The following is a 121,021-nucleotide window of genomic DNA, read 5'->3' on the forward strand; positions in this document are numbered from 1 at the left end:
TTTTGTGTGTTTGTGTCTGCTTATATTAATTATTGCATTTGTGTGTTTAAACACTTAATCTATATGTGTAGTCATTAGTTATTGAACTATAAAGGTGACTAAAAGGGGGCACAACTAGTTTCTAATTGTGGGAGGAGCAATTACATTTTCACACAGTGCCAGTTAATTAGATAAATCACTCAAGTGCCCTTTACCTAATATTAGATGTTGGTTGAAGGCCTGAAAATATTACCTCTAGGTAATTTGCCTATAAAGGGTCTATAAAAATCAATTATTCTTATTGTGTTACAATTCAAGTACATTTTAAGAGAAATGGCCAATGATAACAAAAAGGTCTGAAGGAGTGCAGACGTCATATTCTGAGAGAAGGCACAGAGCAACTGCTCTTGTCATCTCGTTTCTCTCTCTTATCACAAAACTCTCAAGGCTGACACACAGAGAAAAGAAGTACTTTGATCAGGAATCAGAGATGTCAAAAGCCATTTGAGGGAAGGGCAGCACCCAAAAGGACTGAACAACCACAACAATGATGGGTTAATCTTTTAGCCCAGCCAGACTTTTACAAGGTGCTTTACAAAGCAAACAAGAATACAGAAAAACCCAAACACTTAGAGTCGCTGTGGTAGTTCAGTATTCCAACATGTTCCTTGTCACTTAGTTTCTTAAGTGTTCTGTAACACTCTTATATCAGTATATGTACAGTAGTCTATGTATTTTTTTCATATCAGGCAATCGATTGCATTTTCTGAACATTGTGCGAGGAGTGTAGGCACAGGTAACAGCACCTATAGATATGCTGCTTCTTTCTGTAGAAAGGTCCACTAACACTATTGTAGACTTGGACTGGCTGATTACTTCACTCCCTGAAGTGAGGTTTAGTCTCAGATCTGCAAATTCCACCCAGCAAGTTACTCACAGTTGGTGAAGAAGGAAAAATAGTATCCCTTCCTTAGGTCACCCATATTTGTAGACAGATTATTCACTTATTAGGAGAATGTCCATCAGTGGAATGGGCACAAAAGCACCTCACATTCAGGACTTGATTTTCTTGACAGATGTATCACGTGTGGTCCAGTTATGGCAGCTCCATGCGCTGTCGCACTGCGCTTCAGATGATCGCTCAGAACGGCTTAACTAAACAGAAGCCATAGTCTCCTGTCATGGTTCACAACTTCACATTACATTCCAGTCTCCATGCTACACACATTACCAAGTTTTGCAAAGCTCAATCACCTTTCCAGTCATTGGATAAGACATTGCTGCCTTCTGAATAGCAATAATACCATTATTTTGTTCTTCAGTTCCTAAGAGTGAAGGTCAATTCTGGGTCCAAACAACATCATACCAGAAGAACTCAGAATCCCATTGCTTCTAATCTATGGAGTGGCCACATCTCCAATACTGTATGTCTGAACCCTGGATTGATTGATGAATGGATGGACATACAAGCAAACGGATGGATGGATGGTTTACTTATTTGATTATTTTTTAATTTTAATTAAGAATGAATGGACAGAATTGGACTAGATTAAATAATTGATATACTGAAAGATGGGCAGACAAATAGATGGATCGTCAGCTAGTTGGTTGAAAGGATAGATAGTAGAATCAATAAATGACTTGAATGATTGATCAATAAGTGTATAAATGGACAAGTTTGTTAAATGCTGCAGCTGGGTGTCTGAATGGATGAAAGAATGAATTTTTGCTTGTTTAATTAATTAGTTGATTAATCGACTAACAAATGAACACGCGGGATGACAAACAAAAACAGCTGATAGTATATTAGGTTGGATGGATAAATGGTATGTTTAATTTATTTATTAGTTGATGACAGGTTGATTGCAGTAACACACAACAAAACAGGTAGGTGGATGGATGGATGATTTGCTTAATGGATTAATCTATTTATTAACTAAAGATGAGTCAGATTGAGAGAGGGAAGTAAATGTAAGGATTCTATCTAGTATTTTGGAAGGATGGATGATTTGATTGATTAATAAATAGATAGAAGGACAAGTTGATTAAATGTTGGGTGGATTGGATACACAAAAGAATAGATGATTTTGTTATCTAATTAGGTACTGTAATTTGCTGATAAATTGATGAATGAGTGGACAGATGTAAGTCCAAATGCACAGATGAATGATTTTTTTTTTTGGATGGACGGCTTACTGTTATTTTGATTGATTAATGTATTTGTGAACGACTGTGGACAGTGACAGACAGGTAGGTGGATGGATAGATAAGTTGGTTTCCTGGTTGGTTTATGGATGCAAGGCTGAATGATTTACTGGATTAATTATTTAATTTATTAACTGATTGATAAATGGACAATAAGAATGTCAGACAAGTAAATGCTTTGAATGATGGTTCCTCCTAATTGGTTCATTTCATTGATTAATTGATTGCTGAGTGGATAACCAAAATGGCCAATAGAAAGGTAAATGGATCGATAGACAAAATATATTAATTGATTAATTGATTTGTGTAATAATTGATTAATTGATCGGTCAGAACAACAGTTTACACATGCATTGCACATGAGCTAATCTGGTTTGGATGAATATTTCAAAAACTCATTGATGTCTGTATTAGTGATTACCTAGCTTACCTATAGACAGATCAGTTCATAACTGTGCGTTTAATTGATGATTGAGATTATAAATCAGCATAGCTATCTTACAGCTTAGAGGGACAAATGTTTAATACCCAGCCTTTTATGTATATATGTACAGTCTGTCCAATAAGAAAAGCTCTTTATACAAATAATTTGAATTGAATTATTTATCTCATGGTGTCTCTTCTTTATTGTTATTGTCTGATATTGTAAAGCAGTCTACCAAATACAGGTCTAAAGTATAAATATGTTGTAAATGGCTTGGTCTTGCAGTGGTTACCACTGATTCCTCAGATCCCCAATGACTTTTAATTCATTCCCAGTCCGGTTGCAGTCTGTGTGGAGTTTGCATGCTCCCTGGATGACTGATGCAGTATGTTTGGAAATTAAATGATCAGTCTTGGATTTACCAAGTGATTGCTTGGTTAATTACTTAATATGTTGGTTACCATAATTTAAAGATTTGCTTGAATAGCTGAGTACTTCCTTGATTATACTGGAACTATGTACATAAATATATACAGTGGTTAGATCCTCTTTCTGTACATCCACACCACACCTTCTCTGCATGTACTTTGAGTTTTCCCTAACTCAGGAATACAGCACTTTAACAGTTCCTTCGCTTCCTGTTTATAAGTAGTTTCCAACTTTTTACCACTCATTTATAATGCTTTAGACTGAGGTCTGCAGTAAGAATTCCACCGTGAAATATTTGCAAACGTACAGTAGGTCCATACAGGTGTCCAGTCCTGTTAAACCATGTCGTCAAGATCCTTACTGTTCCCTGCAGCTGCAGATTCACATTACCCTGTGCATATTTCTTTCATCTTTGCCTTGTTCTCTTTGTGTTTCTGTAGTTTTGTAGTTATGCACACAGTTAAAATGCTGCACTGCTCCGTAGACATAGTATTACACAGTATATGCAGCCATTTAGGTAGTTGTACTTCAGGACTGCATTCCATGTTGTCCCCTTTAGGCCCAGTTTCACACAGCCATGTAGCCTCACATCACCATCTGTATGTGCAGCTTTTTCCTGCACTATGCTTTTAGTGTTTCTGTAGCTCGCTACACATTCTGCATTTCTTGAGGCTCCACACTGCCTCTCTGTAGTTGTCGTTTCACTCTGGACTCTGTATCAATAACGCTGCCCTGTGCATTTTAGGCATTTATACTTCTGTGGTGCTGCTTTTCTTATTATATCTTTATGCTGCTCCCTACAGGTGTTGTTTCAAGCTTTCCTCTGTTATCTCTGTCTCAACACTGTGCTCTTGTACAGCTGTAGTTTTGCACAGAGGTTCCAATTCATGTAGTGCCACTCCACACTCCACAGCTATATTTTCAAACTGACCTTTGTATCTGTAGCTGTACCTTTTATGTACAGCCTCTGTATTTCAGCTCTGCTCTTCTTATTCCTAAGGTTCCACAGTGACCCCTACAGATGCAATTTTACACCACCCTCTCTGTGATGTACTTGTGGCTCTGGAATTTGCTTTCTGGGTATCTGTTATTCTCCTACATTGCTGCCTTAGTTCTTCCAGCTCCATACTGTCCCCTGCTGGTGTTTTCACTGTTATGTGTACCTCTGCCCTGTGCTCTTTGTGTAGTATATGTGGTTCTAAATAAACAATCATGCCAAAAAAAGCTGCATAAAGTGCAAGCCCACCCCCTTCCCCCAGTCATCCCTCCTGGCTAGCATTCGCTGCTCAGGCCCCATAGTCTGGAGTCTTTCTTGGGTGGTTTCAAGTTTCACGGCGCAGAGGTATTTGAAATGACTGATTTGCTACGGGATGGCAGGAAAGCCACTTTCTCTGTGGCTCCCACTGGAACAAAGGCAAGAAGTCTGGCAAGGGCGCAAGGAGGGGAAGCCCAGCCGGTTTGTTTCAATAACAGCAACCCTTTCCATTATATAGTGCCTTCATTTAGCAAGTACTACACCATGGATAATTTTTTTTTATTTAGTGGGGCTCCCTTACCCAATATAGGCAACAGAGTGGGTGGCAAGAAAGTCAAAGTCACAAGACAAATGAAACAAAACTAGGAGTAGAGCACCAGGTGCTTACATCTGAAATTTTTATTTTTTATTCTGTGAACAAAGGCATATAAAGTAGTGTCTAAGGTAAGTAAATACATGAGTGTGGGAGTGTGAAACTGACAGATCAGTGTCTAAGCCACTAGCCCACATTATTATTTCCATACCTATAGACAGTACATTTCACTTAGAAGTATTATGTAGCACTAATAAAAATTATTGAATGAACAAATACATAATATTTTGATAATCATTTATAATAAAGCACAAATCAGTGTACAGAATTCAATGGCAAACTGGAGGTCTATTGAGACTGGGTTAGGGTAGGTAGGAGCCCACTAAATCAGGGTAACTGAAATTTGAGACTTAGTCACATGAAGGAAGATTCTTAATGTATTGCAGTAATACTGAGAAGAGTTTAAGATATCCTGGTGAAAGGCTAAGATTGGGAGTAAATTCAGTTTGGGGTTATGGAAAGGAAGAGTGAAGCAAGACTGGAAGTGTGAGAATACATAGATACATGGAAATTAAGGGTTGTGGTAGAGCAGTTAGATTAAGAAGTAAAGTTGACTGAAAATTAAAGCATTTAGACATGAAGTGAGGCTGAGATGCAAACAGGGAGTGTTGAAAGATGAGCCAACTCGCAAGCAATTGAATGACAGCATGCTGGAGTCACTCATGATGAGTTGTGAATGGTTACCAATGAGACAAGTAGCATGGTTAAATAAGGATTTAATGAGACTTGGACAATGGGGGCTCAGTGAAGTGAACATTAGTACAGGTTGATGCTCTGTGTCATAAGGTAAGATGCCTAGGATAGCGCAATGAGAATGAGAAGAGTTTAAAATGACCTCCTCTAAAGTTAAACGTTGTTAGTGCCATTACTTCAGGATGAAGATGAGTAAGCACTAAGACTAGCAGCAATGGCATTTAGGTTGCTATGAGATTGAAACTTATGGCATGTAGGAGTGATAACTAATGTTAATGCAATTAGGCAATAATTTATAGGAATATAGTTGCATGGGAGGACAGGTGTGATGGCTGATATAGAGGTAAGTATTGCAGTGGTACTGGTTGTAGTCTATATATATTAAATGCTATGAGTTGTCTTTCTGTCACGCAAAAACTCACAGGCCACTGGGCTTTGTACCACAATCATAGTCTTAATCAATGGTTATGACTTAATATGTGTGACACAACCTAAGAAATGGACGTGCGGATTATCTTTCTAACGTAAATAGGCTTTGAGCCCTTCTCACAGCATGTGGCAGTGCAACCACACACAGTGGCTGAAAGAAAAAGAAGAGCAGCATGGGCACATGACATAGTGGAAAGGAACCGCAGTGACCTCTGGTAACAGTGAAGCTTGTGGCACTGGCCAACTGATAATTTTTCCTCTCAAACACAAGTCGTACACTCTGAGCACAACAGAAAGTCATACATGCCCAAAGATTTGGAGATGAAGGCTTCCTCTGCCACATTATTGGGCTTAGGGTCCTTCTCAGAGTTCAAGCAGCAGCACTGCCAACAGGAAAATGACAGTGGCAACATCTGATGATAATGAGGCACATTGCACAGACTGACTGATTGTTTTCTTCACAAACACAAGTCATACACTTTTATTTGTGCTTTATGTTTTTTGAGAAGCCTTCTTTGAGGACCAGAGGTCTGAGTGTTTCCTAGTAGAAGATATTGATGATGAAATCTTGGGGCTCAGTGAGACTGAAGGTGCTGAAGTATGAGTGGGGAAAGAGTTGGATGTGACAGTGAGACTTAAATTGATAGAAAACACTGGTTGTTAAAAAAAACTAGACAGGATGGCATAGAAGACTGTTAGCGTGATGAGGATGATTATGTTTGGTTTAATTTTGCAGATATATACAGCAGAGGAAGAAGGAAACTGTGGGTTCCACCAGTTACTGAACCCAGTTATTGCAGCTGAGAAAAGCAAAACATTAAGATATAATTAGAGTAAAAGTAACCAGACAGGTAAGCCTGGCTGTGCACTGAGTGCCAATGGCTGATCATGGGCGACTGAAGGCGGGGTAATATGATAAGGATAGTCTTCCCTTTCCTGTCAGCGTGGGCCGAATGATGAATTAGAACTGTCACACTGGAATACTCTTGCAGAATCAATCTCTTGTTGCCACAGCCAAAGCAAACGAAATATTTCATGTAAAATGTAAAACATGCTTTCTGTAATAAACACACAGCCAGTCATCACTGAAAAATGATTTCAAGCATAACCGTATGCCTTCGGCCACAGACCCGTTTATTTATGTAGATTGGCAAGAGGGCCACAGAATGATTGCAGTCCTGACGCTTTCTCCTGTGTTTACTCTTGGCTTGCCTCAAATTTTTCTAGAGCGGAAATGCTGCCACCGGTCACCATGGGGCACCCACATCTATTACTGCAAGCAGAATTCAAATAATTGCTTTTTTGCCAATTTTGAGGTTTCTGAGGCAGTTTAAGGTTTTGATCATGGGAACACCCATGGGGGGAAGAGTTCAGGGAATTAGGGATTAGTTTAGTGAAAAGAAGAGTTATGGGTATCTGGTGGAAAGTTTCTCATAGAAGTAAATTGACCTTTTGACTATTCTAGTTTCTAATCACCTATCATCGTTACTAGTCCCTCCTCTCCCAGTGCTTTCAGATTACTTCTGAAAGGCCTTAGTCTAGTGTCTCTGCAAATCTGAACAAGAGATGACACTCATATAATTCCAACTTGCCCAAGCCCCCTCACACCCTTGACCTCAAAATGTGTCAATAGTTATGCACCCCTCTTCCCAAATCAAATTAATGTGGAAAACAAGGATCTTAACAGATTGTGAAAGCTAAATCCTTCTGTAGTTTGGTATTACATTGACAGTACCTTAGGTTTGTGAATAACCACACAAAAGCAAAATATACAAAGATAAATGTTGAGAGATGTGCCACAGAGACTTCTTCATCCAACTTCATTCCTTTGACAAGCTAATTTTTTGGGAGCAATTGGATTAACATTGGACACCATTAGAAAGCACCACCAGTATTATTAGAATTGTAATATAATTGTAATAATAAAATGAATTATAACCATAATTAATAATATTTATTCTTATATAGGATTGTAACTTTGTGTTCAAGCATTTTTAATATGAGAAATAAAACTTATGGGGCAGCGGAAAGGGCATAATTGCCACATCACTACAGCTTATTCCTTGTTTTGTTGCTGGCTGCAATGTTACCTATACAAAATGAGCAAATTATCTGTTGGTGTAAATTCCCATCCACAGCCCAATAATAACCTTGAACTGGAGAACTGAGTCATTATCCACATGTCCTGGATAAACTGACTGTGTTTTGAAAAAGTAAGGGGGTGGGGTAGGAGTATTTTATCTATCTATCTTGTAGTGCCTTTCATATGTGTTTATAATGAACATAGAATGAAAGAATAAGAAGAAGAAAGTGTGGAAATGTCATAAAAATAAAAGGACTTTTAACCTAATTTGGCTCAAAGAGACATCAATAAACATGATATTTTCCTGATTTATTTATTTATTGCTCTTGTTGAGAACTAACATGGAGAAACTAGAGTGCATTGTTCCTCCAAAAGCTACCATGTGAGCATCTTGCATGTTTTCTCTTTGCTTTCTCAGAGCATGTCACCCAGTTGCACCCTTGGCTTACTGTGGCCGTTCGGCAGTGCCTTTGATGCTGCCCAGACGATGAAAGCTCTGCTTGCCTGTGTTTGCAGCAAGATTCTTTGTATGGAAATTGTGAATACCTGAGATGCTCTAGGAACACACAGGTGTAGGAGTTGAAAGGCAAGGCGGTCACCCTGGGCAGAGTTGTGGCCGGCATCGTGATGAAAAGCTGGCTGGGCTAGCGGTGCGAGTGCTGCATTAGAGAGGGCGATGACAGTCCCAACTAATAGGACTCTGCACAGATGACTAAATTTCACCTCAGAAAATGGAGAGGCTTTAATGTTCTCCACACAATAAAAGGAAAAACACCTTCCCATTATTAACCTTTGACCCCAGGCTGTTCCCACACACAGAGTAACATTCGAGCCAGCAAGCAGAGTTCCTGGGGCTTCACTTATGTGGCGATAGTTAGACCAACAGTGTCCAGGCATCTAGTGAAAACTAACATAAATCAGGGTGTTTCTGCCTGTTCTGGAAGAAAAAAGAGCCACACAGGTAGAAAGGTGCGCATCCAGTCAATTACAAGATCATTCAAATATAAGACAAATGAACAGGAGATTGTGAGAACAGAAGTTTACATTGAGATGGAATAGAAAAAAATGTATATACAACATAGTGTAAATATCATTTTAAAGACCACATAGTGATTTAGAAATATGATCTAGATAATCTAGAAATCTTCAGCCTGGCTGCTGCATATGTGGAGTTTCCATGTTTTCCCTGTGTCCACATAGTTTTTCTCTAGAAACTCTATGTTTCAATTACATCCCAAAAACAAGCTGAGTAAGCTGACAGGTTTGAGTGAGGGTGTACCTTGTGATGGACTAGTATCTCCTACAGTGCCCTGCTTCCAAATATCTATCCACCTCAGCCTAAGGGAACAGGTTTGGTCTGGAAATGATGGATGTGCGTACAGGCTCTTGGACCACAGTTAATTTTTCAGCTGAGGTAGTTTCAATGTAGAGTTTTCTCCTTGTTCGTGATAGTATCTTACCTGGTGTCTCATAGTCCACAGACATTCCATTAGGTGAGATGGCCACTCCAAACTGTCCTGTCTCCAAGAGTGTTGGCTGTCATGTTTCATCCAGAGTTGTAGCATGAAACTGTAATGTAAAAAGAAGGTACTTGGTACTTGCCTTGCACTCAATACTCATTCTCCACATGATACAGTACTTGAAAAACCATAATGATCTGAAACGCAGAAGGTCAACGAAATTTGTGTAAGTCAAAAAAAAATGACAGAATAAAAAATGCTGACAGCAGCTGAGACCTCCCAGTTTTTTGCCCATGGCAGGTGTTGTACAGTTGCATTTACTAATTTTGAGTGTGATTGACTCTTTTGTAATGGGTAATGGCTTCACCTTTGGGGGCCTGTTCAGAACTTTGAGCCATTTGTCAGTGAAGAATGCTATTTAAAAATTCAGTATCGGTTATGTGTAATGTACTTGTTTATCTGCATGTCAAGTGATTTAAATGAATATAAATTAATTACTCAAATGTTTATTTTCTTTCATCTTTATTCCTATTAGGTGGTGAGATTTAAGTAAGAAGCAGACAACATTTCAAACAAGAAAAGCACTGACATCCCGTTCAACATTGACTCCTGACTTATGCCATATGGTTTCTGGATTAACATCAACAACCCTATAACCTAGAAAAAGAGAAATCAATTAATATAGTAAAGTAAGTTATATAATTTTATTTAAATTGCTTTGATAATGTTTAATAAGACTACTTCTTCTACAGGAATGTTATTTGGTACAATATACTGAAAACTCTGGTGCATGTTTGGAAATGTATTTCTCCTCAGGGTACATACTATAGATAAACACAGTTGCACAGTGCTTAGTTCTGCTTTTAGAACACTGGGTCTGTATCATGGTCCAGTTGCTTTTCTTATGGAGTCTGCTCATTGTCTCTGTGGGTTTTCTCCATGTAACAGATGTGTTAGGCTAAGGATGTGTTTTTATCCTGTGTGTACATGAATGGGCTTTGTAATGAACTGGCACCCAATCCAGAGTTTGCTACTACTTTACACCCAGTGCTGTTAGAATAGGCCCTGGACCCCGTGACAATGAATTGCAATAAGCTGGTTTGAAAATGTTCTATTATAGTATCCATTCATATACTGTTTATCATAAATTGGGTTCCAATCCTGTACTTTGTCTTCATCTGGTGTTTGCACTCTCTCCTCTAATTGTCACTTCCAAACGAAGTTCTCTGTGTGTTATCGAGCCTAATGATGCACTGAGTCCTTGCCAAGGGTTAGCTCATGCCTTGTTCCCAGTGTTGCTGGGATAGGCCTTAGCCAATTCTGCATTTGGCTAAGCAAGTTTGACAAACTAATATTACATTATCACATTAACATATGTACTGTACTGTACATGAAATCTATTCATCCATGCACTTTTTTTCTAACAGATGTCACATTTCAAAGCAATCATGGATGGGATCCCAGGACACCATAAGTCCCACTGAGTTAATTAAAATTTACCAGTTAACGTAACCTGTATGTTTTATGTGGATATAGGAGAAAGACAGAGTGCCTAGAAGAAATCCCCAAAGGAAACAGAAAGAACATGCAAACTCTATCTAGATCGAGAGGGCCTGGGATTGAACCCAGGTCACAGGGACTCAGACACAGAAGTGACCTTGAATATTTTTACTTTTTGCCCAGAATTTAGCAAAGTACTTTTCAGTATTCAACCACAAGAACATAAATATGGAAACACAGGTAATCGCATATATAGTTCATTTCCTGTAGGGTGTTGTACACATTGCGCAAAAAATGTATTTATACTTTTAAATGTATATATATGAATGACTACTGTATCTAAGAATTAAACATTCATAGAACTTCTAGAAATTACAGGTCAGAATGATTGACATGTGAGACAAAGTGGAATTCATTGACAAGAGAAAAGAGTCAAACAAAGTCTGCTTTGTGCCATTTCCACACACAAACACTCACACCCACACTCCCGCACACGTGCAGGTATCCCCCTTCTACTCAGGACTGCCTGGAGCCGTAAAATAGTGCAGTACGTGAAGGCCACTAACTGGGCTATGAATTGTGCAGACATAATGCATCAGTGGCTAGGCAGAAAAGAAAGGCAGGGTCTCATTACAGCAGGCACTCACGCAAGTAGTGACCTGAATGGAGGACAGAGGTCAAATTAAGGTCAGGATGATATGTTACTAAAAGCACTATATTGATGCAGCATTCTTTATTTGCTTTCAGTATGAAACTCAGTGCAGAGTGTAGTGTGTGAGTTAGTTTTGTGGCCTAGCATTGAGTATAGCAGAAACAAGCATTAGTCTCAAAGCCTCACTCTAAATGACAGTAGGAGGCCAGGGTGTCCTGCTGAAGAATATTTACAGCGAGCCAGGGATTCCTTGTTTATCTAAGTAGCAGACCTTGTTAACCTGAGACCTATAAATTCTTAGCTAATGTTTCTGTGTCTTGTTTGGGGTCAGTTTCACTAAGAGAATAACAAGTTTGTTGGCTCACTACCTCTTTTCTCGCAATGCTCCTATAAATATTTTTTTAGGAGGAAATCATGGAAAAATTGCTGAGGAATTTAGCATGGATTCTAAAAGTAAGAAAACCATTTAGTGAGGTTGTTTAGGACCGGGATCTTGTGTGACATTATGTTAGGAAGCCATAGTCACAAAGATAGGTTGTGTGGGGTCTGTGGTGTACACAATAAAGATTTTGCACCATTCACATTGCACTGCTTGTTATCACAAAGTAGCTCTGAAATCTGTCAATGCCCCCTGTGCATATAAACACTAAATGTACACTTCATGATTTATACAGTATTGCAGTTTGTGCAAATGCTCAGTGGCAAGAGCTAAAAGAGCAAATAGTGACATGTGCCTAAATCTAGCACATTCAAACTGTAGTGTGCTTGCACGTATGGACACTGAACTGGCAGTATTTGTGTAATTCTGTACTTATTCAAACTGTTTTCCACCTGAAAACATGCACTAAAAAAAGTGCCTACAATTACATGATGCCCATTTGTTAACTATATTTACATCAAGTTGTTTTAGTTACAAAGTTATTTGGTTATTATTTATTATATATCACACATTTATACTTCTTTAATGATTTCTGATATTTATAAAGTCATGTATTATTAATATTGCCTTTTGTGTTCTTCTTAAAGTCGCAGTCATTGGAGTTGAGAAACTAAGCAGTTCACTACATATTGTAATTTTTATATAATCTGTATGTGACAAATTAAATTACATTATTAAGATGATTCCTTCTGTGTGTATGCTTCTAAATACAGAGTATTGCATTCTACTTGTACACAAGATATTAACTGTGCACAATCTACAAATGCTTGTAAATTTAGATGTCCCAGAAGTTAGAGTTCAGCTGACTGCACCACTCTGTGCAGAGCATGGTGGCCTTTCTGCTTGCTGTTTCCAAACCAGACAGCAGTACTGTACTTCCTTGTCAGGTAGATATGTTGAAGTTCTTTAGTATCTGGGGGCAGCAGCCTAAAATGCCTGAGGTGTCTAAGATGTTAAAGAAGTTGTAGTGCCTTCTTTACCTAGGTGCTGATGTGCTTGGACCAGGACAGGTTCTCTGTGAGGTGGACACCGAGGTATGTGAAACCATCCACCCTCTCTACCTGAGTGCTATATATACTGAAAAGTGAAAGGCAACATTTAAAAAGGAGGATTAGTATAGACCTTACACAAGACTACTGTAAAAGAAGCCTGACAGACATTATTTTTTATACGTTATTACTACAAATAATAACATAATAAAAGGATTGAGAATACGGCTTGCAAATGAATCTGTGGAGCCTACTAAAAATAAATCAATAAAATTAACACAACAGAAATAGTATTCAAAAAGAGGATTTAGAATAGTGGCTGCATTTTATTCGGAGGGCATTGCTTAAAAAATGCACCTGTACACAAATTTGTAAGTCTTTCAGAAAATTTACAATGTCTTTATATATCCTCTCTTTAGAATCTCCACCTGTGCAAATGCACTTACTGTAAATCTAGAATACACGACTTGGTACCACTGTCTGTATTCTCCTGTCTCCACAGTAGATGTAGAGTACTGTATACTGAGTTTGAGTATAAGCCATATAAGTCTAATCTATTCTTGGTGTGCAACAGGAGCCTCTCATATTGTATTCAGGAAACATATATTTGACCTATCTACTTTCTCCAAAATAACATTAATTTTAACTATATTTTTGTGTTTTTTTCTTTAAGAATTATCGTGTTGTGGTAAATGTAACAAGATTTAAACTTTGTTTGTAAAAAGAGAAAAAGGGCACACTTAATGGATAGTAATTTTAATATAATGCCAAATTAGATCTCACAAACATTATGTTGTGAGCACATGGTCAATAATTTATTTAAACTTATAAAATCAAGCACCTGCTCCTTGATTTAAGTGAACTTAGCTGACTGGGTTAACATATTTATAGATGGGGTTTCGCAAGAACAAATATAAAAGGAGAATAAAGGCTTTTAGATACAAGAGGTCCCAGGAAGAGGAATCCATCCGTTTGTTATCACCTGCCAATGGCGGCAGGGCGCCTGTTATTCATGCAGTCAATTACAGGTGAATACAAGCACCTCAACCTTGATGGATCACTCACTTACAAGACAGAAGCTGATAATGGTTCAATAGAACAGTGAAGGAATGCATTAAAAAGATGGAGAGCTGATCTCTGATATCTAATGGGATGAACAGATAAAAGTCTGATGAAGAGATACATTTAATTGGGAAGAGGTGTTTGGCTCTCCAGATCCTCAGTTAGAAGCCCAGATCCAGAGAAGAGTTAGGTTTCAAGTAGCTGACTCTACAGTGTGTACTTCTGACTGAGTGGCTGTCCGTTGGCAGATAACATCAGGAGGCCAAAGTGGACAATGCTGTGGCTTGGGTCATGAAGTCATTTATCACAGAGTGACAAAGCAGCTGTCATGCAGAGTGGCCACCTCCTTCAGGGTTTGTTGATGACAGCTTCTCCTGGATTGTGTTTTTTTTTTTGTCTAATGTCAGCTTTAAGCTGTTGAGATGAACTGATTAAGAGTCAAAAGTTGATGGAAAATGGGAAACTGGTCCAAAGGTTTTGTGGAGCACACCTACTAAGTGTTTCAGTTTGCAAAAAGGTGAAATGGCCTTGTAAAAATATAAATAAATAATCAACAAATTAAATTAAAAAAAGAAGATTCACAACTGGCTCTGTGTGTAAAAGATCTGCCACAAATATATCAATAAGTCAGCACAGAAAGAAATCATATTTAAAATAAAGGGTTTGCATGAAAGAGGATTGCTAGAACTGAAATAATGAGAAAATTACAAGGAAATGTAAAATTTAAAAGTGAGGATTTGATATAGACCTAGGTGCGAGTAGGTGAAGCCTGCTAGAAGTTATACAGTAGATCAGCACAGCAAGAAGTAACATTTTTAAAAGGTTGATTTTCAATAGGCCCTGCATACATATTGAAGGAAGCTGCTACAAATTCAACAAATAGTCAGCACAGAAGAAGGTAACATTTTAAAAACAAGCATTTAATACAGGCCTTACACATGTACACATGACTACAAAAGCGGATAAAATTATTCGATAACCCGGGACAGGAAAAAGTGTCATTTAAAAAAAAAAGAATTTAGATTATAGCTGCATATAATAACAACAAACTACAAGAAGTTATTCCAGAAGTCAGCAAAGGATTATCTGCCTGTAAAAAAAGATAATTTAACAAAGGCCCTTTGTGTGAATCCAAAGGAAGCTTAGGAAGTAATCAATAAATCACCATACCAAGATGAAATACATAAAAAATAGTAGAAAGGAAATGTTCTTTGTACAAATCTAAAGGCCTTCAGCCCTTCTGGTTCATGGTGGTTCCTGGTGTTGCTGGAAGAAGAGGAAAAACAGGCACATTAAAGATGGCCACAGGACCTCAGCCTGATGGAGACAGGACATCCAACACTCATAGACATCCATCAACCAGAGAAGAGAATTTTCATGTCCCTAATGTGTGGTTCAGAAGGGAATGCCAACATTTCTGAAAAATTACCCTGCTTTACAGCACAGTGCCCAATCAATGCTTAAAAGTTGGAGACCAGGAGTTTAGGTAGAATAAATGCTTGTGGAGCTTACCTGTTTTTCTTTAATTGTGCCTGACACTGGACGGAGGGGTGGTCCTTTATCCTCTCTTTTGTCAGGCAAACATCCTAATGATAAACTACTTCAGTTTACCCATACTAAAAATAATTTTAGTGATGATCCCCACTGTTGTCACTAAGAACTGCCACAGAAAAATGGATATACGACATTACTTTAAAAGATTTCAGCTGTGGTGGATCTAAAACATGATATCTGGAATATAGCTTTGTCCTTACATTTTTCATACATTGCAAAGTCAATGGAATTTATTTTTAAAAGTCTTGACTTGCCTTGCACTGCGAACCTGACAATGACTGTGCAGAGTTTGCATGCTCTCCATACGTTTGTGTGGATTGTGCACAGTAATGCATAAGCACTTCTTTCAGAATTGATTCCATGCTTCTGAAATAGGCTTTAGCACCCATCCTCCTGGAGTAATCATATTAGAAAATGGATGGTTGAACCTCAGTTTAATTTTTGTCCATAAATAAAGAGTTTGCATGTTCTTCCTGTACTTCTTCACTTGGGACTATTATTTCTTGGTGATAGGCTGATTTACAACTCTAATTTGTGTTAGCACAGGGCTTTCACAAACCTGTGCTGGAAACTACACATTTAAGTAATGGATGAGCTGATTGTTTTGTAACAGATTACACTTTGTGAAAATCCTGCATATGTATATCTCAATGATCCATGTAACTAGAGTTATCCACTGCATAATCTGTCAGCTACCATAGTTTTTTTCGACAGCTTATTAAAGTATATATTCTATATGACAGAAATCTTTTTGTCTTATAACTTATTAATGTATGGTGTAAACTGTAAGGAGAAATGCCAGAAATAACAGACAAAATGTACAGACTTCAGAGAGAAAAGGGACATTTGGTTAGGTTTTTCTTTCACTTTCAGACCCTAAGCTAGGTTTCAGAGTACTCCTGATCATTTCCATTGTCAGTTACACCCAACCTTGTCACAGAAGATAATACAATTTCAGTCATACTCTCAGTATCAGACAATCTCTGATTCAAGTTTGCCCACTATGGTGGATTACTCTATATTTCTTAGATCAGAAGTGGAGACAAATTTTGGACTAGATGATGTTATAGTTGTTAAGGAATCAGGATGAAATAAGTTGTCCTATTTATTGTGATCACTATGTCATCTGTACCAGGCATGAATTAAAGAGGATCACAGGACAGTCAAAGCCTCAGATTGGTCTGTCTGTTCTCTCTATAGCTTGAACTCTTCAAACCTGGCAGGCCCAGATAAAAGTACACCAACCTTCAAATAGAGCCACAGTACTGAAAAGCTAACAAATTTCCTTTTACACTGAAAATGAGACTCTTTAAGTTGTATGGCAGCATGCTGTTAATAAACAACAATATATAATGTAATTCTGAAGCATGGCAATATGTATCCTACTCACAACAGGGTTTGGGGGAAGGAACAATTAACATAAAAGTTGGTGTAGACTAGAAATTTTTCATGCTACATAAATCCACTTGGAATGATTGCAGGTTTTAAGTATGAATCCATTTCTGCATTTATTTTTACTTTTGCTTGGTTTTGTGTCTCTGATTTATTTTTATCATCATTTTGTTATTGTTTTCTTGCTGTGCTATTTTGTTTTACAGTCATCACCATTTTGCCACTGTTCTTGTTAGCAATAGGTGGCCGGAAGTTGTGTTACATTTCAGAAATGCACCAAAATTCTCGATGTTGTCCAGGTTTATGAATATACCGATATTCTTGTTGTTGTCCAAGTTTCTGGAGATATCTCATACTTTGTATATAATAACCATTTACTGAAAGGAGTTTTAGGAAGAGGTGATTTTTGGCTGTGGATTGTTGACTATATGCTTTGATTAACATCTTGCCACTATGACAATCAGGTCTTTTGATTTTCCGGTGTATAGAATCTTTGCTAGTTATTCAAGTACAACTTTGTATTGACCTTCCAAATGTATCTATTGTTCCATTCCATTAAATCTTGCAATTTTTGAGTTGTGATTCTCAAAATTCACAACACACTCAACAAAAGTACCCCTGAGAGTTTTCCAGTACACAGTCATAAAATAATAGCTTAATATGACTAAAATATAAAAAACTACATTTAGCCCTTGTGAAGCTATAGGAATTAAAATATATGTTGTGACTGATTCAATCAACTCATAAAGCAGCATGAACAAGGATATGGTCCTATTTGGGGAGAATTCAGAAAGACTTGTCTGGACAGAGCAGAGTGAGTTCAAGAAAACAACAACTGAAACAGAAGGACTAAACAAGCTTGGCATGAAAAAGAACTGGGTCAAAACTGTAAGCAAACGAGTTTTAAAATATACTGCCAGGTGAGAATAACCAAATGCCTTTGCCTTTGTAAGTAAAGTTAGGGCATTGGGAAAGCATGCTGTTCGGTTTTAATAAGATAGCCACTAAAATCAAAACAGGTCTTGCAGTGACATAAATCCAAAATAAGATCATCATCATGTGACATCCAAATGGCAAAAAATGACAAATTCTTCCTTGTTTCTTGCTACCAAATTACAAAAGCAAATGGGACCTACAGTCTCCTCCCTAACTGCTAGATTCCCCCAAATACACTACAGAGATCTTGGTCAGTTCTCGTCTCACTTTCATATCTTTCAAGCTTTAAGGAAAATTCCCAATTTCGTTTAAACATTGATGTACTGAAAGGTTTTGTGGTGGGTCTTCCTTTGCTTTCCTTATACACCACCTCCTTCTGTTCCATCATCATTTAATTATTTCCTGTAGCTGGTATAAAGTGTGGAACTGTGAAGCAGTGGTTAGCAGTGCTGCACAAAGTGCTCCAGAATTCAAAACTCTGTTTAGCTGGAGCTTGCACATTCCAATACCACCCTCACCCCCACCCACCCCCATTTCAGTATGGTGTTTTCTTTTCAGGGTTCTCCCGTGTTGCACAGAAATGTAGGTTAGGCTATTTATTTTACTCTAAATTATACTTGGTGTGACTGAGTGTACCATGTAATGGATTGATGCCATATCCAGCATTGGCTCCTGCCTTGCACCTATTACTGCATAGATAAACACCTATAGCCTTGAAATGAAAACTCAGATTCAAACCCTTTGTGGATGATGTTTTGGGTCATAATACTACACAGTAGTACAGCTCAACAGTTTTATCATGGCTCTGCTCAATCAATCGGCCACTCAATTGTTCTTTTACTTCTTACATTTGATGAACATGGAGACCCTGAGCTGGTTTAATGCAGCTAAACTTAATAGCCCTAAAGCTGTCACCAGCATTAAACTGTTGCAAGTCATTTTCAGTATCCCTCTGAGGTTCCAAAGAATTTAGTCTACAATCCAGGCTCTTACGATTACCCCTGAGCAACATTAACATAATAGCTAAAGGGTCATAAAATAGACACTTTAAAGGTAAAAGATGTGAAATACAGATCTTGTCAGTACTGCCAACTCTACAGGATGAGCATTCTAAGGGCATCAGCCATACTTTATGCATGTCAAACAAGTCATTTATTAATAAAAATACTTGATACTACCATAGTCAGGACAGTGTAGATGAATAAACCCCATCAGTTGTAATGAGTACTTTAATTACATCCTGTTGAATCAAACTGATTTAATTCTGCTGAGATATGTTTTCATTTTTCTCTGTTTATTATTTCCCTGAATTACTTTGCAGCAACTTCAATGGTAAATGTGCTGTAAAATCAGACGAAAAAGAAAGCATGTGGTCTCATCAACATGACTTCTTTCTAGTTATCTTAACGCTACATTTTTAAATGCCTCATGGTTTACATGACCTCATAAAAGTATTGTGCACGCATTTTACAGTGTGATAAAAATTTGTCTGGCTATTGTAGCATTGCACTGCGGGATCGAAACGTGTCTATCATTTTCCCTTTTCCTTTTGATCTTATCGACAGCACAGTAGTTAGTTCAACGGCCTCACAGCTCCAGACCTCACAAGTTCTCCCAAAGCTGTGTCACTTTTTTTATCTGGAATGTTATTTTTTTCTTCCTGCATCCCAGAGCCGAGCACGTTAGATTGGTAGGCGATCTTAAATGAATGAGCATGTGCAGTGATGCACTGGCAAATGGGTCCGTTGAATGTTCCTGGTTTGCTTCTTGGTAATTGGATTTTTAGCTCCCGAGACCTATTCTCAAACTAACTTAACCCAATTCAGGTCTAAGAAGCACTGAGCGCAATACAATAGCCATACTTTGGACGGCTGCTACCGGTCATATTCCTACTATTAAAGGCTCCCGGAATTGTAAGAATGGAGCGCAAGCACCATGCGCACCATCCCGCCCAGTTATTAAAATAAATACTTTATGTGGCCTTTCTTTCATTCTTTCTTTCTTAACTTCGTTCAATTGTTCGTTCATGTTGGGAAGTATAGCCATTTCATCTTTTCAGACTGCAGCCACAGACTGTGACTTGTGAATTTGGGCTTTTCTTCTTTATGTCATGTTCCTTGACTTTTTGCTTATTTTATGAAGTCAGGAGAGAGATATTGTGAAGTAAGTTTGACTCAATTAATCAAGACCCAGACTTGGCTCTCTGAGACAAAACCTCTGTGTTGAAGGGCTCACGGACTTTCAAGAGCGCTCCGATCGAAGGTCTATTAATCAAAGTCAGGTACCAGCAAAAAATGGCACCAGTGTGGAGGCGCTGGCAGCAGCCCGACCATTTTGGCTAGGCCTTTTGTGTCACTGGCCAGACGTCGCACCCAGGCAGGCCACCTACTTCATTGCGGAGCTTTTAAGTGTATGTAAATATATTGCAGAGGTCTGTGTTTCTTCATTGGTTTTGAAAGCTATTCAAAACAGGACGTGCCCGTCTTGTGCCAGAAAGAATGCGAAAGGGAGCACCGACTCAGTCTTAAGTGGTTAATGTGTCAGGGTGCTATGGAGTGTGATCGCTAATAGAGAGTGCCATCCAGGGATTTGAATACCTTTGGGTATTAGCAACAGATATGTGTGACTAGTGTATGTAATGAATATTTAGCGAGTAGAGAACTCACTCGAAATGCAGCAGCAACCTAAAATGAAAAAAGCAGATTGCAGAGTTGGGGCGGTCTGAATCCAGCTAAATCAGGCAAATATTTAGGTCGCCTGCTTCTGTGCGCCAAATAAAGGCACAAAGGGTTGAATAATGTGTGCTTTAACAGAAGCTGCTACATCGTTTCAAGAAAATATTCTCCCAATGCAGTGGATGTACAACAGCCTCTACTGAATGATCAGTCCAACCCTAAATCGGCCAGCACAAAAAGGATGTTTTCTCTGTTTGTGTTGTACCGAATATTGTCTTTTTAAATTAAGACCGCCATCTACTGGGTCTTTGTGGAAATGCTATTTTATGAACGGAGAGATTAATCGATAGGTATCTGTTTTGTTATTTATGAAGGCTTAACTTTTATTGTCATATATATACTAATAATGCATTAACAAAACTCGGTCGGTGTAATTCCAGGGATTTTGCTTTTGAATCTGACGTTTTTCTTCAAATCTTTAAGGTGCCAGGACTGAGGACGTGGACATTGTGGTTGGTTGTTGACTTAGGGCTAATCCTCTTTATTCTCTAGAGAGTGGAAGTCGAATTTGTTTTCCTAGCCTCTGTTTATTAGTGTAGGTGTGCCACCCCCGATTTCTTCTTGACCCTTTAATGATTTCCTTAGATGATTGATATGCACTTGCTAGTTCTATTCTTGAAAGGAAGTGTATTCAGCGAGAAGATAAATGCTTCATTTGATGGAAGCTCCATTCACTGGTGGTGTTGGTGGGGGTGGAATTCATCATTTCGAAGAACAAGAGGTTGCCTCCATGAGTCTAATGATCAGGACCCATGTCCTGATATATTTGCTTAACTTCTAACAATAGTGAACTCAGAAAGTATTTAGACCCCTTATCTTTCTGCACACTTTATTGTGTTGTTGATTTAATTTTCAATAGATAATTTGCCATTTTGCCTAAACTTAATAACTCACAATGTCAGAATGAAAACATGTTATCAGAATAGTTTGCAAATTTACTAAAAATAAAAAACTGAAATGTCTCATTTGTCTAAGTATTCAGACTGTTTGCTATGGCACTACAAATTGTGGTCAGGTGCTTCCTGTTTGTTGTAATTATTATTGAAATGTTTCTGAAAGATCATTGGAGTCCACTTGTGTTAAACTGAATTGATCAGCCATTGTTTAGAAAGGCACATGTGAACCTTTATATAATAATAATAATAATATTATTATAAGGTCCTACAATTCACACTGCATGTCAAAACATCCTGACATAAACTCAGCCATGAAGTGCAAAAAAATCTGTTTAGACCCCTGTGGTCAAATTTTGGAGAGGCAAAGATCAGGGCAAGAGTATAGAACCATTTCTAAAGCTTTGTGTGTCCCAGGACCCCAGTGGCCTCAATAACTGAGAAATGGAAGAAGTTTGGAACCACCAGGACTGTTCCTATTATTGGTCATCTGGCTAGACTGAATAACCAGGTAAGAAAGACCTTGGTCAGGGAGATGACCAAGAACCGGATGGTTGCTGTAACAAAGCTTTAGAAGTCCTGTGGTGAGATGGGAGAACCTGTTGGAAGTACAGCCATCTCAACAACACATCAATCAGATGTTTATTGTAAAGTGACTAGATGGAAGCCATTCTTTAGTAAAAGACCTTAGAACATTATAACAATCTTGACGAGAACAGTCCATTCAGCTCAACAAAGCTCACCATTCCTATCCACTTAATTCTTCTAAAATAACATCAAGTCTAGTTTTGAAAGTCTCTAAAGTCCTACTGTCTACCACACTACTTTTTAACTTATTCCACGTATCTATGGTTCTCAATTTAAAGATAAACTTTCTAATGTTTGTGTGAAATTCACCCTTAACAAGTTTCTAGCTCTCTCCCCTTGTTCTTGTTGAACTCATTTTAAAGTAACAGTATTCAACCAACTGTATTCCCTTCATAATTTTAAACACTTCAAGCATGTCTCCTCTTAATCTATTTTTGCTTAACCTGAAATGGTTAACTTCTTTAATCTTTCCTCAAAACTCATTCATTCCCTGTAGTCCTTGATTCAGCGTAGTTGCTCTTCTCTGGACTTTTCCTAGCACTGCTATGTCTTTGTTTGGTGCCTGAAGACCAAAGCTGTACACAGTCCTCCAGATGAGACCTCACCAGAGCATAATAAAGCTTGATCATAACCTCCTTGGACGTGTACTCTATACATCGTGCTATATAGTGTAACCTAATGTTCTGTTAGTCTTCTTAATGGCTTCTAAACACTGTCTGACAGTTGATAGAGTCCACTACAGCTCCAAAATCCTTCTCATAAGGTGTACTTTCAAATTTCAGACCTTCCATTGTATATTCAAACCTAATATTTTTACTTCCTCTGTGTAATACTTTAAATTTACTTATAATGAATTTCATCTACCACACATTTGCCCAAGCCTGTATGCTGTCCAAGTCCCTTTGTAATGACTCAACAGATTCTAGATTATCTGCCACCTAGCTTGGTATCATCTGTAAACTTAACCAGCTTGTTACTTGTATTCTTATGCAAATCAATTAAATATGTTAAAAATAGCAGTGTCCCTAGCACCTGTGGAACACCATTCTTAACATCAACCAATTCTGATTAGGTTCCTCGTACCATAACCCTCTACTTCCTGTGTCTGAGACAATTTTGCATCCATCTACAAACAACACCATGAACTCCCACTTCTTTTAGCTGATGCCCAACCTCTCACGTGGCACCTTATCAAATGCTTTTGGAAGATCAAGATAAATAATATCATAAGCTCCACTTTGATCATATAATTTTGTTGCTTCCACATAGAATTCCAGCATGTTGGTAAAACATGACCTCACTCTTCTGAATCCATGCTGACTGTTCAGTAAAATTCCTGTTCCTGTCCTTTGTTGCTCAATCGTATCCTTAATAATTCCTTCCATTAATTTACCTGTGATGCACGTTAAGTTTACTGACCCATAGTTGCTTGGTTCTGTCCGATCACCCTATTTATATAATTGGATAATATTTGTCATTTTCCAGTTCTTTGGAATTTCCCCAGTGAGACTACAAATATGCATCAAGGGTTTGTATATGTATTCGCTAACATCCTTAAGAATTCAATGATCTCCTTAAGAACTCAATGATAAATATTATCAGGTCCGGTGTGATTTGTTTGATTTCAGCCTATTTAACCTGAGTTCTCCCTCTACAATTTACAAATCACTCAGTACCTTTAGTACTCCTTTTTACTGCTGGGTGGTTATCTTCTTCCTCACATGTGAAAACCTCAGAATGTGAGTTTAGAGCATCTTCTATTTCACTGTCTGTATTTCTTAATTCCCCTTTACTATTCTTGATGCACGTCACCCCCTCCTTGACTGTTCTTTTACTACTAAAATACAGAAAGAATGTCTTTGGGTCATCTTTTGCCATATCTGCTATATTCCCCTCTAACTTCCTTTTAACCTTCATAATATTCTTCTTAACGGTTGCCCTCATGTTCTCACATGCCCTATGATTCACATTGGAGTTATTACTCTTATACGCCTTATACAGCTGTTTTTTCCTTTGTAGCTTCTTTTTCAACTCTTTATTAACCCACTGCAGAGTTTTTTTTTTCAATTTTCTACTAATTTCAAATTTAGGTATGTACTGTACCTGCCCTGCATTGTATGTAAAATGTTTTTAAACATATTCCACTGCTCCTTGCTGTCTACACACCTAAAAGCTTATCCCAGTCTATCCTCTTTAGACTTTGCCTCATCTGCTCAAAATTTTCCCCACCAAAGTTAAACTTAACAGTTTTAGTCTTAGCATTCACACTCCAAAACACTGAGAACTGTATTATATTATGGTCACTTGAACCTAGTGGTTCAGTCACCTGTACACCTTCAGTTCTATCTTGTTTATTACAAATACTAAATCCAGACAGGCTTCACCCAGCATTGGTGCTTTAAAATACTGTGTTAAAAAACAGTCTGTGATTAATTCTAAAAACTGCTCTTCAGCTCTTCTATTTGCAAGGTTATCCCATTAATATCCCCCTCCAAACTTGCCTTTTTAGTATTAACAATAAGACTAACTTATTGTCTGCATTAGGCAATCTATAACACACTCCTAAAATAAGGCCTCTTTCCCTAATGTATTCCAGACTAGCCACGTGTCCTCCACTAAGATGGGGCTCATCGTCCAACTGAAGAGGACTTGTGTTTCAATTCTGTTTGACATACATAGCAACCCCACCTCCTTTTCTGTTATGTCTAATCTTTCTCAAAATGTGTATCCCTTATGTTATTCTCTTCCCTAGCTTTGTTATTTAGCCATGTTATAATTTTGCTCTGCTATATACAAGTCCAACTCACTTGTTTTATTTTTTAAACTTCTAGTATTAAGGCAAGGTATTTTACCTTTGCATTTAAATGTTGGGTTAGAATTTACATTACTATGTATTTTTATTTTTACACTATTGTTTGTTCTTTCATGTACAGTTCTAAACCTGGCATGTCCTAAACTCCTTGCACACCCATATCCTAGTTTAAACAATCCTTGTCTAACCTACTCACATTCGCCCCAGCACATTGGTGCTCCTCCAGTTCAGATATAACCTGTTGCGTCAGAACATGTCCCATCACTCCCAAAAGGAACTCCAATGCCCCATAAACCTATAACCATTTAACATACACTAAGATTTGAGCCATGCATTAAGCCTTCTAATCTCCTGAATCTTATGTGGACTGGCGTGACACAGGCAGAATTTCAGAGAAGACTGCCTTGTCAGTTCTGCTCCTCAACCTGGTACCTAACTCTTTAAATTTGGATTGGAGATCTGACAGACTACCCTTACATATGTAATTTTTTCCAACATGGACAATTACCACTGTACCCCCCTAGCTCTGGCCAACAGCCTATCAACCCTTCCATGGAGGTCTCCTACCTGTGCACCCAGAAGGCTACACACCATGTGAGACTCTCTGTCTCTGGAGCATACCTATGCTTCAATTCCCTGATGATTGAGTTCCCAGCTATCACTACCTTTCTCTTTCTGGGAACTGTTTTTGAGGTGGCATGCATTGGCTCCTCATCCCTGCTTACCACCTCAGAATCTTCAGAGACACAGTCCATGTCCAAAACAGTATTACACTTCCAGTTCTGAGGATGATGGAAAATGTTCACCCTTCTTTACCTTGAGACCGTGACCCACCTATCTTTACAGACCTATGACAGCATGCATGGAGTTTGCCAAAAGGTATTTAAAGGAATCTGGTCTGATGGGACAAAAATTGAAGTTTTTGTACAGAATTCCAAGCACTATGTCTTAGGAAGACCAGGCACTGCTTGTCACCTGCCTGATAGTTGGCCTATGGTGACGCAAGATTATGGCAGCATCATACCATAGAGGTGCATCTCAGCAACAGGTACAAGGAGAATGGTCATTGAAGTAAACCTGCTCCAGAATGCAATTGACCTCAGATGGAACAACGGTTAATCTTGCTGGAGTAGCCAGGGGGCAATTCTCTGACTGTCATTGAGTAGATCAGCAAAAGCCAAGACTTAAATCTCATAGAATATCTGTGGTGAGACCTGAAGATGGCAATTTACAGACACTTCCCTTCCAATACAATGGAACTAGAAAGGACCTGCCAGAAAAAATGGGATACACTTCCTAAATATGGAATGTGCAAAGCTTATAGGGACTTACCCAAGAAACTCGAAGCTATAATTGTTGCCAAAGGGCTTCTACAAAGTACTGAATTAAGGGCCTAAATACTTACAGGAATGAGTGATTTCAGTTTTTGATTTTTAATAAATTTGCAAACCTTTCTACTCCGTTGGGTCCTTGAACAAAGCCCTTAACCTGCAATTGTCCTGGGTATGAGATTAATCTGCATCCAGCCCTGCAAGCAGGTCCTCCAACTTACAGGGAAAACTTGGGGGATGGTGGCAGGACTGAAACTCTGTCCATCATAAAAAACTTCACACTGTTCAATCAACCTCTCTGAAGAGGTGTTTTCTGCCTTTTATTATGGGTTATTAACTGTAGACTAAAAGGTAAAAATTACACATTTATCCTTTTAAAATTGAATATACAACACAATAACGTGTTCTGAAAGTGAAGGGGTATGAATACTTTCTGAATCCACAGTATATATGAAACACACATACAGAATTCTGCATTTCCTTAAGTTTATTGCCTTATTACATTCTATATCCACTGCTAGCTCACTGCAACTTTTCCCACACTCATCTCTTAGATACATTTGAATAACACAAACACTGTCCAACTGTCTTTGCCAAGTCTGATTACACCTTTTATTGGCTAAATGAAAAGATTACAATATGCAAGCTTTCGAGACAGCACAGGCCCCTTCTTCAGGAAACTCGTACTCATTGATTACATGATTACAAGTTGCAAGAAGAAGGGTCCTAAGCTGTCTTGAAAGCTTGCATATTGTAATCTGTTCAGTTAGCTAATAAAATGTGTAATTTTTCTTAACTTCTCATTGCATCAATTATGGCTAACATGATACAACACCCTATTGCTCAAATCTGATTTTAAGTTAACTAAGTCTTTTTTCTTCATTAATTACCATTTTGTATTTTTGGTCCAAACTTTTCTAGTGCTTCATCATCCTCTGTGAGTGCCTGTAAGTATACCTTTGAAGTGATGCCATACAGGGTGGTTTCCAGTGCTCATCTCCATTTGATGTTTACAAATTTGCATTTTTGGAAATGTGAGTCCTTTCTAGACACTGGATGGTTTTTCCTTCTACAGCCTGGTGAGTAGATAGAGTTACGTGCTACCAACAGCTTGGCCAGCAGGTGGCCAAAGAAAACAGTACCCGGGCTCCAGCCTTGTGTAGTCTGTCAACACCAGAAGTCCTAATTAGCCTGTTCCCAGGGCAAAACAGAGATTTCCTTCTGCTTATCCTGTACCTTGCAGACAGACCTTAATTATAAAACTAATTTAAGAGAAAAATCAGATGTCGAGACTCGAAAGCTGATGCTGCCTTATCTGTCTTCCTTACTATGGACACTTTTTTCATGAAAAAACTTCCAAATAAATGTGCAAGTCAGTGAAAAAAGTCGTGATTGTTGTCTAGGGTCAGGATGTGATTGTTGAGAGGCATGAGAGTGATGCAGAGCTTCCTAACAGTCAGTACCATACATGCTGCTTTACAATTGCTGTCTTGTTGCTCTTTCCAGTGATTTTGCAGCCTGCCATTCCTTGTCAACATACAGGTCTAGTTTCAAAGAAACAGGCTGCATGATTCCAGATCTTTCCTGCAGAGGCAGCCAGTGAGTATGATAACAAGACATATGATAGATACTCTTAAAGGGGCTTTTCATTCATTCATTGTTTGATTCAGTCATTTATTCAGTTTCTGAACCATATACAGATTTGCAGGGAGCTGTAGCCTCAGTCTCAGTCAGCCTAAATGGCACATGTTTGGAGTGTGAGATCACCCAGAGAAAAAAATAATAATTTCAAATTCTGTATAGGCTATGATTTATCCCCAGGATCCTGGAGCAGAGAGGCAGGAGCACTAATCATTGTGCAACCACTATCTATCTATCTATTATAAAATTAATTTTCTATGTACCTATCTATTACATAGTTCATTTCATATTTAATAAATAGTATCTTTTTATATCTATGCTCTTTTTACACATACACTTTCATATGTCTGTCTAAGCACTTGTTTAATCTGGAAGGTGATGGTCTTACCCACCACAACTTTTTGCTAAACAGGAAACCCTGCATTCAGAAACGTTAATGTATTTTTTTTTTAACTTTGACGCAGCTTTTCTGAAGGAGGGATATGATCTTAAGACTCTGCTGCCCCCTTCTGTCACTTTGGGGTATTTTTATACCAACTTCTAAATGGTGTACTGTACAGTATACTGTATTATTAAGGTATTTGTTTCCCCAGGTCATTCATTCACAGAACATAATGGCTAAGTAAGCCAAAAATAACACTTTTTTAAAAAATAAAAAGGAATGATAAACACTGAGACTGAACAACATACCATACAAGCAGATCCTATATAAGCTAAACTAATCATATGTTTTTTCAATTGTTAGGCACAGGCTATGTAAGTATTTACACCCTTTGACATGCCCTTCTTCATATATTTGTCACAGTGAAAGTAAAGTTGAACAGTTGAATACTTGTTTTGCTATTCTTCTAAGTAAATAAAGATAGAACATAACTGCCCACTTTATTTGCTATGAAATTCCTGATGCAAACCCCTGCAAATTTTGAGATAAAAAAATGACCATTGTCATTTTCATGTCAAATTCTCTGTATAAGTATAATATTAAGTATAATCCTGAAAAGAATGCCCTCACTGTGAAGCACTGTTGTCGCAGCTTTAAGCTAGAGATCCTGCTCAGTATCATAGTGTCTAAGAATTGAAGAAAGAAGACACAAAATTCTGGAGGAAAACCAGCAGCAGCCTACAGGAGACTTCTCACTTTTGAGAAGATTCAGTTTGTCTATGAAGATGCACATTTTCTGTTAGCTATAAGGAACAATATTTTTGGCATGTTTTTTTCATATAAAGACATAAATGGATCAGCTCCTGTTTATACTGCAGAATTTACTCTATGATTTATGTTATAACATGTAATAATACCCATTATTTAATTCTGCGCACAGTTTGATTAAAAGGTTAAAGTCTTCTGAAAATGTAAATAAAAAATGAAATTACCTCAGGAGTTTGAGCTCAGAATTTAAATTAAGGCTGAAGCTTCATCACTTTGGACAGTCCACCATTTTTCCACATGATGTCAAATCTGCTTAAGCCTATTGTGGACAGCCAGCCACCTTAAAAAAGGATAAGTGTCTGTCTTCTTGTATGTAATAGATGGCACATCAATAATATTAACAGTATTTTTACAAATCCCAAACCAAAAGGAATATAACAGAGACATATGGATTGTTGAGGTCTACAGTGATTACTGTATATATTTGTGTATAAGTCAGGTCTTGAAACCCGAAAAATTGATCATAAAATCAGACCCTGACTTATACACCGTTCAAAAATATGACAATTAATTTACTTTTTTTTTTACATCATCTTGCCCCCTCCAATCTCGCACCAGTTTCTCAGACACATCGGATTTTGTTGCAGCAGTGCAGTTACCAATTTTTTTCGCCACTTCAATGACTTTTAATTTAAAACCAGCTTTATATCTTCTTCTGATCGATATAAAATACAAAAAACACAAAACAGTGCAAATGTCACTTCAGAAATAGTTCAGGTATTACTGTGTGGTCACATAGGCACAATACATAGAAAAAAAAGCAGTGTGCACTGTGGTTATTCTCTCAGGTGGGCGTTAGCATATCATAATCTCTTGGACCAATAGTGTGAGTATTCCTCATTCGACTTACACGATCAACATTATAAAATACCAGAAATTATACGGTAAAATCAGGCCCCAAGTTATTTGCAGGGGAACTTAATGCGAGTAAATATGGTAATTAGATTTCAACCTCTCTTAGACATATAGAACAACTAGTTCTGTAATACCGTAATAATACAATAATAACTTAGAATAACTTATAAGTATTACAATATAACACACTTATAATAACTTATATTATATAAGTATATTATAAGTATTTAACTTTATCTTATTTTTATTAGTAGGAGCTAATATGTAATGCAATATATTTTACTTACTGTCAAAACAGTTCTATTGCATTATCAAAATGTCATAAATAAAACCAAAGGGATTAACAAAATTATTCTTAAATTTCAGGCAGTATTTCAGTAAGTAATAGTAATTCAATAATTTAATAAGCTAATATACTTGAAGAAGCCAACATGGCCACTAGATTGTTACCTTTCAGGTAGTATGTATAACACAGCTGGCCTATATCACATATATAAATTGTGCCATCAAAGTGTGACAATATAACATAAAATATAAATGAAAAGAAAATCATATAATTAGAAGCATAAAATAGTTCAACCCAAAGCTGATCTCTTTTTGTTACGCCTTCTCTCATTTGGTAGAAAATAAATGGTTGAACAATACAATTTCTTATCAGATTTTGGCTTCCCATTATGTTGAATACATTTAAGCAAGTTTGTATTAAATATATGGGGAATTAATGGCCCAGAGTATTAAAATGGTGTCTATTTTGCAGATTTTTCTGTAGTATATTTCATGCAGGGTGGCACAGTGGTAGTGCTGCTGCTGCCTTGCAGTTAGGAGACCTGGGTTCGCTTCCTGGGTCCTCCCTGCGTGGAGTTTGCATGTTCTCCCCGTGTATGCGTGGGTTTCCTTTGGGCACTCCGGTTTCCTCCCACAGTCCAAAGACATGCTGGTTAGGTGGATTGGTGATTCTAAATTGGCCCTAGTGTGTCTGTGTGTGTCCTGTGGTGGGTTGGCACCCTGCCCAGGATATGTTCCTGCCTTGTGCCCTGGGATTGGCTCCAGCAGACCCCCGTGACCCTGTGTTTGGATTCAGCGGGTTGGAAAATGGATGGATGGATATTTCATGCAATGTTAATATAAACCTTTAAATCACCTGCTGTATGCCTGTGGTAAGCAGTGAAAATGGCATTTCCTACCAAGGAGTTAAGAATTTACTGTGAAAGTGATTCCTAGAAATTCAAAGTTAATATTCAGGGAAATAATTTAAATCTAGCTGCTCTACTTTATTGTTTTATTTTAAGAGAACTGTTCCATCCATCATCCAACCCACTATACCCTAACTACAGGGTCACAGGGGTCTGCTGGAGCCAATCCCAGCCAACACAAGGTGCAAGGCAGGAAACAAACCTCGGGCAGGGAACCAGCCTACCACAGGGCGCACGCACACACACAAACCAGGGACAATTTAAAATTTAAAAATAAAAATTTAACTTGCATGTCATTGGACTGTGGGAGGAAACCGGAGTTCCCGGAGGGAACATGCAAACTCCACACAGGTAGGACCCAGGAAGCGAACCCAGGTCTTCTAACTGTGAGGCAGCAGCGCTACTCACTGCGCCACCGTGCTGCTCAGAACTGTTCCTATTTCTTTAAATAAAACTTTTAATAGTGTCTATATTTGTCATTTATAAAAGACTCAGGCTAACAAGGTTATTTTAGTAACACTCCATTTGATATTGATATCACAACTATAATCCTAAATGCATCCAGTCTTTTTCTGACTCTGCTTTTTACTTGATGTGACCACAATAAGCCAGAACACATCTCAAAGATGCCAAGCACAAAGCAAAAACCAAACATGGACGGGGTACTAACTTCTCCAAAGTCACACACATCATGGGCCAGTTTTGAATCACCACACAGAAAGTAATCAGGCTTGGAATTGAGTACCTAAATAGTGCCTTACATCCAACTCATCCTTTTGTTGATTTGCTTAATCTGTTTTTTATCAGAAGGAAGTTGCATGGTGCCTGAGCCTCTCACAGCAGCATTAGGTCCAGGGCAGGCACCAACCATAAATGGGTTGCCATTTGTTCACACTCACACATACACACTGGGCTAATTTTGGAGAAACCGGATACAATAATACAATAGTCATTTGCAGGACCAGATTAAGACCTTTGGAGGCAATCAGATATACTTGGTGCTTCCATATATATACAATCCAAAATATAAACAATTATAAACTGTAAAATAAAATTGTATTTTTCTAAATAAGACAAAACTTATAGTAAGATGGAAAATAATGTTTGTTTTGTATTTTTGCACCATATGGTCCATGGTAAATCTGACAATGGAACATTTTTGTGGTGCCCCTCATCTCTTGATGCCCTATGCACGTGCTTATTTTGCTTAATGGTTAATCCAGCCCTGGTCATTAGGTTGTTTTTATTTTGTATCCTAATTTTTGAGTGATATCTGATAATTTTTTTAAGGATCTGGGAATCAACCAACTAAAAAATGCATTAGGGCACTAATAATTTCATCCTGAAACTGTTTATGACATTTGGTGATGGAGAAATATAAGAGTGAGCCATTAAGGTATCACTATTGTTTTTAATTTGATTTAGAATTAGGTGAAATGGTGGCTATCTCTTGGTGATCACCCTGAGCACCATCTTTGTGGAGACTGGACATTCTACCCATGTTCATATGGATTTTCTCAAGGTGCTCTAGTTTCCAACCACTTCCCAAACATATGCATCTTTTGGCAACAAAATGCTTAAATTTGAACATTAAGTTATCTCCCTAAACTTGCATTGCGATGATCTGGTGTCTATGGAAGAACTGAGATAATTGCAGATAGCATAGCACAATGTAGAAAGCACTCTAAGTAAGAGAGTTAGGGCGGTGGCATTTTTGCAGTATAAAACAGAAGATTCTAATCTTATTCTTTTAGTTAATGTATCAAACAATCAAAGCATAGCTTACATTGTTAAGAGAACTTATCTCACCTAGGAAAAACATAAAAATGATCTAAGGTTCAAATATTCATGCAAAGATGGATCAGAAATATAGCACGGTATTGGTGATAACCTCTAATATGCACACAAGATGATAAATTTAACCCTTCATAGACAAGAAGAATACATTTATAGCTACTTACCTCACAGTACATTAATACAGCTTCTAGTTAACTTTTTTTGTATAGCATATAAATGACATGGAAGTGATTTTACTTTCCACACATCCCTGTCAGGGATTATTCCAGCCATTGTACAAAAATGGTTGATAATTAATAGATTGATGGAACAGAAATGTTTAAGATGGTAATTTTTCCTTTGCACTCTCCCCTACCATAAACCTTTCATTTATGGGGAGAGAAAGCTTTAGATTTGTCAGAAATTTTGATCTCCGGTTTTCAACGGATCTCGAGGTTTTAGTGTCCCCTGATACTGAAAACACTGATATCTTGATGATGGGTTTGTGTCTGTCTGTGTGCAGTCTAGAGCTAAATCGGCTGGACAGAAAAATACTAAACTCGAAACTTAAGCCTGTTATAAGATGACGATGTGCTGATTAAGTTTTGAGACAAATCATGCAAGAGAAAGAGGTACTTTCAGGAACCGTCAAATACCAAAATTCTGTAATTAATTATGAATTCTTCTTGTTAATTTCTATCGTAATGATGTAGTTTATGTTCAGAAAGACCAGCATCAGAGCAGTAAATAATTACTGCAATGTTAAAGAACAGTTTGGATAACTTGGTTCCTAGAGTGCAAAGCCTACAGATTTTCATGTCCAATTTTTTTTTCCAGTAGCATACTTTTCAGAGTTGGTTCTAACCTGCTAGAATAGGCAGATTTATTTGATATCCTGGGATATTTTTGCTGTACAAATGGCATTTTCTATAGTGTTACTTGACCACTAGTACTTATTTTTGTAATAATCTTGATCAACTAGAACAAATTGAGTTTAGCAGTCATAATCATTGGCCGGAAACCTTTTTTAGTATTTATGAAATCTATCATGCTTTATCACTGAACGAATCTCCTTAATTTAATTGTTACTTAACCAATTGTTCACTTCTTCTTAGAACTCAGTGATTAAAAAATAGTCCATTCTGGCTCTATGAGGAAGGGCTTTGTAACTAGGGAAGAAGCTTGGAATGTGAACTGGGGACTGACTGGCAATAACCATCCATCTTTTAGATTTATCACAGCCTTTTATGTCAAAGTGAATCCATATTCTACATTATCTTCGCTCCATTGAGTATTCATAAACAAAATTGCTCCTAAGGGAATGTAGTGATGCAAATTTTTCTTATATAAGAACTTTAAAAAAATTAGAGACGTCCATCAAGCTCATCTGGTTAGCTCATAGTTAAAATGTCTCAATCTCTCCTCCAAAAATTGTTTAAAAGCTGTCAAGGTTTCCACTTCAAGCCAATCTGAAGATGGACTGGTTTGAGTATGACCGAAAGGAATACTGGCTTACTGTTAAGGACTTATGTGATGGACAGAACAATGAAGCTTTTATAAGTTATGAACAGTAATATAAGGGTAGGGTTTACTGCTGTCCTTGTGTTGTATGTTTGAAATGATATTGTATTTGTAGAAGCATCACTCGTTCTAATTCCATACTGTACAATTGGAAATATAATGCCAGTAGAATTAAGTAATCATTGATTTGCAAAACCCAATTTTTCAGCTTCATTTCCCTTGCTGCTTTCAGTTCTCAATCACCTTCATAGTGGTCTTCACTGTGCTAGAGGGAATGGTACAAACAGTGATGTATTTATTCATACAGTATGAAATATTTGCAGTATATATATATATATATATATATATATATATATATATATATATATATATATATATATATATATATATATATATATATATATATATATATATATATATATACAGTATGTACTGTAGGGCAATAGTAGGAGTGATTCTATCAGTGTGTTTCAAATGTTGTAGCTCCACAGCTCTGGAATGCCCTACCAGAGAGCCTGAGAACGCAGCAGATTTTTCTATTTAGGAATGCATATTAACAAGAATGCTACTAATCATTGTTGTTTTATCTCTGTTTTTAACTTGTTTTGCCTTTGTTTAAACTTTTTATGTAGCACTTTGAGATATACTACAAATGTAAAGTGCCCAACAAATAAAATGCATCATTATTATTATTATTATAGATATTGTAGGCTGACAAGGCCACTGGGGAGAAGAGATTGGTTAGTTTGGTCCTTAAGAGGGCTTATCTAGGGCTGAGGAAAGTGCAAGAACATCTGGTGCTGTTAGAGAAACCTTTACTGATAGATGGGGTACACAGGAGTAGTTATAGGCCCTAACTTAAAAGGCCTTCATTCCTCTCTTTCAGGGAGTTTGGAGTCAACAGCTGGCAAGGTCTCAGCTGACTCTGAGGAATACAGGTCAGTTTGATGAGGAGTTGTGGTTTGTGGAGATGTAAGGTTGACAAGGTGTGGTATAGTATATTCCCTAGTGAATATTTAAGTTTGACTTTGTTGTAAATGTATTCCTATGTTATTGTCTCTTAGTGTAAATATTCATTATTTTATTATTAAAGCTGCCTTTTTATTTTTTTATTTTAAGTCTTGTCTCTTTCTTTTGGGTTTTGGGTCTGTTTTGGAGTTAAGTGGTTTTGATAATGAAATGAGATGAGATTTTTCCACTAAACAGCCTGGAGTGACCCTTAGGTGAAACTTGAATGTTCTGTATCTTCTTTAACTCTTAAGAAAGAGAATGTAATAAGGGGCTAGTACAAACATACGCTTCCTTTTAAACAGAATGCGGCTGAGTGACCTTTGAAATTGCCAGGTTTTGTTTTGCTTAGTTATTTTAATAGAAGAGAGTCATGTTTCTCACATCTGCACATATATTGGGTGAATTTTTCATACTGGTTTGAATGTCTGGAATGAAAACAATGTACTGCACTAACAGTGAAAATACTAAAAGCTGCCAAATAAAGCAGCTTGCAAGGTTCTGCCCCAGCTCTTGTGTACACACACATAGGAGGGCAGAATTCTGTTAGATGAAGTGAATTGTTTTTATCCCCCCCTGTTGAAATGTAAACAAGTCTAAAGAATCAAAAAGAAAGGAAAATATAAAATAAGTTTTGACTTCATGTGAGAGGCATTTATATTTGCTTTTATTCAATGACCCTAAGCCACAGATGGGTTATTTAAATGACAATAAGATACCGTTAAAAGAGTGAAAAAATTGTCCTCCTCATAAATGGATTGCAATCTGAGCTGTTAATGTGGTATTGTGCAACATAGTTATGGTTGCTGCCTCATGGCTAAGTGGACCTGTGTTAAATTTATAACCTAATTGTTGTAGATGTTAAGTATACACATTCTCCTTCATCTTTCCATGAGTCTCTCTGCACTCTGCTTTCCTCCCACTGTGACTGTCAGGTCGTAAAATTGAGGTTGTTCTATAGTAGATGTGTTCCTGTCCGGGGATGGCTCTTGACTTGTGCTTGGATAGGCTCTGTTAACCAAGTGATAGGAAAAAAGCATTGCAGAAAATAGAAGGATGGATAATTTGGTAACTGAAAATGGGTTCATTATAAGACGTATTCATCACTGATGTGATCAAAATGCTATTGTGATTGAAAGTGACTGAGAATTCTATAGAAGCTGTGTGTCAGCTTGTTGCTTTATGATGAAACTGCTTGAATCTTGAATCTGATAAGAATTTTGATTCTGAGCAATTCCATGGAACACCATTAAAATAATCTGTCTGGCCACCCATTTATTATTGAACTCTTTTGTCCAGTTAAGTATTCTAGGGACAAAGTTACAAAGTAAGCATATTCTATTAATTCATTATCAAACCCATTTAATTCAGTTCTGCGTCACAGGTGCAGGACATCAGGCTACTTGTGTTCAAGTCCTTTGTGCTGCAAGATTCAGACCATTGTAATGAGACATGTCCAAAGGCTATTAAATTTGAACTACCCTCAATATTTGCAATCAACTGTCACCAAAGCCAAGAGTCCTTGTACGTAAGACCTTCATCAGATCACCAACTGTAGGGAGAAACAGTAATCCAAAGGCATCTTGGCTGGCAACTGTGAACTCATATTACTCAATCCACAATCACTTCTGAAATGTTTGCCTTGAAAGCAGAAAAATTCTATCTGAGTGTATAAACAATCTGCTTATAGTTTTTCATGATCAAGTAATCCCCATACTCTGTTGTGCAGGAGGGACATAATAAGCACACTTACACCAATCAGCCACAACATTAAAACCATTAACATGTGAAATGAATTAAATACATTATCTTGTTACAATGGCACCTGCCAAAGGATGGGATATATTACACAGTAAGTAAACAGTCAGTTCTTGAAGGTGATGTGTTGGAAGCAGGAAAGATAGGCAAGCGTAAGGATTTAGGTAACTTTGACAAAAATCAAATTGTAATGGCTAGACAACTGGGACAGGGCATCTCCAAAATGGTAGGGCATTGGTGGTGTTCCCAGCATGCAGTAGTTAGTACCTATTAAAAGTGGTCCACAGAAGGACAAATGGTGAACCAACAAAAGTGTCATGAGTGCCAAATGCTCATTGAGGTGAATGATGAGCAAAGGTTTGCCTGTCTGACCCAGTCCCACAGAAAAGCTACTGTAGCAGAAAATGCTGAACAAGTCAATGATGGCCATGAGAGAAATGTGTGAGAGCAAACAGGGCATGGCAGCTTGCTGCATAAGAGGCTGAGTGGCCACAGACTGGTCAGAGTACTCATGCCGACGGCTGTCTACCATGGAAAGAACCTACAATGGACACATGAACGTCTGAACTTAAGCATGGAGCAATCGAAGAGGGTGGCCTAGTGTGATGAATCACATTTTCTTCTATATAATGTGGATGGCTGGGTGGTTGTGCATCGTTTACCTGGTGAAAAGATGGCAACAGGATGACTATGGGAAGAAGATTAGCAAATGGAAGCAGTTTGATGCTCTGGGCAATGTTCTACTGAAAGACTTGGGTCATGGCATTAATGTGGATGTTGCTTTGACACGTACCACCTACCTAAAGATTGCTGCAGACGACGTACACCCTTTTATGGCAACAGCATTCCCTGATTGCAGTAGCCTCTTTCAGCAGGATAATTCACCCCACTCTGCCAAAATGCAAAAATTGTTCAGGAATGGTTTGAGGAACAAGACAAAGTGTTCTGGCTGTTTACTTGGCCTTCAAATTCTCCAAATCTCAGTCTGATCAAGCATCTCTGGGATGTTCTGGAAAAAAAGTCTGATCCATGAAGGCCTCACCTCTCATCTTACAGGGTGTGCCAGATACTGCAGGACACCTTCAGAGTCCTTGTGGACCTTGTGGAGTCCATGACTCGACAGGTCACAGCTGTTTTTAGTGGCACAAGGGGTACCTACGCAAATTAGGCAGGTGGTTTTAATGTTATGGCTGATCTAGTGCTTGTTCCTTTCAAACAAGACTTTTGTTTTACAGGAACTTGCTTTGTCCATATTTGTTATGGTTTTGTCTCATTCAATTTCAGTGAATGAGTTAATGGTGACTGTAGATAAGGATCTATAAGGAATTTGCAGTGATTTACTGCTCCATCAGCTGTCAGAAATGTAGCAATGATGACATTACATTGCTAAATATGTACTGTATATCAATTTTAATCAGTGTACTTCTGTGTTTTATACTTTCTTCTCAATTTTTTAGATGTTTGTAATTGTCCAATAGTATGGCTTCCTATTATTGGTCTGTTTACTGCTCTGTGTATGCTGATATCCATTCTTCATGTAAAGTCCTCCAATATGCACAGTTAAATTGCACCATGGAATAGTTTTGTCGACGTATTCCCTCAAATTGGCCCTGCATCTTTGTGGCCTTTGTGAAGGATGGCCGGTCGTTCAACCCGGACAATACCCCCACGCCGCCAGATGGAGCCCTCCCTGCAGCATGGAGGTGCCCCGAACGGCAGCAGGGAAATATGGACGTTGGAGTTTTCCTTTACAGCCGTGCTGGATACCAGGGGGGCCAATAGAAGGTGCTGCAGCGAGGAACAGTGACTATTTTCCCTACGCCTCGGAAGCACACATGAACTAGGGGAATGATGTGTTTCCGGGGTAAAGAAGAAGGTTTTTATCTGACCCGGAAGTGTTCCTAGTGACGTGGACAGAGAGGGCAAAACACTTCCGGGTCATGGACTATAAAAGACTCAAAGAGACACCAGAGCGTTGAGCTGAGCTGGGTGGTAGGAGGGCAACGCGTCAGTGAGTGGAGGATTGTTTATTGTGATTGTTTTGAGTGAATTAATGAGTATTGTGGAGGAGAGAGTGCTTTGTGCACTGTGCTGTATTAATAAAGTCAACATTTGGACTTTTATCTGGGGTCTGGCGATTTGGACAAGGGTTCAAGGGAGCACCTTAAATTATTTGGGTGCCCATGTATTTAAAATACTGACTTTTAATATGAAGTTCTCTCCTTTGTGTTATGTGATAGAGCTAAGAACCTAATGACTTATACCCTCAGCAGTGCCACCTACTGTTCACTGATATGTAGTGGAGTTCCTCTCTGCTTTTTAAACCAAGTCAAAGTTTGGCATCATCCTGGAAGGCAGTCAACCAATCAATTTGCACAGGGAATTTTGACTTGTCTGAAGAATGTATGATTGTGCTGAGGACTTCAAGAGAGATGAACAGATAGACAAAATATTAACTACTTAAAGTTACAAATATACATGCGATATGATCAATCCTTTACATTTAAAAAGAGTTAAGAAAATGATTTATTTCAAAGGATAGTTACCATTTCTGGCATATGGGATCATTATAAAACTTACCAGAGCCATTGCCCAAACAAACATGAACTGTTTTTATAACTATAGCTGTCCATCTATTCAATATCAAACCACTTTAATCCAGTTCATTGTTTTCAGCCAGTACCTACTCAGCACAAAGCAAATGACTAGGCAAGGCTGATTCCTGCCTTGCATCCCTTGATGCAGGGATAGGCTTCAGCTCATAGACCCCTGAACTTGATTACATGGCTTTGATAAATGATAGTTAGCTGGAATTTTGGTTTAAAAAAAAACACTAAATGGACAATTGAATAAAAGAAGGAGAGTATAAGAACCTATCTTCGAAGAACACATTAAGCGGATGATATGGGTTGTTGCCTAAACTCTTATTTTATCTGGAAGGGAAAAAATGACAAGAATGGAAGAAAATAGCCTTTTTGAAATCTTTACCTGGTTGCAGACTAAGAACGGTTGATAATAACACAATGAGTAATGCCCTTTGGGAACTCACTGTCTCCAAAGCCGATGAGGTGCAATTAATGCCACTAAATACTTAACAGATTTTTTTAACCCAGTGGTCTAAATATGTGGACAGAGAAAAAAGGATGGAGCTGAGATGACCCGCTTCTGCTGCTTCTGAAGATGACAAAAGTGTTGATGATAATCTATGCACGACGTGTGAGTTTAATGAAAGACCGAGAAGAGCTGTTGTGGCCGCCACCACTATTGATACAAGCATAACGAAACACTAGCATTATTCTTATTTATGTTAAAGAACAAACATATTCGGGGACCTCCTTAGTACCATCCATAAATACATTTGTGTACAACAAATGTAAAAACCCATATGTCAATATGAAAGTAATTTCCGCGGTCGAGGTCCCAAATATCGTGATTTTAACATAATCCCTAGTACATTGTAGTGAATCCGCACTGCTTTCGGAGAAGGGGCGCTGTCACGTGCCCTAGGGTAGCAAGAGACTAGCGGAGGGATACTGGACATATTTTTTAATGAAAAAAATTTAATCACATACTGGGACCGTAATTGTACATTATATTTTGTTTGGTTCCACTTGCTACCTACCCTCTCATTTATACATATTGGGCTTCTTTTCGTACTGCGTCACTTGCCGGGTTTTCCCGTCGCGCACTAGTTCGCAATGCGGATGTTGACATGGAGTGATTCAGAGCAGGAGTAGACTGGCAGGCACTGTGTTTGGGAAACTGGCGCTCCGCTATCTGTTTTGCAGCGCAGAGATGCCTTTCACGGTTTAAAACTTATACGCCCCAAACAGCAAAAGTGTTATTTTATTTTCGGGTTCTCTCTTCTGTTTAACAGAGCATCATCCCAAAATGGCACAGATACTTCCAATACGGTTTCAGGAACATCTGCAGGTAAGGCGATTTCTGGGACAGGAATGAAAATGAAATGAAACGTTCAGCTTGTGCATGCGGGTCGACAGACGTGGAAAATCGAGTCTGGGCTATTTTTGGCAGTTTTAGTTAAAATTTAAAGAGCTGATTCATTAAGGCCTAACGTCGGTGATTGGGGGTGGTAAGTAAGCATGACTCGTAAAAAGATGAAAGACACTCGCAATTCGGCAGGGATTCGGTGAGATGGGAGGCCGGATGCCGTGGAAGTGGAAGTTACGTCTATTTAAAAAGTCTAGACGCGGAGGGTCCTCCGGCAACATCCACTGTGCACCACACTCGAGTACCGGAGTAACCCCCTTTCAGTTGATTCCATGATAGCGTCAGTAGAGGGTGGACCAGGGACGATCCGAAGCGGAAATCTACCGTCTTGTTACGGTCGCCAGCCGTGCAAGCATACATGACCTGAGAGACAAGTGCATCTGAGGAAATACGGCGTGCAATGTAGATGCTTCTTGGGCTTGCGGGCTGTGAAGGAGGAGATAATTTCTGTCCATCGCCGGGCCCTTGCGTCTACCCGGTTTGTTTTAAAAGCACAAAACTGAGCAGTAATAGTGATGTGTATGCACTTTCATTAGGTAAGCTTTATGACCTTTCGACCTAAGCCTCCGTAAAAAAGTAGACATATTTACAGTACATCGAAAAGGCAAAATCAATGTAAATGTTCACCGATTTGATTAGAATATATTCATATTGATTTGTGGCTTTAATAAAGTAAATATCAAAACAATTTATTGATTTTATTGATTACATAATTGATTTTACGATTTTTAGCTTTGCGGTGAGTGAATGCAGTTGGTACGTTTTTGCTGTCACTCCATTTCAGCCTATACACAAAGCTATGTTGGCCTCTTTTTCAATTTTTGAATGGTACTGTAATGCACGTGATTACCATTCCTGCCAAGTATGCTGTTTTGTACTCAATTGTAGATAAGATTTTTCAGTTTGCATTGCATGCTGTCGGTCACTATATCATAAAGCTCTTCAGATGAGCGCAGCAAAGTGGATGAAAGGAATGTCATACTTTGACATCAGATAATTAAATCCCTTTATTCTTTTAGGGGGCCACCTTGGGACATAATCAGGTCTTCTGAATTCTCAGAGGCATCAATAAAGTTGATCTAGTTGAATTTCTTTGCCTAAATAGGTAATTACATACTCGGCTGGTGGAAATTAAGGGAACGTACAAAGATTCAAGAAAGTGCATCCTCATGCATAGAGCTGTAGGAATCTGGGATGGACTACTAAGTCACGCAGTTGAAGAGGAAACTTGGACAACCTTTTAAAAAAGAATTTTGTTGGAGATAATGGGACAGCTTGGGTATTAGTTATCCAAACCAGCCTGACGTACTGAATTATCTTCTATTATTTTTAAAACATTTATGATCTTATGACTGTGGTGTAGTTCACTTGTTTTATTTTGCAGAAAAGTAAGTATTGCACACAACAGAAGCAGCCCAGTTACAGTGGTCATATAAAAATATCATGCTGAGAATAAAGCTTTATGTGCAGCCGAATTTTCAGTGAGGTGGTATAGACTGAAACTATTTGACATCATCATGGCCTCATCGATGCATTCTTAGGTTGAGATGGCTTTCACAATAAAAGCAGGAACCAGCCATACTGAGAAATTTCATCAGGAACCTTAGGCATAAAGAAAACAAATCACCTGCTTGCTTTTGGAAGAGCAACATTTGTGTCTCATGTAGTATAAAGTGCTCCAATATAATTTCCTGCATTGCTCTAAATCTTGCCTATCGGATGCCTCTGAGGAACAAAGGAATATACCTTAATTTGTTTTTAAATTTAGTACCTTTTTTAATAGTAAAGTGTGTTATACATATGTTTTTATAAGGTGTTTTCAATAAAGGTGCCAGCTTAATACGTAATAATGGTATACAACTTACTTGCCATTATAGAAGTGAATTTACCACATTAATCAAACCTATATTTTGGCAAATGTTCTGCAAGTCATACACAAAGGAGAGTGGTATGGACATTGTGTTCTAGTTTCTGACAGCCCCAGAGAAGCATAACCATGAGCAATAAAGATGGATCCACAATCGGTATAAATTGGTCTTTAGTGTAAATGTTAAAGAGCTATGCACCATCTGGCACTTTATTTTGAAAGATGTTTGGAGCCATGCTGCAGTAGAGGTTCATAGAGCTGCTTGCATTTGGCAAAAGAAAGGGCTACTGTTTCTCATTTGTTGAAAGGTTCCCTGCTTCATTAACGAAAACTGAAGCAATGCAACCAAAAGTAGTTAATAGGCTGTTCCAGCAAATGCTGTGTGAGTGTGTTGAATAGTGATCTGAAAAATGCTTTAGACAGATACCTAGCAGTGTATTGAGCCTTTCAAAAAGTCAGTTAATTATTGAATATTAAATCTGTGACATACATTCAAGTTTATACCAAATGATATGGCAGTCACAGGGCCTTTTCTTACTGTTGCCAATGACATACTAACTTCGAGTTGCAGAGTGTGTCAGGCTTTGCAGTTGCAGTGGCTGGATATCATTACCTTGAGGGCATTGGATTATACCACAATCACAGGATTTTTTTTGCCAACCAGTGGATGCACAAGTCTTTCTCAGATATGGAGAGATTCAGTCTGTGCTTTTTCTTTGTCCAGTTCTTTTGTGGTATGACAAACCCAAGACATAGGAGTTACAGGCCTTTATTCTGGCTTTTCTTCTTTCTTTTCCTTGAAGCTGCATTACATTCAGCGGATTTCTGTATGAGCTATCAGTTGTTGTCAACAGTCATGCACACACAGGAGCCCACCCCAAAGACTTAATGGCAAAATGAAAAATGTTGGCTGCTTTTGTGGTGGTTTGTGGTGCCATGGGTAAATTGCTGGGAGTGTCAGGGAGATGCTGCACTTGTCCATGACCAGCTGAGATTATGTCAGTGAAGGCTATTACTGAAAATGGCTGGAAAAGTTGTGTAGTGTGACACCAGCCTTAGTGTGTGTTCGAGTGACCTCTTTTCAGGTTTGGAACCTTTGCCAGGATATATTTCTGTCAATTGTTCTGTATCACTCCATTTGTTTTTATTGAACATGAAGGTGATTGTCTCTCCTTCTGGAACTCTGTGCCTTCTGGTGTTTGGTGCAGAGTCTTGGGTTAGTCTGGGCTGTAATACAGTAGTTAGTTTAGATGCTGATCTTCTGCTTCCTTAAACTCTGGGAAACTTATGTAAAAGAAGATCAAGTCTGCTGTACTTTTCGGCAGAAGTTAGTGTCGGAGTGAATAGGTAAAAATACTAAAGGAGCATATAAATACTCAATAATGGGTATTGTCTTATGTTCTGTAATTATAAGGCATTGACACAGAATATTGAACTAAGTTTCAAGGAGTGTCTGTTCCAAATCTGTTAAACTACTTGTAGAGCTATAAAGTAATATCTTAAGAGAAAACTGCCTCTGTAAGATTTTGCAAAACTGTTTTTAAAGATAAGAATGTTGTAAAATTATATTTATGCTCTGCGGCTGAAGTAACATTCATTAGATACTTTAGACGTCGTGAAGTTGCAGCAAGTCTGTCAAAGGCCAGTCCTTGAGAGCGGCAGTATCTGTGTCTTTTAAGGACAAAATCTTCTTTTATCCAGACTACCAAAATCCTTGTGTAAGTAGACATTTCCTTTTCCAGTAATTTCTTTATGGATATATAAAAGACCTTGTGATTTATCTCTGTTTTTCTTTTGTTAGAAATAAGCAAGACAAAGAAGATTTTCTTTTTAGCTCCTAACACTATGTTTGGTCTTTTTGGTTCATTGTAAAGAGGAAAATGTCAACAAGCAACTTACTGTAGATTGGATTTATTTCTGTGTGGTTTTAAGTTTAAGTTTGATTTCTAAACAGTGAAGGATAAGTTAGATTCTTTCAGAAGCATATTAAAATTGTAACTAATTAGTGAATTGCATTTAAATCATGCAAAGTTTCTAGTTTGTATTTTGAAAATGCATGATGGACTTTTTTCATCATTTAGATACATGATACTGATGACGATACTGTCAAACCTCCTTAATCCAATTCAGGGTCATAACAAGGTAGGAACCAGACCATCACAGGACTCGTACATGAATGTTATTGGTTCTGTTATCAAGGATGGTGTATATATTGCACAGTATATTTGTTTTTTGTGTGTCTACATGTATGTGTGTAAATGTATGTGAAAGCACTGTGTAAACTTGATCAATTTGATTAATTAGTCACAGAAACAGAAATAACTCTTACAGAAGAATTTCACACAAAGCAAGAAAATAATAAATATGTGTATATAACAGGAGTGACAGGTTTCTGTATCATGTCTGGATCCAATGCTGATCACACATATGAAAAGTCCGGTCCTGGAGGGTACAAATAAGACTAGATTTAATATAAAACAACTAACTGTCCCTCACGGCTCTGCCTGCGTAGTTGTGAAACAGGACAAACTTTAAAAATCAATAAACAAATAGGTATCACTAGCTAAGCAAAGGCAAGGTACACTCTAAAACGTGGCCTGAGGTAGACTGTTTCAAACGGAGGCTGGGTGCAGAGCGAGGATAGCTCTGCCTGGCTCCCCACTCCTGATGTCACGCTTCCCCCTTCCCTTGGCCTGCAGCCTCTGTCTTGGATTGGCATGAATAAATCGCTCCTTCATGTGGACTATAATACTTGGCGTGATGACATAAGTCACAAAATCAACTGGAATGTTCAAGCAAATTATAGAAAAAAGACCTGATTTGAACCCATTAAGTAGTTTTCTTGTGCAGACAGACAGTCATTGGATTATATATATATATATTATAGAGATGCTGCATACTTCAGACTTGAATTCAGAATGGATGAAAAGTTACTTTGGAAGGAGACGAGATGTGACCTTCTGTGAGAAGCTTTAATGCCCCGTGAGACAAAGGGAAAGCTGCTGTACAGGCTTTTAAATGTTCGAAGCGCAGCACAACATGCAGATCACGCAGCATGGCAGCCATTAGCTGCTTGAGCAAAGAAGAGGTAAAAAAAAATGTATTTGTTTCCCAATGTATCACCGTTTAAGAGGGGGTTTCGGAGGAACAACTGCATCTCCGTGGCGTGCGTTCGGCCCACCTCTTCACAGCGCGAGTGGCAGAGATGTGAAGTGGCTTTCGGGGGGAGGGGGAATAAATCATTCAGTACAGCTTTACTACTAGCAATTATCAAGAAATAAAAGAATGAAATGAAAATAACAATCTCTTTAAATTGTATATTCGGTTAACCAAACCCGGGGGTGGGCGAGCGAAGCAGGCAGGGGGGCAGAGCCCCCTAGGACTTTAAAACTTTAAATTCAAAAGCTAGTAATATGAAATGATCACTGCTTTATATTGAAGACTGGAGCCAAAGATTTTTGGTATTTTCATATAAACCTATTGTGTGCATATGAATGTTGAGTAAATGTGCTTTCATTACTGCAAATACTATAAACATAGCTTAAATTTAGTAGTTTTTCAAATTTCTGTTAATATAATAAATCTACACTAATATTATAAGCTGAAGAGGATTTATTGATGGTCATAATGTATAAATGTATACAATAATACCTTTCCACTATCCAAGATCTATTGGATAAGTGACAGTGGACAAATAATGAAGGCTGAAAATTCAAATAAAGAAACAAAAAACAGAGAATTAAGCCTTACATAGTGGACTATAAAATTGTAGGCTTTGCAAACAAAGGTATTAATAGGCAGTAAAAGACTTGCTCATTGATTGTGATTCCTCTTCAATGGAATCATGCCTCACTTTAACACATGCTGTACTCCTTTAATAGCTTCATTGTAAGCATTTCTATTAGAAGCTTAATAAAAATTAAATGAGAGTACCCTGTGTCTGGAGTCAAGATTTGTTTTAATTCTTGGAATGGGCAAGTTCAATAATTTAAGTGATGACACATCAGTTACTGTTGTCTAAGAAGAAATGTCGGCTTGGCTCAGTATATGGCACATTCCTGTTTGATTGACTAATTTTCAGAATCTGTGCTTTTCAGCAGGAAAAGGGCTGGTCCACTAATGAAAAATTCCATCCCAGCACCCTCTTTAAGATGCACAGCCCGAGATGTTGATTAACTGTTTTAGGAATGTAGTGGTTATTTGTTAATTCACAATTGTAAGAATGATATTTCTTCAGCTGATAACATTCATTAATGACTGTCTGTGGGAAACAGAGTTTAAGGAAAGGGGATTCTAGAAGTTGTACAAGAGTAGGGAAAAAATTTAGGCTAAAAGGATTTTCAGTGCTGCATGTCTTTCTTTCTATATGTTATACAAAGTGTACAGCACCATATTATTGAACAGAGTGCATGTCCAACCCTGTTAAATATACAAATGGGTGAACTGTAATTTTCTAGCAGTCATATTTAAAATAGTAATACTTCAGGGTGGTCTGGTTAGTTAAGCCTGATCAATTTTGGCTTAATTTCAGTTAAGCTTCACAAGTCCCTTCACTGCCTGTTGTGCATTGGAAAAGGAGCTTATGGGAATAGTTCTTAAATTTGAATTGGATAATAATTTTTGAAAACTTTAATTTGGAGTTAATATTTCCTGGTAAGGTTTGAGAAGACCCTGAAAGAGAAATTAAAGGTTTACAATAGCTGACTTGCTATGTTCGACATCGTTGGACTTGGTACTCCAATACTGGCGGTGTGGTGAAGGAGATCGATCACATCTTCGTTGGCAGACGCTGGAGGCTCTTGCAAAACTGCAGGGTGTACAAAAGTGCCCAGTTTGTGAATTCTGACCACAGACTTTTTGTTGCTACTCTTAGGATCCACCTTAGGTCCAGTAGGTTACCACCTACTAGGAAAATGAGCCTGGACTTGGCCAAACTTCAAGACCAGGCTGTTTCTATTGAGTTTGTACGTAGTTTTTGTGAGGAACTTTCAGATTTGGGTACAACTGCCGATCCTAATGTGGTGTGGGAGACCTTCTGTGACAAGACACTGAAGGTTGCTGAGGGTTGTGTTGGTGTTACCGGTGTTCCCAGAAGGAGGTGTTTCATCTCGCAGGGCACCCTGGATATCATTGAGAGGAGTCGTAGTGCATGGCTCAATGGCAACTCTGGTCTGTACTGGGAACTGAGAAGGACGGCTGTGTTGAGTGTTTAGTTTTGGATTTGGAATAGTTCAAATGAACATGATTGCAGGGAGCCAGAGTCTTTACAAGTATACACTTAAACAGTGAACAACTAAATCTAGAAATGATGATGTTTGGTGTTGAAGGCACGGTAGGATAAAGATCAGTGATTTGCCACAAAGGCCACGACTGCTATTGGAATTTCATAATATAATATCATAGTGCTGTGGTGGGCTAGCACCCTGCCCAGGGTTTGTTTCCTGCCTTGTGTCCTGTGTTGGCTGGAATTGGCTCCAGCAGACCCCCGTGATCCTGTAGTTAGGATATAGCGGGTCGGATAGTGGACCAATGGATGAATATCATAGTGTCCATGACTCTACCATGTTATAGACTGGCATTATGTGCAGGGTTGATTCCTGGCCTTTGTCCAGTGCTCCTGAGACTGACTATAACCTCAACTGATCCTGAATTAAACAAGTGAGATTAAAAAATTGTTAAATGGATGCAGCAACATATTCAGGATGACTATTATATGTGTATTCAAACATTCAAAGTAAAACTGAGCTAAATATACTTCAGCAGGCTCTACATACTACTACATTAGTTATGTTCCAGTCAGTTATGATTGTCAGAGCTTAACACCATCCAGAATTCTTCTTTCACTTTGCATTTGTACCTATTATTTCTGAATGCATAAATGGCACCATCCACTATGTTTTTGCAAGTGCTCTTTGGACTTGAATATGATGCTGCTGGCCCAATGGCGCCATCCACTATGTTTTTGCAAGTGCTGTCTCTTTGGACTTGAATATGATGCTGCTGGCAGTCTAGCCATCCCATATTTCATTGGATTATATTGCTTCACAATGAAAGTTGACAAATTTTATTTATTTAGATTTTTAAGCAAAGTGCAGACTCTAATGGCTGGTAGAATATTTAGAATTGGCAAGTGGATTGGTCAAGGCTAAGCTAGAATAACTCAGAAACTTAACCTGTTGGGGAGATCATACTGTGTGTTGTTATACTGTTCCTGCATGAAACTTGATCTGAATGCCAAGTGAAAATGGTCCGCCTTCCAAGAAAGGTTTTGACCAAACCATTTTTGTGAGAGTTTTTGCTTTGGTATTTATACTTTTAACTGTGTTTAGTTGCAGAATCTAGGAATAAACCCAGCCAACATTGGATTCAGCTACCTGACAATGGAATCTGATAAATTCATCTGCATACGTGAGAAAGTGGGAGATCAAGCTCAGGTTGTTATTATTGACATGAATGATCCAACAAATCCAATTAGACGACCAATCTCTGCTGATAGTGCTATCATGAACCCTGCCAGTAAAGTCATTGCTTTGAAAGGTAAACTTAAACTTTGCATTCTTATATGGTGCTCAAAAGTGATACAGTATCATTTATAAGAGGCATGTTTTTTTCTGAACTTTGATTTAGTAATTTCTTTATTGTATCAGTCAAGCTTTTGCATTTTATTCAACAATTTTTATTAAATAATGTTAATTAATATAGTATAGGTAGCAGTTTAATTTTATACTGATCTAAAGGGCCAGCTTTACAATATTGGTCTAAATGATAAAGATCAAAATTAAACAAATAAGAATTCTGGGATTCAATAACTTGCTTGGTTTTCAATGCTGTTGTGATGGATTTTTATTAAGCTCCCTTGTTCTTCAGAGTAATTAGTTTTTATTTATTTGTTTTATTTATTTATTTATTTATTTATTTTACATGCCCAGGCAGTATTTCAGATAGCACTTTTTACAAGTTAAAACTGCTTTTACTTTCCTTGTTTTTGTTACTGACTCTTTACTTTTCTTCATGCATTCTTGTCTTTAACAGATGGTGAGTCTAACTCCTTACTGTGAGCTTTTGCTTTTCAATCCCTTCCCTCATTGTGGTGTAGACATATTAGTGCCCTCACATAAAAGCTAATGCCAGCTGAGATAAATCTGCTGGCTTAAAATATTCATCTCTCAGTTCACCTGTTTTACAGATTTGTTTTCAGTGATAGGCAAACTTGATCATGGAAGGCCCAGTTTGCTAATTTTGCCATCAGTCTCTTTATTTTTAGTTATGTATGCAGATATAGTTAGTTAAGATAAACTTTTTTTTCTTTAAAAGTCCCTTGTCTTCTTTGTGTCTCTTGTTCAACAAGTTTATTATTGTTACATACTACTGTTTTTTTTTTTAACTTCAGAATACATCCAGGCTGTTCATTCTGAGGCTGATAACAATTTTTCTGCCAAGAAAGTACTTAATTTCTGTTTATTGCAGGAACTAATGTGAATATTAAGGGGTTTTAAGTGTTTAGATAAATTTAATATTGGCATTTTGGCTCCCTTAACTTTATTATTTAGGTAGTACAGAGTTATAGTTCTTCTTTGTAGGTTCACAGAAGTAGTCTGCCTCAGTCTAATCATACAGCCCTACATCTGAAATGATATAGAATAAGCAACTGTTTTATTTGCTACTTTTGTGTCTATGAAGTCTTTTCAGTTTGAAGTTTTTCAGCAAAAATCTAAAAGCTGTGGCCCTGGGACCAATTTTGCCCACCACTGATTTTGAATGACAATTGAATTGATTTAATTGTTATGTTTTTTTATTGTTTAGTTTTAAATTGCAGTATTTAAACAGATTTTTCTTTGTGCTTTCATAATAAATTTGCATCTCAAGATCATTTCTGATAAAATAATAAGAAAAGTAAATGGTGAAATTAACTATACACCTGCAAAATAAAACTGGGTTGCGCATCATTGAAAGATTGAAATTTGCCTGTTGTGATTTTGCTGAATTATCCTCTTTGTAACATCATTGCCAAGACTAATTAATACATTTCTGTGCAGTGGAATCCTTGTAAAATAAGGCATTGCAAGAGAAGCATCGTGGCTAATGAAGATGTTATTACCATTTGTACAAATCCACATTTTTATGGCAGGTTACTCAAGGTAAAAAGCATCTGACAAATTAGATACTTTTAGAAAATTGAGGCAAGCAAGCCAGATTTATAACTTCAAAGTAAGGAACTGGCTTAAAATATTACCAACATGATTTGACTCACCTGTATTAGTTCATTATTTTATAATTAATGATTTAATGATTAACAAACTGTATTTTGTATAGCATCTGTCAGTTACAAATACATCTCAATATTTCTAAATTATTGAACAGCTGTTTGAATAAGTCTAGATTTCAAATGCTAGCAGGTTAAGTGACTCACTCACTCAGGGTCCCAGAGCAAATTAAAGGTGTTGTGCTTTAAAGCCTAACATAGCAGACACTAGGCTATATTTGTAGAAAATTGACTGTTAGAGGAAGTATAGCACTTACCCCATGAACTGTTGCCATTTTTCTGTGTTCCTTACATCATGGTTGTAATATGTGGTAACTATACATTTAATAAGCATAACTGCTTTTTCATTGGGCTGGATCAGTGTTTATATTTTTCCACTGTCCCAAGCTTGCACTCTCCACAAATTGTTGCTTTTGTTCAGAAGATTGTTTTCATTAGTGTATTGCTTTCTAGCTATTGTGCTGTTGCATGTTTCGAGATACAGTACCAATGATGATGAATTTAAAACCAGCAGTGTAGGATTAGTGTTGGGTCTAGGTAAAATGTTGTCTTTGGTATCAACATCAGCTTTTGGACCTCGTACCAGTACCGAAAATGTCCTGAAGCGATTATTAAATAAGTACAAAACCCCTTCATCTTACTCTAGCCTTCCTGGTGTGGCGTACAAGTGCATGCCTCCCTGGTGCACTACACATTGCTTCTCTCCTGAGCGCATAAAGTTTGTGTGGAAGCAGTAGAGCAGTGGCCAGGAGTGCCTTGTGAAGTCTCAATCATTTTGATGCATGTGGTTTCATGAAATCTCCAACACGTCTAAGCACATTATTCCCTGGCTGCTCCACCGAATGTCAGGTTGAGGGTTGTGACTGGCAAGTTTACGTTTACTTCCGGTACCAAAAATTCCTAATTGCAGATACTGTACCATTTTAAATTTGGGGTTTTTCAGTACTTTTTCAGTACCGAAATACCACATAACCCTATACTATATATTATCATTCAGTTTTTATTTTTAAACCAGTGATTTTCAAATACAATATTATGTCTCTGGCTAAGTTCAGGTTCTTTCTTTTTTTTTTTCCTCCTCTAATAAATGATCCACGAAAGGTTCAGTTTTGAGAGTTAAAATGGCAATAGTTTTGGAGAGGTTGAATTGAGAGGTCATCCTTCTGGTATTTTTTGCAGGTCATTGACGGTAGTTGTTTTTTGGCTAAAACATTTTAAAATAAAAATGAGATGCAAATTTAAATTCAATATTGTGTTGTCATTGTTTCTATATTTTAACCACTCTTGGTGTTTCAATAGGAAGGTGTTCTATTTTGCCTATACTCTCTTTCTTATTTGTAGTGAACATGATTGCACTGAAGCTATTTTACATTTTTTGTTTATCTAATGTTCTTTAAATGTTATGCACATGACATTTGGTTCAGAGCTTGAAAAATCTGGTACCAAACCATCACTATGGGATTATGTTTATAGCTAACAAGGATCAAAGTGCAAAAAACATCTTTAAAGTGAAGGGTAGGTTTTATTCGATGCTATCAAAGTCGTACAGATCTTTAACTTTTCTTGTTACCTGTGTCCCAGCAGCATATCTTGGCATGTATTTTTCTGACAGTTGTGGCACAATGCATGCCAGTTTGGCTGCTCAATAGAGGTAAGGGTTTTTTTTTTATAAAAAAAGAAGAGATGGTCTAAATGGGCTGGAACAGGCTCTATGGATGGTTACTATATGGCAGGTTGAGGTGTCTCATATGCTGCCTATTCAAAGATGACATTAGTCAATTAGTAGAAAGTTGTAATTTTATAACTAAAAACAAATTGATTTTAGCTTAAGACTATGGAGCAGATACATGTGAGGTACCTAGGTGATTTGTGCAATAATGGTTAAATTACTGACATGCTTCTTACAATCTGAGGTTAAAATTGGATGTTTTTGATGTTTTGAACGCCAAAAGGCTGTTTAAATTCGTACTGTATTTGCTGAAGTTCACTTTTCATTTGTTGCTAATTCATAAATGCACAGCATAATTTTCTATAGTCAACTCCAACAAGTGATATTAAGTTGCTATACTTCCATCATTAAATTTTACATCGCTTTAATTGGAGCAGAAATGTCTTATGAAGCACAGCTATGATGTAAGAGTGAAAATAAATAAAATTGACACCTGAAATATGTTAGGAATAAACCAAAAACAAAGACTTGCAAATAAATAGCTTTACATTTATCTTCCACTTTAAAAAAAAAATATATATTTTCCACTGTAATTCAGGTTAGGTAATATGCACTGTTGACGTGGTCCAGTCTCACCCTACATAAAAGACCATCTATCTGCTGTAGCCAGGTGTTACATGGGTATCTCCTTAGCCTGGTCCAGCCACTTGGGTCCTCAACATGAGGATTTTGTGAGCCGGGTCACCCTCGGGGAATCGGGCCACATGGCCATAGTGTTGTAACTGACGTTTTCTCACAATGCAGGTAATGTACCTCATTCTGGACTCCATGAGCAACAGCTTGTTCAACACAAAGTCAAACCAGCAGTACCCAAAGGTTCTCCAAAGAGAGGCAGTACTGAAGGAGTTCAATCTTCATTTCATGTCTCTGGATAGCGTGCATGTCTCGCAACAATATAATTCTGTCCTGGGTGTGAAGTTATACTGCATCCAGCCCTGCAAACGATCCTCTTACTTGCAGGGAAAACTTGGGAGGTTGGTGGCAGGATTGGTACTCCAGCCACCGTAAAAACTTTACGCAGCTCCAAAATTGCACACAGGACACCTTTCTGCTCTTCACGGGAATAGCTCTGCTGCAGCCACCCACAGGAAGGCTGCTTGAATTATGAAGGGGATGGGGGAATGCCCCTCAGGAGCCTCATTCCCAGAAGAGTTGAAACCACTGGAGAGCCAATGGGTCAGGTCTGTTGGGGATTGGAACCACTGTGGTTCTGAGGCATTTGGGTCCTGATTTCAGGCGGCCCATCCGGGTAAGTGTGTAGAATGTCTTGTTGTTACTTTAATTTCAGTAAATTTAAACAGTTCTCATTTTTAGATACCTGTTTACAGTATGAAAGCCAGACAAATAACTGATTCATTTGTCTTTGTCATTGGGCCATTCTGGTTGTTATTACATGCTTTTGTACAGAACTGTTCCCCAAACCTGCAGAATTTATGTTTGTTCAGCAAAAATTAAAAATAACAATAGCGATGAGTGACATTATCAATAAAATTTGATCATGCTTCATTATGTACAACATTCAAAACCTTTGATCAACTATTAACTCTTAATTATTTAAAAAAAAGACAGCCACTAAAAATAATGCAGGATACATTTTGTGGAGAAGGTTTTTATTTTATGCATTGTGTGTGTTAGAATTAGTTTGAACTCTCAATACATTTTTGTTTACTAATAGAAATAGTATATTGATGAGCTTGGGATTCAGTAGTTTGTACAGCTTGTGAGCTGTCTGGTGTCCCACATACTCTAATGAACGTGAAGTTAGCATGCTGTCAGGACTTATCAACAAAGCAAAAAAAATAGTTTGCTGGAATTGAAAGTCCAGAACACACCCCTTCAGCACTGTTCACTAACCTGCAAAATAACGTTGCAGGCCTTAGATTAAGCCGGCTTTTGCTTTAAACTACTGGCTTTACAAAAGCCAGAAATGAGTTTCCACCAGAATATCAGTACCAAAACAAAACCCACAAATATTAATAACAAGTAAATCAAGTTCCTAGCATCCGAGTATCCTCGGAGACCTTTCCTTATGATCTACTGTATGTATAAACATATACTTGTAAACCTCAGTTTAATCTCTTCAGAAACTATTCACTTGGTTTAAGAAGCATGTGTTACACTTTTCCACAAATTAATGTGGTATGTGTGGAATACATTTTCAAGAATGCAGATATCCAGCTGCAAGAAATCAAAGCTGCAAGAAATCAAACAGTAATGACTCAACTATAGTGACACATGATAGGTAAGGGAACTGTCAAGATTTGCACAAAATGTAATTTCTTGAAATACGTTTGTGATGGTGACACTATTCTTGTTTCCATGAACAATGTGTGCACATGGCATTCTCCTCAGTATTTGGAGATACTAACAATGTGCATTAAATGATGTCGTGCATTTACAGTACTTGTTACAGAAATACAAAATGCCAGTTGTGAAACAAGTGTAGTGTACTTTGTGCATATGGGAGTTTGTGTGTATCGATACCTACATACAGTAATTGGATGATGTGTGTTCTCTTGGATGCACATTAATAGATTGGTATCTGTTTTATTGTGTGCTAGGTACAGTGCATTATTTTGATGTCTTGTGTGCTGTTCACACTGATACTGAAGTTTCTTTTTGTGCGCCACATTCATAGCTGACATAAAACGCATCTGTATATATGTGTATGAATTATACTAGATATATGTATGTACTTGTATATATAAATACACAAGGGGCGAATGAGAAGTTTTGACCTTGACATATTAAGTGAAATACCAATAAAACCAAGTTAGTTTTGTTTTTCATCATATTCTCCTAAGAATATACACTTGTTATAATGTATACAAAGCTATTCCATAACACTCAAAACGTCTTCCATTCTTGTGCATACACTGTTCTGTAACTGACTTGAAGTTTTCATTATCGGTATAACATTTCCCATGGAGGTAACGTTTTGGTTTCAGGAGGAGTTTTAGATCACACAGGGCAGGGGCCAGATTTATAAAACTTGAATTCTCAAAAAAAGAAGCTCAAAATGTGCACACGCAACTTTCCTTGCAAAAAATCAAGATTATTGAAATAAAACTTGAAGAGAGAACTAGTGTATATCTACAGCAACTCTGAGCCATTTATAATGCAATATTATGGAGAAATTGGGAAATGAGTACACCCTTGATAAAGCAGGGAAATGCATCAGCTAAGTGTCGACCTATATGCATAATAATGTCACTGAACTGTTATAATTTGAGTTGATGTGACAAACATACTAAACCTTAAAAGTAATGAATTTGATGTACAGGCTCTCTTTTTTGTTTTCTTTTAAGATGGTCAATGCTATGTATTTGTGCAGAAAAAAAAAATCCCACCTGTTGTCACTTATGAGGATTAGACGTCAATGCAATCACTTGTGAATAATTACATAAAGAAAAACACTGGTGTGATTCACTCTCTAAGAAAGCTATAAATATATTGCCCTATAGTCTATTCATAACCTAACGGTTTGAAACAACATGGCTTGTTTGGTGCTACTTGAAAATTATGCAGATGGTCAGATAAAACAAGAAAGAGTTTTCAGGGAGTGGCCGGATTTTTTTTTTCCTTCCCATAATGATGATTGGCTTATGAGCCAATTTAGGTTCCCAAAAGGCATTCTCTCTGAACTATGTGCCTGAAATTAGAATGAGAGAGCCCCTGAATTCAGGCTTTGTCTGTTCATATCTAGGTTTTAACAATGGTCGGCTTTCTGTTAACAGACAACTACCAGAGGGAACTAAGTTGACAGGTCAGGAACATCTCAGTCAAGCTTTGGCTCAGTCAGTCCTTCTCTGCTGGAAGTCCTAAATGACCGGCGAGGTGCTACAGCAACATTCAGTTACAGTATAGTGTGGGTGTACAGACCAGCATAAAAAGGTCATTTGCAGCAGTGTCCGGTATTCCCAATGTAATCAGACCATTTGGACTACACTCATATTTCAATAAGAGCACCTAGCAAGAAAGAAGCTGATTTTGTTAACCACAGACAGTTACATTTCATTAATATAATATAAAGTAATTTGTATTGCCAAGGTAAGACTGACAAATGTCAAGGTTGATTCAGGGTTTTTTTTTTTTTTTTTGAGGCAAGTTTGTGTTTGCATGTGACTTGCTGCTGGTGCTGTACATGAAGGCTGGCTTGTTGGAAAGTAACTGGCTGAACTCTTGGTTTTTCATATGCCTGTAGTATTTATTGTAACAGCAATCATGTCATTACATGTGGCAGGCGACAGTGGCTACCCATTCAGACATTGGTGTGCTGCATCTTTTCCCAACCCTCAAAATTTAGAGATGGGGCACTATAGTATCATGCATGCTTGGTTGTGAAGCTCACCATTAGCCAGTGTCTGGAAGTGTCAGTTTGGAGGAAGATGTATCAGTCACTGCAGGTCTGCAGCATTGAGACTGCATATACTGTATATGGAGGGTTAATTAGCATGGTCCATATATGGTGGTTTCAGTACGGCAACTGGGCGGGGTTTGTGGCATATTCACATATGAACGTTTACAAGATGACTGTGGTTTATAAAGAGTAAATTGTGTAAATGTGATACTGGTATTTTTATAAATGAGCTGATGATACTAGACAAAGATGGTCACTGTTGGTATTGAATTCGCAACTTTTTTATTTCTTTTTTTTTTTTTCTTTAACATATTTCGCATCTACTGGGATAAATTTCTATCCCTGACTTATTTGACTGCAGAAATCTGTGATGTGAACTTGGCAGAATCTTCCCCGACTATAAAGATCCATATTGGGGGTAAAGCAACTGTCTTCATGCTTCTTAAAAAAATGGCAGCAGTTAGTACTGGATTTAATGGACTGCCAAGAATTATGTTGGTTATAAGTGCCCAAGTTCATATTTTGATTTTTTGATTTTTATTTGCAAAATATAATCCTTCCTTGTAGCTGTGACAGTCCTTTTTTTTAATGTTGGTTGATGTAGAAGACTTTACCAAATGTACTAAAAACTGCCTTGTAATAAATGCAAGGACAACTAAAGAGATGGCCATTGATTTTAGGAAAATAGAGAAAAAGGTCCCATGTATGGAAATAAATGGAGAACTAGTGGAATGAGTTATATCCTACGAATATTTAGAGGTTGAGATTGATAACCAGTTGAGATTCAATGAAAGGATAATGCCATGTCAAATCATCACACTTTTGGACCCTGATGTCACAGATTTTTACAAAACCTGACATCATGCTGATTTGGTCAAATTGATTACCTGAAAGAGCAAAATTCCAGAAAAGGCTGTTTTTCTTGTATAAATTGATGATATTAGTGTGATTTATCTGTTCTGCAGAGCATTCTTTATTTTATTTGTACCTGCATCTTTGGCAACATGTGTGTCCAAGAGAAAGTCAAAATCCAGCAGTGAGTAGGGTCATTGGGGTGGGATAAAAATCAGTGCAACAGCTCTAGGAGTCTCTGGTTCTTAACAACCCCCATCAAATCCTCAGTGACCCCACACACCCACCTCATTGAAAGTGTAATTTTAGCTCTGTGACACTAAACAGGTTTTTGCAATGTTGAATACAAGTGTCTATGTATAAGAAATCGATTGCACTCTTAACAATTAGGATGTTTAATGAAAACTGTTAACTGGAATACATGTCCATCGCTGACATGTGCTAATTAATATAAGCCACTGTATAGCTGGGTGTGAAGTTTTGTAGTGTGTCTGTCTGCATGTAGATGTATGTATTTTTAATATACGTATGAATGTTGGTTTTCAGATATATGTGGCTCATGACACTGTGGTTCCTTCAACTAGATTTTTCATTAATTTTAATTTTTATAATTATAAACTCATAAGTTTATTGTTGATGTGGGGCACAACAAGATTGCCCAAATCAGAGGAGCTTAGTGGGTGATCAGGAGCATAGTGATGGAAAAAGTCATTGATGTAGTCTGGTGCAAGGCCATTTAAAGCTTTGTAGGTTATTTAGTAGAATTTTAAATTCAACCCTGTAAGACACGGAGTAAGTCAAGGCAAAGCAGGATGTGTATTATGTGTTCGCTGCTGCTGGTCTGTGTAAGGACTCTTGTAGCAGAATTTTGAAAGTTAGAAGGAGCACCTGCCAGTAGAGAGATACAATCATCAATGCGGGAAATACTGCAGATGGCATATAATTTTAAATTACTTAAAGTAAGTTTGATTTGGTGAAGTCTGTGCATGCAGTTCTTATATTTCAGAGATTCTATATGTACGGTGGCTATAACAAAGAACATATTTAGGAAAGAAATCTGGGAATTCAAGAGATCAGAGTGTTGACTTCAATCCAATACAGTTTCCTAATAATAACATGTTTACTTTCATTACATTCTTTTATTTACCACCAAAATACAACATTAAATACCTGATTTATGGCACAGTAGATAGCACTTATGAATATTTGTTTCATTTTCTGTTTTAGATGTAAACTGCTTTTTACCAATTTACTTTAGGATATTTCCATTAATTTCTACACTAAGTTTCATTTAGTGGACTGAGATGCATTGGTAATTTCTTTAAAGGAAATTATTTTTATAGTTGGAGCAGGTTTAAGCAAAAATATGTTTACAGGCTACCTTTCCTTTTCAAATAATATTACAATCTTTTACACTACAGCTGCTAAGACTCTGCAGATATTTAACATTGAGATGAAAAGCAAAATGAAAGCTCACACCATGACTGAGGATGTTACATTCTGGAAATGGATCTCTGTGAACACTGTTGCCTTGGTGACTGAAACAGCTGTTTACCACTGGAGCATGGAAGGAGATTCCCAGCCTCTGAAGGTGTTTGATAGACATGCCAGTCTAGCTGGTTGCCAGATCATCAACTACCGGACAGATGAACAGCAGAAGTGGTTGTTACTGATTGGAATCTCTGCTCAGGTGAGAAATTCTCTTTGGGTGTTTATTTTAAATAATGTCCAAAAACCAGGACCAAGCCAATGTTTTTGTATTAAGATTAGAAAGACGAAAACTTTATTCACAAGTTCCTCGGGTTTTCAGTGGAACCATAACTGGTAACTAATTTTTCAGGCTAAGGCATGCAGATGTATTGTTGCATCTTAATGAGTTTCTCTCAAATTGGTGCCAATGTATTTTGCAATTAAATCTTCCTATACACAAGTAATGAACAGTCGATGTGCATGGTAAAATATAGGTTTACATTCTGCTGATGATATTTTCACTATGTATTTTTAATTTAGTGTTTTTCTTTAGAATTTAAAAATTTTTTTTAGTCCTGTTAAATAGAAAATATAAAATCCAGTGTATTTAGTCAAAGATAACCATACATTCTTACTTATCTTTTATCCTTAATTTTCACGGGTGGACAAATTGTAAATCAATACGGTAGTGTGCTGGGCGTAGTCCAGGTATGCAGCTAGTGCTTTATATATGGGGTTACTTTATTTGTAAAGTATTGCTGTATAGATGGGCATAACACCCCATCTTCTACCACAATATAAACACAATTGGCATCTTGAAGAGAATATTTTAGTATTTAGATGAATTTTAAAGCATTGTGTTATGTTGATGCATGGTCTTTTTTCCATTTTATACAAGTATGTGGTTCTAAATTCAATTAAATACAATGGCATACAACAGCATTAACTGCTAATAATGTAAATATGGTTTCTAATAAAAACTGTACAAGTATGGAGTACCACCATCCTCAGCAGGTTGCACATTAAGTGCATGCATGGTTTTAGAAATATTTTAATGACAAAGTACAATATAAAATGGGCCGAAAAAGAACCTATAACAGTTTGCCAAGCTGTTGCTTCTTAAGTGTCACAAACCACTCCTGTTGCTTTTACTTTTAGTGAACATGTATATATGCGTGTATATATGCACTTTATGTATAAGTGTGTGTATATACATATAGAGTTTGCTGTACTTTTCTGGCATGACATAATTGGGAGGATAGTGAAATATGAATTGCAAACTGTCCTGAAACTTTTCTTGGAGGAAATTAGGGTGGGGTTTTTTTTTTCTCTCTCTCTCCAAAGAGATATTCTAGTTTTGCATACAACTTTTCCATAAAAATTTCATTTGTAACTGGTCTGTGCTTATTTAAAGATGTGCTTAGTTTCCTTGAATGCATTATATTTTAATATGTATTAGTTATTTTAAAATACAGGTATCCCTTGCTTTACAAAGCTATAATCCCCTTCTGAAAAACCCTTTTGTAATGTAAATGGAAAGCATTTCTAATTGTTCCCTGGCCCCAAATAGTGACCCTTCTTTTTTTTTCCCCCCCAAATTAAACCAAATATATAGAATTAGTTATGCAATAACATCAGTCCTCAAAACAAAGCCTAATGACAGACATTGCCCTTTATGCAGTACTGTATATTAAACCTGTTCACTGGACTTCATATCTTAAGTTACACATTCAAAGTAATGGTCGTTGGATCTTTTTCAGGCCTTTCCAACTATTCTTTGCAATCTTTTGTGGAGCCATAATGCTCAGGGTAATTCACATTAGAAATGTGAGCAACACATGTAACAAATTGAGTGAACCGTAACACTTGAACACACAAGTACACTTCTGTGAAGCCTGTGGGTCCCGCTGCAGCCCATTCAGCAGGCTGCTGTGAAGACAGCTTCTGAGTGCAGCATCAGCTGTGAGACTGAGCGAGACTGGGATTGTGCGCCACCCTCTTGTAACCCCATCCCAGACACCAACCAAGCTCAGTTTTGCATGCTGCAGTGAGGTGTACTTGGAACAAATGCAAAGATAATAAGGGTGTTAGGGCTATCAGTGTAAACTTGGTCTACATGTCTGTGAAAATCCATTTATATTTATTTGCTTAGTAGATACTTTTAACCAAAGTGACGTACAAAAGAGGTAAACAATTGAGTAACATTAGGCTAGGGCCTGTTTTTTCAGCAAGCGTAATAGGATGGGTAACAAAAGTTGATTGCTGCAAGTAAAAGGTAAATTACAATCACTAAAGCAATTCAACTTAAACAAATTAACCAAGAGTGTGAAATATCGCAGAGGAAAGTTTTTTTTTTTTTTCTTTTTCTTCATCAATTTGACAGTTATTCACAGAACAAATGGGTCTTCAATTGCCTCTTAAATATATTGAAGGAGTCAGCAGATGGAAGTGGGCAGTCCATTCCACCAAATAGGAACTACATAGGAAAAGAGTCTGCTACGTTGTGGCTCAAAAGACAAATAATATAAAGTAATATGAAAGATCTTCTTTATATATGTGAATTTTCATAATGTAGGTTGGCTGTAATTTTGGGGAGGTTTGTGTGCACTTTATGTGATTTCAAGATATATTGAAATGCGTTTGCTTTTCAGATATCTGAAACTCGTGCATTTTTCAAGTCAAAGTTGTTTCTTCACAAACATGATACATATGCATTTGCTATGCAAAATTGTGTTCTGAAGCTAGATGTTTTCTACAATATTTTAAAAAAATATGTTGCCCTCACTGACATTTTACAATTGAGGCTAATGGTGCACCACTGGAAAATAAAAGCCTAAAAACTTAAACATGAAGCATTAAAAGTTTCGTTTTAAGAAGACATGCTTTCCATTTTTTCCTGTGCATGTTTGTGATAACAAAAAACATAATCATTTTAACACATATTTCTGATGTCACTTTTATTATGGTAAGGATACATTTTCTATTTGGTTGTGTGTGTTCTCACAAAAATACAGAAGTCATTCAAAACAAAACCAACTACATGTCGCAGAAAATTAGCTGTGATTTGGTCTTCCAAAAGGAATTCATGCCCCAGAGGGTTGCTGCAGAAGTGTTTTTTTTTTTTTTTTGTTCAAAAGTGACATATATAAACTATTTTACAGTGTGCATGTAGTCTCAAGACATGGTTCAATACTTAACTGTCTTGGTCATGTTTGATAAGGTTTTAAGTTCTTATTTTCTGGTGAGCCCCATGCCCAGTTAACCTTAATTGTAAAGCAACTGGAAGAGCAAGATATTTTTTAAATTTTATAGAAAGCACTTAACTTTAGAACTCAATTTTGCGTGGCAAATACATAGTGAACAAATAGCTTCAACTTGGAAAATACCAAACTTATCCTTTAAGGATATCTGAGAATCTCTATATTTTTATATTGTTTCTTATCAGAAATTCTTGCAGGCTTCTTTTTTATATTTATTTTATTCTATAGATTTATATAAAATGTTATTTGATGTGGGCGGCACGGTGGCGCAGTGGTAGCGCTGCTGCCTCGCAGTTAGGAGATCCGGGTTCGCTTCCCGGGTCCTCCCTGCGTGGAGTTTGCATGTTCTCCCCGTGTCTGCGTGGGTTTCCTCCGGCGCTCCGGTTTCCTCCCACAATCCAAAGACATGCAGGTTAGGTGGATTGGCGATTCTAAATTGGCCCTAGTGTGTGCTTGGTGTGTGGGTGTGTTTGTGTGTGTCCTGCGGTGGGTTGGCACCCTGCCCGGGATTGGTTCCTGCCTTGTGCCCTGTGTTGGCTGGGATTGGCTCCGGCAGACCCCCGTGACCCTGTATTCGGATTCAGCGGGTTAGAAAATGGATGGATGGATGGATGGGTTATTTGATGTTACATTTTTGTTTTTTTAATTTATTTAAACATTAGCAAATTGTACATGCATTGTACTAATAATGGATAATGCAGTTACACTGTTCCAGTAGGACATGATGGTGCTTCCAATCTTTTATCAGAATAATTATATTTTTTAAAAAACTTTTTTGACATTTTTATTTTTGTAACCATTTTAATGTTTTTCTCTTCTCTCAGCAAAACCGTGTAGTTGGTGCTATGCAGCTGTATTCTGTGGACAGAAAAGTTTCCCAACCAATAGAAGGTCATGCAGCTGCCTTTGCAGAATTTAAGTTAGAAGGAAATGCAAAAACATCAACTCTCTTCTGCTTTGCTGTCAGAAGCCAGGCTGGTGGCAAGGTAATTTTTAAATGTTAATGCTTTAAAAATAATGCACAGTTCTAGTGCAGCTCAGTTTACTTGCCTTTATCCATTGTTTTCTATCCTCATAAGATGTTGGATCACATATAATCCTCTACTATCATCATTTCCAGATAACGCAGCCATGTTGAAGTCAGCACATTGTTTTTAAAACTAAACTATTTAGAAGTTTTGAGCTACTGAAATTAAAATAAATTGGGATGACCCTGTTTACAAGAACTACAGTAGTCAGGGGACTATTACCACTAAAGGAAAGCTTCAGTTGTTATTTAACGTATGTTAGATGTGGTTTTACCTTTAATGGATTTCTGTTGGGAAACCGGTACCTTAAGATCATTAAATTTTTTTTTAACAACAATCAATGTATTTAATGATAACATGTCAAATCAACATAGGTTCTCATCATTGTTGTTATGAAAGGTAGTGGTTGAATATTTGAATTTCACCATGGTTTATGCATTCCGAAATGGCATGATGCTGTTCATGGATGGTACTGTGGCAGATAATAAATAGAAGCATTTCAAAAAATGTTACTTAATTGTATGCTTTTCTTTTACGCTTCTTACAGTGTTTCTTACAAAGAGCAGACCATAACTGTTCAGTCATAGTGGAAAAGTGAAAACTTAAGTTAAATATTTGTGACTTAGAACTTACTGTGTTTAATAACTTGCTTCTTCTTTTAGATTAATTATTTCTCCAATATTGTATATTGTTTTTAGCAATGCAGAATTTACAGCATGCCTCACTCCTAAAGTCACAAGCTAACTAAAGAAACGCATAAAATGCATAGCTGGTAGGAATTCATTCTACCTTATTGTTCTGTTATAGCTTCACATTATTGAGGTAGGACAGCCTGCAGCTGGAAACCAACCTTTTACTAAAAAAGCAGTGGATGTTTTTTTTCCCCCTGAGGCACAGACTGACTTTCCAGTTGCAATGCAGGTAAGTTTATTTTCTGTACAACCAATTTTTCTGAAATACAGTTTATGACAAATTTTGAAGTACACTAAAATCAGAAATTGATACTAAAAGTAAATAGTTAACTTTCAAATTGGAAAAGTTCATCTAACACTTGTGGCACCCGCCCAGGAGGACCAGAGGAGGGCTTGTACCTCCTCCAGACCACGAGGGGGCGTCCGTCCTGGTTACGCTGGTGGCCTCGGGGAGAGGGCATAGAAGCCCAGCCCTGTAGGGGCCCGTGGTCACCGCCAGGCGGCGCCCCACTGCCTGAACAGCCCTGGAGCCCAGCACTTCCGCCACACCAGGAAGTGCTGGGGGGAAGATGACAGGGGACACCCGGACGGCTTCCGGGTGCGCAGCCGGCACTTCCGCCACACAACGGCGTGTCTGCGAAGGAGTGCCGGGAGGCAGCTGGAGCCCATCCGGGTTCCCATAAAAGGGGCCGCCTCCTGGCAGTCGTGGCGAGAGTCGGGAGGAAGCAAGACGGAGCTGGAGTGAGGACTGGAGGCGGCCAGGAGAGAAAGACAAAAGGACTGTGTGGCCCGGACACAGGCAGACGGACAACATAGTTTCACCACACACCCTTTATTATATACAATATTTACAGTTTTCGTGCACTACCAACCCCAGTGCCTCCTGCACCGATCCCCCTACCAGAGGCCACCAACATAACCAGGGCGGACACCCCCTTGTGGTCTGGTGGAGGTACAGGCCCTCCTCCGGTCCTCCTGGGCGTCCCGGCCGTGCCACACACTACAGTTGTCAAGTTTTTGTTTCTGATGTGGCAGATGATGGTCTAGAAGTGGGGCGCCGCCTGGCGGTGACCACGGGCCCCTACAGTGCTGGGCTTCCATGCCCTCTCCCTGAGGCCACCAGCGTAACCAGGACGGACACCCCCTCACGGTCTGGAGGAGGTAAAAGCCCTCCTCTGGTCCTCCTGGGCGTCCCGGCTGTGCCACACACTACAGTTGTCAAGTTTTTGTTTCTAGTGGAAATGCTTTTTAGAATGGTTAATTACATGTGTTTCAGTTCCAGCACGTATATTGTATGCACAACAGCTACCCACTTGCAGAGCTCAAGATCTAAGAGAGAGATGTATGTTTGAGCACAGCTAATTTTTTTGTCTGCCAAGAATATTTTTATTTGTGGTCCCCCACCTCCCAAATCTCTCCCAGTGCCTGGAAGTATTACAAAATTTAAAGACAGTTTTTCAGTTTTTCTTCCTGTTGTACTTTTGTTGTAAACTGTAATACACAACATGTGATGTTTCCTAGTCTATTCACATTTAATATTAACAGTAGCTTTATCAGCATAAGCTTTGTCCTTGAGTGACATCAAGTCATGGAGCAGTTTATTTTCATAATGAATCTGGGTTGTAAAGAAACACAAGCTGCTTGTGCAAATGTACACTCTCTGAAGTTCCAGTAAGGGAATGAATGCTATGCAAGAGGGGCTTATATTGGCGTTCATTCAAGCTCTGTTCAGAAAGATTGCAGAGACAGGCTGACAGTTGTTTTGTAATTTAATTCAATTTGAGATTTTTGCAAATATATTTACATTATCAACTTTATTACTAAATAGTATGTTCAGTTATACTGGGCAGTACATGATTTGTATTTTAGGAAAAGGGGTCAGTCCAAAGTAAGTGAAGGTACTTTTTAGTGGATATTATCCTAGCTTAGTATTTAGAAAAGAAGACGATAAGGGAATGTGCTGACTGCAATTGCTTGTCATAGTTGAAGTTGCGGTGCTTCAGTCAATAGGTACTGAATGTTCTTATTGCAGTAATGATGTATGTATTTATAGTATGTAATGGAATGTAATTTCCCCAAATTATTTTACTAACATATTTTTCATGCTTACATTGAAAACAAATTATAAAATCAAAAGTAGAAATTGCAGTTTTCTCACAAGTACCTGAACTGGAAGGTGTGTTTATTTAATACAGATAAATTAGCATTTTGTGAAAACTACTGATGCAATGTTCAGAGTAAAATTCCCAATCTTGTATTGTAGCTGGGGTAAGTAAAAAATACTCTTCAGTTTAACATTTAAGTTTCTGCTGTTCAAATATGTGGTTAGGCTAAAAATGTTTCCAGTTGTTTTACCCTCTAAAAGCTTAATTGGGTATTGCAAAGGATGTTAGTGAGGTTGATTGTCACAATTTTATTTGAAACACATTACATTTTTCCTACATTTAATTACTACAAATTCAAATCTTAGTGCATTCATGTGTAACCTTAAAAATTAGTCAGTTTCAAATATGACACTTTGCCTAAAATTTCAGTTTACTGGATTTTCAGGTAATTGTATCTTGTAGTTGTCTAGTGAATTTCCACTCACTTGACTGTGTTTTCTTGGTTGTAGACAATTAACTATCAGTTATGTACTGTTACACCTCACTTAAACATTTAATTAATGAAGCAGTAAGGTAAATGTTTGTTTGACTACTAAATGTAGCTAACTGCTAAGTTTGAGGGATTTTTTATAATGGTAACCTATATGCATTTGGAGAAAGCAAAAATAATATTGGCATTGTTAGTCTTATCACAAAACACTCCAAACAAGTATGACAGAGCATGTTCATCAAAGTTACACATAATTGGTTCACCAAATAAACATATCTTGCAGTTGTACTAATATTGTCAAGTCTGCAAAAGAATGCTGTGCACAAGTTTTGCTTATATGTTGAAGCTTTATTGATATATTTTTTTAATAAATTGCTTATAAAGTGCTTTTCCAGTGTGCAAAACTAGCTTTGTCACCAAAGCAGTATTGTTGTCTTGCAATATTAATTATATATTTGTAGAGCACAATTTATTTTCTTTATTTGGACAAATTATTTCAGATGTGAGTGTCTGCTTGGATTTGGTTTTATCTTTGACCAGAATCTTCATTTTTATTTTAAATTTTTCTGTAGATTGGCACAAAACATGGAGTTATTTACTTAATCACCAAGTATGGTTACATCCACATGTACGATCTGGAATCAGGAGTGTGCATATACATGAATCGAATCAGTGCTGAAACAATCTTTGTCACTGCTTCCCATGAGCCAACCTCTGGTATAATTGGAGTCAACAAAAAAGGACAGGTATGGTAAACATATTCTCAAAGTTCAATAGGCCTTTTGACTTTGAAAATTGACTTGGTTTCCAATTTTAATTTCTGTCTTAATGCTGTGAATGTTGGGATGCAGCACATCACAAAGCGCATAGTGTGTTTGCCTAGTTTAATATTTTTAATTTCAGACTTATATATGTTTTTCAGAATTACTATGTGTTTTAATTATATGTATAATTGTGGATTCTTTGTGGGTGAGAAATATACAGAAAGGCACCAAAATGTTGAATACATTTTTAATATAGTGTATTATATTACTAATATGAGATGGTAAAGAGTTTTAATTATTAAGATGACATCCTTGCTTTATAATCAGTTATAATGTTGGTAAAATTTGTCATTTTAAGCAACATACCAAATTTATGACTGAATAGTTTAGTCATCTACAGCACTCTGCTGATACGCCTAAATTATTAAAAAATACAGGAAAGTACTTGCACTCACAGAATTTACTTTTTCATATAGTCTGCAGCTCTGCTGCTTCCACCTAGGAAAGTGGGGTCAGGAAAAAAACAGATGACTCATATAAAACTTAAGACTTGGCATAATCCTGTTCCTTCTAAGGCACAGTCCACCAAATTCAAACACTGCACATCTGTGCAGTTGAATTGTTTGCCTAATAAAATGCTGGTCAACTATATGCTGTTTTCTGATCTTGTAAGAATAATAAAATAAAAATAAGCTTGTTTGTCACATTAATGGACATTCCAACATTTTCCATCAGCTACATCAGTAGTTATTGTCAATTTTTTTTTCTTTTTCAAGAAAATAAAAAAAAAAAGAATGAATTGTTATTGTTGCTGGTTTTCCCCTCTAAATGTTATTTTCAGTTATTTTATAATGAACATACGGCAGATACAAATACTTTTCAATGTTGGCTAACTTTTATGTTGTATTCCTTGATTATCTATGAATTTTATACGGCAGTAAAGCTTACATTTTAATTACAGAGATAGAGCAGTTTGTGTTCAGTTAACATTAAAATCTTGATTCTAATACAGAATTAAAATAAAAACCTGTTGCCCTTCAGAACTTTAGATTGGAGACCTCTGCTGTAAGAAAATATTAAAAGCATTTGGCTAGTGTTATGAATAGTCATTTTTTTGCCTGTAAGAGGTTTAAAGTCTAATTTACCATTTTTGCAGCTAAATCATTTTCATAAATTTCTTTTTTGTAGGCCAGTAAGTTGTTTCTAATCATTTGACTCCTTTGCTAACTGTTCTGAACTAATGTATTTTATTTGACTTTATCTTCCTGTAGGTCCTTTCTGTTTGTGTTGAGGAAGAAAACATTGTTAATTATGCCACAACCGTGCTTCAGAACCCAGATTTAGGGTTACGAATGGCAATCCGCAGTAATCTGGCTGGTGCAGAAGAACTGTTTGCCAGAAAATTTAACACACTTTTTGCTCAAGGAAATTATGCTGAGTCAGCCAAGGTTGCTGCTTCTGCACCAAAGGTCAGATTTTTCTTTTTGATTTTTAGCAAGAAAATTCTACAGTTGTAAGAAATGGTTTTATGGAAAGGTATTTGTCTTTCACTGGACTTCTTGAAGACATATTCTATTTTTGCTCATTGGCTATTTTTACTAATGCCTTGCTTTTAATGTATCAGTACAATGGATTCTCAAAATTGTACTAACGTTTTTGCTTACGTACAGCTCTCAATTCAAAGTATTGTCTGTTTAAGCTAAAGATTTGAGTGTAGAAAATATCAGATTTAGTGAAAAAGTAATCATGAAAACTAACCCCCTTTACTAGCATAAGTAATCATCCCTGTGACATGGTATTTGTGTCTTACCATTAGCATTAACTGAGCATGTACTGTGCAGTTGGGATATTATCAAGCTGTAAAAGAATACTTGTTAGTCCCACACAGGATATTACTGCTACAACCACATCTTTTCTTATTGTTCTACATCTGTAAGCATTATATAATTGATTTTTAAATAAAGATGAGGTCAATAAAGTAGTGAAGTTGATAAACAAGGTTTATTCCACATTGTATAAAAGATTTTGTGAAATGAATTCAGTTGTTGAACTGTTAAAATACCCCTAAAATTTGTTTTAACAATTTTCCTAATGTAATAAAAATGAGTTTTTGATTTATAATTACTAGGGGGCTTCGCCACCTGCTCGCTTCGTTCTCCAACCCCACGGCCTGCGCTATGCATCAGCTACTTTGCGTCTCTGCCACTCGCGTATGTGGATTTCACTTTCACCAAACAGATCTTTTGATTCTAACAGATATGCCTCTTCATTGGGAAGAAACACCACTTTTCCATAATGGGAACACAAATTAGATGATCTTGAACTCTCCAACTTAAAATTTTAATCCAAACTATGTATTTGATCACTTTTCGCTGTTCTGTTATTTCACCAAGTAATAATTTCTGTTTGTTTGCACTAATGCGATCTTTACTATCATTTTTATGAGACTTTCTAATTTTAGTACTTTCATTGTCTCTAACCTGCTCTTCATTTGTATAGTGCCAACGTTTTTGAATTCTTAACAACGTTCTACTTTTTCATCTACTTTCTTTTATTTCCGGCCCTGGGCGTGGTTAAATCTCTTGGCACAAAGTGTCATCTTGCAGGACGTTAAAAGTATCTCCCTGAAAAAGTCACGTCTCATCCCTGGATTTTTTTATTATAATTGAGAGATGTATGACTGGTGAAATATCCTCTGTGCTTAACAGCCAGAAATGTATGAAATGCGGAGTGGTTGTGGTGAGAAAAAATTAGAATTGCACGACAGAAACCCTTTATAAAAGAGCTTTACAGAAAGATCATCTATGTATTTTTCTAAATATCTGGGCAGTTAAGTTTGTTACAAATGAATCTTTTTCTAAGCATTTGCAATCACATTCTTTGATCATTGTTTTGTTTTAAAACATATCAGGAAAAAGTATGTTTATTGCATCAAGACAAGACAATGTATATCTCAGCTATCAATTTTCATAGACCGTAGACTCCATATTTGTATGTATCTGTGTCTTTTTTTTTTCCTTCCCAATTGGTTTTTGAATTTAAAAGCATTAACATTTGGTCCAGAAAAAATGAGCTAAAGATAAAGGACTGATGTTGGCTTTAAATATAAGTATAACACAATTGCACAACTATTTTAAAGAGGAAAAAACTTTTCTCTTGCTTACTTTTTGTTGTAGTAATTGCAAATTTTATCAACAAAAGTTTTAGTCTGTGGCTGTTGGCTCTTAATCAATTTCTCATTTTGTGCCCTGACCATATTCAGCCTTTATGAATCCTTTTGTTCTTTAGGGAATTCTTCGTACTGCTGATACTATTAGGAAGTTTCAGACTGTGCCAGCACAACCAGGGCAACCTTCACCTCTGCTGCAGTATTTTGGAATTCTGCTTGATCAAGGGCAGCTAAACAAATTTGAATCTCTAGAACTATGCAGGCCTGTTTTACAGCAGGGCCGCAAACAACTTTTAGAGAAATGGCTGAAGGAGGACAAGGTAAATTAACTTACATGCCTTAATACATTTTTGGGGATTTGTTTTTTAGTACCATTTTATCCTTTTAAGAGAGTTGGTTCACAAATGTGATATGTAAGTGAGTTATTACGTTATATAAATACTGATTGTATTTTTATACCTTTGCTTGAAGATTTTAACAGTAACAGTAAAGTAAACAAATTCTTCTGAATCTGCGCCATGTAAACTGGTAACAGGTTAAGGCCATTATAAAAGTAAACCACTTAGTCTTTATATAGCACCTTTCACAGATCACCATGCCAGAAAATGCTTTAATGAGTAAGCAGAAAGTACATTTTAAAGTAACAGTACAATACATATTCATGCAACATGCGACATTTAATCAATATTGGAAATTTTCGCCTTCTAAAATTAGTTTAGCACATGGACACTATGAGTTGTCAATACAGTAGAACTAGCAATAGTATCGTCAGTTAGAGGATTTTTAAGGTACAGCCAATGATAAGAGGTTTGTTTTTAAGTGGGATGAGAATATGGCCCCTTTGCTTGATTAATAGCTGATAATTGTTAAAAAAAAAAACCCTTCGTAAATCACAAAAGAATGGAAGGATACATTCTCAGAAAATTATTTATTCATTACACATGTGAAAATTGTTTAAACAATACTGCAGTTGAGCATGGACTCTGGCATCACCAGTGTTCCAGATACGCCCAGCTAGTCTATTGTCATGGTTATGTTAAATCCATCACTGACTTCAAGCTTCAGTATACAGACAAAACATTCAGTGAGTGGGTAAATTAATAACATTGTTTTGTGCATTTTTGTGAACACATACAGCTGTGTACACAGCTTTAGTTAACCTGTCAGCAAAGTTGTCAAATGTATGTCTTCTTGGATGGTGGTGTTTCTGTAGTCCCACTTGCTTCATCTATAATTGATCATGTATGTAGTGGCATATTAGTGACTTTATATAGCTGGTAACAGCTAGTGGTATTGTCACTTTTGGGTAAGGTGGTACACTGTACTCCTGATGTTCGATTGTTTGCAGAAAACCTTTGCCATACCACCTTGATTGGTTCTATATTGTCTTGTATATTAGCATACATCTCATGTATGATTTCCCTCTGACACTGGTCAGCAGGATTGATTTTTCCATGCTAATGCTGCTGATATGGTGTTACAAGTTCAGGCCTGTGTTGTAATACACTGTAGATGTGCTGTTTTGTATTTGTTGTATTGTATTTTTGTATTTCAACATAGCACTACACAGTTTGCTTTGAACGCCTTCACCCATTTGCTAGAAACATCCTCAGATCAAACTACATTTATCAATCTTGCTTTTCACCTAAGGCGTCTGTTTTGGTTCTGAATATAAAATGATCAGACGTGTAACTTAAACATTTGTATGTCTATTTAAATGACATTTAAGTGAACAACACATGCCAATGTATGTCTGCATTAGGTACTGAGTGCAGCAAAGTAATTAATTTTCTCAACAGAAATTTAAAGGTAGCCTTTTCTTTAATAAAATTTATTTTTACACAAATCAATTTAAAAATAGTTGATTTTAACATACCTAGTAGAAAGTGACATATAATCTGGGATGTGGCGGAATTCAAATCTTGAGTCTGTGTTTTTAGTGATAATTCCATAAGCATGTCAGAATGTTTGCTCCACCTGAGGTGTAGTGGATTTTGTTTCATGTAGTCTGTGCAAAATTTGTGACACTAGAATCTTTTAAAATCTTGTAGTCCATTAATATTTTTGTAGAAAGATCATTGAAAACTGAATTTTGTTTTACAGTTGGAGTGTTCAGAAGAACTGGGAGACTTGGTAAAAACAGCCGATCCCACCCTGGCTCTTAGTGTGTACCTTCGGGCCAATGTACCTAATAAAGTTATTCAGTGTTTTGCAGAAACTGGACAGTTCCAGAAAATTGTTCTTTATGCTAAAAAGGTAAAGAGGTTTTTGGATTAAACAGGCATTTTTGCATTACAGAGATGGGTTGAAAGTTGCGTGAAATTACATAGCAACACATTATTTTGGTGATTTATTTTCTAAGGTAAAAAATGTCTTTAAACAGTTGCAGTGTATTGTATTGTGATATAAATGAAGATTTTTTTTTGATAAAGTTGTGTGCCAAGTACACAGCAATAAGGTGAAAAAATATGAAGTTTCAGGCCTTTCATGACACAAGCCCCTCGATAAAATATATCTTTGCCAAGATTTTTTTCAAACTTATATTTATTATGTCTTAAACATACATGTCACTGAATGAGTTTGCTTTATTGTAAATTTGTAGTCTTGTTTATATTACTAATTATCTGCTGTATTATTTCAATGATTATTGTTTTTACTTTGAATTATTTAGTTGTAAATTTTGTTAAACTGTTTTTAAAGGATTTGCTGAAGAGGAAATACCTTAACATTTAAGGAATTTAAACTCAACACTAAAGGCAGCATACATTTTATACCGTTTTCCAACTTTATTACTAATTTCAGCTTAGTTTGTCAGTATTTAGTATGATAGACCAATATCTAGTCTTAGCCTGATGTATTAAGTTATCATTTACTTATCCTACCCTAATAGTCTGAATAAAAATAATTGATTTAATCTCACTGCATGTATAGATAATACATGTTATTAATTACTCTGTATGTACTGAATCGTGCTTTGTGTGTTTTGTATGTTATTTATTTAGCTTAGTTTTAAATGTTGCTTCAAGAGACTGTTATTTCATCTGCCATCATTTTCCACCTTGAGCCTACTGCAGTGAGGGTATTATCCAGTTCATCTTTGTTTTCAGAAAAATTATTTCATTTTCAGTCTGTCTTTTTTTTATGCAGTACTCTTCATAGAGTAAATTGTACTGAGGAGTTTCACAAAACAAACAAGAATATATTTCAAAGTATTTTTATTTGGAGATATTTACAGTGTTGGAATGGCTCATTGGGAAGTCAAAAATACAAAAGTAGAATAATGCATTACAAATTGTATTTCATCTGTTTGTTTGTGTTACAATTATCTGGTATATCTTTTTAATATGCATTTATGAATCACTGGAATTTATTTTATAGAAATCTGGTATTTTTCAACATTTGAAATTAATTTAGTTAAATTGGAAAATTTTGGAAAATGTCTAACAGATTAAATCTATTGGATTACAAGTAGTTTTGCTTTCTCAATATGTAGGTTGGTTATTCTCCAGACTGGGTTTTCCTTTTGAGAAATGTTATGCGAGTTAGTCCTGACCAGGGCCTGCAGTTTTCTCAAATGCTTGTTCAAGATGAGGAACCTTTAGCCAACATTAACCAGGTAATTATCTAAAGTAACCTACATTGTAGTTGTCATGAAACAATGTTGGATTCCCATTTTTTGTACAAATGGAAAAGGGTGGCTAGTTTTTGCCAGTAGTACACATTTTGTTTCCTGACAGTATGGGATTGGTTGTATAACTTGACAGAGTATGTTTTGGTCAGCTGGGGTGGTGGCTGTGTGGCTAAAGGATCTGGGCTGGTAACTCAAAGGCCGTCAGTTTGAATGCTGGCAGTAACAGAAGGAATGCTACTCCCTTGGAACCTTGAGCAAGGCCCTTCACCTGCATTTGCTCAAGGGGTGCTGTATAAATAGCAAAAGGTTCAGGTATGTGAAACATAAACTTCCATATACAAGAAATTGTAAATGACAAATAAAGTAAATACAATTAAAGCAATTTGGTTAGCAGTAAAGCTTTAAGGTTTTTATTTCAGGCTTTAAGCTTTTACTTTAAATCTGATTTTCATCAATGAGCAGCTTCACGCTGAGTGAGGATCCATTTGGTTTTTGCACAAAAATACTGAAGTACCAGGTACTTGCTGATTTTGATCATTATTTAATTCTTTACAGAAAACAGGCTAGTGTATGTAAGAGGGTGAAGCTTTCGTACAAGATTGGTTTCCCTGCTCATGCTTCAGGATCCATTAAAACTAAAACTAACAGACACCTCAATAGTTTCTTTCCCAGAGCCCTTTTAAACCAGTAACCTAACTGACTTCTTTGTATATTCATGCATTCTGTCAGATACTGTATGAATGTGTGTGTGTATATCTCTCTCTCTCTCTATACACATACACACACATTATATATACACTGTATATATAGCAAAATACCCGTGCTTCGCAGCGGCGAAGTACTGCCTTAAAAGTTTTATTAAGAAGAAAATTAAAACTTTTTAAACTGAGGGAAAATATACCAATAATTATTTATGATCTCTTTGTATACCACATTGTGAGTTCGGCCCTCCGGTTGTAATATGACCAAGCTGTGCGCTGAACTTACTCTTAAGCATGCAACATACAGTTGGCTATATGAACAGTAATCTTGTTTCAAATCTCACAGTTTGGATTGCTGCTGTCATAATCGGTTTGAGTTTCATGGTTTGTTTCAATTACGACGGTATTTGTAGGACTTGTGTTGAAGTGACATTCGGCATCTGTCAAGCGTTGTAAGTACACAACCAGTTTCATCGATAACTTCACATCCAGCTTTTGAGAGTTTAAACATTCATAAACATCAAAGTGTCCACTACTGAAATCGTCACCTGTGAATCTAAGATGTTTAAGAGGCATTGGCAGTTGTCCAAAGGTGTAAAATATTTGGCCATTTCGGTACACTTGAAAGCGAGAACCGAACAATTCAGCAGCAGCCATCAACTCACATGCAGAACCATAGGTGAAGGGCTTAAGCATTTCACTCTTCTAGTGCTCCTGTGTAGTATAATTATCTCCTGTACCGTCATCAGTCCACACCTTGAACCTGTCCCAGTCATTCAATACATAAGACACAATGTTTCTCCAGATATCAAGAGTGAGCCTGATATGGCCGTGCAATATGTAACACAGAGAATGGAAAAGATAGGTGCCATCTCTGGGCATGGAAACCACTCAGTAAGTGACAGTTCTTTGATCGATGGTGATCACCTCGATAGACATGTTAATGCGGGTACGGTTGGAATGATAAAGGAAATGGGTACCTGAACAATGTAAAGTAAGTCTAAAATACCTACACAATAACTATAATCTTAATAAATGAACAATAAAACAGCGGAGAAGCCGTGGATTAAATAAAAAGGCTGTAGTTATCTGCAGGAGACGTGAATCCCGTGGCGAAGCAAGGAAGGGAATGAAGAGACCGGAGCGACGGACGGCCTTATATAGGCAGGGAGCCAACAACGTGGGAGGCGTTGGGATGGGGGACCCAATGCCGCCTCACACGGTGACTGAGCTGCAGGCTATGGACGTATATATGTACGTAAGTAGAATTCAGTTAGCGTTGGGAACCAGTGTACCAAATTTCTTGAAGATGGGCCCATAAGTAACAAAGACTGTTGAAAAGTTCAATATGGCGGCTGACAGTGGCATCATACCACCAAAATAAGTACCAAATTTCAGCCTTCTACCTACACAGAAAGTTGGAGAATTAGTGACGTTGGAAAGTTCAATATGGTGGCTGACAGTGGCGTCATACCACCGAAATAAGTATGTACATTGGTTTCGGTTAGCGCAGGGAAGCCGCCTACCAAATTTCGTGAAGATGGGGCCATGAATAAGAAAGTTCAACATGGCTGACTTTGTTGACCGTTATGCGTAGAATTTCGAGATGAAACCTGCTTAACTTTTGTAAGTAAGCTGTAAGGAATGAGCCTGTGAAATTTCAGCCTTCTACCTACACGGGAAGTTGGAAAATTAGTGGCGTTGGAAAGTTCAATATGGCGGCCGACAGTGGCATCATACCATCGAAATAAGTACGTACATCGGTTTCGGTTAGCACAGGGAAGCCGCCCACCAAATTTCGTGAAGATGGGGCCCATAAATAAAGTTCAACATGGTGGACGTTGTCGACCGTTATCGACTGTTACGCGTAGAATTTCGAAATAAAACGTGCTTAACTTTTGTAAGTATGCTGTAAGGAATAAGCCTGCCAAAATTAAGCCTTCTAACTACACGGGAAGTTGGAGAATTAGTGATGAGTCGCTGAGTGAGTCAGTCAGTGAGGGCTTTGCCTTTTATTAGTGTGTGTATATATATATATATATATATATATATACACATATATATATATATATATACACATACACACACACACACACACGTATGTGTGTGCGTATGCATACACACTATGCACTCACACTTTCACTTGCACATCATCATTTGCACATCTCCTTTATAATTGTACTATTCTGCAAACTTGTATGAATTTTTTATTTTTAATTTGCGCTATTTGTTATTTTTATGTGATTTTGTGTCCTGTTGTAAGCAGCTCCAAATCTACCATGTCAAATTCCTTTACATTAAGTATTGGCAAATAAAAGTGATTCTGATTAAAGATTGCTTTCCTGTCCCTTGACCCTGTATCTTCTCTGTCTACTAGCAAATCGACAGTTAAGCGAAAATCAGATGTAACGACTGAAAACTTTGGTAGTATAGTTTGTGTTGTAGGATATGTTAGGCGTTTTGGAAGCTAGGTACATTTCACAATCATAGCTTGTGTTTATTTATTCCAGATACTTGTTTTACTGAGTGAAACTACATTTATATAAAATTCACCTCCTTGAACATCATATAAGTGTGGCAAATAGGATACAAGCACAAATTTGACACAAAAATCTTAAAACTTAATGAATATGTAAACCTAAAAAGGATTCACAAAACATGCCATCCCAACTATGCTTTTTAAATTGGCAACCTTTCAAGGAGAGGATCACTAGTATTATAGAGAATGTAGCAAATTATGTCACACTGCAATTGTTAACTTGGTAACAAAAATGCAGAGGTGCACAGTTGCTATAATAAACATTTTCATTTTTAGATATTTAATCCTTTTTAGACAACAGGATGTCTTGAATGAAAAACACCAAAGCCCAATAAAAATTGTAATACAAGATTTTTTTCCTCAGTCTTGTCTTTTTAATTTTCAATAAACGTCTTGCCTGTTATCCTGTTTACCTTACAAATGTATACTTAAGCTATAAATCTGGATAATATGGATAGATTTGTTAAAAGACTGATTTATATTGAAGTAGTTTTACTTGTGATGTACAGCTTTCCTGATTCCAGTTAATACAGGAATTTGCCCCTAATGGGAAAATTCAACTTCAAAAATTCGGAACATTCTATTTGTTAAATAGAGGTGTATTTAGTAATTTGAAAGGGAGGGTGCATTTCTGGTAGTTGTATTATATAAGGCAGGTAGTCGCGAAAGAAAATGTGAAAGAAAGGGTGAACAAGGCATAGAATATAAACTTGGCAAAACTAAAAGGGTGCTGATGACAAAACCATCATGTATAGAAAAAGTAGGTGCAAATGCAGAAAAAAAAGATTACTGATCAGTAGTTGGTTATATTGTTCATTGCAAAGATAACTGTTTTACACGGCCTGCATAAAGACATAAGCACACAACCTTGTTCGACTTTGTCACCAGTTCGACTTTGTCACCAGATAAAGGAAAATAATAATTGTTACACATGTAGCACTTACAGGTCCTGCTTCTTCCTTTGTGTCTGACCCTGAGTTTTGCATTTATTTAAAGTATTTGTGTTCTTTATATTAGTTCAATTGCATGCAGATTCAAATTTAGACAATGCTTGAATATACTTAACTGCTTAAATACTAAAATTGTAACTGCAAAGTTACAAATGTCTCCACTCTATTTCTTTTTTACTTCCTTTGCCAGTTACCACTATGCAGTTTGAACTTGTGAAGTGTAATCAAGAGAGCTGTGGCCATGTTTCATTCTTAGGGAGGATGAGAAGTTTTCTTACTTCATGTACCTCAGTTGGAGTAATCTTAGTGAAACCTCACACAGAGTGGTGGTCACAGAGATGAACTGCCAATCTTTATGATGCAATGATTTATTGCATGATGTTGATTCATCTTTGAAACACTCAGACTGTTGACGCCCAGGTTATATAAAAAGGGCATATTTTAGAGAAATGGAATTGGAGATCAAAAGGTTTGCGTAAGGTTTGACTAACACTAACAAAATTTTCAGGTCTGCTCTTCTGCCATTTTTGCAAATTGCAAATCATGTAGAAGAAAGTGTAGTGAAAATCACTTTTATAGGAAGAAATCCAAAGCAATGCTGAGACAGAATGGTAAATCCACACAGAATACATCCCTGTTTTGAAACTTAATGTATGCCAAGTGCTTACCATTGTGCCAGTGTGCTTCTCATATATTGTATTTGTTTTTCCTTTTCCTTAATTTTAATGCTGCAATATGTTGCATCATTTACAGATAAGTTAATGCTTACAAATACAATGACATTTTAAAGTCACTTTATTTGTAAGCATCATCTATCAGATCTATCTCTGTATCTTTTTGTGTGTCATAATATTTATTGATTTATTTCAAATTTCCATGTTTCCCAATTTGTCTTCTCATCAGTATTCTTTTTCCACATGTCAAAGACATGCATGTTGAAGAGTCTAAATGATCCTGGTTTCAGTGAGTGCTGCTGTATGCATGAATATGCCCTGTGATGAAATGGTATTGTATTTAGGCTTGGCATCTTCAGTTCACTTAGTGTTTGGGATAGAGTGACCCCCTTTTGTGCAGCTTTGAGAAAAGTAGGTTCAGAAAATTGATGTGTTTATGTGACAATAAAGCAACATTGAAAAATGAGCATTTGCCAATGATAAAATGAGTACTCAAAAGTTTTCTTTTTGAAGAACAAATAGTAGAACCTTTTTATCTTTTTCTGCCATACACTACAATGCTACTCTTTTATTATGTACATGTTCTCCTTTTAGATTGTGGACGTATTCATGGAAAATAACTTGATCCAGCAGTGCACATCTTTTCTTTTGGATGCTCTAAAGAATAATCGTCCATCAGAGGGTCACTTGCAAACTCGATTGTTAGAAATGAACCTTATCCATGCACCTCAGGTAGGTATATTAGATTCTGTTAAACTATTAAGTCTGTTGTTTACAATTAAGAGGTCCATTATTTCATTATTTGATACCTTAAATGCTGGAAAATTAACGTCAGTGTAATGTGTCTATTTGTATACCTCTGGTAATACAAGTTGAAGGGTTTTGATTAATATTTTAACACATTTCCTAAACATGTTAGTCTGAGAAACTACATGAGTCGTTCAGAATTGTTTTTAGTGATTATGCAGTCCGTAGAAATTACTGTTTCAATAATTATACTTCCCTGTCCAAAATCTGTATACTGTACTGTATATATCTGTATACTAATTAAGGGCTGTCATATTTTTTGTCACATTTAAAACCTGAGTGGTTTAAACCACATGTCTAGCACTGACTATCTGATAAATATAAATGGCAATTCTACCAGACATAACATAAAAAATTTGGGGTATTTAATTTATCTACTGTTAATTATCAAGGCATACATGAAATTATTATAATGAAATAAATGTTACCACTGTTTAAAATGCTACAACCTTTTAACTGATCTATGTTGAAGCAGCTTTGTTACAAGTTCATAAGTTCAGAGTTTAAATACTTGCCTTGAGTAAAACAAATTTTGTCACAGCTGAAATTAATTAATTTTTCAAACTAGTTGTGACCACCAGCAGGTGAATCAAAACCACAAAGCATGGGTTCAAATAAAATTATTTAATTTGCCAGAGTTCCTGGACAGGCTTCTTTAAAATCAGTCCAGCACAGCATAGAAGATGTGTAATTCTATATAATTGTTTTTTTCTGTCTTTCCACTCTTTTCTAATAAGCCTTATCCACCTCCTCTTGGTTGCTACTCCCATGTAGAGGCTGGATGGTTCTCTTTACAACAAACCCAGGAGAGGCGCCAGAACAGCACACCCCTGGTTGCTCCTGAGGAACCCAACAGGGCTGCCTACCAGAAGCACAAATACCAGGCAGCCCTGCGGGTGTGCATTCTAGAGCCCAGACCAAAGGAGCACTCCCATCATACTGGGTGAACAAACCTTCCTGGTAGGCAGCTTCCCCAGTCTACCCAGTATTTTCTCTCCCCGACTAGAAAAGGGAGTAAGACAAATCCAGGCCATGATACACAACCACCTGCTTTATCCTTCCGTAGTGGCCACCCAGCCAGATAAAGGGCCATCCACTATCCCAGTCGGTTGTCAGTCCATCTATTAGGACTATTACATAAGGGTTATGGAGAGGCCAGAATCTGTTTTGTCAGCACCAAGTGCAATGCAAGAGTCATCCCTAAATGGGACTCCAGTTCACTGCAGCACATGATTCCACTGTGATGTTGCGAGGCACCACTGTTAAAGACCCTTCCACTGTGCCAACCTTTAAATATTAATTCAGCAGTTTGATTTTTTTGGAGGTTGGGGGATGGGTTGTTCTCCCAGTACTCAAGGTGTCTTTCTCCTGTCTTAAAGGCATGTATGTTAAGTTGATTGGTAAGTCTACTGTATGTTGACCCAGTGTTGGGCAAGTTGTGGGTAGGTCTGTGTGTTGGATGGGTCAAGGATCCTCAAAGAGCTGATTTCCTATCAGGACCAGCTTCTACCACCTTGCAAACTTGAATTAAACAAAGTGAGTTTGAAAGCCAGTAGGTTCTTGGAGGTGAATGCCACTCTGGATGGACAAAGGAAAAATGTAATTTTAACAAAATTATTTGTAATAGTTCAAATTTATTTTGTTCTTTTTCATATTACAGGTTGCAGATGCTATACTTGGAAATCAGATGTTCACACATTATGACCGTGCACATATTGCACAGCTCTGTGAAAAAGCAGGACTTTTGCAGCGAGCACTGGAACACTATAGTGATTTGTATGATATTAAGCGTGCTGTTGTACACACTCATCTACTGAATCCAGAGGTATGAAGTGTATTCTCTAAAGCTGCATTCATTACAGAGTGAAAGTAAATTGTTCACTGATTTGTTGTGTTTTGGGTATTTTCAGTGGCTGGTGAACTTCTTCGGCTCTCTGTCTGTAGAAGATTCCATAGAGTGTCTGCGAGCAATGCTGTCAGCTAATATTCGACAGAACTTACAGTTGTGTGTACAAGTGGCCTCCAAGTACCATGAGCAGCTTGGTACTCAAGCATTGGTTGAGCTATTTGAATCTTTCAAGAGTTATGAAGGTAAATGTCTGTTTTTTGACTGCTATGAACTTAATGAAAAATATTGATCTTTATACTTGAATTAATAGAATATTCCCTCCAAAAATGATTTTTTATGTTACTTTCCCCTTGATAAAAACTGAGTCTCTCATTTTCATGTGGAATGTAGAGAAAGAAGTTTATCGCTTAACAGAAGTCAAGATCACCAGTTTGTACTGTGTCAAACAATGTAAAAAATATGTATAGAAAAAGAAATTTAAAAAATAAATGTAAGACTTTGAAATGCAAATCCATCAATATTGATTTTGAATCTTAGTATGTTTTCCATAAATGCTTTTTATTAAATAAATTAGGGAAATAGAACGAAGAATCACATTAGTAAGTGATTTGTGAGACATGGGGGGGGGGGCGGCAACTCCATTGTTACACTGTGTGCACAATTATTAGGCAAGTTGTATTTTTGAGGATTATTTTTAATATGGAACAAATACAGTGCTATCAGTCAATCAAAATGTTAATAAACTTGAAGCCTGAATGTTTTACAAAGGAAATGTGAGTATGAACATTTTTAGAGGAATACATATGTGTGCACAGTTATTAGGCAACTATTGGTGTGCCAAATTATTATGCAACTAAAGGAAAAATGGAAATTTTCCCATCCCACTTGTTTATTTTCATCTGTTAAAGTGAGAATAATAAACAACTCAAAATTTACAAATACAGGGTGGTCCAGATCTAATTATGCAGATCCAAATTGTCTGGATGACTTTGATTTATGCGGGGATGATTCCAGTTCGGCATGAAGACAATTGACTTCTCAATGGTTCGGGATTTTTTGGGTGATTTTCTATGTAATAAACTTAATAAGTTACAGCTTAATGAAAATTGCATAATTAGATCTGGACCACCCTATAAATATTTCTGACATTTAAAAAATAAAATTAAAAAAAATATATCGGTGACCAATATAGCCACCCTTCTTTTTAATAACAGTCATAAGCCTTCCATTCATGGAGTCTGTCAGTTTCTTGAGCAACTTTTTGTGCAGCAGAAACCACAGCCTCTCAGACACAGTTCAGAGCAGTGTACTGCTTTCCATCCCCGTAAATCTCCCATTTAAGAAGGGCCCACAAGTTCTCATTAGGGTTTAGGTCAGGTGAGGAAGAGAGCCATGTCATTATTCTTTCAACTTTAAGGCCTTTACTGGCTAGCCACGCAGCGGAGTACTTCGATGCATGTGATGGAACATTGTCCTGCATAAAAATCATGGTGGTCTTGAAAGATGCAGACTATTTCCTGTACCACTGCTTGAAGGTGTCTTCTAAAAACTAGCAGTAGGTTTGGGAGTTGAATTTGAGTCCATCTTCAACCTGAAAATGTCCAACTAGCTGATCTTTAATAATACCAGCCCATACCAGTACCCTACTTTCACCTTGCTGGCGTCTGAGTCGAAGTGGAGCTCCGTGCCCATTACTCATCCAGCCACAGGCCCATCCATCTGGACTGTCAAGAGTTACTCTTATCTCATCAGTCCATAAAACCTTTGTTTTGCAAAATGGTCCTCAGTCCAAAACGCTTAGAGTGCCACTGCACCAATACTTGTATTGTTCACTTTACATTCTTTCATAAATACAGTGATACTCCATATCACTACCTGGGTCGAACCTGTCCTTCACAGAATGCTTAAAATATTTTGCTTTCCAAATTACGAACAAACTGTGTTTAGACATTGTATACTCACACATAGTATTAATGCAAAATACTCTTCAGATGATTCTTTGAGGTATTCTATGGTAGCTGTGCCAAAAGTGTTAAATCTTGCAATTACTGCATGAATATTTGAATTCATGTTGGTACTTCATGTTCTAGCATGAAAAGATTATGCTGTGGTTTAGTAAACTCTGTGGGAGTGTTTGTGCAAAAATGATTTGATTGAAAAAAAAATTTTTTTTTTGATGTTTAATAATCAGTAAGACAGCCATCCAGGAGGACACCATAATAATGTGGGATTGGAAAAAGATATTTTAATTTGGTTAATTATCACTTTTGCCTTTGGCAATACTGATAATTAATCAGATAATATGGCAAGGCTCTTACTTTCTTTACCTTACCTTTCTCTGTTGTAGGAGGCAGGTGTCTGACCTTTAGACTTGATTTAGAGGTAACTGCAGCCCACTCATTTTAAGAAGCGAATAAAACAGGTTATTGATAAACACAAATTTTATAGAAATTTAACTTATGCATATATATGCTAACACATAAGACTGGACAGAGATAGACTAGACAGACAAACATATAACATAGGCTGGCTATTTACTGGTATTTAGAGTTTCGTTTTATCTTGGCACAGATAAATAGTTTTACAATGCCAATGGATGGATGATGTCCAATTTCAGGTGGAGATGTTGCTTTGTTGTTGCTCTGGGTTCAATTGGAAGATTCTTCATACGTTGGAGTGCATTCATTCTTTTTCTTGTGTAATCTTTGTCAGTGCTGTGCTGCTGCTTCCTCGGCTTGCCTTCTGCTGTTATTTGCCTCTGCATAGAGAAAAGGCATTACTTATTCTGGCTCAAGAGTTTACATGCTGAAGTTGCCTTTTCAAATTCATGGCTTCTCTGTCTTGTCAGACTATGGGCACACAGATTTGGCTTGACGAAGTGGCTTCAGGGCCACAAAGATAGGAGTTTGTCAGATTCGGCTCTCCGAGGAAGAGTGGCTAATAGCTTTTAGTTTGTAAGAACATTTCAGAAAGTCATTTTGGAGAATGTGCACAGAGTGCTCATGGAAAAAGTCCCAGAGTAGTCTAAGATTTCCTAAAGAATTTCAGTGAGTGTGTTCAGTTCACAATTTTCCAAGCTTCACTTTGCCTCTCCCCCTTTTCACACTTATAAAGAAAATGACACGTTATATTTTTGCAATATAACAACCTAACAAGTTTTTCTAAGTAAAGCACGCTACAGCAAACATAACTGTATAGAGAGAATATTTAGACATTTCTTGAAGCATTTTGTGTAGACTTAAGAATAGGAGTCATTTAGGTGTTCATGCTAGTTCAAATGCAGCACATGCAGGCTAGAAATGGAAAACAATGCACAGCTTATAACTAACATGTTGAAGTATTCAATTCTGTTTGAAATGAATTAATTTCTCTGTATACTACATAGTGAGGAATACTTAGTTTTGTAAACTTTGGATAATATAATAGGATGGTGGATAAGTGTGGAAGGTAATGAATTTTTTTTTTTTTTTTAACACCATCTGTTGATCAGTTATGTATCCGATCTTACTCTTGGGGCACTGTTTTAATTAGTATAAATTGTTTAAAAGCAATAGTCAATTACATTGTTTCTAACTCTTACCCACCTGAGTTTATATAAATAATGGTAAAACAGAATTTAAGGGGACTCTGTGAAATTTGTGCCATAGGCAAAAAAAAATCTGTTGCACATTTAAAGGAAGTTCAGTTGTACTTGATTTAATTGTGTTTTCTAGGCTTATTCTATTTTCTGGGTTCTATTGTAAACTTCAGTCAGGAGCCAGATGTGCACTTTAAATACATACAAGCAGCATGTAAAACTGGTCAGATTAAAGAAGTGGAGCGAATCTGTCGAGAAAGTAATTGCTATGACCCAGACAGAGTCAAGAATTTTCTTAAGGTAACTTTTTTTTTTTTGCGTCTTTTTAATACTTTTGGTAAGTTGACAAACCATGTGCTATAACTGATGCTTACCAGCTGCCAGCAGAGGATTTGGCACTCTTAAAGAAGTTTAATGCAGGTAAAGAATAATTTGATTTGAAGCAGAAGCCTAACTGAATTTATAATTTTTACTTAATTTCAGCAAATAGTTTGCATAGACATTTAGAACCTTTCAATTATGTCCATGAGCCTCTGATTTTATTATAGACAAATGGGTTTAGTAAACTGGATGGATAGACAGAACTAATTTATTTACAGTAAATGTTAATGTCAGAATGTGAGAGTACTGTGTGAAGAAAGCACAAGACGGACAATAAATACTTCAAATGGAAGTGGCTTTACATAAAAGCGATGAATAATGCCTAATGGGATTTGTTATCTAGTATTTTCTTCCACACTATGTATAATTAGTATTATTGTTTAGACTTAAGTGTTTTAAATAAGTGAGTGCTTATTTTACATGTATTGTTTACTGCCTTTGTTATAGGAAGCCAAGTTAACTGACCAGCTGCCTCTTATTATTGTGTGTGACCGTTTTGACTTTGTTCATGACCTTGTTCTTTACTTGTACCGAAATAGTCTTCAGAAGTACATTGAAATCTATGTTCAGAAGGTAAGAGGGCCACATCCCATAAATTTATTTCTACTTGTATTGTTTTTAATGGATAATTTTATCTTGTTGGGATAGAACAAACTTACCTGTTAATCAATTACCTTTTTTTAAGCAGCTTCTTTATCTAAAAATATCAAACCATAAAATATTCTTATTTTGTGGTCACAAATTTTAGTTTATTTATGTGCATCACTCAGATGTAATAAATTCTCCATGCAATTCCTAGCTAGACAAATGTTTACCTGGCAAATTTCAGATGTCCCACTTGCCTTGTTTTGGTAGGCTTTACAAGTATATTTAAAAATGGCAGAAGAAGAATAAAAAACAAGAAAACTATATTTGTTTAACATCAATTTCTCTTTGCTCTATCAGCACATTGTTCTTCTTATTGATTCAATAATAATAATAATTCTTTGCATGTATATAGTGCTTTTCTCACTACTCAAAGTGCTCAGCAATTGCAGGTTAAGGTCCTTGCATTTATGGGATTTGAACCGGCAACCTTCCGATTGCCAGTACAGATCCCTAGCCTCAGAGCCACCACTCCGCCTTTCAATGAAAGATGGGGTATAATACAAGATACAGTTTTTGTTAATTTAGTTCAAGCAAACAGGTGAATGTATATCAGGGTGTGTAGCAGGTATTTCTTATCATTATTGTGTAGGTGTTTTAACGGTTCCCTTTTAATATAGATTGTCTACATTAAAATTTTTTTTTTTTTTGCATTGTCAGGTGAACCCTAGCCGTCTTCCAGTTGTTATCGGTGGTCTCTTGGACGTAGACTGCTCAGAAGATGTGATTAAGAACTTAATTATGGTAGTAAGAGGACAGTTTTCAACAGATGAACTGGTTGCTGAAGTGGAAAAGAGAAATCGGTAAACTATTTTTTTTTGGCTAATATTTATAATTCTGCAAAATACTGATTTAAAGGTGAAGTTCTTATTCTGGGTTAGCCTATTAATTGTGAATGAGGTTCAATTCCTTTTTTAAAGTTCTGTTTTGTACATATAAGCTTGGTGGGTTATGGTTTCCACTGTTGTCTTCCATACCAAAATATGCTATATGTTCATTGCTTAGTTTCCTAAATGTTGATACATTTGTGATATGGAATTTATTGATGTAAATTGTTTTGAATTTATTTGTTTTATTTTTTTCAGGCTCAAGTTATTGCTTTCATGGCTTGAGTCAAGAATCCATGAAGGCTGTGAGGAACCTGCCACCCACAATGCATTGGCTAAAATCTACATTGACAGCAATAACAACCCTGAACGATTCCTTCGTGAAAATCCATATTATGACAGCAGTGTTGTGGGAAAATACTGTGAAAAGAGAGACCCTCACCTTGCGTGTTTGGCATATGAAAGGGGCCAGTGTGATCTGGAACTCATTAAGGTGAGGGTGAATTTATTGTACAGTATCAAGGTACTTTCAGGGTTTGAACCAATTCATAAGTTCAGTCTCCATTTTACATAGTGCTTTTTACCACACGTATAATTTCAATGTGATTTAGAACCCAAATGTATGTTAAAGTGGCTTAAAATACAATGGCAAATGTCCAACTCATAGTCAATACCAAACAATTAGGTAACAAAAGATGTGTTCCTGCTTGATTAACATAAGCAAAATATTGTGACAGAGTAGTTTGTCTGTAGAGCTTTTTATGGCTCACTGCATACTTGACATTTTGCACTCAGTCTCTCATTAGACTGGAGAATATTATAAGGACTTAACCAGCTAAACTAACTTAAACTTAAACTAAATTTGTTTGGAACACTGTTATCTTTGGGGTGGTACCATAAACTCATTCTCTGCTTAAATCACAATTTTCAGACTAGTTTTTCTAACTGCTATTAACACTGTTATCTGAAAAGTGCGGATGAAAATATCGAATATACTGTCTCTTTAGCTGCATTTCCAATGGAACTAAACATAAAAACACAGAAACACAGAAAAATACTTGGAAAAGACGTTTTACCACCCATTAGTCCACTTTATTGCATGTCAGTAACTTGAAGACTTGAAAGAGTTTGGTGAAATAGCTTTTGTTCTATACATTGCTGCAAGCAAATGGAATGTAATAAGAGCTGTAAATGATGTTATCATTTTGGGACTATTTTATTTTTCTGTGTGCATAAACAAATCTATATTTATGCATACACATTATGTAATAAGTAATTTGTAAAGTTTGTAATTGCTTTTTACCAGTGAAAATGTTAGTGCCCTGAGCCTGCACTTAGTGAAGAGTGCTATACTAAAATTGAACTGAATTGTGCCACAGAGTGGAACAAGCATTAGAGATAGTGAATAAACAGATCACTGGTGTTATCACATTTGTCGGCCAAAATTAAGTTTACTGCAACAGCTGCAATTATTGTAACTTCATAGGATATATTTTGTTTAGTATAGTATCATAAAGGGGACCAGAGGGCACAATCCACTGGAATCTGAAAGGAAGCCTAGAACTCACATGTTGATAAGTAGAGAATGTACTCGGTCAGTCAAATGTAATTAGCCAGCAGTAATTGTTAAAATAAATGGCTGAAAAAAGCATTTATACAAAATGTTTAATATGCATTTTATCTGGATTCATTATTTTTCATGTGTTACTTAAAAAATCAAAGGTAGTAATACATGATAAAATGACTTTCTATCTTATCCTAAGGTCTGCAATGAAAACTCACTTTTCAAAAGTGAAGCTCGGTATCTGGTGCGCAGGAAAGACCCCAACCTTTGGGCAAATGTCCTTGAGGAGAACAATCCATACAGACGACAACTAATTGACCAGGTCAGTGATTAAGATTGTTCTTACTTCTTTTTATTGCATTTTTATTAATTGTGAAACTTTAGATATTTTAATAAAGAATAATTTAATGTTTAAGCATTTTTTAACTCCTTACCTCCTGTTTCATGTAAACCAGGCAACATATTATTTTTCGAATTATTGGTAGTAGACAAGGCAAGAAAATACAAAGCATTAATGAAAAACATTACATTTAGACTTTTTAGTTGTAGTAGCAATGTTTTGTTTCTTATGAGAAGCAAATATAAAAAACATACCCCATTATTGGGTAAGCATTTGTAAAAAATGCTGCACTTCATTAGCATTTAACATGTATCACTATTGATTGTCTTTTTACCTGATTGCTCCAGCATCCTAAGGGTTTTTTTTTTTTTGTAATTGGACAGTAAAGTTTTTTTATATTATACCTATAGTTGCTTTTTTTGTGTTTCTGGATGAATATGTTTGTGTCATATAATGATGTAATATTATTGTTGTTATTCTTTATTTACCAGACTCATTTCCTATAGTAAAAATAAAAATGACCTCTATCTTCCTGAAATGACTAGCCAGGTGTTAAGTTTTATGTAGCAAAACAGAATGAGAGATGAGAGTTGCATAACATCTTGGTGAACCTGGGTAATAAAGCCCTCTCAGAATCCTCCCAGTGATTACTATCATGTGAAAGGGCATTCTCTTAACATTTCCCAGAAGTGTCATTGCTAGTTATATTGTGCCTGTGACGATGCGGGTTCTGGCTCCACACTCCCATTGCTATACAGGAGCACTTGAACCCAACACCGTCGATAATGAAACCGAGTGAGCTAGTCAATGAAGGCAATAATTGAGCATCTGAGCAAGGGGATGGTTAAAAGTGAAACAGTGCTTTTATTTAAAACAGTCAACAAAACAGGTGTTCAAAAAAATAGTGCGGTAATTTAAAGTTCTTCATTAAATAAATAAATAATCCAATAAAAATATGTGGAGGTAAAAACAATAAGAAAAAAAACACTCCTATAAAATGAGGTAAAATGTTTCTAAGGAAGCAGTCTTAAAACAAATGACAAACCCGGTGCCTTCATTTAAAACTAGCGTCTCTCCTGCTTCACCCATCAGGGCCTCGCAACAAGGGAGACGCTCACTCTGCAGCTGACCTTCTTTACACCTGCTACTACCACTGCCAGTCGCCTTCCCGATCCTTGGCTCCGGTCGGCTCCCCCCTGACAGTGACTTGGGAATTCCACTGTGGCCAAGGCTCTCACACAGGGAACACTACTTCCCAAGTCCCGACTCCCACTACCGTCTGCGGAGAGTCCCGCACCTTCCCGGTCACTCCCGCCCTGTAAAACAAACTTCTACGGGCGTGACCACAGCCACTTCTCCCAGGTGTTGGCCAAACACCCAGGCGGCCTTCAGCTGCCTGCGAGCGTTTGCTCGCCTCCTTGCTGCTGCACCGATTTGCTCGCGCTCTTTCTCCTCTCTCTCCTTCCTGCTTCCAACCTCCATTTCCTTCTCTCTCCTTCTTTGATCTTGATCTTGATCTCCGATCTCCCCTCACAACCGGCTCGCGCTGCTTTTAAAATGACGAGGGCCACAGCAGCTGCCGCATTAGCCATGGGACAATCGCGAATGTGGGCAGTTGCTCACCTGTGCACTCAGTGAGAAACGCCCACACCGTGGAACCGCCCCGTAGCATGCTATGGCCCAACGACTCCTCGCTAAGCCGCAGCGAGAGTGGTGATTATTTATTTAAAACGAATGGCCCCTGCTCAGTGAGCTGTGGACCCGCTATACCACAGTGCCACAATTGTAAGCCTGAAGCATGCAGCTGTGGCCAAAACCAGGAAAGATGTGCTGTCCATGTGTCATTTCAGTGCAGATTGTAGAGGAGTCCTTATGAACAAATGCGAAAATTAATTTAGAGGAAGTCTTTCCACTGAATCGCTGTCACATCATGGTCCAAAATGATGAAGGCTGCTAGCGAGTGTTGTTGATTTGTCAATCACTGTCATACAGTAAGCAACCAAAGACAGTTCTACTGATGGAAAAATACTAACCAGTTAAACTAATTCTGTTTTCCATATGTAAATTTAATACTGTCATGTTTTTCTTGTACTTGACTGATACATTTTTACTATTAACATATACTGTAAATACAATACTATTTTACAGTTGTAATTGCTAGTTTATTTTTTTATTCAAAAGTGAAAATTTTGTGTGGTTAAACGTTTAATGATGGCATGTCTATCTATACTCAGTTCCTGGAAAATGACTGTAAATTTACATTATTGGTCAGAGTTTCAAAGATACATATATTTGGAATCCAAAAGCTGAAAGGTAAGATGACATATGGGGCGGAGTGGTGGCTCTGAGGCTAAGGATCTGCGCTGGTATCCTGAAGGTTGTTGGTTTGAATCCCCATCACTGCCAAAAGAGATCCTACTCTGCTGGGCCCTTGAGCAAGGCCCTTAACCTGCAATTGCTCCGGGGGCGCTGTACAATGGCTGACCCTGCGCTCTGACCCCAAGGGGTATGCAAAAACTAACAAGTTTTACAAGAAATTGTATAAGGCGAAATAAATAACAAAAAAAAAAATATCAGGTACAGTTGTGCAAAGAGGGGGACTGAAAATAGGCAAAAACAAAGTATATTTAACGAACCACTGCATATGATATTTATAGAGTGGGCAGAAGAAGCCTTGATGAATTCCTACAGTCATGTATAGCGAAAAGAGAGCCGTAAACTGATCCTTCAGTCGCATGTCTATAGAGTTTAATTAGAAAGGACAGTGAACAATACAATGAGGTGCAAATTGGACCTTTCAAAATGGGAGCATGCAACCCATTGCAAAATCCATGATTTCCTGTTTATGGAAGAAAGAAGCAAGCATATTAGAAGCTGGTGAATTCAGAAGAGGAAACCATTCATCTAGAGATGAGAGCATGATGAAATGTAATTTTTAAAAACACCAAAAGTTAATTGGAAATTATTCACTAAAATGATTATTACTCCTCCACTTTTATTAAGAAGTTTGAAAGTAGAAAACAATAATTCCACAATTTATATTTGGCTTTATATCTATGTTTTATGCCATTCTAGGTTGTTCAGACAGCCCTATCTGAGACCCAGGATCCGGAGGAAGTATCAGTAACAGTTAAGGCTTTCATGACCGCTGACTTACCAAATGAATTAATTGAACTACTGGAGAAGATTGTTTTAGATAATTCTGTTTTCAGTGAACACAGGTGAGTGGGTTTGGGGGGTAAGTTTTACTTTAAGCGTAGCTTTATAGTGATAAAACAAAGTTACACGCAATTTTGACCAGTGACCTTGGATTCTGACAGAAAATGTGCATTTAATTTTCATTATAGAAAAGATGACAACATTACATGTTATACAGTAGCAAAGAATGAAGATTTTTAAATTCATCCTTTTCAGAAAGAAAATATGCACAATTTGTGTGACAAAAGAGAAAGTGCTTGCCTTCAGTTTGGCTCTTGTGGCTGCCTAAACATTAGCTGCTTAGAAAAGGTTTGGGAGGAAACAGTTAAATACATTGAATTTTTATTCCCTTCATTGCTGTATTGTTTATAACTGGGACTTCCATTTCATCAAAACAGTTACGAATAAATTACCAACTGTCAAAATCAGGTGCAAGGGTCCATTGTTTTTGCTAAATCTCTATGTCCTATCCCGAGTGTAGTACACTCATTAATGTTTACATCGTGGTTTGTCTTATTGTTTTCCTAAATGTCTCAAAGTCCATCTTCTAGATAGAAAACAGTGTCCAATGCAAATGTATGGGGGCATGGTGGGAATATGGAAAGTAATAAACACAGAATTTCTTTTTTGATTGACATAGCATGTGGAATATAATGAAAATAATTTGTAACAAATTGAAATAGAGAAAAAGGCAAATGTTAAATATTTGCATCATTATTGTGAAAAAATACAGTTAAATATGTCATAAGTTTTTATGAAATATAATTTCATCATTCTGTTTAAATAATATAGTTATATTAAATATTGTTTTTCAAAATTTATTTCAAATGGTATTACTTTTAAAGACTTTTTGTTTTAACAGTAGAACTTTTGTCCAAAGACACACATCTGAAAGTGCTATTAATAACAATGCTATTTGTTTAAGAATGCCTCTTTGACTACTGGCTAATCACATATTCTAAACCAAGCAATAGCACATCAATTCCTAACATAACTAATATTTTTCATTTTAAAAATTGGGGAGTGGGTCACTAAAGACACACTCTGCTGTTTTTCTGTATTCTCTCTTTTCTTTGAATTCTTTGTCATGTAGTTCCTTGTGCATTGTCTCTGATGGAATTCATCAGAGATTTTACCATTTGCATGCATGGTTTGTGCTGGCATCAAATTATGGTGTACAGCACCCATATACTTCATCACATCCAGTAAACACAAAGAGTGTAGAGATATAAATATCTTTAGAGTATGGGTGACCTGAAGACTGCTTTTTGTAAAATTTTAGCTACCTGACTATAAAGATTGAAAATTGTTAAACTGAATGTCAGATCTTCCTGTTAAATGTGTTTATGCCCAAGCAAGAAAAATAATATGCCTGGCAGTGTACACTAAATTTAGGAAGGCTCAATGGACTTCTGGATAACTACCAGTCCATTGGATTCAATGCAGAAAAATGTTATAAATGTTAAATATTTGTGTTTTTGGGGCACATGTAACAGATTGTTTATAGCAGTGTAACTGATGTTTGTCATTCTTGCCATTAGAAACCTTCAGAACCTGCTGATCTTGACTGCCATTAAAGCTGACAGGACAAGAGTTATGGAATATATTAATCGCTTGGACAATTATGATGCTCCAGACATTGCTAACATTGCTATTAGCAATGAGTTGTTTGAGGAAGCCTTTGCCATCTTTAGAAAATTTGATGTGAACACTTCTGCTATTCAGGTAAACTTTATTACAGAGAAGTGTGAAAATTGTGCACTTTTTAAAAGTTAATGTTAGAAAGTTTGAATAGATGCTTGGTTCAATCTCAAATGAAAAAGCTTTGACGGTCAAAGCCCCAAATGAGGGGCACATTTGCCTGTGTGGGTGTGTATGTGTTTTTTTTTTGTTTTTTGTTTTTTTTTGCATTAATAATGTAATGGATTGTTTCAACTTTTATTGCTTCCATCAAGGTTCTAATAGAACACATTGGAAACCTGGACCGTGCCTATGAATTTGCTGAGCGGTGCAATGAACCAGCTGTATGGAGCCAGCTAGCCAGGGCTCAGCTACAGAAAGAAATGGTCAAAGAAGCAATTGATTCTTATATCAAGGCAGATGACCCCTCAGCTTATATGGAAGTGGTCAATGCTGCCAGCAAAAACAGTAAGATGTCATTACAACTGTTAAATGAGTATCACCATTACAGCAGTTTTGTAACTGCATTTTTTTTATTTGGATATGTTCACATTGCAGGAGATAGACATGATAATGGTTTACAAAGAAGTTACAGGTGTTTTCCTTTACAATAATGATTTGTAAAAGATACAATAGTGTGTGCATGGTGTTTAAAATGGTTTGTTTATCATTTTTGATTTTTAAGAGACAAGCAGCACAGCTTAATAGTTAAGTGTTAAACTGCCACCATTTCTGCACCATCCACAGTTTTAAAATTGCTCAGTCTTCTAGTTATTATGTTTAGATCAATAGCATCTTAACAAGTACTTGCTTAGGCAAGTTAAATGCACGAAAAAGCCATACATATTAATTGATATCTTTTATGTCCCACTTTGACATAAACAAATCCATGCCAACAAAATTAGCCTTTGAGCTTTAACTTATATAAGTTTAAGCATAAATTACTAGTTCCTGTAACTTTAGGTCTGTGTTGTTGATGGTTGTTCATAGTTTACAGATTGTAAATTGGTTGTCACTTTTGCAATTTTATGACATTGATTAATGCTGCCATATTTGCTATGTGATTTATGTGCTGGTGTAATTTTTACTCTCACTTTAGTGAACTTGCTTAATGCAATAAAATAACAGGACTGCATAAGGAACGACAGATGCTCGAACGCTCCAACATGTATTCTTGTAGTCTAAGTTAGTGCACCAGACTAACTAGCAGTACAATGCAAAATTCATTTTAACAAATCAAATTTTGTGAGAACAGGGCAAGCCAACACTGAATAAGGGCAGCATGCAAGCTGTGCCTTTAAAGTTTTTGGATTGTGCTGAAGGAAAACGAAAACTCATTCACTTAATCTAACACTAAGGTTATAGGTGATTTGGAGTCCATCCATAATTTTACTCTAACAGTCATTTATTTAAATTTTGATGTGCTCATTTATATTTGGTAACTTTTCTCCCCCAAGTAATGAGTAACAGCCCTGCTTTTATGTACTGAGACCAGTATATGCATTAGTAAAAAGAGACTTGTATTCTCTTGACCTTTCATTCTGAGGCTGCACATATTAAATGAATAGATCAGTTCTTTTTAGAATGTCTGAATCTTGAGTGTGCTTTTTCTGCCTTATGTCAGTATTACTATTACTCTGTATTTATCTGAAGCTGACTGAAACCATTAGCTGTCTCACAGTTAATTTTGTCACTATTTTTAATCATTTTATAAAGAGAGGAAACAGGTTGTATTATTTTAAAAACTTTTGCTAAATCATAATTATGTTTTATAACCATTTGTCCCCTCTTCTAGATAATTGGGAAGATCTGGTGAAGTTTCTGCAGATGGCAAGACAAAAAGCAAGAGAGTCTTATGTGGAAACAGAGCTTATATTTGCTTTAGCAAAAACAAACCGTCTGTCAGAACTGGAAGAGTTTGTTAGCGGACCAAACAACGCTCACATCCAGCAAGCAAGTTTCCTTTTAAGTGATGTAATAGTGTAATTGGATGGCACCAGAATCCATGCGATACACGTGTATCAGAGTTGTCCGACCTTAATAAAGAGTTCTGTGACCAGAATCATAGCCCATGTTGAAAACTGGTATAAGCATTGCATTTATCACTAACCCACAAACAGAAAGCAGTGGAATAGTCAAATATTTGGGTGTACATAAGGATTAGAAATAAGAGGAAAGAAGCTGTTTTTTTTTTTACAGAGACTGAAGCAGTTTTAGCAGTAATTTCATGATTTGTATAGAGTTTCAAATGGAGCCATTCTTTTTTGATTTGTGTTTGTGTTCAGTCAAGTATATCTAAACACAATTTGCAGAGCTGTGGTTTTGTAAAGCAGCAGAGTTTGTGTTGGACCTGTATTTGACCTTCCAATGGGTTTATTTAAAACAGAATTTGATCCTTTTCAGCTTCACCTGAAATAGTCCTCTTAAAACTGGATATTGCACATGTCTTCTGTTACTTGGTGTCCCCAGCAAATCTATAGCCTGTGCTGCATTTATGGATCTTTTTTCCTTGTTGTTGAGGCATGTCAAGTCGGCCAATACACAGATTTAGATTCCTCTGTCACTTAAGTGCTAGAAAAAATATGAAAAATAACCATTGAAAATATTATTTTTACCCCAGTTTACTCTCCTTCTTTAGGTTGGTGATCGCTGTTATGAAGATGGAATGTATGAAGCTGCTAAACTGCTTTACAACAATGTCTCCAATTTTGCCCGACTTGCATCTACCTTGGTGCACCTGGGGGAATATCAGGCTGCTGTGGACAGTTCCCGTAAAGCTAATAGCACAAGGACCTGGAAGGAGGTGTGTCCATTTTAGTCTGAAAACCTACGCAAAAACATAAGAGTTGTGGAGGTATAGGTACAGTGGGATGCAAAAGTTTGGGCAACCTTGTTAATAGTCATTATTTTCCTGTATAAATCATTGGTTGTTACGATAAAAAATGTCAGTTAAATATGTCATATAGGAGACACACACAGTGATATTTGAGAAGTGAAATGAAGTTTATTGGATTTACAGAAATTGTGCAATAATTGTTCAAACAAAATCAGGCAGGTGCATAAATTTGGGCACCGTTGTCATTTTATTGATTCCAAAACGTTTAGAACTAATTATTGGAACTCAAATTGGCTTGGTAAGCTCAGTGACCCCTGACCTACTTACACAGGTGAATCCTATAATGAGAAAGAGTATTTAAGGAGGTCAATTGTAAGTTTCCCTCCTCCTTTAATTCTCTCTGAAGAGTAGCAACATGGGGGTCACAAAACAACTCTCAAATGACCTGAAGACAAAGATTGTTCACCATCATGGTTTAGGGGAAGGATACAGAAAGCTGTCCCAGAGATTTAAGCTGTCTGTTTCCACAGTTAGGAACATAAGTGGCAGACCAAGAAAGATTTCGGATAGACAGAAGCGACGAATGGTGAGAACCCACAGACCAGCACCAAAGACCTACAACATCATCTTGCAGCAGTTGGAGTCACTGTGCATCGTTCAACCATTTGGCGCACTTTACACAAGGAGATGCTGTATGCGAGAGTGATGCAGAGGAAGCCTTTTCTCCGCCCACAGCACAAACAGAGCCGCTTGAGGTATGCTCAAGCACATTTGGACAAGCCAGCTTCATTTTGGAATAAGGTGCTGTGGACTGATGAAACTAAAATTGAGTTATTTGGGCATAACAAGGGCGTTATGCATGGAGGAAAAAGAACACAGCATTCCAAGAAAAACACCTGCTACCTACAGTAAAATATGGTGGTGGTTCCATCATGCTGTGGGGCTGTGTGGCCAGTGCAGGGACTGGGAATCTTGTCAAAGTTGAGGGAAGCATGGATTCCACTCAGTATCAGCAGATTCTGGAGACCAATGTCCAGGAATCAGTGACAAAGCTGAAGCTGCGCTGGGGCTGGATCTTTCAACAAGACAACGACCCGAAACACTGCTCAAAATCCACTATACATTCATGCAGAGGAACAAGTACAACGTTCTGGAATGGCCATCTCAGTCCCCAGACCTGAATATAATTGAAAATCTGTGGTGTGAGTTAAAGAGAGCTGTCCATGCTCGGAAGCCATCAAACCTGAATGAACTAGAGATGTTTTGTAAAGAGGAATGGTCCAAAATACCTTCAACCACAATCCAGACTCTCATTGGAACCTACAGGAAGCGTTTAGAGGCTGTAATTTCTGCAAAAGGCGGATCTACTAAAAATTGATTTCATTTGTTTTTTGTGGTGCCCAAATTTATGCACCTGCCTGATTTTGTTTGAACAATTACTTCATTTCACTTCTCAAATATCACTGTGTGTGTCTCCTATATGATATATTTAACTGACATTTTTTATCGTAACAACCAACGATTTATACAGGAAAATAACGACTATTAACAAGGTTGACCAAACTTTTGCATCCCACTGTATTTTTAATTACTGCCATGAAGCCAATAACTGAATACAGTTCACATTGTAATTTGATTCTGCACTGGTAAGTGCAGATTTGGTTCCTCTTATTTTTGCAAAATTCATAAGTGAGTTATAATTAGGAGATGGATGGATGTAAGGACAAATACAGGTTGCATATGTGTAGTGATGGGGAAAAAAAGACAACTGCCGAACAGCTCTGTGTATCCCCTTAGTCACTGTGTCTTTCTCTGTTTCTCTCTCAGAAATCTTATGTCAGTTTCATTTTGAAACAGCCTACTTGTGCTTTCAAGTGCCTTTAGCAAGCAACATTTTTGCTTACAAGCTTCTCTGTGGCTTATAGAGTACTGCATGTCCAGAATGTCCCTCCTACTGTGCATGTCATTTATGTAATCATAAAGATACTAACTGTGAACAAAGGAGCAAAACGTTGCAATCTAATAATCAGATGTTCACCATGAATGTCTTGATCGCACTTGAACAGGAAAGCCCATATCAAGGCAACTAAATGGCATACGAATATATTTAACCAGAGATCACATTTATTAATATTTTGCTGGTTGTTTCAGCCATGAATTAAATTGTAAATAGAACATTCTACCTCAGGATTACATCTGTTTAAGTGTTTGTATGTGATGCTTCATTTTAAGGCATGTGATTGATAAATGAAATGGTGTATGGAAATGTAAAATATTTTGCTTCTGCCTTCCCTTATGCAGTTCTTTTAAAAAGTGCATGTAATTAGAAAGATACTAATAGAATTGCATGCTGTATGATATGTTTTTTTCCATATAATAAAGTATGGTTTTATATATTGCTTTTCAAAGATCATGGTTTGTACTAAATCTAAACTTCCTTTTCATTTTTATATTTATATACAACTGTTCTTTTTTAGGTCTGCTTTGCGTGTGTTGATGGCACAGAGTTTCGGCTTGCACAGATATGTGGCTTGCACATTGTCATTCACGCCGATGAGCTGGAGGAGCTAATAAGTTACTACCAGGTACAATTAAAGGGAACTCCTATGTGTTCACAGGTTATAGTTGCTCTTTACATGTAGCAGTGAGCCTGTAGATCACAGATCATATTTAAGTCAAACATTTAATAGTGTTCTAATACCTGTAAAGAGGCTCTATGTGGCATATATCTTTATTATAAAGGAATTGATAAAATTTCTTCTGACAGCAAAGTTTATTTTAAGATGGCAAATTGTACTCTCTACTCGGCTTATAATCAAAATATATTAAATTACTATAATTGTATATTTAACTTTGAGTAATAATTCTGAATACTGCATTTACATCTTTGATTTGAATTTACTGTATCTCACTTTCAGGAATTTTACAAACCTAATTTGAAGTTTCTCTGTATTTTCCCCCCATTCTTAGCGTCATTTTTGTTTTTAATTGAAAGGGTTTTTGTTGTGTTTCATTTTATTTTAGGACCGTGGGTACTTTGAGGATCTGATTGCACTTTTGGAGGCTGCCCTTGGTTTAGAACGAGCACACATGGGAATGTTTACTGAACTGGCAATTCTATATTCTAAATTTAAACCACAGAAGATGAGGGAACACCTAGAGCTCTTTTGGTCTAGAGTCAATATTCCTAAGGTTAGTTGTTTTGGACATGTATGGAGACTAGATGAAGCTTGTCTATTCTCCAAAAAGAATATTGTCATAAATTGATCTGATCTTCTTTTTACAGGTCCTTCGTGCTGCAGAGCAGGCCCATTTATGGGCGGAACTTGTCTTTCTTTATGATAAGTATGAGGAGTTTGACAATGCTATAATAACAATGATGAACCACCCTACCGATGCTTGGAAGGAAGGACAATTTAAAGACATCATTACTAAGGTAATAGGCACTGAACCTGTTATCTCTTGTGGAAAATACTGGGTCTGGGTCAAGAAGTATAATGGTGGGTTGGATAACAATATGGCATTTTTTTTTCTTTTTATTGCAATTTTTAGTGACTGTTTCTAATGTGCTTTTTCTCTGTGAATAAAATATTCTCCTGTTAGATGGATAACTTCCTCAACATAATGTATTTTGCTTAGTATGCATTTTAAACAGAACATGCATAACTTTTCCATTGATAATTGTAAATTTACAAGGATGGATGTATTCAGCCTTGGTGATATGTAAAGAGTAATGTTTAGTATTATTAAAATTTATAGTGTTGTACATCATATAAAGTCAATTATATTTTTAATGTATATACTTTACCATTATATCTGGAATCAGTTGACGGTAGGTTGATACTTCGACAGTGAAACAAGCAGATTCTGGACAATACAAGCTATACATTTTATTACCTTATTGGATTTGCAAAAAACAAGACCTTTATAAAGAGTCTTTAATAGGTTAAAAGGACTCAACGTGATTAAAGGTAGGGGACCTCCTTCAGCATTACCATCTAAAAGCAGACACAATATATTATCTGTTTAGTTTATTTTGTTTCTAGGTGTTCCAGAGGATTTCATACTGGGAAACAAATGTGCTAGGGACAAATATAATCCATAATTAAAAAATTTCATATGGCTGACTCCTCAAACATAGTTGTTGTTTTCAGAAAAGCAATGCAGGAAAGTAACATCGGATTTCCTCTAAGAAAAGTGCCATAATTCATATAACATCCATTTTCACCTAATTCTTTTAAAGCTCTTTTCCACTTATGCAAAAGGGTAAAACAGTTAAACCAACAGGATTAATCTTGACAAAAGTATGTTGTTTTTTTTTTTTTTGCATATCTGCAGGTGAATTTAAAATAATAGTATGTTCTCTTGAAACATTGAAGTTCTTTTCTCAATAATTTAACTATAAACTTTGGTGTTTTACCTAACAAGATCTCTGATAATGCAAAATACATAGCCTTACAATTTCATCCAGGTAGAAAATAGTCTCCCCTGATATTTGTCTTTATTTTCCTCTGTGTGTGTGTGTGTGTGTGTGTCTGGATTGAGGTTTTTACAGGTGAATGCAGTTGATATCTCATTTTGCCATTCATTAAACAGGTGGCAAATGTGGAGCTGTATTATAAAGCCTTGCAGTTCTACTTGGATTATAAACCTCTCTTAATTAATGACCTGCTGATGGTTCTGTCACCACGTTTGGACCACACCAGGGCAGTGAATTTCTTTGCAAAGGTAACTGGGATTTAAAATTCTCACCAAGTGTCAATGTGAGCTATATTGATTTAGTTACTTCATGTTTTAAAGAGTGTTTTCCTAACAGATAAGGCTGTATTACTGTTACAGTGTAGCTTGTATCAGTATGTTGCATTTTTCAATGTTTAATAATACTACTCATGAAATCAGAATGGGAAAAATCATAAAGGTTCGTAAACCATTAATTAAGCCTTAAAATGTAAAATCCACATGATTACATAGCACATTGTTTCGGTAGGTAAGGTAATCTATTTGTTTTTAATAATCCTTTTCAGATGAAACAGTTGCAGCTTGTCAAGCCTTATCTGCGATCTGTGCAGAATCATAACAACAAGTCAGTAAATGAAGCCTTAAACAACTTGCTAACTGAAGAGGAAGATTACCAGGTACACAATAAGCACAGTACTGGAAATAATACAGATTGGGTTGTGTGTACGCACCAGTACCACAGTGTGTAATCAGCTGGAAAGAGTTTGGTTTAAAACCTAAAGAAGCCACCTCTTTGTAATAATGTGTATGATGTTGTAATTACCCCATTCAATTAAATGATCACAAATCTGACTTGGTATCCAGCTAAGAAACAAAGTACACTTCTGATTTGTCTTTTTAGAATGCTGCCATGGCCTCTCGGTGTTAGGGTAAATTTAGGAACATTTACTTGAAAATGATTGTGCGTGCCTTTCATTTGGGCAGCTGAAACCTACATCCTCCATTACCAGTTTTAGGAAGACAAGGAGATGAAACTTGTCCCAGCAGCACTGGGGCTAGGGTTGGAACATCCCAGGTTATGTATGTAAAATAACACCGGTTAGGCTGTAATTAACTTAAATGCACATTTCGGCATGTCAAGAGAAATCTGAGTATTTGGAAACATGTTAACACCTCATGGTAACCAAGCTGGAGTATAACAGCACTAACTACAGCATTACATTGCTTTAATACACCAGCAGATTTCTTTTTTGTATGTGTTGCATTACACAAACACTTTCTAAATTAAAATGCCCGCCAGCTTGTACTGTTTCTTCAGATGATATTTAAACTCCATACTAACACAATAATACATTTATTTTTCAGCTTTGGCTATCCAATGCTTTTTATCTTTTCCTACTACAAGGTTGCAGTAGAGCTTATCAAAATCGCATCTCACATAATACAAGAAGAATCCCGACAATTGGCTCTTCTCAGCTACATATGCCACACAGATGCAGCTCAAGGCAGTATTGTCTTGTCATTCAGACTAGCTGCAATTTTTAAACTGTGGAAGAAAATGAGACTTCCCAGGCAGTAGGAGAGCAAAACCCACCCAGTAGACTCTAAAGCCAAAAGTACTGAGAAGCAGTAGTACTTGATATTTAATTTTTTGTTAATAGTTTGACAAATTTATTTTCACTTTTTTGACTTGGTCAAGTTTTTTCCACCATTGTGTGTATATATATATATATATATATATATATATATATATATATATATATATATATATAAATATAATATAACACTAAGGTCTCAAAGCCACTTAATTCTGTCAGTCACATAGATAACCAGAGCCTATCACAGCAGCTCTGGGTGCAAAGATGATTAGCCTTTGCACAGTGTGCTCTTCATATTCATGCACACATACACTTACACTGGCCCTGTTTAGTTTAATACTGTAATTGTATAAGATAACTAGTCAATTTATAGGTTAATATTGCATTTTACTTCCATTATGAAATGGGAAATTTAACTAGCTATACTCACAGGTTCAAGTCTGTAATAGTACTTTGTGCAAGTGGTGTAATATGAGGGATTTCTCCAGCCACCATAAAAAAATCTTACACTGTTCCAGTGTGGTGCTGAGTTGTCACCCACTGCACTTGGGTCCCAATCCTAGTTATTTGTTGTGTGGTGGGCGTTGCAACACACTATCAGTGCTTGCTCCCTACCTCTCTCTCTCTTAGGAAACAATATTCAATCGATTACCTCTTTTGGGACACGTTAAACTGTCACCATAGCAGGTGTGCCATGGTTGAGCACTCTAAAATGTGTACTTCTTCTGTGATGGAAGTCCTGTCTGAGGTTGGTTCCTGCCTTGTGAACTTACTAAGCAAGTACAAAAAATAGATGGATATTGAGTAGCACCCATGGTCCCCATCTCAATAATCAGTGAAGGCAGATTTTGAGCTAAATATTTTTTTTTAATGTGGTATTGCATTGTTTGTGTTTATTAAAAAAAAAAAAGCCTTATAATAATTGATAGGTGGATGGATCTTTACCGAACCTCATGATAGTAACAGAAGAAAGTCGGCTCAACTGATGTGGTGCATTTTTGTTGGCATTTCTAAATTACAGGGTATTAATCTGTATGTGTGTATCTTACTAACATGATGTTACTTGGGGCAAAACTAAAGATACACATTTATTAATGTGCCCATTGACACAGTGGCATAGTTAGGGTCTTTATAGAAAAGGAATGCCAGACACATTTTATTAAAGTTTAAATTATTTGCATGACTATTTTATTTATTAAGTTCTAAAATGAAGGCAGAGCATTCTCATAGACACTGATACCATGAATTTGGGCCTGCTGTTTGTCTTCACTTTCCTTCTCTTTAGCTTCACCTGAGGCTGTTAGCTTTGCTTTTCACTGCCGACCCAAGTCTGCTCCTTTCAAGACTGACAAGGCTAACTTTCAGTGCTACTTCTATTTATATATTCCTGTGCAGTTCTATATATGTTATACAAAGTTATTTTAATATTTATGTTGACCATTACTTTATCCACTGTAGGGTCTCAGAGCCTCCATTGATGCCTATGATAATTTTGACAACATAAGCCTTGCCCAGCGGCTAGAGAAGCATGAGCTCATAGAGTTCAGGCGAATTGCAGCTTACCTTTACAAGGGTAACAACCGGTGGAAACAAAGTGTGGAGCTGTGTAAAAAAGACCGTCTCTACAAGGTAAACTACAGTTCTGCTCTGTTTGCATATACATTAGATTTTGACGTTGGATCTTCAACTGATTTATATGATTTAGAAATCCATGAACATTATTGACCACTTATAGACCAATGTGATTCTGTTTTAGGAGGATGCAATTTGTGGACCCAATAACCCAAAATGAATCATTCAGTTCATATAAAATATGACATGGTTATTAGCAGTGTAAAATGCTAGAAGAATCAAGATTTTGCTCTTCTTTGATAATTTTACATTCATTTTGCAAACTTTCCCCCCCAAATGCAGCACAATTGGGGAAGTGGGCTTTTTACCTACATATTTTGTTTTTCATTTAATTCCACATAAAACAGTACTTTCCTGCAGTATTTTACTACTAAAATAACAGATTTACAGTGCATCTGGAAAGTATTCACAGCGCATCACTTTGTCCACATTTTGTTATGTTACAGCCTTATTCCAAAATGGATTAAATTCATTTTTTTCCTCGGAATTCTACACACAACACCCCATAATGACAATGTGAAAAAAGTCTACTTGAGGTTTTTGCAAATTTATAAAAAATAAAAAAACTGTGAAATCACATGTACATAAGTATTCACAGCCTTTGCTCAATACTTTGTCGATGCACCTTTGGGAGCAATTACAGCCTCAGGTCTTTTTGAATATGATGCCACAAGCTTGGCACACCTATCCTTGGCCAGTTTTGCCCATTCCTCTTTGCAGCACCTCTTAAGCTCCATCAGGTTGGATGGGGAGCGTCGGTGCACAGCCATTTTAAGATCTCTCCAGAGATGTTCAATCAGATTCAAGTCTGGGCTCTGGCTGGGCCACTTAAGGACATTCACAGAGTTGTCCTGAAGCCACTCCTTTGATATCTTGGCTGTGTGCTTAGGGTCGTTGTCGAAAAACATCCCCACAGCATGATGCTGCCACCACCATGCTTTGCTGTAGGGATGGTATTGGCCGGGTGATGATTGGTGCCTGGTTTCCTCCAAACGTGACGCCTGGCATTCACATCAAAGAGTTCAATCTTTGTCTCATCAGACCAGAGAATTTTGTTTCTCATGGTCTGAGAGTCCTTCAGGTGCCTTTTGGCAAACTCTAGGCAGGCTGCCATGTGCCTTTTACTAAGGAGTGGCTTCCGTCCGGCCACTCTATCATACAGGCCTGATTGGTGGATTGCTGCAGAGATGGTAGTCCTTCTGGAAGGTTCTCCTCTCTCCACAGAGGACCTCTTGAGCTCGGACAGAGTGACCATCACGTTCTTGGGGTCACCTCCTTGACTAAGGCCCTTCTCCCCTGATCGCTCAGTTTAGATGGCCGGCCAGCTCTAGGAAGAGTCTTGGTGGTTTCGAACTTCTTCCACTTACGGATGATGGAGGCCACTGTGCTCATTGGGACCTTCAAAGCAGCAGAAATTTTTCTGTAATCTTCCCCAGATTTGTGCCTTGAGAAAATCCTGTCTCGGAGGTCTACAGACAATTCCTTTGACTTCATGCTTGGTTTGTGCTCTGACATGAACTGTCAACTGTGGGACCTTCTATAGACAGGTGTGTGCCTTTCCAAATCATGTCACATCAACTGAATTTACCACAGGTGGACTCAAATTAAGCTGCAGAAGCATCTCAAGGATGATCAGGGGAAACTTCATGGCAAAGGCTGTGAATACTTATGTACATGTGCTTTCTGAATTTTTTTATATTTAATAAATTTGCAAAAAACTCAAGTAAACATTTTTCACGTTGTCATTATGGGGTGTTGTGTGTAGAATTCTGAAGAAAAAAATGAATTTAATCCATTTTGGAATAAGGCTGTAACATAACAAAATGTAGAAAAAGTGATGCGCTGTAAATACTTTCCGGATGCACTGTATATGTCAATGCCTGGGTGTCTTGCTAATTGGGCATATTTTCTAACTTGAGTACACTTGGCCATCTAGCAGCTGTGAAGCATTGTATCTCCTCTCTGATTGCATTTATCTTTGAAGAACTTTTTTTTTTTTTTTGTTTTATTCAATTTCAGAATTGGCTCATTGCAGTGTTAATTAATTGTCAATCTTAATATTCATTGCCAGTGTCAAATCCATCCATCCATCCATCCATTTTCTAATCCGCTGAATCCGAATACAGGGTCACGGGGGTCTGCTGGAGCCAATCCCAGCCAACACAGGGCACAAGGCAGGAACCAATCCTGGGCAGGGTGCCAACCCACAGCAGGACACACACAAACACACCCACACACACACCAAGCACACACTAGGGCCAATTTAGAATCGCCAATCCACCTAACCTGCATGTCTTTGGATTGTGGGAGGAAACCGGAGCGCCCGGAGGAAACCCACGCAGACACGGGGAGAACATGCAAACTCCACGCAGGGAGGACCCGGGAAGCGAACCCAGGTCTCCTTACTGCGAGGCAGCAGCGCTACCACTGCGCCGCCCCAGTGTCAAATCAAATTGATTTATTTTTTATTAATTCACTTGCTACTTTAATTCTGCCTGTAGTAGTTAAGTACCAGAATGCTAATAAGAACAGTCACTTAACCTGATGCACAAGTGTGGTGTGATGTGCTGTGCAGACACCAATAATACAAAAAGCATTGTGGCAGGACTGACTAAGCTGAGTGAGTGTTCTTTCTGTAAACTGATTTTTTTTTTTTTTTTTATGAAATGGGGTGCCCTCAATCACAGTGTCTTGTATTTTCTTGTAGGATGCAATGCAGTATGCATCTGAATCTAAGGATCCAGAGATTGCAGAGAGATTACTGCAGTGGTTCCTTGAAGAGGGGAAAAGGGAGTGTTTTGCAGCTTGTCTGTTTACATCTTATGACTTGCTACATCCTGATGTAGTTTTGGAGCTTGCCTGGAGGCATAATATCATGGATTTTGCTATGCCTTATTTTATCCAAGTAATGAGGGAGTACCTAACCAAAGTAAGTGCATTTGCTTGGTGTGCCTTTATCACTTGTCACCCTCACCCCTCCTTTTACTATTATGTTGGATCCCTAGTGTGAAACATTACATACTGTCCATAAACCTTATAATACCTTGTGTGTGTGTGTGTGTATATATGCGTGTACACAGTTTAGGGTAATAAGTAGGGGAAAAAAGCACTAGGCCAAAACAAGCAAACTCACTTTCAACGATGTCAAATAAATATTGACATGCTGGTTGTTTATGTGGCGTATATGTAATTAGCAGCATTATTTTTATTTGAAAACACCTTGTACAGAGGTTGTTTTTATAAAGTTTCTAAATCCTTTGTACTGTTGCACCCATACATTTCTTAAAACTCAAGTGTAGCACCAGGAAATAATAAACTGCTGTTGTTTCCGTGAATATCATGTCACTGTTGCAGGATCAGTTTCCTACTTTACTTGAGGCTTACTCGATCAATTATATTTTTATTTATTTTCTACATAAAAGCATTGTAAATTGTTAGTAATCTTATATATGAAAAAATGCAATCTTTTGACATGCACCATTTAATATTTCTTCAACACTCCCACTTTGTTTGAAATATCCTGCTATATTCTATTAAAAAATTCTCAAATTTACTTTATTCGGGTCTTCTCCCTTTTTATTTCATACAAGAAATACTGCTTGGGAAGACACAACTGGTAACTTTAGTTATTTTATCTGGCAGGAAACATAATTACAGATGTTGTTTGAAACCTGATGATGTTAATTGTTTTTATTAAGCACATTATGCATTTTTTTTTTGTAATAATTAGAGATTAGTTTCCTGCGCTCCAACACCATAGGGATATCCAGAACAAACTTTGGAAAATACTAATAATGGGTGAGTCAAAATTATGTTAACATTTGAATGGTGGAAACAATTTATTTACAAAACATACTTTATATGTGCAAGATGATTTACACGAATGTCTCAACCTGTTTGCCATCATGTTCAACACATGTACCACATATAGCACATAAATTGTCTACAAAAATTTTATTTAAGTATATACATAATATAATTTTGACTCACCCTGTATAAACATATTACAGATATTATTTATTTTACCATCTAAAACAAGAAACATGATTCTTGTCACAAATTAAAGTTCATATGAGCTGCCTTTTTACAATTTTGTCACATACAAAAAAATGCCTTTACTTTTATTTAAAAAATAAACTCTTGCATTTCTTTTAATGGTTTCCTGTTTATTTCAAAGTGAGTATTTCTGAGATGTCTTTCGTTAGCTACCCTAAATTGTAATGCATAATTTTAGAAAATGAATAACTGGTTTCTTCTTTTTTCAAGGTTCTGAGTATCTGTCTTTAAAGTACAATTAATTGTTGTAAAACTGTGCCCTCTAGTGTCCAATGTGCTTATTTCGGTGTTCTGGAGTCATAGTGTATTATGGTGTTATGATACTGGGCCAAGGTCAAAGAAAATTACTAAGTAGATGGTTAATAGAATTTGTTAAACAGTCAGTGCAGAACATGTAAAAGCAAATGTCATTTATCACTGGGACAAAAGCACATACTGTATGTTATGTTAAAAGTCCTCTTACACAGCATGGTTATTTCTTTTCTTAAGTATTCTTAAAGACTGAGTGCTGTTGATTAGTGCCATTTATTTTGTTAAATAGATTTGAATTTGGATTTGCTTTTTAACATCAGTTCTTTGGGACTAAGGCGAGCAGGTAAGAGGTAGGAGAAATAAAAATGCCTTATTTTCTTTACTCATGTTTTTAGTTACTTGTTAGCCCAGATATGAAGTTTCATCTGTCAAATTCCTTTTCAGGTTGATGAGATTGCGGCGAAGGTGATGGTCTCTGACTTTTTTTTTTTATTCTTTGTTTTAACATAGATTTAGGTTTCTGATGTAGCCAATACTAGTGTGAATGTCTAACTTACTCTAACACTTGCGTGTCTGTTTGTAGCATATGTACAACTAAAAAGCAATGGGACAATTCAGCTTGGAAATCCAGTTCTCTTTGCTGAAGTACTTACAGAAAGGTTCATTGATCACTGACAATACAAATTCCATTACACTTTTGACCTTTATTTCATTTTTTTTTTTTTAATCTGCCCTACCTCCGATCATTCTAGTCTGGAAAGTACAGTGCAGTGTCTATGTAAGGAGGTAGTTCAAATGGTGGCATTTCAAAGTAGCAGACAGCTGTATACTGTTGAGTACTGGACAGCAAACCGGGAGCACATGTACAACAAAGGGCACAAGGTGGACTCTTAGTGCTGAACATTGTGTGAGTGTTTTATCAATAAATGGGTTTCCAGTTTTGCTCCCAAGGCTTTGTTGTAGCAGCCATTTTCTAGTTATGATTTGTTAATCTGTGGACATTACCTGCCTTAATAAAGTACTTTGATTTGTTTATACCTTCAGTCAAGGCTGTGTAACAAGCCTCTAGGAAATACAAGAGCATGATAAATCCAGGAATTATGCATACACCGTTGTAAGAAAGACTGCTATAGCCCATAATAAAGATTGATTAGTTTAAGTATTAGCTTGTATCCGATTAGTGAAGTTTGTCTGTAAACTGCAAGCTTTGGGGGAAAAAAAAAAAGTTTTATTTTTTTACAATGGTTCAAAGAATTATAGACCGGTATGACCTTTTATACCATCTTCAATGTAATTTCTATTTTAATTCGCTGCTTGTTAAAATTCAGTATTTAAATTAATTGAGTGTTTTACAACCGAGCCTGCTCATTTGCAACAGCTGTTCAAAAACCTGCTGACGTAATCCATAAGTTGATAAGCAGTTCTGTTGCATATTACTTGAACATTTTGTATGGCTACACTGTTAAAGTCAAGTCCAGTAAGAATTCATGGGTTTTCTTCACAGTCTTTGCGAATGAAGAGTGTGTTGCTAATATGATTGTGCAAGTCCAGTTAGAAATGTTGACTTGATGGTTAGCAAGTAATTCTATGTGAATGATAGCAAACACAATATTTAAATGAAGACACAGCCAATTGTTATTATAATTATTTAAATGACTTTCTTACTGAAGTGCCCATGCAGCACTAATTACAAAGCAAGGGTCCAGTTTTGGAAAGTTGGTCACTATAGTCCATTACTGGGAACTTTAATGAACACCTCTGCTTGCTCTTAACAGCATGTTTTAAAGTTGTGAAAGTAAAATGGAATTCTTCAGAAAACCTGTATGAAAATGTAAAGGAAACAGACTCCAAATGGCTGAGTCAAAGTGCCATGAGGACACTACACCACCCATATATATCTCAAACCTTTTACCATATAGAGGCCAGGTGTGGACAGGCTGCTCAGGCCTGGGCCCTCATGCATAACACTGTGCGTAGAATTCACACTAAAACATGGCATGTGGACAAAAGCGGAAATTTGCGTACGCACAAACAAATGCAGATGCATAAATCTGTGCATACACCAACTTCCATGTTCTTCTGCTCCATAAATCCCAGACAGCGTGAAAAGTAACGCTTGTGCATGCACCTGCCATCCCACCCTGACTCCTTCCAGAAAGTTGGCTTCTTTGAATATACAAATCAATATAGATAACCCCTTGTGTTTTGCGTTCTATGAAAAGACAATAGTAAAAGCACAGGGAAAAAGAATTTCATGGAAAAACATATTTGTTGGTTTAATCAGTGATATAAACAACAAAAGGAAGTTGTTCGAGTGACAGAGTGGTGGAGAAACCCGAGTTCAAATTCAGAAAGTCGCACAGTGCCCGAAATAAATTAGAAGTGGTCAGATACCAATGTTGCACTGAAAAGGCAAGTTGTAGCTCACCGTCTGAGTGTCATATGGAAGCGTATTAGTGTACAGAGAAAAGAAAAAAACTGGTACACAGTGTGGAAAAAAAAGTCAAATTTCCACTTTAGTCATATAGTGTATTTTGTCATTAAAGCAGAACATCATAAACTTCATCTTAAAATCGTTTAATTGTTTCTCAAATCCCATTGTAACTAAAGTAGCACTTTAAATGCTTTGTATTCTATGTGTTCTTCTATGTACTCTTTTATGTGTGTGAATCACTATGTGCTTCTTAAATGGACTTTCACTTACGCCTACAGGACATAGAATACATTACATTCATGATGTTACATCTCTATGAACAATTTAATTACTAAGATGTATACTTGATAACATTTTCATGATGATAGAAATTAAAGCATATATAAAAAATTGAGGCACGTTGGTGCAGTGATTAGCTGCCGCCCCTTCCAGAGATTGTTCCTGCCTCCCGCAAGATGCTTGCTGCGCCATGCGCGACCCTTAATAAAATAATTTATTCCAGCAGTACTGTCTCTTTCAAATGTACTAACCCCTGATTCCTGCCCTTCCTTTTCTTTCTCCAAATAACCAATCACCACACAATTAGCCCTTTAATAAATGTCAAGCCGATTCTTCAAATCTTTTAAGGAACATTCTTCAAAACTTTTAAGGAACATTGAAATATCTTCGTAGTATATGTTTTAATTATTCCATCTATCTATCCATCCAGGGTCACTCCATTCCCAGCACTCATACAGCATGAGGCAGGAACAATGCCTGAATGGGGCGCCAGTTCATCACCACCGTGTTCTCACATATTTAATCACTGACACTATACACTATTTAAATGAAGTTAAAAATTTAGCTGTATATATATATATATATATATATATATATATATATATATATATATATATATATATATATATATATATATACACACACACACACTGTCACAAGAATGAGTCAGAGACATCATAAAGAGTTGGGGCAGCCACCCATATATTTTCTTGGCTGCAAAAGTCAGTTTTATAATAGCACGATGTGCCTACAACAGAGTCCAAAACAACTCCCTGTATTGAGGCAAGATAGCAGTTTTAAAGGCCCAGAGGGGAAATGACGTCATCAGTGCAGGAACTGGGAGTGGTGTCCTCGTGCCTGGAAATGACGTCATCATCGGGGCAGGCAACAGGTGGGATTTCCCGGGAAAGGTTTGCAAGGGACTGAGAGAGACAGTCAGTGCACTATGCCGCCCCTGGCCTGGTGTAAAATTACTGTTGTTTAGGCCCTTCAGCTGTTTCCCATGCGCACGTGTTTGACAACACACACACATACATATATATGACAGTTAACTATGTAACATTCTATGATCTGCTTCTCGCAACTGAGAGGGCACCCGTGGCGGATGTTTGCCGACTTGTAGACCAACCACACTCGTTACCTGGTAGGTAACCACCCATACCATCAGATTGTGATTCAGCCTTCGAATGCTATGTATGTAACTGCCCTGATCTCCAGGCTGTCAAGTAAACAAACCACACGCCATGGCGCAACGTAAAGAGCCTTTGCCTGTAACACTGATGTCCGTGGTCCGATCCCTGGTGAGGGAAAAACATGTGTCGCGTACTCTTTGCATTATTTGGCAGTTAACTAGGTAATACAGTATATATATATATATATATATATATATATATATATATATATATATATATATATATATATATATATATATACACACACACACTTTACTGCATTTCATCTTAAAATTAATATCAAGAGCTTCAAGAAGATAGTCTCTTGAAATCTAAACTTAGATGCCAGTCGTCATCATCTGTAAATATGTGCTCTCTTCTTTTGAATTGAATTGAACTCCTTTATTGTTACTGTATGGTACAATGAGATTCAATATGCAAATCCTTCATAAACTTATTTTCTAATAAAATGGTAAAATAATAATAATAATAGGATTAAAAAACAGTGAAAAATATACTGTATGAAAGCATAAGTGACTCAGGTTGTGCAGTATTAAAACTAATGCAAGTTTACAGTGAGGTGATTGTACGTTGTAAGTCATTACTTTGTAACTTGGCGAGGTCTGTACAGGAAAGGCTCTGAAGCATTTCCTGAATGAGAGCAGTTCAAATAGAGTTTGCGCATGGCTGAGACAGCATGTGTTAGATGTGTATCCCGATATTTCTGCCCGCTTTTGACACAATCTGCGGTAGAGCTTTCTGATCAGCTGCTGAACAGCTATGATTCTACACTCAGATACACTGGGTTAAAATACTCTTAAGTGGTGCACTGAGAGTAACAACGCTAAAGCAGCTATGTTATTTGGAATAGTTTGGCTATTCTGTGCATCATTATATGGTTACAGGTTGATTACAATCAGATGTCTTGAACTAAAAAAAAAAGTTAATTTCAGGGTATTTGATAAAGCTGCGTCAGGGATGTGAATCTAAATAATAAAGGTAAACCACACAGGAACAGTAGCACTGCTTTGATGCTGGGTGCTGCCAGTTTGCAAAACCGAGCAGAGAACTAGCGTATGCAAGGGATTGAGCTGGCATGAAAATGTACATGGCTTTACGCCAAGTTTAGTTTTTATACGTTGCAATGGGATTGTGGAAACAGGCGTACACAACAGTTTTGTGCGACTTACACAAAAGTGATCAGTACACACATGCAAAGAATACCAAAATAAAATACTGAATTAAGCTTTAAGCAAAATGTATTTGCAAGGACAGCCAAATGAACCATTTATGAGCTTGATGGCCTGTGGAAGGAAATTGGGCTTATATCGGCTTGTTCTGGTGTAAATGGGGCAGTTCAGAGGAGCTGTGGCTTTGACGTGAGGGGTAGGTGGAATAGTACAAGTCCTGCAAGTTGTGAAGACTGTTGCCAGTTACCTTTTTTGGCTAACCTGATTAGTCATTGTAGCCTGTTCTTCTAAGGTTAAGTTGCTGTAGCATTGGCAGATGAGGGCAATTTTCAGTAGCCAAGTAGCAAGCTGTTTTAACATAGTCTGTTTCAGCATAGAAAATGACTAAAGTGTCTTTGTAAAGGCCCACTTTTTAAAAGTTACAATAAAGAGTCAGCTTCTATCATCAACATTTGAAATACACTACTTGTACATTTTAAAGTCATTGTATAAATCTAGGCAGAGACAAGGGGGTAAAAGATAGGGCAGGAGTTAAAATATAATTTAAAACATGATCTGCATGTATCAGTAGTAGGTTTGGCTCAGTGGTTAACTTGTACCTGCTATGTTGAAAATATGGCCTGCTTAGATATGTTTCACTGAAAATTAGGTGTAGCTAATTTGGTTTATGGTTGAGAAATATACTATTTTTCTTTTTAATATTAATTGCGGGAAGATTGTTATTCTTCATTTTGTTTATAGCTAGGGCATAAAACTATCTGTGTTCTTTATTTTGATTTTATATTTTAGACATTTACACAGTAGCTGTAAATACCACCAAAAAGGTTTTTCTGCTTTGAAATGATGCAAGATTCAAATGCAAAGTGTTCTACTTTTGATTTACTGCTGGAATAATAGCATGCCACATTGGCTTGGCATTTTAAATTTATTTTTTTTCTTCCACTAACACTTTGCTTTTGCAACTTCACAAACTGTAATTTGTATGAAATGATGAGATGAGTGGTTGAAGAACCCTCTCATGTTTTCCTTTTCTTGTGCACTTAGATCTAATTTTTCTTAATTTTAAAGCATTTGAAGTAAAAACATGGAAGAAGCATAAAAGCAAACCCAACAGTAAATGATTCTGAGTGTAAAGTGTGCTTACCTATTAAATAACCATTTTTTTTCCATTATACTGATAACTAATATCATGTTTGTGAAGTGTCACGTTTCAGGTTACACATTGTCTGAAAGAGCTTTAGCTTGATACTTTTTCTATGTGTTGGCCAAGCACTTAAAAATCTCAACTTTTCAGGTGGATAAGCTTGAAGTGTCTGAAAGCCTGAGGAAAACGGAGCAGGAAGTTGCAGAGCCAACCCCAATAGTATTTGGTATGTCCTTTGTAAACTTCACTCACTGCTGTATGTACAACTTGGAACTACAGTGGCACACTGTGGAACCTGGTAGAGATAACAGAAGGTTCTCAGGTGCAGTTTTATGGTTTGTACAATTCCAGAATGCAGTAAATGATCTACAGCTTAATTTTATTGTAGCATTAGATTTTACATAAAAATATCTTCAGGCATAAAACCAAAACCCTAAACTTATTTTTTCTTCTTCTATATACCTTTTAGGTCAGCAGTTGATGTTGACAGCTGGTCCAAGTGCAGTCCCTCCTCAATCGGGATACCCTCCATATGGATATGCTCCTGCAGGCTTCACTCAGCCCACCTATGGTTACAATATGTAAATAAGTCTACCGTTAATGATGTATATCATTTTTGCTAGGCCTTCTTGGCACAACCACTTGGGTTTTTAAGGAAACGACTACAGAGCAACCAGTTCTTTAGTTTGGCTGCGCACAACACTTTTACACAGCATGAGGATGACTTCTAAAAAGTTAGTTGCTGTCAGTATTTATTATCATGAATATATTAACTGTTACGTTCCAACTTCTGAAAATGCAGCTTTTTCTATCAATTGATTTCAAATTTGAACTTGACCGCACTGAATTAGAAATGTTTCTGAAAGGATTGTTAAATTAAGCAGGGACTGCTTATGTTGATAAAGTACTGTATCATTCTGATAGGGAGGAGATAAGGTCATATTTGAATTTTATGTGAGGGAAAGATGACCCTTGGGGTGTCAGTGTTGTATGTTTTCAAACCTGAGATTAAGCGTCTTGTTGAAGCTAACATGTTCATTTTTGTCAATACCAAAAGATGCTTTCTTTTAATTTTGCATTTTTTTCTGCTTGATTCTCCCTCAGATAAAGGCTAACTTGTCCACAAAGTTAGCCCTCAGAAAACAGAGCTTCTTCTCCTCCCTATTTGGTTTTATTATCAAATGAATTTCTGACAGCTTTAATACATTATTTAATAATAATTAAAGGTACATAATGTAGTTAAAGAGATAAAAGTATATATATATATATATATATATATATATATATATATATATATATATATATATATATATATATATATATATATATATATAATATAAAATCTAGGTTAATGGAAGTGTTCACATTTATGTGCATGTCCTGCCAAATGGTGCGCGTTGACTAAGGAGAAAAAACAAATATCAGGAGCACAACTTTATGATATATGAAGCATCCAATCACAGATATATTAGCTTAGATTAAAGGACTTAAACATGTTACTGACCGAAGGGAGGAATTTTTATGGATGCTATAGATTTTCCAGGGATTAGAAAAAAACGTGCCACTTTTTAATATAACCATTTTAAATGTACTCCAATCATAATATGTATAATTTATTAACCTTGTGAGCCTCCTGATTAATCCCAAATCCTTTGTAATGTAAGTCCATATGTATTGTCTGCAGTTTAAGATTCAAGTCCAAAGTGAAAGGATTTAAAAGCAAGCCATTTATTCTGTAGCACGTCTGCTTGCTGAAAGACATAAATAAAATATTCATAGAGTTTTTCATATTTATGCAAAAAATGAGTGTTCTGGGACCACCTTGGCATTGTGGGAGACTTTTTACACGGTTCTCTTGTCCCCTGGAGCAATAGGCGGCTGTTTCAGTAGCACCAATACAGAACTTCAGTAGTGTGGGTGGCTGCATCTTCAGTGTTACATGTTCCACTTTGCACAAAATATGGAGATTTATTGAAAGAGAGAGGTAAACAGAAGTTATGTGCGCTGTAAACATTCTGTTTCAAAATGTCTTCAGCTGAATAAATAAAAGTTTACACACCTCAAGTAGTTTTTATTTTGTGTGGCTTTCCACCTACTGTACAAAGATTCTGCTTCCTGTCTGTGTGAAATGAAAATTTGGAAGGATGGTTTAAGCCAGCTGTCCATTTATGGAGTTGAACTGATGATGGCAATGCAGGCCTTTGGTAAAATAAAAATATAAAAAGGAGGAGTTAACTCTGCTTTTTAAGGAAGAAATGCAGGGTTTTGCTGTAATCAATGTATTAAACAGAACTTAATTTTAAAAAGGGTTTTTAAAACATTTTCAACACATGTATTGTGATTGACAAAGTATCAGTGGCACAAACATCTACCAAAATTTACATTAATGTGTGAACAAGCTAGTCTACAAAGGTACCTCTGCTCTCTAGTCAGTTCATTATTGTTTTGCTGTTATTTTTCTCAACTCCAGGCTCAGGTGTGAATGACCATGAATGTGCAGCTCAGCTGCAGGGTCAGTTACATGGCTCTGTGTTGGTTCATTGAAGTTTAACTCCCTTATCTTAAAATACAGAGCAAAACAGGCTCAAAAACGTGACCCACTGTTCTGACCAACTAAAATTCTCAAAACTGCTTTTCTGTTATTACATTATGTAAGCCAAAGTTCAAATGGTGAATTTATGACTTGAATTGGCCTCTATTGATGAGACTGTTTATAGTGAAAGCTTGTATTCACTGCAGCCACCACATATTGAGCTTAGCAGACAGGCCAAGGGAATTCAGTATTTTGCTCTAAACATTTTTGATTTGTTGTCATTTTTCTTGGAAAAGATACCCTTAGCAAATGTCTAGTGGTTTTAGGTCTCCACTACAAAAAGAGACATCTGCTGACCCATGTAGGATTTTGTTTACCTTTAATGTATATCATTCACCCCCAACTAATATTCTGGTGAATTGTACTCTGGAGTCATAAAGCATCGATCCTGGTCTTGCTGAAGAGAACTAGAGGCTGCAGTTCCTATATTTGTCTAATTTGTCATCATAAAATCTCCAAACAAAAATTAAAACACTGATTGAACATCAGATTTGATGTCTATCCATTACTGTGTCTTATAAACTAGCTAAGACTGTTTGAGGGACATAGCACAATCAAATGGGTTGCTTTTGGACAGACCTACAGTAAAGCAATGGCTGCTGTGAAGTTTAAAAATACTTGCACAATGTTTCTCATGACGTACTCTGCTGGCTACATTATGCTGAGATGACTTGCCTCAAGATTCACAAAGGAGGTCACTAGCTGCGTTTAAAGTCAAAAATTTCATTTTAATATCTAATTGATGAACAATAGCTTCTCCACCATGGTCATTCCTTTCATTCAGTGATAATTACAAAGTGTGTAATAGTCTGATGTAACATACAATAAAAGGGGTATTATACAGAAAAATTAAATGATTTCAGTTGACTTCACTTGAATGTCCAGGGTTTCTTCCAGCCTTTTGTCAAATGCTAATTGAGTAGGTTTCATCCTCTTAACAAACCTGATCTAGCGTTAAGCTGGTTCAAGAATTTTTCTTTTTGCAGGAAAACAACAGTAGACAATTGTTCAATCAGGAAAGTGACAAGAAAGGATATGTTTTGTGATCTCTAAGTATTTAATTATGTTAAGTATCTCGAGTATGAACTTAAACATCCATCTATCTTTTCATTTTTTTCACTCTCTGGTATAAGGAAGGAATCAACTGTGGAGAAGAGTAAAAGTTCAAAAAACAAAATTATTAATATAGGAAAAATGAATTGCTGTGTTAGAATGTTTACAGTGGCATAGTGCAGTAATATTGTTTTAAAGAATTATTACATTAATTATAGATGTAACACTAGGCAAAGATGTGTAATTTATGAGAATATCTCTCTTTATCTGTAACAATCCTTGTGTTCTTGTTTTTTTTATGCACGACTGTGTTTTCCTAAACCCAAATTAAAAATTTGGTGTATGAGTACTTCTCGCCACAAGTAAGGCTGTTGATGTGTATTAGGGTTTTGGGCAAAGCTTCTTGGGATGGAGCAAATGGCAAGAAATACTACAGGGTGATCAAATTTGGTCATGGCGTGGGAGGTTTTTGCCAATAAAAACTTTGCTCATTATTGCCACATTACACAATGTTATACACTGATTCATCACAAGCAAGTCAGGTGAGTACATATAGATTTTAAAAATGATGCAAAGTTGATTGACCCGTTTATTCACTCACCCGTCAGCAAAAACTGTTTCCTGTACTTCTAAGCCAGTAAGAAATGATATTTCATCATACTAAGTGGCAACCATGACCTCCCCTCTCCCCTAAAGAAAAGCTAAATACCCCAAAATCTCTAAACTACCTTGACAGATTTGATTAAAAGTTGGTGGTGTAACAGAAACAGAAAATTAGCTGTCACTTTTTTTTTTTGTTCATTAAATTTATCTCATATTTGTTAATATTATGCTAATCTACCTGCTCTGTGTTGCACTGTGAACATGCTTTATGCAAATGAAGGGTGTGGCACAAGTGACAGGCCAAGCAAACAGCATCATCAACCAATAGGGCTGACAGACAGCTGAAGATGGGTTGGTGTCCTGGACAGGACAACAAAAAAAAAAAAAAGACGTGATTATGCTTTGAAATGGAAAGAGACAGTTTGGTGAAACTCACAGAAGACGTAAGGCTCAGTGGTTAGCAAATAGTAGTATAAAACAATAACTACCATTACTCTTGTGTGTGTCCCATCACTCATCTTGGTTAAAAATATTGAATACATAGAAAGGCGTGTAACATGTTTGTCCCATTTGGAAGTACAAGAACACTAACAACTGAACATGCCCCATGTATATTTAAAAGTAAATGTTTTAAAGTTCTAAACAGATGTTTAACACAAATCATGATTTTCATACAATATTAATAAATGTGCATACATATATATCACACAAATGCATAATTTGCCATCTTTGACAGGTTGAGGTAAGAAAGAAAAAATAATTCCAGAAGATACCAGTGTACAGCCTTTTACTATCTTCCTTCTTTTCTCCATAAACATATGATGGAATGGGCAGTCAGCACAGAAGTTTGAAGAGCTGCAGGTTTGGAGTGCCGGCCCTGCTATTTGTCTGGCTGGAGTCTGCATATTGAACCTGGATGTGTGTGTTTTAATCCAGATACAGTCTTGAAAAGGACTGCTGCCTTAGGCCTGACACTGCAGGATATCTTCCCCCCAGTCCCTCAGTTGGAGTAAGCGAGGTTGAAAATTAATGGTTATATAGGAATGACATTAACTGGCTACAAGAATGCAAGCTAAGAAACTGTCACTCTCACATAGTTATTTACCAATCACATAATTTTGAA

At 36.9% G+C, this 121,021-nt stretch overlaps 1 protein-coding gene across 6 annotated transcripts; it reads left to right on the forward strand.

Moving 5' to 3' along the window:
- Window positions 1-40,886: 40,886 nt before the first annotated feature.
- Window positions 40,887-117,713, forward strand: cltcl1 (clathrin, heavy chain-like 1). 6 transcript variants are annotated; one of them, XM_039771525.1, is made up of 34 exons: window positions 40,888-41,108; window positions 49,383-49,590; window positions 50,086-50,088; window positions 59,679-59,947; window positions 63,812-63,973; window positions 64,823-64,936; window positions 67,875-68,048; window positions 69,338-69,535; window positions 71,355-71,555; window positions 73,339-73,491; window positions 74,729-74,851; window positions 80,325-80,462; window positions 82,198-82,362; window positions 82,448-82,628; window positions 86,100-86,263; window positions 86,792-86,917; window positions 87,650-87,792; window positions 88,075-88,309; window positions 89,580-89,702; window positions 92,796-92,941; window positions 94,460-94,643; window positions 94,874-95,066; window positions 96,394-96,551; window positions 97,237-97,401; window positions 99,912-100,019; window positions 100,459-100,626; window positions 100,721-100,870; window positions 102,031-102,162; window positions 102,459-102,569; window positions 104,949-105,119; window positions 107,830-108,051; window positions 109,875-109,901; window positions 115,800-115,875; window positions 116,119-117,713. In XM_039771525.1, the coding sequence occupies exons 1-34, from the start codon at window positions 41,067-41,069 to the stop codon at window positions 116,232-116,234; spliced, it is 5,049 nt and encodes a 1,682-aa protein (XP_039627459.1). In that variant the 5' UTR covers window positions 40,888-41,066; the 3' UTR covers window positions 116,235-117,713. The 6 variants fall into 6 exon arrangements, with proteins under 6 accessions (XP_039627464.1, XP_039627459.1, XP_039627461.1 ...); XM_039771527.1 differs by having other exon boundaries at window positions 109,875-109,895; XM_039771530.1 differs by lacking the exons at window positions 109,875-109,901; window positions 116,119-117,713 and adding an exon at window positions 108,853-108,920 and having other exon boundaries at window positions 40,887-41,108; window positions 115,800-115,877.
- Window positions 117,714-121,021: the final 3,308 nt, after the last annotated feature.

Source organism: Polypterus senegalus, chromosome 12 (assembly GCF_016835505.1).
Source record: "Polypterus senegalus isolate Bchr_013 chromosome 12, ASM1683550v1, whole genome shotgun sequence".
Taxonomy (NCBI): Eukaryota; Metazoa; Chordata; class Cladistia; order Polypteriformes; family Polypteridae; genus Polypterus; species Polypterus senegalus.

Bases quoted from the DNA above. Each gene is read 5' to 3' on its own strand.
- cltcl1 (XM_039771525.1), top strand. From the start codon at position 41,067: ATGGCACAGATACTTCCAATACGGTTTCAGGAACATCTGCAG. The intron at 69,536-71,354 runs GTCAGATTTTTC...TTTGTTCTTTAG, and splicing joins TTGCTGCTTCTGCACCAAAG to GGAATTCTTCGTACTGCTGA. The intron at 95,067-96,393 runs GTAAGATGTCAT...CCCCTCTTCTAG, and splicing joins CAATGCTGCCAGCAAAAACA to ATAATTGGGAAGATCTGGTG.